Source organism: Clytia hemisphaerica, unplaced genomic scaffold, assembly GCF_902728285.1.
Source record: "Clytia hemisphaerica strain Z4C2 unplaced genomic scaffold, Clytia hemisphaerica genome assembly, whole genome shotgun sequence".
NCBI classification, from domain to species: Eukaryota; Metazoa; Cnidaria; class Hydrozoa; order Leptothecata; family Clytiidae; genus Clytia; species Clytia hemisphaerica.
The window spans coordinates 977,318-1,091,409 of NW_027103994.1; the positions used below are offsets into that span (position 1 = coordinate 977,318).

A 114,092-nucleotide genomic window follows, 5' to 3' on the forward strand; every position below is an offset into this window, starting at 1 on the left:
GGGCGACGGTAAGTGAAATGATACAAAACAAAGTCGATGGTTGATGTACGGCTCTATATCGCCTTTGCTCACCTAAACAGACGATGGTATTTTGGTGTTTTTACCGTCGTCGAGCAAAGTGATGTCAACTTTGCTTTATACCGTCGCCCTCGATTTATCTCGAATACATAAACTCGCTAATAGCTTAAATCTACCAGTTACAGTGCTCTACTCTTAATGGTGATAGTGACTTGATTGCTCAACCTATTATTAGTATCAAAAGCCAGGTTGGGACTGGGTTCTAATTACCATCTCAAAAACTCATTTGATATCCATCCAGGTTCCGAATAAAAAATATCAAAGCGGTTAAACTCCTATTGAGTTTGAAGCCCCCGAACGGCTAAAATGAAACTCTTGGATGAGAAATTAAGCTACTTATTTTAACAATTTAGGATTTTATCGCCATTTATTGAATTTACGATTTCTGTGAATTGGGTAACTACCGCTGAACAAAGAGCCACTGTGGCTGACAAGGGTGGAATTTTTTCTCCAAATTAATTGGTTTGAATTTAAATGAATTTGTAGAGAAGTTAAGAAATTTGTTACGTCCATAGTAAGGGGCTAACCTACAAAAGATGCTACAGATAAGAGTTGACCCCTACAAGCGGTTCAAAAATTCTAGCAAGACGGAATGGGTTAAGATGAAACTTGATTGACGTTTCTAATACAAATCTCAAAAGTACAAAAACTGCAGAACTTTCATTGAAGAAAGAATTTGGTTAGGTCTGTTGCTAAGCAGCGGCAAACGGCCGGAAAAAATAAACAAAAACGCACAGTCAATGATTGAATGAATTTTCAAAAAACCGAAAAAAATAATTTCAAATTAGGGATTGAAGGCCTCATCAATGAAGACCGTTATCAAGTATTTCTTTTGTTAGAACAATGGCAAGAAAAACTATAATTGAATTATTCCGTACAAAATACCTAGAAACTGCTTGAAAAACGTAAAAATTTTACCCTCAAAGTTCTTGGATAAAAATTTATAAAAAACTTAAATTATTACAATGATTAATCGTTATAAATGATTAGTTTAAATACACCAATCAAATTCAAAGATTTCTTATAACCTATAGACACGAGAAGAGATTGTATTTCAATTACAAATTTTCGGTAGTGAAAAAGTTCTGCGGTGGTATGGATTTCAGTGCGGTCAGTCAAGTTCTAGTCGAGTGTTTTTTCCGGTAACTCATATAAGCTTAGGTCTATAGCAAAAACTGCATACCTAAGCTATTTTAGGAAATCTGATCAGAACAGTTGATTAGTCTTGACTCAATTTAAAGTAAGATCTAAGTCAAGGGATTTTTCTTTTAATTTCAAATTTCAAAATTCAAATTTCATCTAAAGAGAAGACTTTGTAGAATTCAATACCATCGAGTTTTTCTCTAAGTTATTTGGGTTACTACGTAGGATCTAGCCCGTTTTGAATTTTAATTCCGATTCTTGATGAATATCAAATTAGTCATTGATAGCAGTGATTGAACAAGTTCTGTCGGCAATAAAAAAATACACTAGAGCTCAGTCGCTTTTGTTTTCTTTTTCAGTTTCGTTTAGTTAGTTACGTCATATCATAGTCCTTATATAAAACACTGGTCTGGAAGCTTATTATTTTAACTTTTTGTTAGCTTTTCCTTTGTTAATATCAAAAAATAAAAGTCGATTTGCTCAGTTTTTGATCACGTTACCAACTATTCCTCTTCGGATTGGTTTAAGATTTAACCACATGATCAAAAAGTAAGCAAAACAAACTAATTTCTCAACGCAAGTGCAATTAAGAAACAATGGAAAGAAACAAAAGGCTTCCAGACCAGAGTTTTTTATACGGAGTATGGTCATATAAACGCTAGGTTATTACATCAGATGAGCGTTTTTACGTGAAGTGCTAACTGGGATTCGTTATCGGCAGGTAAGGTCTAAAGGTTTTATCCCACAAATTAGTAATAACGATATTAAGCGATTTACTATTTACGGGATGCGATACTTTACTTACGACTCGATTGATTCAGCCCCTTCCCATCTCCATTCCTAGTATATCCCTATCCCACCATGCGATGTTTTTATCGTGGAACGGTGTCAAGAAAAAAGCCGTGTCCGGCTGGTAAAGGTGTAGTATTTAGTGACTTCTCTCGGCCCTTTTTCTCTTGTATCTAATTGCATGGTTTCTTAACGCACTCCAAACCCTCCTCATCAAAAATACTAAATTAGAAAGCTTATTTAGCAATCTACAAAACCACAAAACCCGGAAACATCGTTTGAAATGAAGAGTCGGAAATGATTGGACTGTTGTTTCCTTATATGTCTGATTGGTTGAGATGTTTTTGTAGAGACACGTGTCTGGTTGCTGATTGTAAAGACAGATTTCGTGCGTAGAAAGGTCAAATAGTAGACCACGTAACATGTTTTCACAAATCAAAAACTTTATCCATTTAAATTCAGTAAAAATCGCTCAATTTACAGCAGCAATGCGAAATTCTGCAATTATTGAATAATCGAAGTTGGCAACGCTGCCAAAATAACTTTTGGAAAATTGGAACTTTTGGACTGAGAAAGAAGCTGAACAGCCTGGAATCAATGAGTTTAAAGCCCCGAAAGAGCTAGAAGAACTTTTTGGTAATAAAGTCACTCACTCCCAGCAAAAATATGTTACCCGCGTGGCTCTGATTTACACAAAGCTATCATCAAATAGGCTTATAATATGCTAATAAGCTTTGATATGACAAAGGTTTTCTTGGAGGATGAGAAAAGATGCTTTTTGTGCATGAAAAATCAGGCATTAACCCTCTAAGTGCCAATGTAAAGTATATTGGTCATGAGGACGAGGACAAAGCTCAGTTTGAGTTAGAAATCGCTATTTTTGGTCTAACTCGTAGGAGTTGGATTGTGCTTCATGGTCAAGCAAAAAGAAATTCAAAAGTGAGTCTTTCAAGCGAGACTTTAAGCCAAAAGGTCAAAAAATGCAAAAATTTGACAAAAATCCACTTTTATTTTAGATTTTGACCGTTAAAAACCTCAAAATTTGGCCCTGTTTTACTTTATTATGTCCTTTATTATGATTTGAAGTTTACCACTGGAGCACCTTTCCGTCATCCACCCCCCCCCCCCCCAAAAAAAGAGGAGACTCTAAGTTATTCAACGAGCTATGATCGAGCTTATAACTCCTTCTTGATCCATGGCCAGAGATATAAGCCTTTAAAGTTTGAACTGGCGATTTTTTTTAAAAACTTAGAAAAAAATGACCGTGGCACTTCAAGGGTTAAGAATTAAAGAAAACAGACAAGCGGCGATGATTCAGATGGCTTGGAAGGAGGCCAGCATATCCTTGCTTGAATTTCAGATGAACATCGGTGATCAATGGTGGTATCAACTCGTTTGAAAATAAACAGGCATGTGATAAATGAACAGATTCCTCAAAAAGTAAAAAAAAACGATTTTATTACCTAAGTGTCGGTGGGGTGTAAGCAAGAAACAAGCTATTGGGCTATACCAGAAAAAAACCGCTTCCGATATTGAGTAGTTTATATTTTCCATCAAGGGGTGTCATTTAAAATCTGCGAAGATTTAAATGAAATTTCTAGAAAAATCCAGGGCCCTTATGGCTCCGAAATTTGAGGTGAGATAAAAGCAGATACCTTCAAAGATTTACCGAAAAATCCAGGGCGTCTCTGAAATATTAGCAAAAACCAAGGCAACCCGCCTTCTAAAAAATTAACCCCCTCAAGAAATAAAAAATTCGTCCAATTATTTTAGCCGAAAAAATAATGTGTGGCTTCCAGTCTAGCGTTAACCAGAAAGCACGTAGGCCTTTTGGGCTATTGCAACATACCTATTTCAAATGTATGTATAGTAGGCACAGAGAAACCACACAGACAAAAACTTCAAAGTTTTTTAAATAGATTTAGCATGAAACACAAGGACATATCTTAATTTAGGATGAAGTTTCTGGATTTTATCTTCATAAGTTCTTTCCTTTGAAGAAGCCGCCATCTTTTCCTGTTTATCGATTTTCTTGCTTACATCGTAGTCATGGTGATATAAACAGTGGAGCTGAAACTTCTTTTAACACCGAAAACCGCACAAAAAATTCAACCAATCATATTTTGTAAAAGGGGGCTACAGTGAATGGAGTCTCCATAACTCGAACACACACGGCGGCAAACACAGATTTGTTCGAGTTATGGGGCATGGTTTTTAAGACATTATTAACCGAAGGGACCATAAAAACTTGTTCGAGTTAAAGAGACTCTATTGTACTCTATGATGGACTCTATAAGTCCATTTGCACAATTTCTTGTTATCAACATATGAAAACCAAAACTTTTGAGGGAGTTTGTCCAACTACACGTTTTTTGTTTTTTTTAAGAAACACACTTTAAGAAACATGAGGCTCAGAATGCCTAAAAACTAAGAAACATCTAAGAAACATGCTGAGGCTGAGAATGAGAAAATAGCATTTTTTAATTCGTTTTTTTTTAAGAACTTTCCAATCAAGGTTCCAGAAATATACATACATAACAGTTAGAGAGAAAGTCAGAAAATCTATATAGAAGATAAGAAAGTACCGTAGATTAGTCAATTAGAATATTGTATTATGCGTCCTTTAAGCTTGACAAAGTTTAGAAACATGTAAGAAACATTTAAGGCTCAAAAGGCCGATTTCTTAAGAAACATTGAGGCTGCTTGGTAAAACTAGTTTCTTAAAAAAAAAAACGTGTACGCTGACACGTAAAAAGATGTCCAATTAAAGAGACTGAGTCATGAGAAAGAAGACTCTGAAAAAAGAGTCTGACCCACACTTTGCTTTTGCAAAATTTAATAAATAGTAGGAAACAATTTGACCTGAGGTTTTAGAAATTAGGTACCTTAAAGGAAGAAATTTTGGCGGGAATTTAATTTGGCGGATGGCCGAAAAAGTTTTTTCAGAGGGAATTTAATTTGGCGGATGGCTGGAAAAATTAAATTTGAAGGGAATTTAATTTGCCAGTTGCAGGATATTTTTGGCCAAAATGGTTATCAAATAAGCAAAAAAACCTGTTTTAAGCCTGAAATAGCACCAATTTGGGGAATGCGTTAAGTAAAATAAATTTGGCGGGAATTTAATGTGCCGGTGGAGGAAAAAATTAATTTTGGTGGGAACTTAATTTGGCGGATTTTTGGCTAAATCCGCCAAATCCGCCGAATTTTTTTTCCGCCAAATTTTTTTCCTTTAAGGTATAAGTTAAGGGCTCTGACCATAGTGAATTTTTCATAATTGCCGTGTTTAAAATGTGTTTTCTGACTGATGTAACCAACAAAACTATGGCATGTTATACATTTTCTGTTAGACAAACTATTCCTCAAAATTCAAAAATTGCATTGAAAAAATTTGATGAAGAAGAAAATGAAGACTTTTGCGAGGAAGAGTATTTCAACTTTGAAGAGCTTAGTTTCGGCGAAGAAAAAACATTTTGAAAATTTTTGCGGAACATTTTTGTAAATGCTTCTTTGTATCGAAATGTTCAATTTTAGTATGCGCCAACCTTTATGATCCGTAGCATCTTTCGTGGGACGCAGCCGCATGTGATTGGTTCGATAATAAAAAGGATTTTGAGACTTTTTCGAAAGTTGACCCGCGAATTAGGTCTTTCAATAAGTTTTTATGGTCAAAAAACTAAAGTCTAAATGGCTAAAAATACTAACTCCAAAATTGTGTCCTATGCCCCTTTTAATAGATATTACAACATTAAGTTACGACAGATTCAAAATGTGCAAAACATGCAGTCACGGGGCCATTTTAATGTTTTGGTAGGGACCTAAAAGATCAAACCAAGAAAGTTCTTCAAACAGAGTGTGTCAATGGTAAAACATGAAGTTTAAGAAAAGAGTCCTTCCTTCATTCGAAATTTTTTACTCAATTAAGTGAAAATACAACGACGCTTTAAACTTTTAAAAATGTCGCCTTCTTTGTTGAAGTCTGAATTTGTGAAAAAAACTGGCCTCGATCCAAACCATGAATCGAGCACCACGCATTTCCTTGTTAAACGTTTCATAAAGACGTTCCTTGCGTATGTACTTCTCTTTAAATAAAGATAATAAAAGATAGCATTTGTTATTTAACGCACATCGCATTTTATTTCTAAGCATATATTCATATCTGAAAACTATCATAATTTTTAGACCTCATTAGCCGGCTGATTAGAACAAAATAATAAATAATGCCTGAGTATGAAAGGTAATACGAAGCAGGTTCTAGCCTGGACTGTAAACTCATTGCATGAAAGGTAATACAAATGATACAAAGCTTCTAGCCTGGACTGTAAACTCATTGCATGAAAGGTAATACAAATGATACAAAGCTTATAGCATGAAAGGTAATACAAATGATACGAAGCTTGTAGCCTGGACGGTAAACTCATTGCATGAAAGGTAATACAAATGATACGAAGCTTCTAGCCTGGACTGTAAGCTCATTGCATGAAAGGTAATACAAATGATGCGAAGCTTGTAGCCTGGACTGTAAACTCATTGCATGAAAGGTAATACAAATGATACGAAGCTTGTAGCCTGGACTGTAAACCCATTGCATGAACGGTAATACAAATGATACGAAGCTTGTAGCCTGGACTGTAAACTCATTGCATGAAAGGTAATACAAATGATACGAAGCTTGTAGCCTGGACGGTAAACTCATTGCATGAAAGGTAATACAAATGATACGAAGCTTGTAGCCTGGACTGTAAACTCATTGCATGAAAGGTAATACAAATGATACGAAGCTTGTAGCCTGGACTGTAAACTCATTGTATGAAAGGTAATACAAATGATACGAAGCTTGTAGCCTGGACGGTAAACTCATTGCATGAAAGGTAATACAAATGATACGAAGCTTGTAGCCTGGACGGTAAACTCATTGCATGAAAGGTAATACAAATGATACGAAGCTTGTAGCCTGGACTGTAAACTCATTGTATGAAAGGTAATACAAATGATACGAAGCTTGTAGCCTGGACTGTAAGCTCATTGCATGAAAGGTAATACAAATGATACGAAGCTTGTAGCCTGGACTGTAAACTCATTGCATGAAAGGTAATACAAATGATACGAAGCTTGTAGCCTGGACGGTAAACTCGTTGCATGACAAGTGATACAAATGATACGAAGCTTGTAGCCTGGACGGTAAACTCGTTGCATGACAAGTGATACTTTTATGGACCTACCTGGTTATGCATCTAACACATATATAAATCATTCAGAACACAAATTAATAGTGACGTTTGTTTCTTATAAAAAAACGTTTGGAAACCAAAATTTCATGCTCTTAAAATATTCTTTCATATTCAAGACTTCGTGAGCAAAAAACATATATCTCATCAAAAAATTCAGTAATTTTGCTAAGAACATTGATGTATGCTTATTAATAGTGATTCTTATAGATAAACATGCGTTTTTTTGAGCTGAACAATAATTTTTTTACATTTTTTACATTTTTAAATCTGCTGAGCCATCTTTTACCTACTTTCATGCAAAAATCTGAAAAAATTATGATCCAAAACCCGTTTTTTAGCCGTTTTTTGGCCCAAATTTGCCCAAAAAATTGTTTTTTCGAAAATCGGGCTCTGTCACATTCGAGGGTTTGTAGTTATGCATCTCTGTGCAAAAAATCATCGAGAAAAGTTGGTAACGAACGGACGGACGGACGGACGAACGGACAGGTTAATTTATAGGACCTCCACCCCACCGGGTAGGTCCAAAAAACGAGAAAATTGATAACTAATTGTTTTGGACAATGGACAACTAATGTCCTGTCAGTAAAGCTAAAGCGAAAAGACCAAAAATATCCCTTATTGAAGAAGCTGAACGAAGTGTAAGCTAAGGTTAAAGTCCATAAGCTTAGGAGGACCTTTGCAAATCTATTGCTATAAAAATACTTTTGATTTTTTGCAAAAAAAGAACTCGCGAGGGTGAGTCGAGAAGAAACAAGTGATACTTTTATAGACCTACCTGGTTATGCATTTAACACATATATAATTCAGTAAATTGAGTAATTTGGCTAAGAACATTGATGTATGCTTATTAATAGTGATTCTTATAGATAAACACGCGTTTTTTGAGACAAAAAAATTTTTTTTTTCAAATCAGCTTGGGCCATCTTTTACCTATGATGGCACCCTACTTTCATACAAAAAATCAGAAAAAGTTAATAATCCAATTTTTCACAAAGACCAAAAAACCCGTTTTTTAGCCGTTTTTTGGCCCAAATTTGACCAAAAATTTTTTTTTCGAAAGTCGGGCTCCGTCTCATTCTATAACGTTACTTTAATTAATTTCTAATCATGGAAAAACCTGTATTTAATTTTTTGAGATGCCCCTTTCACTGAATCTTAGTTCGTGATTTGATTGGTCCGGCCTTCATCCAACATCCTAGATGATTGTCATATATCTCGCTAAGTGTGCGTTATATGGAATCGGTATTCGTCCTCACAGTGTGTATTCATATGCTGTGATACTCACGGTAGCCATGTAGGAGGGTGCAGGGGCGACAACAAAAAGAAAGGGGGCGTTTAAAAAAGAAAAGCAAACACCTGCCGCAAGTTACAGATCTATATTATGGTACGTCCATTGAAAAAGTCACGCAGAGAGCTACTGACTATTAAGATAATCACCCATTAGCAGAGCACTCAATAGATAAAGCGTACAGACGATAGTCTAGATAAAGCGTTGATAGTGTCTGACCACACCCTTTCAAAGAGGAGGTCACAGGTGAAGCATTGATAGGGACTGACCGCACCGTTTTCGAAGAGGAGGTCACAAGTGAAGCCTTAATAGGGCCTGAACACACCCTGTCGAGGAGGAGGTCAAGAATGTCTACTTGCTTCAGAGCAAAACACTAAAGAGTTGAATCAATACAATTGAACCAATACAAGGTAGTATTGCTCAAACAAGGAAACTTTTCACAAAAATATAAAGTAAACCAAAGGGCGGAACCGGCGGAAAAGCAACTCGGCCAGAAATAAATCTTTGATCGGTTAAAAAATATTCGATTTTAAGAATAAGATCAAACAAGGATATTTTTGCATAAAGATCGAGTTTTCAACTGGAACGGAACGGATGAGTAGTAAACCGGCGGAAAAAGTAAGGGAAAATATCCTTGAGAACGGAATTTGAATGACGTCATCAAGTGCTTATGAATGAAAAACAAGAGAGGGGTATAAAAGTGGTCTCACAAGAGGCTTTGGAGTCATTATTCGCATGTGACACTGGCAGGGACACATAAAAACACAGAAAGAGTGATATAGTGAAACCGAATTGAAAGGAGCTCGAATAAGTTGAGATTTTAGCATAGAAATACCACCAAAAGGAGCTGAAAACATCAAAAAGACTTTCTTACAATTATAACATGATGATGGAGATAAAAAGATGGCTCAGATTTGTGCTACTAGTTTTGATGTTGGTGTATGCGAGAGGATACAATATGGAGATAAAAGGATACAATAAGGAGATGAATAACTCGGACAACGAAGACGACCCTTGCAACAATGCCATGAATGAATGTTTAGCAGAGGCTAAATGCCGAAAGAAATTGCAAAGGTAAGAGGAGCGGTTTACATTAGTTTGATTTTGAGCAGAATACGTTAAGGGAAGAAATTTTGGCGGAAAGAAATTGAAATTAATTTGCCAAAATAAAATATTGCCCAATTTAATCTAATTTCAATTTATTCTCTATTTCTCCTAAAAGCCCTTTTTTTCCTCTTTTTTTCAGCTAAAATATTGAACAAAAATGGGTTGTTCGCCAAAACAAATTCCGCCAAATTGCACCAAAAATTTCTTCTCTTAATACGTTATTTATTGTATGCTTCGTCAGAGGTCTCTGTGAGTATTCCGTCTGTTTTACCGTCAATCCTGCGTGAAAAGGTCTCTGTTAAAAAAAGTGTTTTTGAGAGGGTTCGCGTTTTGAAAAATCTCAAACTTAGAAACTAAAAATGATATAAAGACTTTTTACAAGAATAAATCTTGAAATTTTCCGCAGATATCGAGCATGACTGACGGGGATAGATTTTTAACAAATATGAGAGCGAAAAGTGAAAGAGTTTTTCTCGCGAAAGCCCAATAAAGAAGGAAGTACACGCTTTTTTTTTATAAGAATAGTGTACTTTGGCTGAGGGTGAGCATTATTCTTATTTTTCTATTTTTCTAAACAATAGGCCTATTGTTCTAACTCTGAAATCTCACCCTGATATTCTTATAAAAAAAGCGTGTACATTGTGAGGCAAATATCTTTGCGGGCGACAAGGGAACTTTCGATCGAATTGAAATCGAATGCCGAAGGGATACAAATTTCGAGACACTCTTTGAAAAGGATAAAAATCTTCATTCTTACAATGTTCACACAGTTTTCCGAAGATTGTCTTGAAGATTCGAGCAGCTGTAAAAGAAGATGTCTCTCACTCTGTTTAAGAAGAACTCATTCTGGAGGAGGGGCATCATTGTATTCACAAATTAACCAGCTAATGATCGCAAAAGAATTAACTTGTTTTGAATAAACGCCTCTTATAGTTAAAATCTAATTCTTTGATCGTAGTTTTTATTATGTTGGGAGTTTAGATATGTGTAGTGGGAGGGGAAAGAGAGTCGCCGGTGGGATGATCATTACTGTTACAACTGTCTCATATTGAAAAAGTTGAAAAGGTCCTGACGGTTTATAAAATCTACATCTAAAGATGTCCGTCCCTCATCGACGGTGGAGGTTGCGGGGAAGACCAAACCAGTGCGGAAATGTATTTTTGAAAGCAAGTGCATCCTGATTAATAAGTTGAAAAGGTACCCGACATCTTAAATAAAAAATGTTTTATCAAGGAAATAGGGGGCATAGCAAACCAACTTTCTCGGTTAAAAAAGCCATATTTTGAACACTTTCACTTTAATACTATATGAAATCTTTTCGAATTCACACGAAATGAATCCCAAGAAAGCACTTGGAACTTATGCTAGATTCGGTCTTGTTGTATTTCGTTCTTGCCAAGTTGTCAGACAGGGTTAGTGAAAGGGGAAGATGTCTTAATCCGATAACGGATATACTTGTCTCGTATTGGGATTACTTTTAATCCAGGGGCGGGATTGTTTTTTGATCCGTAAATTATGACTCGTTCAAGAGAGAGTTTGTTTATGTTAAGTTGCACAAGCTTATTTGATCTGTCCCTACTTCCCCTTTTACAAGATTTTCCCAAGCAAATATTTTAATTAGCTTTCGTCATGAAATATTCAGTGTAAATGAATGCCCTTGTGTTAAAAGCTGCGTGAAATGAGGATTGCCAACGAGTTCATAAGGGGCTTCACATGACGTCATTAGTGTCCGAATTTCATCGCATTCAAGCGCTCACAAACAAAAATTCAGACCCAATCTCTTTGCAAATTCAGGTCTGATAGATAAACAGTGGAGTCTTTATGGCTCGAACACGCACGGGGAATACAAATTTGTTCGAGTTAAGGAAATTTCGAGTTATGGAGATTGGTTTATAAGGCATTTTTAATTGAAGGGGCCAGAAAACTTGATCGAGTTGAGGAGATATTCGAGTTATAGAGGTTCGAGTTAACAAGATTCTATTATATTTAATAGAAGAGTACGAGATGTCATTTTTTTTTCTAAAGAAAGGGAACACTTTATTCCGAAGAGATTCTGAAAATTTATGACTTCAAAACAACAAAACAAAATTTGTTTACAAGATGCAATTGCGTTAGTGCTATTGTTTACTTTGTTGACATGCTCCATTTCGTCTCGAAAATTGGGAGACTGAGTATTTCGTCATCACATCTCGTGGTCAAGGCTTATTCAACATTTTCCCATGAATAGAAAATATTGTGCCTTAAAACAGACATGTTATTTTTCTATACTCCCAATTACGTATTTATTTATGCTGTAATACGAGAAAAAGCTGAAAAATAGTCAGGGAGGCAGCCAAAGATAGTCAAGAACGATCCATTAGACATGGTTTTTGTGCGATTTCCTAAGAAGAAAAGTTGGGTATTTCGTCCATAAAGCCTTTAAATGTTCTTAACTTGTTCTTAATTTTTTGGCAATCTAAGCCTTATGTTCTTACTATAATATAACGTTTGTTTTTACAACAAGTGATACTTTTATGGACCTACCTAGTTATGCATTTAACACATATATAATTGATATCTACGTGAGCATGAGCGTGACCGTTAAACAATCATTCAGAACACAAATAGTGACGATCTATTAAAATTAGTCGTTTGTTTCTTATAAAAAAAACGTTTAAAAACCAAAATTTCATGCTCTTGAAATATTCTTTCATATATTCAAGACTTTGTGAGCAAAAAAATATCTCTCATCAAAAAATTGAGTGATTTGGCTAAGAACATTGATGTATGCTTATCAATAGTGATTCTTATAGATAAACATGCGCATTTGAGCCAACAAATTCTTTTTGAAAAAATCTACTTGAGCCATCTTTTACCTATGATGGTACCCTACTTTCATGCAAAAAATCAGAAAAAGTTAATGATTCAATTTTTCACAAAGTCCAAAAAACCCGTTCTTTAGCCGTTTTTTGGCCCAAATTTGCCCCCCAATTATTTTTTTTTTGAAAGTCAGGCTCCGTCACATTCGAGGGTTTATAGTTATGCATCTTTGTGCAAAAAATCATAAAGAATCAAAGAGGCAATCTCGAGAAAAGCTAATACCTAGGTAATTGATAATGTGCTTATAAATAAATATCGAATTTGGTCAGTTTTTCTATAAAAACACGCCAAGCAACCAAAATTTCATTTCTAAACACACACATTCTTCAAAAGTAAGCCCTCATGAGCAAAAAAACATCTATCTCATAAAAAAATTGAGTAATTTAACTAAGAACATTGATGTATGCTTATTAATAGTGATTCTTATAGATAAACATGCATTTTTTGAGCCAAAAATTTTTTTTTGAAAAAATCTGCTTGAGCCATCTTTTACCTATGATGGTACCCTACTTTCATGCAAAAAATCAGAAAAAGTTAACGAACCAATTTTTCACAAAGTCCTAAAAACCCGTTTTTTAGCCGTTTTTTGGCCCAAATTTGCCCAAAATTTTTTTTTTCGAAAATCGGGCTCCGTCACATTTGAGGGTTTATAGTTACACATCTTTGTGCAAAAAATCAGAAAAAACTAATGAGCCAATCACGAGGAAAGCTAATAACGAACGGACGAACGGACAAAGGTTAATTTATAGGACCTCCACCCCACCGGGGGAGGTCCAAAAAACGTGTATAAGGCTGACTTCAACTAAGCATGTTAGTAGGAAGATCTGTAGGTGATATTTTGCCCAAACGATAATGATTTAATCAATTTCGACATCAGATGACCTTTAAAGGATTCTTTTTGGCAAAGTGACAATTCTCTCAAAGTGTTGGTTATCATAGTAGTCAAATTGCGGTGTTTTGATTAGATGACTATCCTCTTGACGAACGATACACCCCAACATAATGGTTGTTGTGAGAGACATATTTGAAGTGTGAGAGAATTTCTTTACGAGCTCAAACATGAATGAATATCTGTAAAGCAATCTTTAAGAAAGCCTGACGGGGAAATGTGTATGAATTGAATGTTCTAAAAAAACTGTCAATGTATGGATCTCGTACCAAGAGACACGTTTTGATTTATTAATGGACGTGATATGTGATACTTGAGAGCTATCAGAATCATAAAAAAGTGAGCTAAGGAACTGGGTTCAAGTTTGTCAATAACATCTCATGTTGAGGAGGCGTGACAACCAGAGGGTAAGCAATTTCGAGAAAATTGAAGGCCACCAGTTTTAAAAGTTCAAAATCAAGGAGCTCTACCAACGTGGTAGACGAATCAAATTGTCTTCTTGGTAGAAAAACTTCTTGTAGTTGAGTTAAAAAACGAGGGTGTAGCTTTATCAAAACAATCATACATTTTTATTTCTGAAAAAGCCCGCTATCGATTTACGATTAATTTGATTTCTATAAGGTGTATCGGTAAACTACTCTTGACTTAGAGAACTAAGGGAAAATGGATTTGAACGAAATAAAGAACAAATTGACGTCAATGCGCCAACAGATCACATTCTATGTACCAAACATCATTCTAGAAGCGCTTAAGTGTAGACAAATCTCTTCGAAATGTCAACAACATCTGTCTTGTTGATGTGTAAACAAATTTGACGATGATGGGGTAGGACTTAGTATGTGTGAGAGCAAGAGAGTAAATGAGCAAGCGAGTGATTTGATGGATGAACGAGCGATATTGGATTTATTTAGTTCTTTCTCTTTCGTCTTACGAATATAATTTGATGAATTATCAGAGTGAAATGACGAGTGCACGCATAGGCGAGTGAGTGAGTGAGTGCGTGAGTGAGAGAGTTGTTGACACTATCTAATTCGACGTTCTACTAAACGATCACGCTCCATTATTCGATGATACTGAAAGTCGCCATCAACAAAAACTTTCATAAACGACGCTTTACTATTCGATGAAAATGCAATTCCCCTTGAAAATTGAATCAGAGAGCGTCAACGGTACTTATTGATCGATCGATTTTCTTTTTTTACAGATTGCGAGACACATGCAAGGACTTGTTCAGTAATTTCAACTACATGTCAAGCGAGTCATCAAAAATCTCTTGCTCACCTCAATGTCGACGACGTCTCATCAACGCAAAGAAACATTATCAGTTGAAAACCCTCTTAACGTGCAAAACAAAGAAAAGTTATTTTTTCCCTTACCAAGAGCGAGCTGAACGATGCATTGCTGGTAAAATCGATGCTAAAGTCCACGAAAATTTTGTCCAAGATGGTTGTTCCAATGTTTTTCAAGATTGTATGAAATTTCACCGGTGCCGTAAGCGTTACCAGCGAATGATGTTTGAATGTTCTGAAATGGTAAACGGACAGAAATGCACAACAACGTGTGAAAAGAGCCTAAAGAAATTTTTAGTCTCTCAACACATTTCAGGATTCTATCAATGTCGGTGTGATGGTGCCATCTATTTTCAACAGACTTGCCATTCCTTGAAACAGAACATTTTGAATTTGTGTGTTTCAAATCAATTCAAAGGATTTTTGAGTAAAAGAGAATTATTACTAATCAAATGAATATAAAGTAGAACACACCCTAATTGAGTATAAAACCACTGATATCCATTTATCCTGGGTACAGTTTTCGATAAAGTGGTACCCTAATGGTAACACTACTCAATGTGGGTGGAAAAGATTTGAACGGAAAATTTCATTTAGTTATAAATTGACCAACATTGAGTAGAGCCACAACAGTTAGGGTGCCACTTTTCTAAGAATTCTAACTAAAGATCGCGGATTTAGTCCAAGGCTTTTAAAAATCAGCATAAATGACACACCTTAATTCGAACCTCTGTTATTCTCTAATTCGATTAGATTCGAAATCTAACGATAGACCTCTTAGCAAGAAAAGAATTACGTGAAACTCTCTTCGTAATTCGAGGTTCTGAAGCGAAAAATCGCCTTCTTACTACTGACGATCCAATTACAGTGAACTTTACATTTTACAAGCAAACAAATAGATGACAAAAAATAAAAAATAAAGTATTTATACCTTAACAAATACAGGCACCATATATTAGTTTCCAGAACTGCGTCATTAGGTTATCAGTGTTTCTTGACAGCAATTTTTATTCAATATTATTTATTTTTGCTTTATTTTTCTAACACTAAAAATATAAAGAACATGTAAACCATTTTTAATCTTTAAATTCAAACTTTCGTTCGGCTCGAGATTCTCTTTGATACACAGTGCTTTAAGGCCAAAAATTCAGACACTTCCAAGTGGTGAAAGCTTATTTTTTTCTCAAGTTTAAATTAGTGTCTGTTGCAAACAATAAAAAGCAATATAAATTTGATGAAACTTTATTATTTTGGACAATTGTTCCTTATTTTTTGATAATTCATTCATATAAAAACCTATAAAGACTTTAATAAATTTATAATATTCTATAATATATGACTAATTTTACCCTTGAATTTTTGACATAATTCTTAAAAAAATATTAAAATGAGAATTTTCTTTATAGTTACTGTACAGAGCAACCATGTAAATATACAAAATATGAATTTATACTTTTTTATTCGAAGTACGGTATGTACTTAGAATTTTCATATCTTCCTGAGACCAATTGAAAGGACCCTCCAAAGTAAGCTAAGAAAAGCAAAAGGTGTAAAAATTGATTTAAAAAATGAACTAGAATTCTTTTGATAAAAAACGTGATAAAAGTTATCAAAATTTATGTACAAGAACCACGGGTATATGCATAGAGGTGCGTGGCCTCCTCCCTTTTTTTGCAGACTAATTTTTATAAACCTTAAAAGCTTATGTTTTTATCTTATTAAACGTTTTAGGGTGTTCAGAATGTGCTAAAAGTAAAATATTTGCTTCGTGACAAACTAAGGTTAGGGACCGCAATGGTTTTTTCAAATTGTTTTTAGCGCATTGAAACCATGCTCATTGGAAAGAGCATCAAAAAAGAAAAAAAATGAGGGGTCATTCATCAAAATCGGCCAAGCCGTTCTCGAGATATGAAATTTTCTATCTCCTGAAAATGACCCTTTCTTTGGAACGATTTTCGAGGATTTTTGGAAAAATCATGGTTAAATAGGTGTAAAAGTGAAAATCCGGGGGTTATGTCGAAAAATACATTTTTTGCAATAACTTTACTTCTAATGCTATAGCATTGAAACTTGGCACGAAGGTTTTCAAGACAAAGTTTTAATTTTTTATCAATTTTTTTTTTCAAATTTTTCGTTTGCCGTACGAATGAATCGAAAATATCCTGTATGCCGGAGAGCTGGCAGATTGTCACTCTCCGTGGACTTTGAACTTTCGAATTGTAAACAAACACGCGCTCGACAATTCTGTAGAATTTCTCGAATACCAATAAACTTTGAGCCAAAAAAGACAGCAGAGCGCGGTTGAAAATGTTAATTTTTATTAACAAACAATATGTAAAAAAGTTGAAATTTCATATTATCTTTGTCTTAATGCAGGGGAGGACAGCTAAAGCCCTCAAAGTGGCTTGTTCCCCAGAAAAAACTGAATAATTTTTTGTAGGATTTGATTGGGTCAATGAGACAAAAAAAACAATCATCGCTGATCTCTTCCAGTTCCAAAAATGTATAACATCATGGGGGTTTGAGGACGCGCTCACCTGTCTAAATCCAATTTTCTGTTGGTAGGTCGTCTGCCATTCAAAATTTTACAAAATTGCTCATATTTTCATAAAAAATAAAGTTATGGCCACCAAACTTTTACAGGACATTTATTTAATGATAAGAATGCTTCTAAAACTTATCCCATGGTTATAGGTGGTCTAAAACCTAAAAACAACATTTTGGTCGATTCCAGCCATTTTACCCCCGTCTTTCGCGGTCCCTACTAAGGTGGGCGAAAATTTTGCCATTCCCACCTCGAATGGGACCATTTTACTTTCCATCTATGCTTCATTGCTGTTCGTTTCTCTTTTTCACTCTGCAACCCAATGTGTGGCAAGGCAAAGAGACCCTATGCAAGTAGGTAGAGTTTGATCGCAGATAAAAAAGTGTAGCTTAAAACTTAACATAAACTGAGCTCATAGAACAATTAGATTTATAATCGCACGATGAGCTATTTTTTCTTATTTGGCGCGCCTTCAAAGAGAGCAATTAATCGTTAATTGCATCCTTTAGAGAGCAATTAATCGTTAATCACACTCTTCAATGCAGCGCCAATTTTACAAAATTGATTTTAATGTTTTTTCTTATATTCTTTTTTCATCGAACGTTTTAATTGCATTCGAAATTAGTTTTGTGAGAAAGAAAATCTATAAACAACAATATATGGTTTGGTAATCGTCAGTAAATAATCATTAGTAAATCATAGTTTTTGTTTAAAAAGAAAACATTGCAGTGTAATTTTTCTTTTCGTTTTTATATTGAAGAAAAAAAATGTCTTTGTTTTTTATTATATAGTAAAAAAGTCTCTGACACAGGATTTGGGAGAGAAAAGAATAAGGGGACAAAAGTGTCCCCCCGCCGAAGAGTGCAAAAAGTGGTAATAGTGCAATTAACGATTAATCGCACTCCTCTAAACCAATCAGATTCGAGTAATTTTGCACGGCTGACGATTACATAATATACTAATTAAAAATCATTTTGGACGCTGAAAAAGCTGAAGCAATTATTTCAAACAAAAATATCGCATTCGATTAATAATTGTACAAAATATGGACCAACAATATTTCTCCAAAAATGAAGACTCGACGTTCAAAACAACATTTAACTATGAATTAGTTTTGTTCCAGCCCAGTTTTTCGAGCACCATTCTGATAGCTTTATCGTCACCAAGCCTTTTCTTTAAAGAGTCCTGTAAGAAAGAAGAAACATCCTTGAATAGTAGTAGTAGATTGGAATCGTTTATAAGTCTACGTGTAATAAATTAATAACATCGTTATATGATAATACAACAATTATTGCTTTTGCATTCTCAAAGCATTGAAAAAGGTTGAGAACACTCAAGGAGACATTGGGATAAAACATCAACTTTATTTCCAGAAAAGATTGCAGCTTCCCCCAACGTTGACGATATATGAAAAGAGTGTTGTGAGCGAGGGGACGGGGACAAAAGAAGTTGCTATATTAAACCCTATGAAACCGTGGTGCTTCAAGCAGGTCCATGTGACATGTGTGATTGATAACAGTTAAAATCTTTGTTAAGTGCAAAAATTCTCACCTTCCACAGAATGACAAGTCCATCGTTATCAAAAGAAACAAATCCTTCATTGCCACATTCTGTGATTCCCTGAAAAATTGAATTTTATTCAATATTAATGATGTGAAGAAATTTAAAAAGAATATCTATCAGAAGGTTGGGCGGCAAAGTAACTGCATGCATTTCGTCCGTTATTGGGACTCAACAATACTGCACCACCCTGGCGGAGCAGATATCACTGCCATCAAGGTAGAAAGTCTAATCGCAAAACAACTTTTTACTTTACTAACGTTTAGTTTTTGAGATTGCCTTTTCTTCATGTAGATCTAGAATCCTTCAACACTACAAGAAAAGGGACAATCTCAAAACTTGTAAGGAAAAGTAAAGGTAAGGCAAGCAAAAAAAGACTCAAACACTTATTTTGAGATTGAACTTTTTTTTTCCTCTACCATTGAGAATGTGTATATAAATGTGGATAAGTTCACCCAAAAACACCGTTTACTTTCGTCGGATCTTTTGTCCATCAAGGAACACCGACATAATGATATTGCCCAATTTTAACAGTTCCAATCCATAGAATTAGACCTGGATCTCTTTAGCTGTACTGGTTCATTCAATTTGATTATAGTCCAAAGTCCTCCAGGTTATTCAAGAAAATGTAGAAAGTCGTGAAAAAATCTTTGGAAGATCACCAAACAGCATACCTTCACAGAATTTGAATGAGCGTAACATTGACCAACTAAATGCAATGGTAGTGGAAATCTCTTGACTTCACTTAAGCTGAAACATAAAAAACATTTTATTTTTATCTGAACTAATACACAGTATCATGGGACGTACAAAAAAAGAAACAAGAAACTTTTTCGTCGCATCAGTTTATTGGCCAGTTTTAACCAAAATAATTTACTACTGTGCTTAACTATCTTCAGAAATCACCCGATTACAGGCACTCTAGGTATTGAAGTAAAAATTGGTGATTCATCAAGCTTTAGTTAGACTTATAGTTTATTCAACTGAAACATGCAAGACATAGATTGTGCGAGGGTAAAAAGGAAAATATAATTTAAACTAACTTCCTCTCGAACAATCTTGAAAGAAGACTTTTCAGCATAGGTTGTTCTTTCTGTGCCACATCTAAATGTCAAAATAAAAAAATATTGAACATGAAATATTCCTCTTACAGTAAAAACAGTCATTAAGTCTTGAGATCACTACAGTACCCAAAGGCTCTCCTGTTTACAGCCATCTAGCCGAAAATACGGGATGGCGCAACTTTATCCTATGGATTGTTCCACTTAGCCTCGATTCTTCTCTTTCATCAATGAACATTACACATTGATGCATCAGGTAAAAATTTTTTGATATCTTAAGTAATTAAGAGAAGAATCAAGGTAAGTGGAGCAATCCAGAGGCAGATAGCTATTGAAAGAGGAGCCTTCGGGTCGCCTCCTTCTACGGTCACAGACTTATAGCGTTGGTTTTTATTCAAAGTCCATCGACATCCAGCAGATGAATGAACACACACTACCTACTAAATGAAGAGATGATAGAGATTGATTGGCATACCTTTATCCAGGGGAACACCTGACCACAAACGGACAGTTCCATCCAAAGATGCAGTGGCCAAGTACTTTCTATGGAGAAGAAAGATGTCATAAAACAAAACGTGCTTTTTCCTTTGGATCAAAAGCTTTGTAAACACTAAGGAATCCCTTCGTAAATTTTTTTAAGAAAGAAATTATTTCCAGGTGTTTCCTTATTAAGTAACACCAAACTAATCACTTTAAGGGAAGAAACTTTCGCGGAGAGAAACTTTTACAATTTTCACGAATCCAGGTCTAATTCGCGAAAGTTAATTCCGCGAAAACTTTTGAAAAGTTGATTCACCATAAATATTCTTGTGTCTTGAATTCTTCTTTAAAATGAATTTAACAAAAATCTGTATGATAATATTGGACAAGACCGAGAAAAACTGATGAATCGCGATATCTTCGTCTTGCAAAATATTTCGAAAGCTTGATTCACAACAGTCTTTTCCCTAAAGTATGAATGACAATGTATAGCTTGACTCAAACTCTCCTCCGATTAAAATTTAAAGCAGATTTCCACTTTTAGGCGGGCGATACAGGCTAAAAAAATGCATTACCCTTTATTTAGCAAGGCCAAGGCGGTGACTTGAGAATGATGGGCGTTTGTGACACGTGCTATGCATTTCTTGCTGTCTAAGAAAGATAAATTATTGAAAATCCAAACGATCCGTGGTGTAAAAAAGAGATAGCTCCTCTTTCGAAAGCTGTCTACCCGAAGGCTTGATGGCACATAGCCATAGTGTGCTAGTGGGTTGGTTGCCCCCCCCCCTTCAGTATTTTGAAAAATTCTGGTTAGAGGGCCTTTTAAATCCCCCTAGATTTTGAAAACCTTCTTTGCCCCTCCCCCCTTTTCGAAAAATCTTTTGAGGCCTCACAGTCTCCATTTTCATGAGTTTTTTTACTAAAACGTTTTTTGACATTTTTGGATAAAAAATTGTTATTGCTCTGAAAAGGCATGTTTTTACACCGTTTTCCTAAAAAATGCATAAAATATGCTATAATTTACTGCTTTGAAGCCTGAAAATATATTTCTCATTCGGGGGGGAGAACACTATGTGGCCTATATGGTACTCTCTGCTTAATGCTAAACAATTAAAGAGAGAGAACAAGGGTAAGTGGAAAAATCCTGGGAAAAAGTGTGGCGTCTCCTCTACTTTTGGGAGATAGCTATCGAAAGAGGAGCCTCCAGATCGCTTCTGGCTACTGTCGCAAATCAAATAGTTTGAAGGCTGACAGAGATACATATTTTGAAGTAAGAGATTTCATACATACAAAAAATGAAAACGAAAACTTTTTCAACTGTTGATAAAATATGTGTAAACTTACCATCAAATCGTGCATCGAAAATAGCAAAGCCACACCCAATTGCTGCTAGTACATAATGCTAAATGATCAAAGAGAAATAATCAGTTTTAGTGTAAAAAAAAATTGTAAAAAAGGATACTTTCGATATGTGATGCCTCAGTTTTCCGGGCTAACTAATGCCAAAAGAAGATTTGACCTTGATAAGAGAAAACAAGCTACATGCTGAATGGACCTACCTGAGGATTGATGTAATAAAACAATTGAAAAATGAGAACACTAGTATGAAAATGCAGAATAATACGAGAACAACTCGAGAAATTCATGGAATCCGGCGATTCTCTGCTGTTCTGGCGATTTTTAGAAAGTTCCTGTACCAAAATCAGTTTCATTGAAAATTGAACCATGCTTAATCGTGGACATTCTTATAAATGATGTTTTTGTTTGAAAATACATGAAACAAAAAAATCCAATGAAAATCTGCAAAAACGGAAATTTCCAGCTTTTTTGGCCGGAAAAACATTTTCTCAAAAATCGAACTCGGTCATGTTTTGAGCATTGCGAATACGCATCATTCTGCAAAAAATCAGAGAAAAATAAGGATGAAAATTCGAGAAAATATAAAAAAAACCGGTTTTTCCGGCATATTTCCGGCATTTTCGGCCGGAAAAAATGTTTTTCGAAAATCGGACTCCGTCACATTTCAGGTAATGTCATTTTGCATCATTGTGCAAAAAATCACAAAAAGCTAATGAGCAAATCCTGAGAAGAGCTGGCATCAGACGAACGAACGGACGAACGGACGGACATGTGTTAATTTAAAGGACCTCCACCGGGGTACCCGGAGGTAGGTCCAAAAAAGGTTATAGGAATGTGTCCTTTATGTGAATCATAGGATTGAAAATTTCTCAAATAGATGAAAATCTTCAAACACTCTTGAAGCAATGATAATACCAATAATGAATGGGCTATTCCAGAAAAATTTTTTATCGCCTTTGTTGAGGTCTTTTTTGGAAAAGGTGGCCCCTGTTTTTTTTTCAATCTTCCAGAACATCCTGGATTTTCGACCTAGTTTTGGCGACCACCCTGAATTTTTACACTCGAAAAACCATTGAAACCAGACATCCCTGGATTTTTTTATTTTCCACATCACCCTGGACGGTAGACCTTTTCAACAAAGAGGGTTGATACTACTCCTGCAATAGCCAAAGTCATGGTATGCACCATTGCAATGTCTTCTAACATTACATCACGAACACAACAGCTGATTGGTTGCAAGTGACATATCGACTGATTTTACGTCACTTATAACCAATCAGCCGTTGGGTCTATGGTGTGATGTCAAAGACATTGCAGTGATGCAAATCATGAATACAAAGCGACAGTATTCTAACCGATTCAGCGACCATTAAATGTTGAACAGAATAAGGGTATGTATGATCGGTAATATTCATAAAATTATCGTAATGGTTGAACTTGCGTGTTGCCACTAGCCTGTGCGTTGTCCAAATAATTATACCGCCGTCCATTGAGGCTGACGTAAAAATGGCATCTACAAGAGAAATCAAGTTAGGAAATTATGACTAAAAATTAAGCAGTACTGTTTCAATTAAAAAACCCTTAGTTCGTGAGAATGTTAAGAAGATTCTCCTTGTAAATTCATTAGCAGTCCCCTCAAAAGCAGAACATGATGCCTTAAGGCAAGAAATTTTCGCGGAATTTAATTTCGCGAATCAGAGTTTCAAAATAGCATACTTCGCGGAATTTAATTTCGCGAATGAGCCAGTTTCTAAAGTTTCACGGAATTTAATTTCGCGCTTGAGAAATTTCAAAATAATTTTTTTTACAGAAAAAATGTTTTTCATATTTTTCATCGATTTCAAGACATATTTTAGTCACATTAACAAACTTTAACAACAAAATAATAAAATCAAATATTCGAATGTTTCTATGATAAGTCATGATTAAACTTGATCGCCGCCTTCTTCCTCCAAAAAGTCGGATTTCGCGGAATTTAATCTCGCGATTTAGTCATTTTGGTGTGTTTCGCGGAATTTAATTTCGCGAATTACGCCCAAATTTGCGAAATTAAATTCCGCGAAAATTTCTTCTCCCGAAAATTTCTTCCCTTAAGGTACTAAGGGTTAATAGGGTGTAGTAGTCCACACTTTCTATGAATTCAGAAGCTACTGGATCCAACTGAAGTTTAACAAAGATTGTTGTTCTCTTGTAGCAGGATATTAGTTGTCGAGATCTGTAACAAGCTAATCGTAATTTCTTCAAATTTCAAGAATTTATTCAAATTATGAGCGTGTTTTGTTTTCCTTCTTCTTCCGAAGGGCGAATGAGCTAACTGACAAAATTTTTACATTTTGCAGGAATAAATTTTCGTCAATCAGCCTAAAATTAGTGAAAATATCATATCATAGGTCCATCTCCTTAAAGCAATAAGAACCCAGCTGGCACACAACGTTATTTCAACGTTTATTTAACGTTCACAACGTCTATATAACGTTAGATGAACGTTGAAACAACGTTGTGTGCCAGCAGGAAATGTAGAACTATGTTTTATACAAAAACAAATTCAATATAAACCTGAGACTAGTGTCAGAGCAGTGACGGATTCACGGTGTGGTAAAAGTTTCTTGCATTCTGTGATTTGTTGTGATACGTCATCATCGTCGTTCAATGTGGGTACGTTGTACACAACTGAATGGCGGTAAAAGATAAATTAAGATATAATATATACCTATAACGGACACGATAGACACGATGAAAAACTTACACTTACCTACTTACAACAAAACTTATGTACCTACTGTATGAAATTCGAGATTTTGTAGATCACTTGTCACCAGTACCCTTTCATTTGATTCATTCGAAGCTTTCACATTTTGAGAAAGTGGGCACATAATACCATCAAAAAAAAAAGAATCGAAATAAAAAAGGTTCTTATCAAAATGGTTTTTTGGGTTCAGAAAATGTTACATAGCCATTTTGGAAGCAAGCGTTCGAATTTGTAGAAGCAACTCCCTCCACAAATCGAATGTTTGCTTCCAAAATGGCGGAAGGTACGTAACTTAGTCAACTTGAAAAACCACTGTTGAAGCATGTCCTTGATTGTAGTCATAACAAGAACAGTTTATCACCAAGAGAGAACTTATTTTGAAAAATATTTGTTATACCTAATGTCGGTTGATCTGTTGCAACGACAATGCGATCCGTCTTTACGAAAATTGCACTATGGATGTCTGAGAAAAAGAAGTTCGTACAAATACAAATCAATACAGCGAATACAAATACAAACCAAAGGTATAGAATTTAGTTTGTTCAAATACCAGGTATCCTTGTGTACATGGAATTTCAGGCAAATTATTCATCGAAGAATTCTCCTCTCATTGAATGCACTCTTCTATTCAGAAAACACTTTCTTTCTTTCTTTCCTGACAGACAAAGATTTCGGATTCTTTAATGCACCGTTTAGTAGTCTCGCTATCTCCACGGTGTTCAACCGTAAAAACGGTAGGTAAAAATGCGCACTTTAGTACTGTGGAAGGTTAAAGGAATGTAAACATTGTCAATTTTTTTCTTTCCTTTAAAGAGAATGATTTAGATGTTTGAACATGATATCAATGATAATTTTATGGATCTCTCCTGAAAATTTCATAAAAATTCATCAAGAGGAAAAGAATTATGATTAAAAGACCTACCATTTCTCTGCTAGGTTTCCTTACGAGAACCGGAATTTTACCTACCGTTTTTTTTACGGGAAAGAGCGCTAAAATCAATACAATGGAAAATTGTTTGGACGCGTGCGCAGTCGACACTACTAAACGGTGTATTGACAAGAACTCTTACAATCTAATGAATTCCTTTGAAATATGGCCAGCAAATTGAAAGAAGCATCCCACAGACAAATGTCTTGTCCAGCTGTGATCACAACGCATGGCTCACTTCGACCAATAGAAAAACACTGAAAAGAAATGCAGTAGAGTCTCCATAACTCGAACTCGCACGGGGAACACAAATTTGTTTGAAATTTGGAAGGAAATTTTGAGTTTGGGAGTAAGGCTTAGCGCACTGTTAACTAAAGGGACGAGAAAGATTGTTCGAGTTAAGGTGATAATCGAGTTATAGAGGTTCGAATTAAAAAAGGTTCTACTGTTCTATTCTGAGTACAGTTTGGACTTAAGTTCAACAAGAATAATTAGTAATACGAACAGCTTCGATTTGGTGTCACTTTTACAGACTATATGAAAAAGTCAACTTAAATACCATATTGACCCATCAAAGTTTGGTTATGCAAAAAAAATTTATGTACTCTTTCATTTTAAAACGGTAAATTTGCCCTTTTTAAAGATATCAAAGTAAATGTCAATTTGAATTACCTTGACTGTACCTTTGTGTTCTGTGATGGTTCGTTTGCACCGTCCTGTCAACACATCCCAAATCTATGAAAAACAAGAATGGAAGTGTATTTCATGTGATTGGTTTGAAAGTAGATTTTGAGATTTGTTTGAGAGAGGCTCAGCGCCGTTACCTAACGAAAAATGATACCTGCATACCTTCTAGGTCCATTGTGTTCTCCAGGTTTTCATGTACCCCCATCTGGGGCCTAAAACCCTAAAACCTTCTCTCCCATTGGAAGATTATTTTTGTGACCAACTGATTCGCTATATTTTGTATAATAACTTAAGAAAAATGACAATTTCCTGCAATGAACACACAAATGCTAGAAATATAGACACATAATCATCTATTTGAAATATTTTACCTAATCTTTACACTTTCTACCCCCACTTCCCATAAAATTTCCTGAAATCCCCCATTTGCATTAGTCCCCCCATCAAGGTGAAAATACTCACTTCCCCCTCCAGGGCAAAAGTTGATTCCCCCCATCTTCCCATAGGATCACCTCCCTCTTCACACCGTTAACACCAGGGTATTTTGTGAACCCACCTTAATGGCTTCATCTGAGGAAGCAGTTACGATAACATCAGAGAAATCTTCGATGGAATCCAAGTATTTTCGGATAATAATTGCAGCTGTGATGGCTCTCTTGTGACCAACAAGCTCACAGACCATCTTTCCAGTCTAGAAAAAATTAAGACTATCATGTTGAAATAGTCTTGATGCATTTTCTAATCCTGTAGACGTACAGTGGGAAGTTAAAGGACATCATTTAAGGTATCTCCTACCATTTGCTTACACAGCATTTTATTTAACAAAAGAAAGAATAAATTTCATCACTCCGCATCGCATTAATTCTGCTGTGTCAACGCTTTGCAAGAGGTGTGCCTCCATATATCTTCAAAAAGATTATCTTTAAATCTATCTTCTACGCAGAAGGAGCATTTTTAAAGTAAGGATCAAGTTCGAGAATGCAAAAAAAAAAAAAGAGAGAATTTTTAGTAAATTGTGGGAAAGAGAAGTAAAATCATGGTGCTAAATTTCATGCATCAGATACCTCAATTTCATTAAGAGCATGATGAAAACAATTCGAGGCTCAAAAATACCCAAATCGTAAAGACAATCAGGTCTCAAAAAATGTTTATTGGTGCTTATAAAATAGATTGTATCCTAAATAAATAATACAATCTACTTTTGGTGCAACAGACAAGTTTTGTTCATCACAATTCGAGGAGAGGTGACAACTAAATAGAAAGTTCACTTTAAAAAATATTCACACCTTGCAATCCCAGACTATTCCTTTCTTGTCTTGCCCAGTGGTTAAGATTCTAAAAAAATCAACGTGGGAAATTAATTGCATATGCGAAGTGTAATAGCATCATAATCAAAAATTAATATTCTAAATGAATTCATGATATGCACCACATTAACGACTTCACGAAATTATGCAACTTTTCTGTTTTTTTTTTGTTCCACCCAATACGTCACTTTTTCTATTGTTTAAGTGACGTATTGGTTGGAAAATTTTAAAAGTTCACAGAAGACTCTCCAGCGGTGCATATCATGAATACTGGATGGATGCAAAAAAGATCCTTAATCTTTTGATGACTTCAGCTTAAGAAAATAAAGGTAAATACAGTAAAGTGGGTTTTGCTATAAAGCCTAAAATAAATCACAATTGTACACTTAAAATAAGAGCATGATAAAAACAAGTTAAGGCTAATAAATTCCAAAGGATATGAAGAATCCAACCTTTCAAAAAGCTTATTGTAATTTAACTTTAATTTTAGTTGGCCTTAATTTTATGTACTAGTAATCTCATGGTTATGAGGGAAATTCAGGATAAATTTCCCGAGGTCAATTTTGAAATTTTTTGAAATTTCCCGAGTGCAACAAGGGAAATTTAAAACATTTCGAAATTTGACCGAGGGTAATTTATCCAGAATTTCACGAAAACAAGCATGGGATTCCTGGTTAATCTCATAGTTCGGATTGAAATTCTAACAATCCTCAAAAACGTCAATTTAACACTGGAAATCAATCTGAAACTTTAAAAAGAGGTCTCAAAAAAGTCATAGAAACGTGAATCGAGTTTTAATTGGATAGTATTCCATTTACTTCTAAGTTAGTAAAAGAAATTCGAAAAAGGTGATGAATTTCCAAACGATGGAAATTTTACTTTTGCGGGAAATTACAAAAGCTAGGAGGGAAATTACAAAAGCTAGGAGGGAAATTACAAGTTCGCAGGAAGTTACAAATTAACGTAAGCAAAAACGTCAATCGAATTTCAATCAACCATGAGATTAATTTGTAAATTTTTTGTTAAAGTAATACCGATATGAAAAGTGGGTTAAAGAAAGCTTAATTATAAACTTTTATAAATTTGGCCCAAATTTTAGTCGGCCCAAATTTTAGTTGGCCCAAAGATTGCCTGTCTGAATACAAGTATATTGATTGATTGATTAGGATTGGTTCTCCCTACTGACCTTTAGATATGCCTGGACCAAGCTATATCCGCTATCTTTGATCAACGTTTTTTTTTAATTAGTACCCGTAAAGCAGCCATTTCAATGTTAAAAATTAACGGCGCTACATCATCAAAAATTTTCGAGGGAAAGTAGATGTAGCACTCTTGATGCATCTACACTGCTATTGAGTAGTGCCGCCATTAGGGTAGCACATTTCAAAAAACTCCCATCAAAGATTTTGCTTGGCCGGGATTGAGAAACTTGGTCCAGGGTATATATAAAGGTCAGTGGTTATACTCGAAATGAAAGGTCAGTGGTTATACAAGGTTATACCATAACTTGGTCTAATGTCGACATCCCTCATCTAAATTCGACACCCTTTTCTAGAGCTGAAAATAATAGAAAGGTCGAAACTAATTTTCTTTGCTTAGTGGTAAGAGTGGAAAAATTCTTTTTCAATCACCGATTCCAACTTTCATATTATTCCTATCTCTAAAGAAGGGTGTCGAAATTAGAAGACGGATGTCGAGATTAGACCAACTTACGGTACTCGAATAACAACTTTAATTACCTCTGGTCATCAATATTAATGATCAAGTCGACAATATCATTGTGTCCAGAAAGAATTTGAACTTCATCAAAGTTGTGGCCGCTTTCATTATCATCTATCTCTTGAACAACTCCCTATAAATGAAAAATGAAACAATGTTATAAGCAATTTCAGGTCAAACCGTGCTACATCATCACTGAATATTCAAGAAAAAGTAGATCTAGCACTCTCAATGCATCTACACTGCTTTTGTGTACTATTATCACTTACATTGCCAATTAAAAAAAATTCTGATGAAAGATTTTTGGTTGGTTGGTCGGTATGGAGAAACTGTATTCAGCTTCTATAAATTTGAGCAAATTTTCAAAGTTTTGATTAAAAACTCTGTCTTGGAATGAGGACCCGTATTACAGACCGGTATAGTGAAGATGAAAAATGAAAAATGGTCGGTATGGAGAAACTGTCTTCCGCTTCTATAGATTTAAGCAGTGTCTTGGAATAAGGTAGAAGAGATAAATTGAAGTAATTTTGACCTCTATTTCTGTTCTTGTCTCATAAGGGTTACCAAACAAGAGTCTTCTAAGCATGGTGATGGTTTCCAAAACATTCCCAAAAAATGCTATTGCTTGTTATATCAATTTTCAGCTACATTTCTTTTATTTTTTCTCTAAAAACAAAAATATATATTTTGTATAAAGTGAGCATAGATTATACTAGGTAAAAAGTACTTTCAAATCATTGGCACCTAATGAACAAGCTCTGTCTGCTGTGAGCTTATTGTTTGAAGCTGATAAAGAAAGATACTTTGCTTGGCTCTTACAGAGCCTGATGTTAGCTTTTACTCCATTATAGTTGTTTAGAGCTAAAGGTTGAGAGGTTCAACATCAAAAGGCAATCTTTAATTAATGGACAAGTCAGAATTGTTCGAAGACAGAATTGAAGACATAAATGAATCAGAAAGGGTCTACCATTCATAACAAAATATTTAAAATTATACAGAAAAGAAATAAAAGAACGTATAAAATGTCTTTATGTATATACATCATCTACATGTAGGTTTTGAATATAACAATTATAAGTATATTTAAATAACATTGTTAATCATAATTACAATGTGTTTTTATATATCCAAATAAACTGCCAGTTGATTAATTATTCCAAGACCAAAATTTAATCATTATGGCTTCCTGCATTTCAAGAATCAAATTTCAAAAGAACTATTGTTGAGGCTGGATTTTAAAAAAATATTGGTTTGCTGTCATCTAATCTCAAGACCTACCAACCCAAAAATTTTGTTGCATTTTTTAGAAGAATTTCTTTCTTTTTAAATCAGAAGCTATTTTGTCTTTCTCATTCTATCTTAAGCTTGAAAATCGTGAACTACCTCTTCCTGTTTCCATTTTAAAATTATCCAAATGTAAACAGAACTTTCATAAAACGTCAAAATAAACTGTCCCACCTTCAAATTCTAGGGTCAGAAAACTCAGTCCAGCCTGAATAGGTCTATTTCTAAAAAATGCAACTTTTCGCATTGAAAAAAGATTATTTTCCATCCACAAAATTCCGCATCCTTCAAGTCAAAGTTAAAAAGATTTTAAATCAGTTTCCGTTGAAAGCACGTGGTTTCCACAGATGAGCAAAATGATATCAACATCCATTTGAACAAGAGTTGAATTACGTTATCATTTTTCTAATCATAATACGATATAGGAGATGGTGACAAAAGTATTCAACAGCTTCCCATTGATGATACTAATTTAATTTCTTCTCTAGTGCGAATGTATTTATTTAAATTATCGTCTTCCTCTGGGTCAAAATCAAGTTCTGAAGAACTTTCCTTACTTTCAATATATTTCCTTGTTAAATTAGACAATTTTTCTGTTTTCAATTCTTCAAATGATGCACCATTCTCGAAAAGCTCATACATCAATTCCATGTGCTGTAGGGCAATAAGGTCCTCACCAAAATAAATAATATTTCTCTTAGCATTTAAATGAATGACGCAGTCTGAAAAATCTTGACTAGATGATACAAGGCTTTTGGTATGTTCATGAAATTTCTTATAGGGAAAAGGGCACGATTGATCTTTCATTTCAGATTTTATAAGCTTTCCTTTTCCTTCTTGTTCTTTCATAAGAAAATCAATCAAACAGCCCAACAAAAAATTTCTTTTCAAAATCAGTCGTTTATCTGCACGCTCAAAATCTTCAGGATCAATGTCATCAATCTCCAAATCTAGATAATCAAGAATTTGAACCAGTACTTGACCAACAAATTTATGTCCTTTGATACTTCCAGGACAAGCTGGCATTGATTTGTATATGTGATATAAATGATTTTGAACTTCAGATATCCATTTGTTTAATGTACGCAGAGTGAATGCAGATTTTTTACAAAGTTCTTCAAAATTAATTGTTTCGTATCTAAAAGATCTGCGCTTTTTTCGTGAAAAATGTTCTCGTTTCCTCGAAAGTAGTGAAATTTGACAATGAGCTGCAATAACTACAGATGCTACGCTTACATGCTCAATTTCACTCAAAACGGAAAAATGAACCCCTGTGTGCCATGATTTATTTCGAATCAGTTTAGCCAAACGATTTGCTAGATCCTCAAGATCACCAAGAGAGATTTCTTCCCTAACATCTGGTTTTAGAATAATTTGAGATAATTGTTTTATGTGTTGTGTTACATTAATCTCAACCAACTCTTTTCTACAGTGATTTGGAAATTTAAAAAATGTTTTCACGTTGTTAAAGATTTTTGTGACATTGATATGAGGGCTAAGAGGAGGAACTTTCTGAAGGTACGTCTGCAATGAGATTGGCGATCCACCATGGCTTTCGTATGTGTAAAACAGCAAAGCCAACATGTAGGCATGCTTTATAATGTGACGAGAATGTCGACATAAATTGAAAAGATCTGGTAATAGCTGATCCCCTTTATTGATAACAGATACTGGAGAATTTAAATGGTATGTTAGCGATAAGAACCTAGATTTGAATTCTCGAAAGGCTTTGCTATCAATTTTCTTGTTCAGCTTCACATAACGGTCTTGTTGATGAGTTTCAGAATAATCTGATAAGGCGGCAGTAGCAATTTCAGATGCTGTACCTAAAATAAAAAAGAAGACTGAGTTGATTTCTTGAAACTACCGCCGTTTAAAATATATATACAAGATAACAAATAACATAGAAAGTTTTGTTTTAAAAAGAGGTCATTAAAGGAAATGATCCTGAATACACAATTACAAAATCACCATAATTATACACCAGTTAAAAGCTAAAGCCAGATGACCAGAAAATAACCAAAAAATACCAATGAATATAATATAAGAGAGAAGTAATATACTTACTTTGTATAACACCACAATCCAAACAAATATGAAATTCTTCAAAAATGACTTCCCCACCACATTCCTTACAAACCATCTTCTAAGATGAAACAACAGGTTTTCAATTTTAGATTGCCAAGAAGCACTCTTTCTCATTCAAACTACTTATATTTACCCACGATTCAATTTTCTTTATTTCAGGGGTACAGTACTAAATTACATTTTGGGACAGAAATACAATTATCTATACCTAGTAGTCCTACAAGGGGAAATTGAAATCCTCCATACAGTAAGCGTCACAAACAGAATTTGATAGCTATTTCATTGTATCATAGAGAAACCAGAAAGAATCTTCCCTAATTCTCATGGCAAGTTTTAATACCTCCCCCTAAGGGGATAAAAACAACAAAACTTTTTTTCCAAATTAAAAAATCTGTCACAAATGAAATAAGCATAATTTTAAATTTCCAAAACAGGCTAAAATTCTATCTCAGAAAACTGGTTTTGAACTGGTTTGAACAAGTTTTTTGAATTTCTAACATGATCAGACAAAGGTTTTAAGGATTAAAAACCAAGGAATTTGACAAATTTTAAGAATTTTGTATTTCAGCCAAGGTAATGAAGGTGCTTGTCATGTACAGAATGTCACGGACGGAGGAAAAGTCAAATTTTAAGTTTAATATGTTTATCTCTTTCTGCTACGAAGAATACTAAACAAAATGAATTTCTTTTACGTCTTCAACTAGTTTCTCCCAACTGAGAAAGGATAACACCCCTTGGCAACCAACAAGGAATAAAAATAGACACTGTGTCAAATGCAAATTCTTTTTTAGTTTTGGCCAATTTCAGTGCTAGCATGACTTTTTTAGTATTTTTGTTCTGCTTCAAAATGGCCGACACTGATTGGAGAATTATAGAACGTTCGCCGCCAAACTGCCCACCGCCCAATTTATGAAACAAATTAGGAGCGTGTGATTTGCCCCGCAGGTGACGTGAATTTTTTTTTTTTTTTTTTTTGAGGAAGGCAAGTTTTAGGCAGTTTAGACTTAAACTGGTATATCAAGATTATCGGATTTTGAGTTCGGGCTGATTTTACTTTCATTTTCAGTAATTTCATTTTCAATTTCAAGCCAACATCTTAGCAAGGAGGTGCTTGCCCATAGTCAGTTAGTGGAAATACCTTGATTTTAAGCATGTTCAAAGTTCACAATAACGACTTTCTTTTTATAACGGAAACCAAACGAGTGAGAACAAGTCATAAAACCAAAAGTCAGCGCTATGTGGTTGTGACATAGTTTACAAAATTGTTAAGATAAAATGACATTTTTTGGTCATTTTTTTTAAGCCTCTTTGTAGGAGAATGTGTCTTTCTGAATCTTATAACACTTCATGGCAGATTAAAAAGACAATCGGAAAACGAAAGTTTCTTTGTTTCCCATTTCGTAAAATTGCGATTCCCTATGGTTGCAAAATGGTGGCTATGGGTAATTCCTGTTCTTTTGCTATTTTCTTTTGTTCTATGTGACGTAAATATGCTTCACAAATCGAAGTACTTCCACTGACTGATAGTTACAGGGGTTTGCACAAAAAACAAAACAGAGGAAATTTTCCAAATCCCCCATTTCAATTAATGCAATGAAAAATGAAACTTTTCTATGTTTCACTTTTTTGCACCAATTCTTCAAAATGAAAATATTTAAGATTTTAAGTTCTTCTTTTATTCAATGATTTTTTATGGCACTTTGTTGACAATCTAACTCTTGCATCAAATTCCCGCTTTCTTCAGTAAATTGAAGATGAGAAAAAACGTAAGCCTTAGGATCACGGATTGAAACAAATAAAGAAGGGTGGGATTTTACAGCCGCCTATCGTGCAAGGCACTAAGAGACCATCATCCGCTAATCTTACAAACTCTCACTAAATCTATTTTCTATTCAGCTCAGGTTGTGCAATCAAGGCAAAATCTATTTATTCACTATTTTCTTTTTAGCTTATACTTAAAATACTGAATTATAATATTTAATTTTAAGTAATCATATTTATAAATTATCTAAAAGATTTAATGTATATTTCAATGTTTTTTCAAATCACAAGTCTTTTAGGTCTACATTATCACCTTAGCCTCTCACTTTACTATACACTATCACTATATCCTTGTGATGGTCTTTTAGCTCTGCATTAACTACCGTCAACTGCTCTAACTTGGGACTATCTGACAAAACATGGGACGGCAATTCAGCCACCATTTCACCAAACTTCCAAAGTCATTTGATTTGAGTTAATAAACGACGTATTAAAAAATACACAATTTCTCTTTCACACCGAGTAGGCTGTGTTGAAATATGAAAAAAATCCGTAGTGGAACACACGCAAATATCTGGAACGAAGAAGACCATATTAGTGGCAAAACGATGGAGCGTTTGACATCAATCGTGCAGCAAGTTACACACTTGTTATTTGTTAATCCCATCAGGTGATAGGCGGTTAGGCAGGCGTTCTCTAATTCTCCAATTGGCGTCCGGTCATTTTGAATGAAAACAAAAAAGTTAAAAAGGGCTTGCAATCAGTGAAAGTTATCGTGACATGTTATGACAAAAGTATGATTGATAAACTTGGTGGAGTTATCAAAACAAATTTGTTGTCAAAGAGATTTAAAAGTAGGTGAAAATATAGGCCAGATATCAACAGTTCCATGTTTCAACCAATCGTCCCACATTAGAGCAGTTGATGGTACTTCTTTTTGCAGCCCTTTTTAGCTTTAGTTGTTTTCATTTCATTAGTTGTTTTCATTTCATTAGTTATTATCAACTACTTTTACATAGGTGTCAACTCTCCCACATTGGGTGGGACATTCCCTCATGCCAACGTTTTCTCTCGCAGGAAAGAAATTCAGCCAAATCTCTCGCATTTTCAGGATTTTCTCCCGCATCTCCAAAAATTTTCTGATTTCCTGAAAAAGAAATCAGATTTTCAAAAAGCGGAACGGCAAAATTTTCGCCAATTTCCTGAAAAAAAAATTCTGATAAAACAGATTTTGCGGGGAAATTCCCTCAATTTCCTGATTTTCCGTGGGAAATTTTTCCGACTTGGAGCTGTCTTGCATTTTTGAGAGGCGAAGTTGACAGCTATGTTTTTATTTTCAATATCATGATAATGTAAACATTCCAACAACTTCCATTGAAATGATCTGTCACAGCTGAGTCTACCATTTTTAACACGGTCCAAGGATTGAGCCGAGAACGCTTGCAGATTGCCCGCGAGCTTCCGCGCGGGGGAAAAATTTAATCTGTCAATTATTTTCTCAAGCGAAGAGTACGCGAAGCGATTCTAGCTTTTTGATCGTTATCCCTTTATTTTCATTCCTAGAACTTTTGCAAAAAAAAGGAAAAATAGAAAAGTTGTATTTTTTACTTCTGTATTCACATACTGAATTTGAAAGATGTGGCGTTTTTTTGCAAACTGCAAAAAACTGATCTTTTGCGGGACTTTAGCTTAGTGCTTGCGTGCAACATAGGGTACAAAGTCCAAATATGTGTTTCCCATAATTTTTGTATGAAGAGTTAGGTCTATACTGCCAGGCAGTTAGTCTCTAGGAAATTAAGCTTTCAGAAAAAACAACATCAGTCATCTACAGTACAGGATGTATTTGCAACAACAAGTATGAGAGTTTACCTGAATCAAGTTCAAGTTCCCAAGACAATTAATTAAAACTTGTAAACTTAAAATGATATGTGTATCAACCAACCAAATTTTGTCATTCAATTCCCGAGACAGTGCTTTGATTTTTAAGGCCTTGTTTACACGCTAAAGTAAAAGTAATTCTGCACATGTAAATTGGCCAGTGTTTGAGGTCAAGCAAAATTTCCGGGAAATAGCCTATTAATCTGGCGGTGCGCAGATCTAGGTGGGTTCCGTCTCCCCCGTAGATCTTTTTTAATGGAAGATGATCTTCAAATTAGTTTTCAAGGTTGGCTTGGCTCAAATTTTTTCATCCATGGCTCAAATTTTAGGCAATTTCTCATTATTTTGGAAAAAGTTAATTTCATTAAAAAGCGTTGGGTTATTTTTTCATGAATCATTTTGGAAGTTTTGCGGTGCATTTTTTTGCTTGCGAGTCAAAGGGGAGCCGTCCATATTCATTTGACAACGCAAAACGTCAAATTGACGTTATGAGGGGGTGGGGGGTTTTCAAAAGTTAGGTTTGACGTTATAAGAAATCAAAGGTATACCTTTTTGTGAAAATTGCGGATATTTGTAACCACCAACCACACTATACTTTATAAGCTTTCGAAAACATATTCGTGTATGAAGTACATGAAAATTTGCTGCTCGCATAATCCCATTGGTTCGCGCTATGATATCATTACATCATATTTTCATTGTTTGCGCGATCGAGCGAACCACATTGCACAAGTGGGCAAAGAAGGTGGTACGCCTAAAGCACGGCACGGACCTAGCGCCAAGTGGAGCTTTTAATTTCTTTTTAAATAAAGGTCATTAGTTAAAAGAACACATACACGTACGGGAACACATACACGTACGGACTTTGCGACGATACGGGAAAACTTTGATGAAAAATGGCTACAACTTTTGGTATACATCAGTACAGCCCTCGAATTTCAGGTCGGCATTCGGCAGTGCCGAGCTAAAAGCCGACCAAAGAGTGCGTATGGTCGGCAGTTCATTGCCGACCATATTCATTGATTCTCTCGGCAGCCGACCATAAGTTATCTTTTAGGTCAGCAAAGCCGACCTTATTTTATTATTCTTTTATCCTGTAACTGTAAAATGAAAGTCTCTAATAAGAACCATATCGCACTCAAATAAAAAAACAAACATTGCTGTAGCCTTTAAACAACTTTGCCGACCTAAAATATAGCTCAGATCGGCATTGCCGACCTAAAAACAAGCTTAGGTCGGCAAAATTTTGCGTGCCGACTTACTTTTACTAGAATTTCAAGGGCTGTCAGTATCGCTTGACGTTATCTGTGGGGGTGGGGGGGGTTCCAGAGGATGACGTCAATTTGACGTTTTGCATTGTCAAATTAATATGGATCGGGTCCCCTAAACAATACAGTGCTTTCGCAGCATTAATCTTTGATACGCATTTCGGCGGGACGCTAATGTGACTAACTGCCAGGAAGCAATCAGTAGAAGAGACCACTTTCGTTTTTGTTGCAGATTTCAATATAAACTTCTCTCAGAGATTACTTGTCAATGTGTTGTGTCGACTTGTCAATATTGTATTGTTGTAACACCATTGTAAAGGGAAAGATAAAAGAGGTAAGACTAGCCTAGTTTAAAAATCCTAATATAAGACTTAAAAGTTTAAGCTTAGACTGTTCGGGGAAGTTGAAGTTCTATTGAATTATAACATATACATTACGTACATTTTCGTGATTTTAAACATAAAGGATAAAATAAAATAAAAAGTTAAAAACATTAGCGCAAGATGTTCTAAGACGCTGGTAAAATGTGGAAAGCACAAAAGTAGGCGTAGACTTAAATATCAAAGTGAAAGAGTTCTACAGTTCTAGTTTTAGTTCTAGTTCTAGTTATGTATTTGCATAAGACAATTAAGCCTAATCTCGCAAATTTTACTTAAAAATTGTGAGCTGGGACGAGACGATGACATGCCAAGCTAGGTAGAAAATTGTAGGAATTATAGGAGAAATATTTGTAATTTGGAAATTAAAAACTATTAAAATAAATATTTTCATATCAATGGTAATAAAGTTCCCTTGAGAACGGACCGAGTCCAAAACATGTCGGGAAAAATCAAAATATAATAGCCGCATTCTTTTTCACCGTCCAACACAATGGTAATAAAGTTGTGTAGTATTAATCAAAGTGTTAAATGAGAGGAATCTAAAAATTCAATGCAAAAGAGGCGTTATTGCTATTGGAATAGACAGGTAAACTGGTGGTAGAAAACACTGACGACTGACTGAACTATTCACTATTAAAATTTACCATTCATACCTCTGGACAATCTCTCAACCACAGGTAGTAAGTGCCTAGCAAAAAAAGTTTCCTCCAAACTAACCACAAAATCAAAATGGAAAATCTCCAGCTACCAGCAGCCACCGAAGTCTTCCAGAAACGTTTGGGGCTTGGATCTACTCCCAAACACCAAAGGAGTCTGAGTCCTATACAAATCCATTTCGGAGAAAAATCTTTTGTAGCACTTTCGTTTTTATTTGTACCCTGCGCATGCGCAAATTTGAGAATTCCATCAACTTTTGTCACATGTTTGGGATTTGTTATTGTTTGGTCACATTTACCGTAGATCAAACTCAGTGTTTATAGTTTTAAACTTCTTAGTAAGTGAAACCATTTCCCAAACAAAAAATATAAAAATATTTTTAAAAAGATGGAAATGATTATAGAATTGAATCTGTCATCGAAAACAAATGATTTTATGTCATGAAAGAATGACAAAAAGACTTTATTCTGCTAACAGAAGACACATGAACATAAACTGAAGGGACACATGAGAAACAAGGTATATCACTCATAACAAAATTGAGTTTAATGTTTGAATAAATTCAAGATGGAAAAGTTTGAGAGCATAATTATAAGTGACGATAATTTGTTAACAAATGCCTTCAAAACTTTGAATGTTTTTCGTGAGAATGGGGAACTTTGTGACGTTGTTCTCAAAACAGATGATGGTATTGCAATTCCTGCTCACAAAGTTGTTTTGAGTGCTTCCTCTCCTTATTTTCGTGCTATGTTTACACTCAACTTTGTTGAATCTTCAAGTTCATTCATCGATATGAAGTATGTTCCTGGAACGGCGTTACGAGACATGGTGAACTATTTTTACACCGGACAACTCTGTGTGAATCATTTAAATGTCATTGGATTGATAGAACTTTGCCATGTCTTACAGGTGGACGGATTGATTGAAAAATGCGAAGTTTTTCTGAGGCGCAATCTGTCAACTCGTAATTCTCTTGGTTTGCAAGCATTTGCCAGACATTACTCTTTGGCTGGTTTGAAGGATCATGCCATGAGATTTAGCTGCTGGAATTTTAGTCATATTAAGGAGGAGGAAGAATTCTTTTTGATGCCACAGAAAGAGTTAAAACAACTGATAGCTCACGATACTTTGAAGGCACAGTCGGAAGAAAGTATCCTTGAGGCTGCAATTAAATGGCTCGTTTATGATTTTGACAACAGAGAAAAACAGTTTGAGGAATTACTTGCTCACATCAGATTCCCATTGATGAGCCAGAAATATTTATTGGAAAGTGAGCTTGTCAAATATATTCGTGAAAAATTTCCAACGTCTAGTAATTTGATTACCAAAGCAATAGACTACCATTCTCAAAACCCAGGGCTTGATAACATTTTTGAATTGAAAAACTTTTCACCACGTCTGGCCTCAGAAGATATCTTTGTAATTGGGGGTTGGTCTAATGGTCAAAAGCTCAGTACTGTTCAGTGTTTCAATGTTGATACCTTGAAATGGACTTCTGTAAACAATATGACTATTGCACATGTTGCAAAAGAGCATTACTTCAGAGTTATTGTATCCCAAGATGAGCTGTATACTGTTGGCTACAATAAAGTTATGAAGTATGACCCTGTTGAAAGTGCTTGGTATAAATTTGCTGATGGACCAGAAGTTCAATGTAAATGGGCAGGTGTTTGTGAATACGATAATGGATTCTATGTTATTGGTGGCAGTACAAATAAAACAAGTAAACGCTTCAATATTCAGAAAGCAACATGGGAGGACCTTCCTGTTGGCCATCATGCAAGGTTTAATAATTTTCAATTATAATGGATTTTTTTTTCTACCACAAATATTAGTTCCCGCAAAAAATTAGTTCCAATAAGTTAGTAATTATTTCAAACTTGTGTTTGAAAAATCTAAATTACTTATTATATAAGAAATAAAGATGTTTCAAGCAATAATATTTAGAGGTCTTAATAGGCTTCAAATTGGAAAGAATCTATAATGTAGCAAACTTTAGTTATACTATGGTAATTATTATTTTAGGTACTATCCTGGAATTGCTGTTATGAATGAAAATTTGTATGTTATCGGTGGACTGGATAACAAATGGAGGCCGTTGAAAGTTTGTGAAATGTATGATCCACGACAGAGAAAATGGATTGAAATTGCAAAGTTACGCTCTCCAAGATGGAATTTAGGTGTTGCTACACTCAGAAATAGACTTTATGCCATTGGTGGAAATCATAATTTAGAACAATTTGCAAATACTGTTGAAGTGTATGACCCAAAAGAAGATAGCTGGGAGCGCTCGGTTGCATCAATGAACTGTGGACGAAGATGTTTAGGAGTTGCAGTTGTGAATGATTTGATTTATGTTGTAGGTGGACGAGTAACCAATACCATTGAATGCTACGATGAAGATAAAGATGAATGGAAAATAGTTGGCTCTGTCAATTCGTGTTGTAATTTTGGATGTGTGGCATTGAGGCTGATCTAATTTGAAAATATGTAAGTCTTTCTTGATATTATTTATGATGTCTCTCTTTTTAATGATATGATCTTGCCCAAATTTACATACGCTAGTGGTGAAGGGGAAATTTAGGAGCTAACAATAACGTAATGATGTCTTTTAAATGTCATTGGACTGAATGGTAGATTTCTACTTCAAATAAAATAGAAAATAGATTATGGTATATTCATATGGTTATTGTGTAATCAATGAATTTATGCACTCAGCGTGAAATCTCTTTAAAAAGATTGTAAGTGATATGAAAAAAATCATGTTTGAGGTTTTTTCTTTCAACCGACCAAATCAAATTTGGTACTTGATACTCAATTTAATTACCTTGATTAACTTTAATTAGAAAAAATTGAGTTTCTTTTGATCTATATTTAGAGGAGATGTTTCTGCTTTTGATATTGGCTGATGTTGTGAATGTGTGTTATTTTTCCTTTGGAGTCTTATGTTTTTGTATTTCTCTCAATTGTGATCATTGGAATATGGAAGGAACTTTAAAGGAAATATTTCAGATTCCCTCTACTTTAAAAAATAATAATCAAAGAATGGCTTTTTAAATCATTGCTTATTGACACTCTTAGCATTAGATTAGGAAAAATCCCTGGCTCTTGTCATTCAATAAAAGATAATTATGCAAATAATCTCTTTGATTCTGAATCGATTAGAATGTATTTTGATTTGAAAAACAGGCAGTTTAATTTGAAAAGACTGACTTAGGAACTTTCCTATACCTACGTTATGTTTTGATTTTATTTATATAAAAGATTTCTTGTAGGAACAAAAGAACGGGTTTAAGGGCAACACATTATAAACGGACGCAAGGCTAATTCTTCTATTTTTTTCTGATTTCCTTTAGTTACATTTTATAAAGGCGCTAGTTCCTGCTCTGTCATTGACCTTTTTTGTTTTTCATTTGCCTTGGAAAAGAAGGAAGTGTAAAGTGACGTCATGCTTTTCAATTATGATGTAATCTTGCAATCTTATTTTCCTGACAACGTTTTTTTCTTCAATTACTGAAGTTTCCAGGTTTTTGTTACACCAAGCCGGATAGACATAATTAATATAATAAGTTTTACTCATTTCAAGATACTTTCGTTCATGTTTATTTTGTCGTTAAATTTATCCCACAACAACAAAACAGTGTTTAAAGTTTTTAGAACTTTATAGAATGAAATTCCTTTGCTGTTTAAATTGTACACAACTCAAGCACATCATGATCTACAGGCCTTTGTACTTTTCAACAAGAAGACTTGTTAATTCTATAAGAATTTTAATGTTTCAAACCTTATTGTAAAGCTTTTCTTGTTTGACTAGAGATCAGTTCACGTTAAGTCAATAAATTTGTGTTTATTTTGTTTGAATAATACAAACAAAGCCGAAATTTAGATCTGAGATTTGTTATCAAATCAAATCACTCCTGTATCAATGTAGTCATTTTAGCATAGAGCTTATTATAACTCCACAATGTCTGATGATACCTTGACATGATAGCTTGTGATATAAGAAACATTTACTTCAAAAACCTTATTCTTCGCCTGGTCAAAGCCCTTACTTGATGAAAACTAGAAAAGGTACCGCAAATCTTTCTTCCGTAAGCGACCCGAGCCCTGATTTAGCGGCCCAAGACCTGAATTACCGGCTCAAGACGTGGAAAACGTTGCGATTTCTGATACTTGCATGTTTGCCCTGATTTTAGAATAGCGCTGAAGAGCTGAATCATCGCCTTAAAAAGGTCAAAAAACTGTTCAAATACATTAATTACAAAATCATCAAATGGAAGTAGGAAATAACCGTTCATTTATCCTCGTTTATCAAAGAAAAATCTCAGAAATCGCAAAGTTTTCCAGGTCTTGGGCCAATAATTCAGGTCTTGGACCGATAATTTAGATCTTGGGCCGGTAAATCAGGGCTTGGGTCGCTTACGGAAGTAAAATTTGCAAAGGCGCCATTGTAAAGAGAAAACTGATTTGCTCCGTAAAAGTCTAATAGGAAGAAATTTTTCAAGCTTTGTAAGGAAAATACATGCGATTCGATAAAATTATGCTCGGTTTAAAAAGTCAAAATTTTAAGCATATATTAAATTTTTTGATTATTTTGAGTGTATTAAGCAAAGTGATGTAACCTTCATGACGAATTTAACTTCCTGAACAAAAATTTATACCTTATATGGAAAGAAATTTGGAAATAATTTTTACAAACAAAACAGGATTTTTATTACCCTCTAAGACACTTCAAGTGTCCAAATTTAAAGTTTAAAAGTGATGTAATTAATTTTTGTTCTATTTTTTGCCAGGAAGGAGGCTTATGATGTACATTCGTGGAAAGCAGATGAACTTTATAAAGATTTTGGAAGAATCCGAAACATTTTGTAAACACAGCTCATCAGGAAATTGGAGGTAGGCTTAGCCCCGATTAAAATTATTTAATGTATATATTTTTTAAAACGAAATGCATAAAGTTTTTTATAAAACGTACAATAAGTCTACCATACAGTATGTCATATTTAATGACAGGTCATTTGATTTTTTCTTATATCCCTTATATTTTCAATCTTTATGGAGGCTTCTTAGTTTTTTCCCTTTTTAGACCTTTTTTGCCGTTTTTATGGCTTAAAACGCTATGTCAGTACATTTTTAAGTCTCACGTCGCAATGATATTCTTATGCTTATAGGAAACTGTTTTCATCGCAGGACAGTTTTTGAGAGAATTTCACAGCTTGTTATGTGGTTAACCAATTATAATGAACTGTGATTTAAGCGCCAGATAAAAATGTTGTCCCCTCTATTGTGATTTTCTAACCAAATATGAACATTGCTCTGTATCCTTTTTCTCATCATTCAAGAGTTTTCGAATCTGTGTTTTTTATTAACAAGCGTGAGGAAATGTAACTATCCAATGCAATCCAATGCAATCCATCAGTTTTTAATTATCTTATCGCTCTTACAGTACATTCGATGAGAATGCACAGTTCATTTTAATTAACCATATGTCTCAGATTGAGTTTATTTTACTGTCCGAAATTTTGTTAAATGAGCGACAAACTGACTATAAGTGGCAGACAGTTGCCAAAAGCCAGAGTCTTTTAGTTCTGTTATATTACATGTTTTTTTTATAAGCAAGTGTCTGTCCTTATGTCAGGCTCGCATTATGCTTAGTATTCTATTGTTCTCAAACAATAGAGCCATTGTTTAGGTACCAAAAACTGAGCCTGCATATGCTTATAAATGTTATGCTTATAAAAGAAAAAACATGTATGCCTTATTATTTTCATTTCGAAATATTCTAAAATTTCGATCACAGAAAACAATCAAGTCCTGATCACAGTCAATGGCATAAATTTGGGCAGTTTATAAAGGAATAATTGGTTTCGATAATAGATATTTTAATTACGCTGAATATGCGAGGACTTATTGCCACTTCCCCCTTTTTTGCAGAGATCAAGAAGGAAACGTTATTTCGCCTTTTATGGTATTTTTATCGAATTCTTGTTATCAAATCTGTTTTTTAATTTTCGATATGAATTTTCAAAACATATTAAGATTAAAATCTTATTAGCTTATTAGCATGGCTTATTAAAAATTCCTTGTTTTTATGCTGACTAGAATCACTACTAGTAGTTTTACATTTCTCTATTTGTATTTGTCTATGAAGTCTAAGGAATAGCCTAGGATCTGATGAAAACTTCCCTTGACCAGAGTTGACCTTTTATACTATAGGCTTGACTTAAAGTGTAAGTCTTTGAACCCGGTTTTATCTTTCCTTATACCCCCTTCTCGTAGACCCGGTAGGATTTTTTAAGCCAGTGGGAATAAAAATAACGGACTGAAACTCGATTGGGATTGATATTCCCATATTTTTTATGGGTGGGAATTTCAATAGTTTTGCGTTCAAGTCGGAAAATTCAGTGGGATGGAGTATATACTGCATCATCGCTCTGAACAAAGTTTTAAGAAGGGACAGTAAATTTTGAGTAGATTTTGTTTGTATGTCGTTCTCCCTGGGGGGGGGGCACTGACCTTGACGGCTGACGGGGATGTGCCGCTGGAGTTTGAAAAGTGGACCCTGTCAGATATGAATGTTTTTTAAATTTTGGACTTTTTCAGAACGAAAAATTTGCCCACTTTAACCCTGAAAAGTAGCATAAAGGATTTAAAGTAGACGAAAATCAAAAACTTTCTAATTTTCACCCTGAAAATTGTCCAAAACGACCAAAAATTGACCCTGTCAGCAGGTCCACATCTTGAAAATTAGTAAATTTTGGACCCTGTCAGATATCAAATAGCCTAGAAAAGGGACCTTGATCAACGGCACGTCCCCCGTACCTAATTTTGCCTAAGTATCCCCCTAAGTGAATGTTTTTGGAAAAAGTACACGCGTCTGGTCAAGAGGGTAAAAGGGGGTTGAGAATATTTATTCCTAATATAATTTGAAGAATATTTTAAATCATACCTAGCTTTGATACATGTACAAAATGATGTAAATAAATAGAAGGTCATTTATATCCATTATGGTTTTGTATAATGTTTGGTACGTTTTGAGTGTTATTTATTATTTTATGAAACAACTTTAACTTTTTATATTCATCAGATGGACAAATGGATTATCTGTACTGAATTTTTTATTTCGCCAATTACTCTTTATCCCCTTCGTCGTGAGTTCGCGAAAAAGATTTTATCGCAGTAAATCCCATATACAACAATTAACGAGCATTATCTTTTCGATCAGGTTAAGGGCCGTCATTCTCTATTTTAGAAATATTTTTCGAAAGCAGAAAAAATTAATTTGAAGTTTGTCTCTTTGTTCATGCTCAATATTACCCAAGCCTTTTAAGCATAGTTTTATTTGTTCCTGTAATTTTCATAAAGTGACAATAGAAATTCAATGGAATACAGTCCGTAAAATACCGTTGCCTTTTCTTTAAAACAGAAGTAATTCCGAAAAATTAATGGCTATGGAGCCTTTGAAAAGATTAGATGCAAAAGCAGAGATCGTAGCCGGATGGAGACATCATTCCTCAAATTTTATAAGGCGGTAACCGGTCTGCAAAGTACCAAATACTGATGCGACTGATTTTTTCTGTTACTAGCCTCTCGTTTTTTGGTAAATCAGCCTTCGGGAAAAGAAATGTCAGTTAAATCAAACTAGCCAATCAGTTAATACAAGATGTTAGTCTACATTCTGGTCTTTAAAAGACGAAAGTTGATCGAGCCAAACTTTTGCAAATCACCTTCATCGATTATTAAAATTCAAGGTCAATTTTAAGATTTTGACCCCCCAAGATGATGATATCAAGCACCCTAGGGGTGCCATGGCCGTTAAACGATTCTGCGACGTAAAAGGTCAGTGCCGTAAAACAGGATGAAGCGTTTAGTTTAGGGTCCTGGTACAGCACCTGACCCCGGGAATGTAGGTTTCTCATTTTTTAGCATGGTAGCCCTAACGATAGTTCAACTTCATAAAAACTTGTTTCAGAGCATACTGTTACATATTACTGATTATATCTAGACATAGAATTTTAACTTGAATTGATTTTTCAGGCGAAAATCTGAATCGAAGTTGATTGGATACTACTCAAATTGAGACATTTTAAAAATAAATCCTCTCTAAATCGAAATCTATTGGAATTAAGTTATGATGATAGGGTATTTTCTTATTCCTAATGAACTAAGGAAATGTGGGAAATAGTCCATTTCAATATTTATTGTTCTAAGTTAGATATTTTAACGAAAATGTTTGACCTACCTTTTGGGGTTAGTTGACATACAATTTGGGAGCCTTCATAACCGAACATAAAAAGTCTGTCAAATTATATAAAACTTTTTTGTTGTACTTTCATAACATGAAAGTATTACCTGAGAGATGATTAATGTTGGCATTTTAAGCTTTTACGACGTGTCCCAGACCCGCTGGGACCCCAGCCCAATCAGAAAATTTGCCTAAGTTTAAAACAATAGAATTTCTATCCCCATTGGGAATTTAGTAGAAATTTTTTGACCCGATGTGGGAAAAGTTCCACCGGGGCTGTGAGGCAGGGGTGTTGTTACATTATGTATTCACATATTTTAACACAGAATCTTCAACCTACAAAATAAAAACAACTTTCTTGTCTCTTCTTTTCGTCCTTTCTTTTAAATTCCATCATTTGTAGCAAGATAAAATTAATATCTTTGTTAATTTTTTGTCAGAGTATATTTCTAAAGTATGAATTTCACTTAGAGAACAAACATTTCCGATGAATACTGAAATTTCGTTCTCAGCAACCGAATCTTTTCACCTACATTCTGGGGGTTAAAAAGCGAAAAAAATCAAATTTTCAGAATAACAAAAGCTCTTTAGAATATTGTATTGGCATAAAATATTTCTAAAATTTCCTGTTATAATTAATTCAATCGAAAAAATATCAACATTTTACTATTACTAGATTTAAAGCCATAAAACCAAACCTACATTCTGGGGGTTATAACGAAAATGGGAGTCAACTTCAAGGACCAAAAAATTTAGCCTATCCATCAAAAGTAATGAAACTAACCCCAGGGAAAGGATTTTGGGAGTTTTTTTTAATGCAAATCTACATCTCTCAGGTCTGATTCAAATTGCACCTACATTCTCGGGGTTAGGTGCTGTACTTAAGAATTAAAAATATCAAGATTCTTTATATTTTTCGACCTTTGGACTCTGGGTTGAGTGAGTGAAAGAAAGATTTCGAGAAGACTCAAGCTGCGAACGCACTCACTAAGATAACTTCTATCAAAGTATTTTAAATAGCTTTACACCGTACAACCACAGCAATGAAAAACAAATCTTAAAGGATGGAAAGGAAAATGTTTCGAGGGGCTGTTTAGGCTGGCTTTTACTCATGAAAACATGCACTGCATGTTTTTCTCTAAAATTTTGATTAGGATATAAGCATCCCTCAAGCATATTTTTAGCCTTATTAAGCTTTCGACCTAAAGCATCTCTGAGCCTGTTTTCGGATTTTTATATGCTTATAAAAAAAACATGTAATTATTGAACTTACATCCCCGTCAACGCGTCCATCAGATTCATCAGTGCGTAAGGGAGTCCTGGGAGGCCTGGCTTTGAGGGTGGTTCGAAGGTTAAATAGCCGTGAGATGGAAAAGTTGTTCTTTCTTTTGTTGTGGGCAAATGTTAAAAGTTAAAAATGCCCTTTAATTATTTGAAATTTCATAAACTCACATAAGCTCACTATGTTACTATGTTACTTAACTTTTTTTTGCCAATGTTCAGCCAAAATGTTCTCGTCCATCAAGCGTCATTCTTAAATTCCCGAAGACGAGAAGAAATTTCCCGGAGGCAAAAATAACGAAAGAATTGAATTTAAGTCATTTAATTTATCTTAAAATTTTGATAGTTTCCTAATTTTTGGCAATTTCATAAGTTGAAAAAAAAAAGATTCTGTCTATAAACAAATTTGAATAAAATAAAAATTAACTGAATCAGAGGAATGTAAAGAGATGGAAAAACAGCTTTTCTGATTACTCAAAGTTCAACGATCACTTCTATTGAAAATTCTATTGTAAAAACGTTGATTAGGTCATTAAATGAAAGTCCAGAAAAGACGGCTCGCCAAACAAATCGAACGGTTTTTACATGATTTGACGATAAAAATGAAAGTTTGTTTTCCTTTTTTGCCGATTACTAGTTCAATTTTTAAGAATAAGGAGCAATATTTTTACCAATGTATATGGCAAAAGAAATTCTTAAAGCAATGAAATTAAATTAGTTCTTGTAAAACTGTCAGAAGTCGAGTAAAAGCAAGATAAAGTTATAATTTTCTCGAGCTCTAGCTTTCCAATATTATGGTGCAGTCATGATGCGGTTATATCAGTAGAATCGCTAGGAAATTCTGAGCAAGAAGATGTAGGTACCTTTTCGTATAGGAGAGGTGTACCCAAAATATAAGCCCTAAAAGTTTCCGCATAACCAGGCTTGAAACAAAAGAATTTTGTCACAACACGCTAAGTATGCAGATTTTTTATAGTGACAACAAAAGAAACCTATTTACTCGACATAAACTCTCTTAAGGGCAAGAGACCTGGTATATGACGAGCCGTTTTTCCATTGTTTTCAAGAAGATGTTTTTCCATCTCTTTACATTCCTCTGACTGAATAAAAAGGTGGATAAAAATAACCGAAAAAAGTACGAAAAAAAACAAAATTAATTAAGCTATCATACATGGGTACAAAACAAACAGACAAAAAAACAATACCTAATTACCACAAATTAAATGAGATATAATTAATTCTTAAGGTACACTTTTCACTCCTTTCGAGAAGTCGAACCCATTTGGGCTCGAAAATAATGTATCGCTACAAAAAAAAAAAAAAAATTCGAACCGTATTTTATCCATCATCATATATTCAAAATTAAGTCTTCGTTCGATTCATTCCGGAACCACCTACACGGAGGCGGGGTTAGGTGTTTACACCTTTACACAAAAAAGTTTGCATTACTGACAAAAGTAAATAATAATAAAAGAAGATATATAATAAAAACAAGTTTTTACAAAAAAATTGAGAAATATTTTTCATTTACATGCTATAGAATTTATCATTGATCCCCTTAATCTAAATAACCGAATTGCAAAGTTTCTAGATAAAAAAACTGCCCTGAAAATGAAGTTTGAAGCTTGCCATCGTCCTGTTAATAGCTGTTATCATTTGAATGAAAATAGAAACAACGGATTCCTACAACCTGGTCCGCGCCATGGTTTTCATGCCCAAAATGTAGTGACGGCTACGCCAACGTTTTGATTTTGACCCCATGAAAGTCTGGAATTTAAAAGAACCTATTCTTTGTAAAAACTGAGGGCCCATGACTGTCCCCTGCACAGACGCAGATCATGAACAGACAAAGTATGTTGAAAATAAATAGCTTGAATTTCCTATTTCCTTTAGCAACAGACATTTTAAATGAACAGTTTACCCGTTTTCAGGATAACCTAACAAAACGTCGTTCTGAGAGTGTTCAAAATAAGTCTTCAATCTTTATAACGTGACTTTTGACCATTAACTTCTACCACCCAACAGTCATCACAATAGAAGGTGGAACCAGTACAAGCTGACCTGCGACGGGACACTCTTTATCCCACCGATGAAACAATTTGTTATACAGTATTGCGTTTCTAATCGACACCCTCGAAGCCTTCTGTGTTTTCGATAGCAAGGCGTAATTTCTCTCGTAACTCGTGGTAGCTCCCGTAATTCGGTAAGTCTAATCGGTTGAAACTGAAAATGAAAAAAGTCCTTTGTTACAAAACGCATAGCCTTTACTAGACGTCATCCGCGTTTTCTCTACGCAGTAACGTCTATTCTACTTTGCGACTTTTTCAAATGTTTTGAGCCCAGGTTTTCGGGCTCCAAACATCCGATTTTTTTACGTCACTTTAAACTTTCGAAGCTCTTGCGTAGCGAAATTATCGAATTTGCGTCAAAGCACTTGAAAGGCTTCTGTTTTTCGAAGTCATAAAAGTGGAACTCACTAAGAAACGGGATCAAGATTCCCGGTTTGGGTGAGGTGCTCGCTAGAAAACGCATGAAAAAGCAGTTTGTTAGAAAACGCATCCTTCATAACAAAACGGCAAAAGTGTAGTCAAGGAACTGCTTTTTAAAGAAACAAAACAAAGCCTGGAGAGAAGGGATGCTAAAGGAGACAAAGCAAAACATAAAACGATTTCTCAAAATTTGTGCTTGAGTGGTACGGGAGGGGGAGAAGGTGTTTTTATTTATTTTTTGTTAAAAATGATACGTTAAATGAAAGTTCTAGTTGTCAGAAAAAAAAAGTAAAATTAAATGTTACCAAGTATGAGCTCTTGGAAGTTGGTGAGGATTACCCCATCGCTCGATGGCGAACTTCTGTGGTCCGTTGCTTCCGTATAGTTCGGCGAAACCGTTCATCGGTACTCGCGATGTTCCGGTGACGAATTGCAATAAACGAGCTCTCATCTCTTTGTCGAATGTAATGACAGCCTGCACATTATAAAAGTGAAGATGGAAATTTAAAAGATAAGTGAAAATGAGTTTTGAGTTCTTACCTAAATTAGGCGTTTTATGAGGAAACGTTTTATCATGAACATATAAACGATTGGGCATCTATCTTTTATTGTCTCTTTGAAGCGAGCTTCGTTGTCGCCTGTTTTTCAAAATTGGTATGAAAAATCCGACAATATTCCGTCATAATTTTATTTCTTTGAATTATTTAGGTAAAAAGATTGATAGAGCTTGAACATATTACTCCTAATGCACAAAAAAATTATTTTCGAATTTATTTACAAGTTTGTAATATATTTTATCAACTTTTTCAACTCTGAAATGCAGAATTTTAACTGCGTGTATACTTTTGAATCCCTTTTGTCACTCCAATAATTTTTTTTATGACTTGAAAAAAATAGCTTGGCAAAGTTGAAAGCCTGTGTAATAAGAATATCGAAATTAGAATATGACACTCTCTAAAATTATTAGACACTTTTAAGTCAAAATTTTGAAATATTAGTCGGAGTTTTGACAAGCTGACGATGATTTTGCCTCTGTTATCTTTGTTATGATATAGATAAAAAACTTGAGAAGTGTAGAACAATAGAGACTTTTGTCGAAGTTTTGACGTTGTTAGCAAGGTATTCCCAAGTGGCATATCATCAAAATCTATTGTTTCATTTTATGCTTTTAACGAGGCGGCAACGAAGCTAGCTGTGTTTTTTTCAAAAAGACAAAGGAGATGGATGTCCAGTCGTTTATATGTTCATGGTTTTATTTAGATATCGTATTACTTCGAATAAACGCCCGGGCGTTCATTGAATTTCTTGTATCGATGAGGGCATTTAAAAGAAGTTTATTCGAAGTAATACGGTAATCGCCCCTCGGATTATTCTTTAACATCGAGCCAATCTCGTAGCCAGAGTCACTGGCATAATTGCGGAACGACCGTTTTGAAGGCGCGAAGCGCCCGAAAGGGAGTGTAGCATCCTTTCTCTAGATCTGGGCGTGTGGCGTAAAAAATTTGTATATGCACGAAATTTTCAAAAAAAATCGCACGGTGACATATCGACTTTGCTTCGTGTTGGATGGGGTTAAAATTAGTTTAGCACTATTTGAAGTATTTGTTTCATAAATTACTTATTTTAATAGAATATAATCTATGATTTGAGTATTATAATGTAAGATCTTTTATGAAAATAGTAACTTTTGTACAAATAATAGTAATAGTACCAAAACTTTATCTCCTTTGCTTTTTTCCCGCTTCTTCCAGATGTCTGGGCCCAGTCTCTTTTTCTGCGTTTCATTTTCAAAACAACAAAGATGGCCCTGAAAACCAACGAATCTCTCCGGTTTTTGAGGTGCATGCATTAACTTTTGGACTGATTATGGCCCATTGAAAGGTAAATCTTCATTTTTTTTCACCTTTATAGTTTCAAATACCTTTGGAATGTTACATTAGTACTTTTTCTTTGTGTTGACTTTTTTGTATTAAATTGGATTTCATCTCACAAAACAAAATGTTTTTTTCTCGGCCATGTGTTTCATGGATATCATATATGGCCATGTTTTCTTTCCACAGGCTTATTTTTATTCATATGGGTCGTGTGTTTATTTCATTTTACTCTAACTATAATTATTTTCATCTCTTCTGTCTTCAAGGTTCAGGTGAAGGAGCTTGATTGTTGTGATGGCGGTGACTTTTATAACTACACCGATCGGCCGACTGGCTGAATCAGCAGTGTTTCAGAGTTTTGGTGGATGAATGTGCACAACATAGACCTTTTCGCCTTTGCGTCCGCCATATTGAATTGTATGCAAAAATTATGGTTGCCGAATTGCCGTGGTGAAATTCCCTTAGAAAGTATGCAAAACATATGCAAAAAGAAAGTATTAAATAAAAACTTACATGCATAATTGGCATTATATTAAAGTGTAATCTTGTAGAAGAAAGATTAAATTTGCTTCTCTTCAAAACTAAAAACAATTATATTCACTCATCTCTTAGAACAAGCACTTCAAAAGACCATAACATTAGACAGAATCTCAAACTGAAAAATCACCCGCGAAGGTAAAAAAAAATCCTTATTCGGCTGACGGCAAATTATTCTCCTGGGAATAGAGCCGCCAAATGATCAAATCAAAACATTGATAAAGTGTGACGTCATAATTACTGCTTTCAGTTTGCGTGTTTTGAAAGTTTGATGTGTGTACTCCGTCTTCGTGGAATTTCTTAATGGCATGAAAACAGAATATGCAATGTCTTTAAGAACAAATTCCTAAAAGGCTTTTGTTGTTCTGCAAATATTTCCTTTTGGATTAAGAAATTCCATCTTTTATTGTTCTAATGATTATAATATTTATTTATAAGATGCTTTGTTGTCTTTTTAATCTTTGTGTAAACTTGCATATGTTTTGCATACATTCCAACTAAATCCAACCACGGCATTTTCGTTCCTTTATTTTTGCATACAATTCAAGATGGCGGACGCAAAGGCGAAAAGGTCTATAGAAGCAGCATAAAACCAAAATATACATAGCATTATGACTGTATGAACAGATTGTGATTGATAGAGAATAATAAAATGGTCCTATCCTGCTGAATATAAATTGTGCCAGTTCCATATGTTATTCCGTGCAATGTTTACGAGACAAAAGAGAAGACTGTACTGGAAAGCAGAATCAAAATGTTAATTACTAGTTGCTATTTTTGTCATTGAAGATTTCTTCAATATTTATTCGATAATGGAATCATTTTGATTTGGCTTGATTGATTGTTGATTCCATTATCGCTTGCTTGACTCTCGAGAGATTTTTGTTTAACATTGGAGCTTGATCATCATCAATTAGAATAATGCCAATTTATATTTGTACGATAAAGTGATAACAAAAGTATGATTGATGACTTTAGCCCAAAAGACAACTTAAATGATAAAAGTACCTATATGTTACTTTTGCTGCTAGCTCGAATATATTTTCAAACAAGATATCTTTCACAAAAAAGTGTTTTTTACTGGCGAATCAACTTATATTTTTATAAACTCTTTGACGTGAGATTGTAGATAACGCTTGTTATTATTACCGCCTAATAAATAGTAATGGCATTACTTTAATATACTTATATATGAATTATAGAAGTTTTTGAATTTTATTCTGCAAGGCAAGGTTCTTGAAAAAATTAGTTTGGACTGGTTTGGATTGATTTTATAAATGAAACAGCGTAACATAAATGTGTTCGGCAAAAAGATGTTCCCAATCTTTTTGCCGAACACACAATATCGCAAAAATATACTCACAAAAAGACAAAATTTCATCACGCAAAAAATCTCACTAGTCTTGATAAGTTACTGGAAATTATTGCTAGGCTGCTGATTCCTTTTCGGAAAATTGATACTACATTTGAAGTGAATGATATCATAAAGAGGTAGCACATTTTGAGAGATTGTATACTAGGTTCTAATGGCTGAAAAGCTCAAGATCATCTTTCAAACTACATACTATTTTCTTTTAAATTTTGAAGGGAAATGTATAATATAATTTTTGAATTGTTGATAAATTTGTCTTTGTAAAAGTTTTATAGAGAGCTAAGTAATTGTTTCAAAAAGTCACAAAAAGAGAAAAAGATGGGATTAAAGTCTTTCAGTTTATTCAGATAAACTACCAGCCTAAAGCCTAATGTAATATCTTTGTTGTTGGTCATTTTTTGTCACTTGCACTCTTTTTTATAAGAACCAGTAAATTTTTTTAAAAGTTTGGCTGTCCTTTTTTGCACTTTGAGCCTGAAATTGTTTTTGAAGTGCTCAAAACCCGGCGTATTTAATTTTTGTGCCTCGCATTGTTCTTATAAAATTCTTATAAAAAAGAAAGAGTTGAGTTGGAAAACATTATCAATAAAAGTTTGACTTATAAAAATAATTTGTTAGTGTCGAAATTTCTTCGCTTTGCGAAAACGGAACGGTCGTTCCGCAACCCCTTTTATGTTGATCTTTTTGATTTTACTGATGGACTTAAAAAGATCGAGATTTGTAAAATGAACTTTGGCTGGATATCGATAATTCTGAATAAAACGCCAGCGCTATAACAAAAGATTAGCAGACATTTTGTAAATGGGGTAAAAAGTGAATACCTTCCAGAACCATTGAATGACGACATGTTTGTCATGGTAACCACCACGGTATTGTGTATGTTTCCTCCAATCATCGCTGTCGATCTCTCCCAAACCACACATCAAGTACTGAAAAAAAGCATAAATTGTAGTTACGCTCTAAGACTACATTAACGGGCTTATGTGTTGGAACTTTTAAGGATGGCACCGGAAGTGACCTGGAAAAACCCGCACTTTTGACCCGAAAAATCGGGCTTTCGTCCTTAGTCAATCAGGATCTAGATTAACCGTCTCCGTCGCAGAAAACACAGATACGTAAACTCACTATTTTCAAAAGAACTCCGATCCGATAAAAAAGCCGACTAAATTAGTGTTTAAAATGGGTAGGTACTGCTGTAAGAGTATAAAATAATTCTCAAAATGGTTTTCAAGACTTCAACCACACCTGAAGCTATTCTTTTTAAAGTATAGAAAAGAAGCGCGCCTCCTATGCTGACAAAGCAGATTCAACAAAAAAGATGAAAAGAAGAAGGAATTTGTCATTGTTTTCATTCAAAAAATGCTGTGTCAGCAAATAGCAGGAGATACATTGAATCATGGCCTTTAGCACTAACCTCTAATTCTCGGTCATCGAAAACTTGAATCAATGTTTGTGGAATGATATCTCTGAAACCCTGGAAAAGAAGAATTGCACGAACACAATGTCAAGTTGCGCAAAACGTACAAAAGTATAATACTAAGCAAAGGAATACAATGTGAGTGTCTTTTTTTTTCAAATACTCCAAAAATAAGAAAGTTGAGATGAGTTAACATAAGTTGAGCGAGATCCAGCTAAAAGTATAATTTCATCTTCTTTTCTTTTAAACTAAACATTTTTAGCTGATACCTGCATAAAAGATTTCATTTGCTCATTGATACGATCCATAAAACGCCATCTTATCACCGAACTGAAAAATAAAAAAAATGGAAAAATTGTTGAATGAACTTGAAGAAAAGGGGGATTATCGGTTTGCCGAATTAGACAATTATATTTTCATTGGATTTTATTGGTATAAACAAACTCTGTTTAAAAAGATTGAACAGTTTCGGAATTATTTTAATTTGACAATGATCTAGATAGTGTATAAGATAAAGAGCTTGAGAGAATGAGAAAATAACATTTTTTAATTCGGTTTTTTTTAAGAACCTTTTCCAATCAAAACAAGACGACTAGAAGTCGAAAATTTCGCCTTAAATAAGACGGAGAAGAAAAGAACATTGAAATTCTTGGAGAACAATACACACAATTAAAACTTGAAGAGGAATGCGGAAAATTAATAAGATAAACCTATTTTGAGTGAGTTTAGATCGAAAAGCAAGCTAAAATTTTACGTAATTTCCGGTCGAAAGTATCCAATATTTTGAACTTGAAAAGACAAGATTCGAGATTCCAAGCAATTCGTAGAAAAGTTTTCTTTCATTAGCCGAAAATCTGCTTTCGTTTTTTAATGAACAGGGAAATACAGGTTGGTACAGGGGCAAAAACGAGTAACTTGAGTTTGGATTTCATGAATCTAAAAATTATATTTCCAAGTATTCGTAATTCCAAAATTTCGATAGTACATAGCTCATAGAGAAAATAGCTAGCAATTTACAAATTTACAAGTATTGTGCAAATTTGGCTTTTTTTCACATCCGGTGGATTCCCGGCTTCCAAAATAATAAAAATTAGTTTTCAGTGTTTCGTTTACATAAATGTCACATTTCGAGTAATCAAACCAAAAAAAGTTTACATACCAAAACGTTTTTTTTTCCAACAGGAACAAATCACCAGACATTTCGAAGATTGAGGTCAAGTCTGGATACGTATGTCGAAGAAGTCACAGTGGAATCATGGAAATCGCGATAAGAATTGATATTTTTGTATTATCAATGGTCGGTTGGCGGCTGAGCGCGACAGTTGATTTACTATAGAAATGCTGAAAATCATAAAATTTTATGTTTCCAATGAGCAAATACAGCATATTGTGAAAATCGGATGAAACGATAATATGATACAATGACTTTAAGCCCATATTTTGCAGTATCGGATGTTGGCGATTGTATCGAATGTTGGTGATTTTAATGAAAATTTTCGAAACCATTCGAATCTTTGTTAATAAAGACTGAAAATGACGGCGATTTAGGATATTTTGAGATTCAATGAATTTAAGCTGCATTAGGATAAGCGATTACATCAATTGTAATAATTCCAAAATAGAAATATATATCCACTTATACCACTATTCAACGTTTCAATAATTATCCTTATAATATCAACCAAAATGCATACATATATAGATGAATCAATTCACTTGCAATGCACTTCCATATTTTTTCATTCCATATTTTTCCATATTGTCTATTTTTTAACTCTGTGACAGTCTTTTTGATTTTTGAGTAGGCAAATGAATAACAAAAAGAATACAAGAAAATAATAAAACAATTAACAAAAGCCTATTAAAAAATGGTAGAAATATTACTTTGTTCTGAATTAATAATTTTAAAAAATCTAATAATTATGAAAAACAGAAGAAAAATGATAAATATAAAAAAAAGGAATAAATAATATAAAAATAGGAATAAATAATACAATAAATAAAATAATACATTAAATGCATATATAAATAGGTATGTAAGTTTCCTGACGAGATAGTAATCAAAAATGAATTAATGAAAGGCATCTTTAAACTAATTGTCCTTTGTCTATAGATTTTTTCTACAATAGACCATCCATAAAAGACACTCACACATATTTGACCCATTTCTCACACCCTCCCCAACTTCATCTGCAAATGTCAAATTCAACAGAGCCCTCCTTTTGGTTAATGCAGAAAAAAAGCCTTCCTCCCCAAAGAATAAATGTCTTTTAAGAATAGTCTTTAAACGTCAGAAAACTTACATAAGAATGGACGGGGTGGTGGGATGACCTTAATTGCATATTTTCAACAGAGTTAAGCTTCAATCCTTAATTACAAAGTTCATTTTATCCAGAATCAAACATGTACTGATATCATATTAACAGATTTTCGATAACATCATTGCTTTAAAGAGTATTCCTAGTTTACTCAGTCTATCACAAAAAATTTCCTTTGATCAATTCAAACTGTTCATAAAGAAGCACCTATGACAACATAAGCAAATGTATCTGAATCGTTGGCTAATTTTCTGATGATTAATTTTTAAGTTAGGTAGAATTTGCTATAGGAGAAAAGGGATACTATACCCTTTTTATTTGAGATAATTTTTTTTACTTCCTGCAATTTTGACCACTCAAAACTAATCATCAGAAAGTTGAGATCATCCACCACCCCAGTTTCCAACCCCCCCCCCCCTTGTCCCGCCGGGAATCGCCTCTGACGGGTTCTAAGCTAGCAAAGTCAGCGATAATTTGATTCCATCATGATCGGATAAGTTCACACATTTACGAATAACTTCAATACCATACTCGTGCACCAATTCCTTATGTGTCCAAATTTGATCAAGCATTTTCCCATCGATATGTGTTGGAAAGTTCGGAACTAAATCATAATCTTGGAGAATGTCAGCCAACAATTGATCATGCTCCATTTCAAAGCCGTCCATGTTGAAGTCTCCTAAAATGATATCAATTGTGTATCTTTCAATAAATTGAGCAAGATTGTAACAGAACACATCACGTTGAATTCTTGAACTTTTATAGAGAACCAAAACACAAAATTCCTTTTCAGTAAATTCAGCTTTTCTAAATTTTACAAGAGAAAAGCATGATGAATGATCATACTCATCAATGTCAATAAAAGAAGGAGAATGACAGACAGTAACACTGTTGAATTTATGCTGGTCAATATTATGACTAAGAATATAATAAGGAAGCTTTTCATGAATACTTTGTTTGTCTTCCTCAGAATGCTCATAACTCATCTGTGTCTCTGTCAGACATAACAAATCATTTTCATACAAAAATCTGTCCTTTTGAATATCAACTGCATGTCGTTTTAAAGATCTTACATTCAATAGGCAAACATTTAAATTAGAACTGCACCTCATAATATCTGCAACTCTTTCAACTTTGTTCTGACGCAATCGTGTGTATTCTTCACTAACTTTATCACTACAGACAAAAGCACTACGTCGATATTGACCAGTAAAGTACAAACCATTTAATTTTTTCACTCTGCTCATTGCAACATACATTTGACCAGCATTGAACTTTCTTTGCCTTGCAAGGTCAAAACTAACGACTACTGAATCCAAAGTCAATCCTTGAACTTTGTGCACTGTACAAGCATAAGCTAGCTTAAGAGGAAATTGTGTCCGAGAAATGATAGGTGAAGTGTATGGGTTTTTTTTGTCAAAGGGAAAATTTACCTCACTCTTTTCAATGGGAACAGTTTCAGTGGCCTTAGCATATTGGTCTTTACTTTGAGCTTTTATTCCAGCCGTCTTATCGTCTAGTTTAACATAAATTAGCTCTGCTTTATTGTTTCTGAATTTTACGTCAGTGACGGTTCCAAGTTGACCATTGATCAACCTATCCTCTATATCAATATTACTAATTAGCATTACTCTTGCCCCTATTTTCAAATCAAATAGAACTGATAAGCCACCTGTATCGTTAAGTGGCAGGTTTTTAACCTTGGTAATTTGAGATTCAGTAAAATCCCTTGGATAAACGTCCATAGCTTCTACATTTATTGTTTCCGAGGGCAGAGTATCTAATCTTTGAATATTGTGAAGATGGACTGAAGCATTTTCTGCAAACAAATGCAATGATTCTATTGGATAATCAGGGTGTTCTCGTGTTATCAGTCTAGATTTAATCATACTTTCATCATTACTATTCAATTCACCTACTCTTACATTGTTCAAGAGATCAATGAAGTCAGAGTCATCCTTTTGACGCATAATCTCATCTAATTCAGCTAGTTTGAATAGGTGCCATAATTTGAATGCACCAATAATAGGTCCCTCAGTTGAAAATACTGGACTTTGAAAAATTGGAGGTAATTGAAAGAGGTCTCCACAAACAATGATACTTTTCCCTGCAAATGGTGTGTTGTCATTTACACCAAAAATTTCACATAATCTTGTATGGATGTTCAAAAGCTGTTGCGACGAAATCATAGATATTTCATCAATTATTATCAACTTTACATGATGTAATTTATTTCTAATGGCAGTCCTTTGTTTGTCAGCCATATTTCTGAATTTTCCAACTGGAATACTCAATCCTGTGTGTACTGTGGTGCCAGATATATTGATAGCTGCTATACCAGTTGGGGCCAATTTAATAATACGTGGCTTCTCTAGCTCATCACTTTTATATGCTAGGACTTTTGACAAACAATTGTAAATACATTTAATTAAGTGAGATTTTCCTACGCCCGCACCACCTGTTAAAAATATTCTCAATGGTTCTAGTAGTACAGGATTATTGGACTTGGAATTTTGCACATACATTTTTCCCCAATTTAGTACTATATCAAAAATATCTCTTTGCTTAGAATTTAAAGATCTTATATGGGTATTGATTTGGTCATCAGTTTGCAAGCCATGAACTGTTTGAGTAAATGGTGCAAAATTTTGTTCGATTTCATGACTTTCATCATCATTTTCACTGTCTGATGAGTTGCTCATTAGGTCTTGCACTTCATCATTTTCTTGTTGAGCAAAGGCATCTTGATTATGCATAAGGTCATTGCGATAGTTTTGAAGTACTAAATCAACAAGATGACCATCAGGTTCAAAGATTTGCTTGTTCTCGTTAACAACTGCATTGACTTCATCTAAATTGAGCTTCAACACATATGAACCATCAAGTTTCAAATCATTCTCTTCTGATCTAAATGGGTAAAACAACATTAGAATATGGTGGGAAAATTTTTCTGGATGTTTGTTTTTGTTAGGAGTGTAGTACCTCAAAACTTTTGGAACTTTACGAAGCTTAAGTTTTTCCTTACTGTTGAGTAATTTGGCTGATTTTGGAAGTGTTTGGGGTTCTTGATGATTCACTGCACTTGTTGAATCATCTAGTACAGTAGGCTGCCAATCATTTTCATCATTTGTATTTTTTTTTGTGTCTAATGTATAGTTTGCACAGAATGTGGCATAACACATAGTATTGAATTGCCCTGTGTTTGGGCGGTCAATATATCTGTTTAACATATTTCGTTTGAAAAGATCATCAGAATCCTCAGGCAATTCCTCAATTTCTTCTTTTGACTTGAAAATCCTGTACCTCTGATCAGGTAAGTTAGTGTTAACAAATGAAATAGCAGGAAAGCATTTTCTAAGCCACAGTTCAGGCATTGTTAAGTAAACTGCTTCCTGGATTGAGCATTCTCTATTAGAGTTGTAAACTTTGGCAATTTTAGACATTTTCTCAAACTGACTGTCATTTGAATCTTTGGCCTGTTTTAATGCTTCTTGCATTGCAGTTGAACACTTATCTTCACTTTTTGAAAAATAGGCACACATGTATGTAACTGCCTTGTATGCATTAAAAACTGGCTGAATATCGATATTGGCCTCCCATGCTAGGAGGCCTTCTGCAAAATAATTGTTGACAAAACAAGAATATGGGTCACGTTTTAGAAACAAATGCTGATCTTTGTCTGGTGAGATTGATAAGTAATATTCATATGTTTCATAATTTAACCCTAAAGAATCCAAAATTGTATCAATAGATCCAATTTCAATATACTCAGGCTTATCAGGATCCAGAATGTTTCTCTTTTTAGGATGCAAATTTGTATCTATATACTCTTGAACAGTTTGGATCACATTATTTCTAGCAACCAAAATATCATGTTTTTCAGTTTCAGGTAACCCTTCAGGAAGCGGTTCAGACAAAATAGTACGCTTGCAGAAAAGTTTTCCAAATTGAAATCGGCATTCATTTTTGCGATATTTACTACACGTTCTTGAATGGGAGTGTATTTGATACTTAGTGACTAAATTCCATAATTCAGGACTTTCTTCCCTATCAGGAACATTAGCAGAAATAACACTATCTATGTGTTCAATATACTTTTCTTTTCCATCTTCAAGTTTTGGGACATCTTTAGCCCAAAGCAAACAATGATCATGTGGACTACCCCTGAAAGTAAATTCTACTCTGAGAGCATAGTATGTAATTTTTCCAAGTTGGCCATCCATTATAATCTCTTTGAAAAACAACTCTTTTCTATATTGATATTGACGCACAAGCACAATAGGATTGCTATTAAGTAGGGCACATCTAGATTGGTAATCAAGAAGTTCATGATCAGTATCAGCATCCCCGCTTAATTGTCTGATAATGGTAACAAATTCCTCCCACCGTAAATCTGCACAAGAGAGAGTCATAAAGTATGTTGGGACACCAAGTTGTTTAACCATTGCAAGAACATCAGATAACATATGTTGCCAGTATGCAGGGGTTCCTTTAATAGTACTCATAAACTTGTATGCATTATCAGATGCTACACAATTTTGAATTGTATCATTAAAATTATTTGCTAATAGTCCCGCAGTCAAGTTGGAATTTGAAATTCTCATTGCGATATTGATCTTACTTCTAAGGTTAAGCTGTAGTAAAGTTTTGTGAGCAAAAAAAATGTAATCTGAATCCGAAGCAAACTTTTGAGTGTAATTTAAAAGACGCTGATTAAAGTACTTTGTTGGCGACAATTTTATATCTCGCTCTACGTTATAACCAAATTTCCCAGTAGGAAAAAGATGAGGATGGGCTAGCTCTTCACAGAACTCATCTTGTGTTAATGAATTGGGGGTTTGACCTTCACCTGGAGCTAAAATTGCATTTTCATCATCTAAAATAATGTTTGGCACTTCTGATACAATAACTGTTTCACATGTTGGTGTCCGATACGCACTGAGTGGATCATCAGAATCAAATTCATTCTCTAATTGCTCTTCAAAAGGCTTAATTAAAGTAACTGTTGTATCATCTACAAATCTTATATCATTGGAAGAAGCGCTTGATACGGAATCATTATTTGATAAAACCCTTTCAACATATTCATCATTAGTTACTTGGTCGATGATTGACATATCAATATGTATATCATGATACAAAGGATTATTATTCACTAAAAAGTCCAAAGTTTCAAAAACTTTTTGTCGTCTTACTTGCTGCGAAATAACAGGGTTTTTGTAGGATATCTTTCTTTTTAATTCAACATTTATTACCCCACTACTATCACTTCCTCTAGGAAGTACTTTGCATACACCTGGTGTTTCAATGGGAACATTGCATATTGCACCTTGTAATTTAGGGAATTCTCCTTTACGCATTATCATGACTTTAGAAAATAAAATTCTTTGAGCCACTAAAATTCTTTCCAGTTTTCGTATATCATTTAGATTATCTGGGAGATCAAAAATTTGAAGCTTGTTAGTAACAGACTGACATGGGATTTCTCCCTTCATTAATTTTCTATGACAGGTTGTGCATACATAGAAATTACCATCAAAAGAGGTGACAGGATTAAAATTTTCTATTTCTTCAAAGTTGATCGATGAGTACTTTTGTTCATCAAAACCAAACACAGATTTTTTAAACATACTGCGGTTACACATTACACAGATGTAAGAAGGACCCTCCTGTTTTTTCTGCCTGAAGTTCTCAACCCTTTTTCCTACATTAAGTTTTTTGTTGATAATATAAGCAGATTTTGCAGCTTTGCGCTTTGCTTCCTTTTCTTGCACATGTTTTTCTGATCCTTTATTCAATGCCCGACGTACACGTTTTAATTCTTTTTCTTGCACATGTTTTTCTGATCCTTTATTTAATTCCCGATGCTTACGTTTTAGTTCTTTTTCTTGCTCATGTTTTTCTGATCCTTTATTTAATTCCCGATGCTTACGTTTTAGTTCTTTTTCTTGCCCATGTTTTTCTGATCCTTTATTTAATTCCCGATGCTTACGTTTGTTCTTCTTTACCTGTTCATGCTTATCCGTGCCTTGGATTTTTTCACGTGACCTTTTCTGAGCAGCGTTTTGTTTTTCCAATAAATCTTTATATTGATCAGTACCTTTAATCTTTTCAACTGATCTCTTTTGTGAACAATTTTTTTGTCTGCGTGATACTTGCCTTGATACAGTACTATTTATACTTTCCTGATCATGAAAATCAGTTTTGAGATAAATGATATTGAAAAGATTTATGTTCTTATACTCAGATCTTATATACTGTTTAATTTCTTGTAAACGTTGTCAAATTTTAAAAGAACTGAAGTTCCAATACTGCCTTCAACTTGATGGCCTTCGGAGTCTCTGCTATGCGAGTCAAAAAAAAGTAATTTTTGTTATAGTGCATCACAGCTAAGCAATTTCCAGCTATCACTAAAACTGCACCAGAATGTTGTAATAAGAGTTCCTTCTGAACAAAATTTACTGAAATATTACCAGTCTCAAAATAGCCTTCAAAAATGTTGAAATTCAGTGCACAAGTGCTACCTCCTATGTCAATTGTCTTAGAAAACTCTTCAACAAATGGAGACTGTCCTGTGATTCCCAACTTTTTGAAATTCAAATCGCCTTGATCTAAAACGTAATCCAAATCATGAGTCTTCCAAAGGGATAATTTTCTTAGCTGAGCATAGCAAATAGCAAAAAAACAATTTGAGGAACATTGTATACCTGCAGTCTTACCAAATTTACTATTGCCCTGGTGAAATGAACCTTGAACAGTTGGGCCTGGGTTAAGTTCTATATCGCCTGATAATAGAAGCGTGTAATTTGCTTTAAAAAAAATAAGGTTTGGATCTCCCACTTTGTACACTACGTTGTTGGGATATTGAACAAAAATTCCATTTTTTGAAAGATGTAGAAAATCTAAAGGTGTGTAAAGCTCTGTTAGCTCAAAGGACTTTGGGATTGCAAAACAGAACAGGGTAAAAAGTGCTATGAAACGAACAGGTCTCAATAGTTTTAAAAGAGCATTATTGGATAGGTCAGAACCAACAACAATAGATTTAGCTATACATTTCACGTTTCTCTGAGCTGTAAAAGCAAAACTTCCTATCCGTGCACGATATAATGCAATAGATATCATCTTTAAAACACAACGCAGAAAAACTACTCTGACTGCGAAATAATTTCTAGTTAAAGTGTTGTTTATAAAGTATCTAGAATCAAATAATATATTGTTTTCAAAATTATATTGGTAAGAGCTGACAGTGCAGCTTTGTATATTTGAACTGACAATGCAGTTGAATTGTTTGAGAGCTGTCGATATCGCACAAGCTCGATACGGTCGCAGGCACAGGATCTTACCTGCCCTGGCCACGGGTTGCCGCAATCAGATTCAGAGGTGAGTCTCGACCTTGAATGTGAAGGGCGGGAAAAAAAACCACAATCAGATTCAGTGCAGTGAATGATGAATCTGAAAAAAAGTGGCAAAAAAAAAAGAAAAGACGCCTCAATCACTTTTTAGGTGAAGGGGTAGCCTGGGAATCCAAGCGTTAAACTTTTTTCACAGTCTAGTTTATGATATTTTTGCTGCTGGTTTAACGCTTGGTGCAGGTAACTCGCCTGCAGGGACATTTTTCCCTGCAATGCAGGTTCGGCCTGATTGGCCAGCTTTCGGCGTATTACTTAGCAGTACTTTCGCGCGCATTTTGATAATTTCGATGCGCGCGCATAATTTATGGAAAAAGCTGACTTTGCAGAAAAAAGGAAAACAAATGAAAATGAAAACATAGATTCATTTAGAAACAAAATGGCTGTTGACTGGAAGTCTAAATACATGTGGCTGATGTTTTGATGTGGTTTTTAGTAGTTTTGAAAGTCTTTAGAGCTTGTGAAAGAGTTTTTATGGTAAGTTGATTATGTGTGTTTGCCTGGGTTTCCAAAGTTCAGAAAGTCTATCAACAAGGGTTCACACACAGACTGTTTATAACATTCTGTGTCAGACTAATCTACCTGCACCAAGCTCTATAATTTTAGAACTTTGTGAGGTGAGGTATTTTTTGTTTTTTCTAAAATTATGAGCTTGGATTCCCAGGCTAGTGAAGGGGCAAAAAAGGTGCTTTAAACAGATCCACTAGAAAAATAACTCTATGTGGAACTGGAAAAGCAAAGTTGAAAGTCTATATACTTACTATTTCTTTTGAGTTAATAATTTTTGCTTTGAGAAGAAGTGTAAACACAATGAATTTGCTAAAAATCGATGGATGCAAACCTGCAAACGCTTCTAAAAATGAAATTCCTCCTTGCCTTCCAGAAGTATGGTGCCTTACGCGTCAGACTGTGGAGCTAATGACACAATACAGAAAATGAACCTGATCATCTCATTACCTCCACAATAACGAACTAGTATGAGCTAATATGAAAGATATGACGTAATCTTTAAAAAACCCGCGAAAATTGCCGTGGTTAAACGGAGCGTGCACGTGCAACATAAAATTAAACTTAGTGAGTTCATCCACCGTATCGAGTACTTTCGTTTTCTAATTTTTTTTCCGATGACACCGCCGCCGCCGCAGAAAGGCTATCGTAATACTTTCGCTAAGCGAAATTAACAAATGTTTTTTTTCTTTGCATGCAAAATAGGCTGATTATGTCAAAAAGTTTAGAAACATGTAAGAAACATTTAAGGCTCAAAAGGCCGATTTCTTAAGAAACATTGAGGCTGCTTGTTAAAACTAGTTTCTTAAAAAAAGTGTAATGTTTTCATGTAAACTTACTCGATGTATTCTCTTTTGTTGGCATTAGTAACGGGGATGTCTTCACCTCCGGGTTTGAGGTCACGTGACACGACTTCACCGAAAACTTCTTCTTCCACTTGGAAACGAAGATCGAGGTCCTCAGGGTCGTTTTCCAACAACCAAACCAAACTGTTGTGGTATTCCGAATCCTATGAAAGTGTAGTAAACATCTTTTTATGAGAACAAACATAAGGCTTCGATGGCCAAATTTTTAGGAACAAATTAAGAACATTTTAAGGCTTCAAAATTTCTTAGAAAAAGGCCAAAAATACTCAAAATATCGTGAAAATAAGAACACTTTAAGAACATTCAAACAATTGGATGTTCTTATAAAAAAAAAGTGTAGCTTTAAATGGTTTGTTTATAAGGATTAGAATATTCAATCTCTAGTTTCTCAAAATCAAGAAACAGAACAGAATATTCAATCTCTTTTCTCAAAAATATTTGACGTTTTTGCCCAAAGTGTCAAAAAATACTGACTTTCTTTCACTGTGTTTTTTCTTTTTGCCTAATTCCGTGTGCTGGCAGAACTCAAAAAGACCAAACTTTTTATGCAAGATCCTAACAATATCAGGGCAACTTTTAAAAAGGGCAATATATAATATATAATACTATATTAGTAGAAGTATTGTGAATTATTATAATAAAGTATTGTGAATTATTATAATACTATAGATATAATACTATAATAATGGCAAAGAAGGCGAAACTAAAGCGAACAAAAAACGACGATCCTACATCGTACTACATATCATAGTTTTGCGTTACAATTGACTCTCTCTAATTCGATTTTCAAGGGTCAGAAAATCTTCTTCGAATTAGAGAAAGATTCAAATTACAGGGAGTCTTTTATGCAATTTTTCTATCCGAAGGGACCAATGCTTTAGTTCGAATTACAGAAAATTTGAATCACAGAAGTTTGAATTTGAGTTTCAAAGAAGTTGAGAATGGGCTTTTCAAGAAAAAAATTTGAATATGGGGGGTGGAGGATATAACAATTTTCAGTGATTCACCCCCCGGACAAAGTGACTTTTGACCACCCGGACAACGGGTTTTACCCCCCGGACAAGCATCAGTTGACCCCCAGACAACCCAAATTACCCCCAGACAAGGCAAATTTTGATGATTTTTCGCTACCCCCCGGACAATATATCCTCCACCCCCCCCCCCAATTTACTGTAGTTTAACTTCACATAGCTGATGATTTAGCTGTCCACTTCGTATCAGTTTGAATCGTAGAATTTTATATACATAACATATACATAAAATATTTCAACTTCTTGTAAGAAGAACCAATATACTTTTGGAGATCAAGAAATTAATGATGAAAAAAAAAATATATATATAGTGAAGATATGTAATATCTGTCATTTTAGAAAAAGAAAAGTATTGATATATAAATAACTCAAACTGATAAAAACGAAAAAAGTTAAGAATATTTTTGTTAATTGTGTGTATTTACGATTTTTTTGGTATTTTTTATTTTTTAATCATTCCGAAACAGAGGGTAATTTAGCAAAAAGTTAAAGGGAATTTAAATAGTGGTATGTGAAAGAAAAACCTAATCCAAATGAAGATAGAAGAAAAGTAATAGTGGAGAAACAATGAATTGCAAAAAACTTTTTTGATAAACACACTTCCGTAAGTTCATCAAAATACATACAAAATGGGGACAAATACAAAAGCAAACACATCAAATAAATTAAAAAAAAAAAAAAGGATACATAAACAAAACAAAACCCGAAGTCCCAGACTTGTGACTGGCATAGTGACTTTCCACGTGTTTAAGGGCCCACACTCAGTCGCCTTCGGAAAACATAGTAAAAAGGAACTGACCAGCAGCTTCCAAATAAATAACAGACAACAAACAGACACTACAACAAACACAATCTTACATAAAAATAGAAAAATCACACAAAAACTGAAAAGAATAGAATCGTAAGTTGGCCGAGAACCCGGTTCGGCGTGCCGCGACGGGAGAACTGTACAGGGCAAAGAAAAGTAGGAAATGAATACCTCCGATGCTAATGCTAATTCTTTAGACAGAAAAAAAAAAAAAAAAAAAAAATCACACATACAATACACAAGAAACAATTTCACAATTTGAAAATATGTAAAAATTCTTCGACGGTTTTCCCATACTTCATAAAACAGTCAGGAAACCTGGAAAAACATTTGACAACTTGCTTCTTCAAGAAAGCGTTTGAAGCACCCTGGTTTCGCATTCGAATGAAAAGCTCAGTGACTCTAGGAGTCAGATCTTCAAACATGAGTGTGCTACGTGCTATCCGTAAAATTTCTGAAAAGACGGATCCATAAAAAATGCACGATGGGATGTTACTGTCGGCATGTGGCATCCTTACAATGAAGAAGTGAAAGGCATTTCTCTTATCAAAAAGTTTATATCTAAAAATATTGTTTTCAACGGTGATATCTAAATCTAAAAACGATGCATGGTTTCCATGGTGCTCAACTTTGAGATCTAGTTCTTTAGGGTAAATCTGTTTGTAGCAATTATGAAACTCATCTCTGTCATTTAAGGCACACAAATCATCAATAAATCTACCTACAGAGTGGAAGTTATAGGCACTAGGCGAACTAGCAGAAATGAGACCTTTGACATACTCAGATTCAAAATGGTACAAAAACAAATTTGCCCAAAAAGGAGCAGGATCTATTCCCATGGGAATTCCAATGCACTGTTTAAGAATAGAATTGCCAACTTTGAAAAAGCAATTTTTTATCAGAAAGGACACACACTCAGACAGTGAAGTACTAGTAAAGAACCTATCATCCTTCCCTTTTGTAGTCCAGTATGCTGAAGTATTTGAAAAACCAAGTTTATTTCTACAACCTAAATCAAACACAAAGTTAATAATTTTGGTTAAAATTTCAATGAGAAGATCGTGTGGAAGGGTTGTGTACAGTGTTGCAAAATCGAATGTCGAAATTCGTTTTGCTTTTTTCTTAGCATTGATTCTGTTAAGATGTCCAATAACAGGCGAAGAATTTTGTACAACCCAGAACTTATTGAAACTAGAAAAGAAACGAGATTTATGATGGAATTGCTCAACATGTTTGTATAGAACTTTGAAGACCATGGATACAGCACGAGACAGCGGTTTGGTACTACATGATTTGGAAGCAATGATGAAGCGGCAACCAATAGGATTCTTATGCATTTTAGGAATCCAATACATAATGGGGAGAGTTTTCATTTTGTCAGATAATGACAATCCAAATGTTTTACACAAGTTTTCGCTATTTTCTAAAATGGAGTTCAAATCAAGATTAGAAGGCTGATAGGTGTTATTTCCAGAGATTTCTCTAAGTAATCTAGAAACATAAAACTTTTTACAAATCAAAGCAAAGTTCTTAGATGCTTTGTCGATTGTGACAATGACAAATCTTTTCTGTAAGGTTTCCAGATATGCCAGCACTTCTGGATTCTTTAGAATAGGTTTAGTGTCATGTATTTTCGTTTTCTTTTTGAGTTTTCTAATCTTAATTTCAACTTTCGAAATAATTGTGTCCCTCCAAAATTTAAATGCCCTAGCTTTGAATTTAGTTTTTTGCTCTAAAGTATCAATGCATTCATCTAAACTAGTAATGATATTTTCTAAAGCTGTTTTAAAATTTACACGTTTTGGTTCACGGTAGTTGGGGCCTTTAGTTAAAAGTTTACGTAATTTAGAATTTTCTACAATTCTCAAATCACCAGTTATAATGTGTTGGTGGAAAGGATCACAAAATTCTGAATTAACACATTCACAACGATCAGAGTCAAGTGTAAATGAGACCTCATCATCGATAAAAATAGAATTTACAGTGTCTTGATAATTGAGAATTTTATTTCGTATAGTTTTATGTAGAGAATAAGTGACAACTGGTCTATTTTCTTTGGTCGTCAAAGGTTCAGGAAGAAGTTCTAAAATGTCAGGTTGGTTTAAAATAGAAGGAAGATGAATGAGTTCTATGGCTTTGTTGTCAAAAAATACATTGCAAATATGTTTTGGTGCTACTTTCTTTGCTTTACTAGGGAGTGGAATATAAATAAGAGTTTCGATGATATCCAAAATGTAAAGATAGTGTTGCTCAGAGAAAGAGTCAAGAGAAACCAAAGGACCACGTGAGATAATTTCGGAAGCAATTTTCTTCAAAGTCGATTTCTTTAGCCTGTTAAGTGCAACTCTGATATCATAGAAAGAATCAATGATGTCATTCTGAAGATGATTGTCAAGAAAATTGAAAAAGTCTGTGTGGCTAGAAAGTATTTGATGGTTATTTCTATTATTACGACTGTGTGTCATTCGAGAGATAAATCTGGTGATTTTAGGAAATAGTTTTCCCACTGGAAGATTTTGATCATGTCCCCTAGCTCTCTCATTAAGACCGTAGGGGAAGACAGTTCGGAGCTCCTTCATCCAGAAATTTTCTCGGTCTACACGTTGTTTTCTAGCTTCTGGACAGACTTTCTTTTCTACATAACCATCCCCATTGAAAACTTCAATGACCTGAATATTGAAACCTGCACCTGGGCAAGCATCTTTGAAATGATTTATCATATGCTGACAACCAGTCTTTGCAGTTCTATGGATGTTTATTCGGATATTTAATTGTTTTGTAGTTTCTCCAACATATTGTAGGTTACAACGTTTGCAAGAAAGAAGATATATAAGATTTTGAGAATGGCAGGAAATGGTTTCATTGGAATGATTTATTATTTGATAAGTTTTTTTAGTCACATTAGACATGAAAAAAGAATTTGTTGAAAGGTTAGGGCAAGTCATGCATCTAAGCCTGTGAGACTGTGCACGACCGGATGGCTGATCCCCATTGGCTGATGAAACAGATGTGGAAGGACTTCCTGCTTCCGCTGAAACACCAACTACGGCTTTACCCTGTCGAGGATTAACCAACCTCCTAGGGCGATTCCCACCATCCCTAGGGGAAGTCACCCGGGGAGGGGGCTGCCCTCCCCGAGTTTGCGATCTGGTTATAGGCATGTCTAGAAAATATAATAATTGAATCAGTGGTTAAAAAGTTAGATTTTTCATTTTAGTGGCTATATGTTCATGAACGCTTAGGTTGTGTGTGTATAAGATGTTGATAATCAAAAAAGACTGGAAAGGAAAACAAGTATAGTTATAGAGAAATCTGAGAGGGGTCTGATGACATACAGAACATAGGAACCTGTGGTACCAGCAAAAGAAAGTTTAAGAGGGAGGAAAGCCTCAACACTGCAAAAACATGACTCAAGGATATATATAGTGAAGATATGTAATATCTGTCATTTTAGAAAAAGAAAAGTATTGATATATAAATAACTCAAACTGATAAAAACGAAAAAAGTTAAGAATATTTTTGTTAATTGTGTGTATTTACGATTTTTTTGGTATTTTTTATTTTTTAATCATTCCGAAACAGAGGGTAATTTAGCAAAAAGTTAAAGGGAATTTAAATAGTGGTATGTGAAAGAAAAACCTAATCCAAATGAAGATAGAAGAAAAGTAATAGTGGAGAAACAATGAATTGCAAAAAAACTTTTTTGATAAACACACTTCCGTAAGTTCATCAAAATACATACAAAATGGGGACAAATACAAAAGCAAACACATCAAATAAATTAAAAAAAAAAAAAAAAGGATACATAAACAAAACAAAACCCGAAGTCCCAGACTTGTGACTGGCATAGTGACTTTCCACGTGTTTAAGGGCCCACACTCAGTCGCCTTCGGAAAACATAGTAAAAAGGAACTGACCAGCAGCTTCCAAATAAATAACAGACAACAAACAGACACTACAACAAACACAATCTTACATAAAAATAGAAAAATCACACAAAAACTGAAAAGAATAGAATCGTAAGTTGGCCGAGAACCCGGTTCGGCGTGCCGCGACGGGAGAACTAGAAGTATAAAACCTTCAACTACTCAAAATGGAAACAATAAAGACAAAAACCCACAAAACAAAAGGACAATAAAAATACAACAAAAATCTAGAATGAACATTCACAGAAAATCAATCAGGTTGGAGTTGAAAAGGAAAATATAATGACATAGAAACCCATCAATGTAAAACTAGTGATCTAAAATGACTTTAAGGAAGAAAGTAACTCAATATGAGTTAAGATGGAAAGAAGTAACTCAATATGAGTCAAAAAATATTTCAAGAAAACACGGAAATAGGGTTGTGTAGGTAGGCCAAGCAGTGTTAATTAGACACCACCACAGATAAAAGATAGTAAAAAGATGTGTTTATTGAAAGTATAAAACGCGCGCAATAATATAAAATAAACTAAAACGTAAAAACCACGGAACCAGCCGAAGAAACTAAAATTACAATGAGAAAAGAAGTGTACTTTCTACTAGACAAAGTTACCACACCTTTGACACGTTTCTGCCACAGCGTTGAAGAAAGCATACTAGAAGAGAAGGAACTGGGATTGGATTGCCACTATCCAACCCTGTGGCTCTCACACACATTTTACAGTTCAAAGAATAAGATGGAAAGAGTGGGGAAAGAATGAGAATTTAAAAAATCGGACTAGAACCCGGTTCGAAGCCCCGTACACCGTGACCGCTCACCGCAAGAGCTGGCGAACGAGTGAATCTTGAGACAGTTAAAATCTTGAAAATTCTGAAAAATGACGAACTATAACCCGTCGAAGATGAACACTATATAGATGAACACTGAAAGAACTTGGTTTATTAATTAGCCTGGTTGCGACAAAACTTACCACACTCTCCAGATCAGTCAATGTGATTTTTTTGTTCAACATCATCTTGTAAAAAGGACGAATGAAGAAAGCTTAAAGAAAAAGAAATCAAACTAAATAAAAAAAACTTTCTGAAGTTGCTGTTCAAGGACCGTTTTTGCGTGGAATCTATTGCGTTGGGTTCGAAAATAAAATAAACAGTAATTTAAATTTATTCCTTCGAATTAGCTCTTCTTTTGACTCCGTGCAAACGACAGGAAAAGAAATCCAAGTAAACAAACTCTCTGATTGGATATTATGTTGATTTACGCCGCTTTTAACCAAATCGGCGTTTATGTACTTGATTTACACGGCCTCAAAGCGAAAACCTGATTCGAAACATGTGTATTCATATTCATATTCATATTCATATAAACTACAGTTGACGCTTTCTAATTCAACGTTCTACTATTCGATTTACTCCCTTATTCAATGATATTGAAAGTCACCGTCAACAAAAAACTCTCATAAACGACGCTCCCTTATTCGATTCACTCTCTTTTTCAATAATATTGAAAGTTACCATCAACAAGAAACTCTTATAAACGAAGCTCCCTTATTCGATGAAAATCCGATTCCCCATGAAGATCGAATTAGAAAGGGTCAACTGTAGTGAACAACTGATGGCTAAGAGTCATCATGGCCTAATAAAATGTTAAAAAAGGGTAAATTTACCGTCCAGAAGTTTTCCATGATAGACAGCCATACCAGCCACACGTCCGATGAATTTGAAGTAACGCAGATGGTCATCGTTGCACATACCAGAATTCGGGTTGATTTGTAACGTGTAATTATCACTGTCAAGAAAAAATGTTTCATTGAAAGCTATAACTCGGACACATGTGAGACGCCCTTCTGTTCACTTTTTGAGATTTATGGGGAGAGGTTCAAAAGACATTGAAGCTATCGAAACTCTACTTTACGGTGTGAGGGTAACCTGAGATCATCATCCCAGGTTGCCGAACCTCAATCCTGATGTTCACAGACCACATAAAACGGTTCCCGGAAAATTCCCCTTGGAAAATTCCCCCCGGTGAATTCCCACCCAGTGAATTCCCCCCTGGTGAATTCCCACTCGGAAAATCCCCACCCGGAAAATTCCCCCCTGGTGAAATCCCACCCATATATTTTACCCACAGCGTTAAAATGTTGTTGTGAAAAACAATAAAGAAGATAAACGATCATCAGTCGAAAAATTAGGAAAATTTCAACTTTTTACCCCCAGAAAGATCGAAATTTGTTCAAAATTGGTCAAATTTGACCAGCTAAGGGTCGTAAAATTTCTCAAATTTTCTTTGTTTTCTTCTTTTTAGTCCTGGTAAGGGTCCAAAGGTCGAAAGTCGGGCGGCATCCCCCCCCCCGGGAAACTCCATGACTTCTTAAGACGACGTTTAAAGAAAATGTGGAATCTGTAACAGTTCTTGAAACCAGATTATCATTTTCATTTTTAAATTATTTAAAAACCTGTTTTTACCTGCTTTTACAAGAAAAATGACCGATGAAATAATTCTGCTGCAAAGGCCTAAAGGCCTAAATTAAATTGACTGACGCAAACGAGAATTTCTTCTTCTCTTTTCTTCTTTTAAATCTTAGTTAATTGTCTTATTGAAATTAGATTTTCTATTCCATTACATTTTTTGCTTTAATAAAAAAATTAATAAAGTGACACGCAAAACAAATTTTCTTAAGAAAGTATGGGTGGGAATTCACCGGGGGGACTTTCCGGGTGGGGATTTTCCGGGTGGGAATTCACCAGTGGGGGATTTCCCGGACACCACAAAAAACATGGTACAATCTCGGTCAAAGTATATTGAGAATTTTGGTAATTCCTCGTTTTTAGTTCGGGAGAGAAAGTCGCTTTTAGGCTATTTGTTAAATTCAATCGAATATTTCAATTCGGTAGGGGTTTATAGACTTCCAGGCTATATTCTGAGCCCTATTGGACCATTCTTGATCTTTTTTATCCTGGTCGTAAATCTTAAGTCTAATGTTAAAATTTCTAATCTAAGTTAGAGCGCTTCCAAATCGTTTGTGGCTATAAGATTTCGTGGGAATTTCCCTTTTTTATCAAATATTATGACCTTCATTGTAGGACCAAAAGAGCAAAATCTAGCGATGTTCTAATCTTATTTCTTCTCCGTCCCTTTTATCATTATATACAACTGGACAAAGTAGCGGTCTATTAAATATCTTACGTTGCAGAGTATTCGAAGAGTCCGTAGTAGGGATTGAAAATTTCTTTAGATAACAAGTAAAACCATTCTCTGCAAGAAAAAGAAAGAAAATTAATTAGTTCGGCTAATTTAGTAACTTTTGCGATGACCGACCCAAAATCAGACGCGTCTTTATCCACCACGCTTCGTCCACCAACGGCTGTTCTCGTTTACCCTATCCTTTTACAATCATACTAACTTAGCAAACCAGCCAGTGGGAAGTTTTGGTTTTAGTAAAATTTTCCGGTGTGTCGGTCTGAAATATTGTATCGTTCTGAAATATTGTGTCTTCCTAGTACCAATTGTCTGGTATAAAAACATTGAAAAGATGAGCTTTTTTTTTAAGATACCGTTGTTGCAGAGGATAGATACGGAAAGATACCGTTGTTGCATTGAGATGGTTCACTTCATCGCAGAGGCAACAAGAGATTCGCCAAAAATGATAAACACCGAGTAATGCTTAACCGTAATAGACCTTACTTGGGTCTCTTTCCCACGAAAAAGAGTTTGACCATAAAGGGTATTATCAGAATACAGTTGACGTTCTCTAGTTCGATTTTCAAGGGGAGTTCAATTTTCACCGAATTAGGGAGTGTTTTGAATAGTAGAACGTCGTTTATGAGAGTTTCTCATTGGCGGTAACTTTCAATATTATCAAATAAGGGAGCGTATCGAACAGTAGACATAAGAGTTTCTTGTTGATGGTGACTTTCAAGATTAACGAATTATAGAGCATATCGAACAGTATAGCGTCGAATTAGAGAGCGTAAACTGTAATAAACATAGAAAGTAACCTTGCAACGCCGCCGTAATCGAGTCCGGCTTCACCGTCAAAGACGATCCATAACTTCGTTTTCAGGAGGTCAACTTTCGTACATTGGGACAGAACAAAACGGAATGAATCATCCATGATGCTGGTTCGACGAACGTGAATCTCGTATTTGTTCGGGACGTTGTCCTACAGATGGAAAAGGAATACATTGAAATTCTAAGGAAACCGGGTCCAACCTAATTTTTGTAAGTCAAATAGAAAAGGTTGGTTGGTCGACAAAGAATATAAATCAAATTCCTCTCTAAAATTATTCTAAAATGGCAAAAATGTTTTTATAATTCATGCAAAATTTGTAGGCTAGGTAAATAAACCTAAAACAGAGCCCGTTATATTTTTGTTCCAAAATGTAAAATGAAAAGAAAGGAAACACACTTTCATAATTTTACAAAAGAGAAAAATCAACAAACGGGGATAAGGGGTCGTTTATTAGACACCTAAGAACAAGGTGCGTTCGTTTTCAAAAAGGTGGAATCGTGCGGAACGTTCGTTTTGAAAAAAAAGTGGAATTGTGTGGAACGCTCGTTTACTTACGGGTCTCTTTAGCCTGGATCTGAAGAAATCATATTTTCGTTTGTAATCACGTGAATATGGTAACGCCTAAAATGAAAAAGAAAAAGCGCTTAGACAAAATGTCAGTTTCACAGAAAAGTTAACACGGAGGAAATATTAATACACTTGGTTGGTAGGAATTTATTTATGTTTTGGAAAAGAAATCGAAAAAAATTCAAGTTGTAAAAAGTTCACCTCTGATTTTTGTTTTGCGACAGTTTGTAGACGCGGATCTTCCCATTGCGTCGATTGAGTATCTGAAAAGTTGATCAAGGTACCATGTTGAAGAGCTTACATAGATAAAACTAGACGGTTCCCGTCGTCGCAAACGCCGGTTTAGCTTGCGCATCAAAAACTCTTAGGATGATAAGGATGGTGTTGCTGACGCTCTATAATTTTTTTTAAGGGGAATTCGAATCATCAACTCGTTATTCGAAAGACAATAAAATTTATTTTTGTCTCAAAACTGAACGAAATCCCTCTTTCACACTCGACCACCCCCTGGCAAAATTTGAGAATAACAGCTCAGCTACCATCTTGCGTTACACAAATTTTTCATAAACTCATTTAGTATAGTAAGATATTCACTATTTTACGTAGAATCGTTCAATTTCACAGGGTCCACGGCCAGCCGGTATGGTTATCTATAGGCTCGTCAGTCAAGGGACAGATTAAAAAGAAAAACATACACAAATGAAAAAAAATGCAATTTACCGTGATCAATAAAGAATACACGACCATCAAAATGTACTCGTTCTTCCCAACCAGCCTGAAATATTTATTGAGATAGCATGTCATAGTTGACCGTTCAGATAAAAAACAATGTCAATATGGGACTTCCTGTCTCTCATCAAAAAGCTTAGTCTATTTCAACTAGTATCTAACCTTTCATCGGCTTATTTCAAGAATCGTTTTAATGTTGATTTTCTATAAATTTCTAATCATCTCAAGCGTAAATCCATGTCAATATAACTTTACTTACTTACTTCATCTAGTCTAGTACAGCTGATGATTGTATTAACATGAAACTTAAAGTACTGTGAAGCAACTTGTGTATTTTTTTCTGAAAATTGTACTTACTTACTTACTTATCAACTAAAAAATATGTTCATGAAGAAAAAGAAGACTCTTGAGAGAGAGAGAGACACAACTTACAGGTAAAGGTCCGAGGTCTTGAGTCGCAGGTTGAGTGTTCACACGTGGGTCGACCTGGTGAAGGTGGAAAGGTTAATAAAGCAGAAGATCTATGTGAGAGGGGTTAGCAATTACTTTCAGTGTCAGAATAATAAAAGAAATGTAATCACTGTTAGGGACCGCGAAAGACGGGGGTAAAATGGTTGGAATCGACCAAAATGTTGTTTTTAGGTTTTAGACCACCTATAACCATGGGATAAGGTTTAGAAGCATTCTTATCATTAAATAAATGTCCTGTAAAAGTTTGGTGGCCATAACTTTATTTTTTATGAAAATATGAGCAATTTTGTAAAATTTTGAATGGCAGACGACCTACCAACAGAAAATTGGATTTAGACAGGTGAGCGCGTCCTCAAACCCCCATGATGTTATACATTTTTGGAACTGGAAGAGATCAGCGCTGTTTGTTTTTTTTGTCTCATTGACCCAATCAAATCCTACAAAAAATTATTCAGTTTTTTCTGGGAAAAAGCCACTTTTGAGGGCTTTAGCTGTCCTCCCCGGCATTAAGACAAAGATAATATGAAATTTCAACCTTTTTTACATATTGTTTGTTAATAAAAATTAACATTTTCAACCGCGCTCTGCTGTCTTTTTTGGCTCAAAGTTTATTGGTATTCGAGAAATTCTACAGAATTGTCGAGCGCGTGTTTGTTTACAATTCGAAAGTTCAAAGTCCACGTAGAGTGACAATCTGCCAACTCTCCGGCATACAGGATATTTTCGATTCATTCGTACGGCAAACGAAAAATTTGAAGAAAAAAAATTGATAAAAAATTAAAACTTTGTCTTGAGAACCTTCGTGCCAAGTTTCAATGCTATAGCATTAATAGAAGTAAAGTTATTGCAAAAAATGTATTTTTTGACATAACCCCCGGATTTTCACTTTTAAACCTATTTAACCATGATTTTTACAAAAATCCTCGAAAATCGTTCCAAAAAAAGGGTCATTTTCAGGAGATAGAAAATTTCATATCTCGAGAACGGCTTGGCCGATTTTGATGAATGACCCCTCATTTTTTTTCTTTTTTGATGCTCTTTCCAATGAGCATGGTTTCAATGCGCTAAAAACAATTTGAAAAAATCATTGCGGTCCCTATCACTGTTCTTCACTTTTTGTACTGCGTTTACAGTAATAAAATCCTATAAAATTCCGACGTTAAGTAGAAATATTCAGCGAGAAAAACTATTCGTCGGCAAAAAGCGTCGAAAATGTTAGAGATTTTTACAACTAACCAACAGGAAGCCGTTATTGGAGCGCTATCAGTCCCGGTCACCCATGGTTTAATTCGTAATAGAGTAACTTACTCAGGATGAGCAGAAATGGTAAACTCGCTTACCCATGAAGTGGTTCGATTGTTGTGATCGACGAAGAAGACTCGATTATTGGGAGCCAGTTGCATGGCCCACCCAGCTGGTAGTGGCATTTCACTTTGACTTGGAATATCTGGATGTAAGCGTTCTACTGTACTTGCCGATTGCTCGTCCTCCGGCTCTTCAGGTGGCGGCGGTGATTCCGACTCTTCTGGGGCCGGAGCACTTGCGACTGGTGTACTTGGCTCTAGTTGATTTGAACTATGGACAGAAAGAGCAAAGAAATATTTGACAAGATTGTAAAAAGGCATAACGTCTCCATTCATCAAGAAAAATGGAATCTTTAAATTCAAAGATTTAGTCCTTTATTGTAAAAAAATATCAAAATCCTCAGCATTTCGAGCATAATAGTAAAGATCCCAATTAGCGCAAAAAGGGAATGAAACTGTTCATTAGAGACAAAAGATGATCTCAATAACACCAGTTCAAAGCAATGTTTTCGTCTGAGACCGAAAATAGATTTTACACAGCAAATAAGGACATAATTTCTTTGAAACTTTTGGTGAAATATGCAGAATTTTGAGACGGAAAAAACCTCCTTATATACTTCAATGAGGAAATTCGAGATGGAACAAATTTTCGACTTACGAACTGGGTCTATTCCATGTAGTTGTTCTTGAATTATGATCAATGTATAAAGTCTGTCCATTCACATTCTATTAGTTAGAATAGATTTAAGAATATCAATCAAGAAGCTGCTTTCAACAGAAAATAAAGAGGTTTTACAAAGAGACTCTGACTATCTCAACCGATCTCCACTGATAACCAGTGTGGCTTGGCGTTCAAAAGAGCAAGCATCGGGAATAGCCTGACTTAAGTCCTAGTCATAAATAAAAACATTCATCAAAGCAAGGATTTCGTGTGGGACGGAGAATAGATTTTACACATCATATTAGCAGATATTCCTGAAACTTTGGCGAATTATGCAGAATTTTGAGATGGAAAAGCCACTTTATACTTTGTTGAGACGGAACTCCGTATGAGAAGGAAGAACTTTTAACACTGTAAAAAACCTTCAAAAGCGGAAAACAAAGACGTTCTAGTCGTTTTATTGATTTGGCTCTTAACAAGACCACAGTATTTCCAGCAGCACCAGGGTAGTTATCGATGATATAAGTAAACACATAATTATGTGTACTAATTTAAGTTTCTTTGGTATACTACCACGTCACTTAACGACATGATATGTGAGATTTTACCGCCCATCCCCCTTCTATTTCTTACCCTTCGTTCTTCCCAACCAGGAGGTAAAGGTTCCTCCACATCCTGTGAAGTGGGCGTTGTGGGCGTTGAAGAGCTTTCACTGACTGTGTCATCCATGCTGATGTGGCGGCGAATATTCATGGCGTCGTCGAATGGTCGCCGCCTTTCCTCTGTCGGTGTGTCGCTGAGAAGAGAGAACACGAGTCCAGTAAAAATGATGATAACGGCTAATGGTATCACTACTCGATGTGGGTGAAAAATATCTTTAAACGAAAAATATTTTTAAACGAAAAATTTCACTGCATTGACCCACATCGGATATATCATCTGGGCACCAAATTGCTAAAAACTTTAAGTGATGACAGGTCAAGGCTTGACAGGTCGGTGGGAAATCCGTGCTTTACGTTAAAACAAGCTTTTGAGAATAATCAGACTCTTCTAAAGAAATGCAACAAGGAAAAACAATTCTTACACAGTTGGTCGTGTCCATGTGGTCGAACGACTGGTGTGATTGACGAAGAAAATACGGCCGTTCGCATCCTAAAATCGAATGAAAAGAGCTGTTTACTTACTTCGTTAATTCAAACACACATGAGGAGCGGTTAGCGGACGCACATAAGGAGCGATCATCAAGGTATAGTTTAATACTTAATTATGGTTCAAGCTCTTAAATTAATTTGATTTTCAATTGTAATTGTTTTTTCAATGGATAAGTGAGCGTATCGAATAGTGGAGCGTCCTTTATGACAGTTTCTTGCTGACAGTGACTTTAAATGTATACACAATAATAAATGTGATTAATTGAGCGATTCCAATCCCTAGGGTTCACATCTCATTCACAGCTCAGAGAGTTGAATATAAAAAAATACCGGAGAAAATAAAAGATTCACTACAAACATTTTACTTGTCTTTCCTCTCATCCCTCCGGTAGAGGATCGGGCTCAGGTTATTATTTTCTGTATCCTTTTATGTCATATAACAAGTTCCAAAAGGTTTTAGATTCATTACACTAAGATTTCTAAAAAAAGCAACCTGACTAATTTACCTGTCTTTCTTCCCATCCCTCGGGTAGAGGATCGGGCTCAGGTTGTCGAATACTGCTCGTTCTCGATGACTGTCTTGACGTGGATGACGAAATGTGTCGTCGCACACTGTTATCGCGGTCTCTGGCTCTAACTTCGGCCTCAGCCTCTGCTGCGTCTTGAAGTGAAACAGATTCGAAGCCAGTCTGTTGGATGAGAAAAGGGAATTTTCATGTTATAAAAAGTGGGTAGATTATGGCTGATCCAATCACATTAAATGTCATTACTTCGTAACTTCAAATGTTCAAATAATTTTTGATTTTAAAATAATGCGCGTACATGCCCCTACTATAAAAAAATGTCCAGACTTTTTTATTAGGGCGAGGCATGGGTCACAGGTCAACACCTGTCGGTACAGGACCGAAAACAAGTGAGCGATCTCATATGATGGCAGTGGCGCTTTTAATGGGTTAAATGTACAAATTATTCCACCATGTGCAAAGAGCGTAGTTAGAGAATTTTCCTTAATAGTGGCAGTGGGTTTGACTGACAATTCCTGCATTACCAACACGCATGCATAAGTTATCGTTCTTTGAAACCATAAGCCGTTAATCTTTGCAATAAACAATCCGGGTGGGGACTGTGGGTGGGGACTGTGGGTGGAGAAATCGGTCGTTCTTTTTGTTTTTTTTTATCAAATGCAGGAATCGTGGCCTTGAAGCCCTCGTGGACTTTAGATATACGTACTAGTTATCGCATGACTTCGAGTGCAATACGAGAAATATGTTACGAGTTCCGAAATTTTACCGTAATATTTTTCCGACTCTTTAGCAGGCGAGAAAAAAATCGGTAAAATCTCGGAACGAGTATTGAGAGAGATCTCGCACGTATAAACTGTAGAGGAGTTCGAGAAAAACTTCGGACAATTAATGGTTAACATGGTTAATTAGATTCAATACGTATGTCAAGATATTCAATATTAAAATGAAAACATTTCAACAAAATTTGTTGTTTTCGGCAAAAGCTTTTCGTTCTATTTAAAACATCGCTAAGATACACGTTAATGCTTATTTGGACTCCTCTCAGTAACTTCATCTACTTAGGGGACAATTTTTCTTTCATTTTTATATATTTTTGGGATATGAAATTACGAATACGCTGTGGCTGATATCTTATATTTTTTCAGTTTCCGATTATACTGTTCTTTGGAATAGACTAACAATGATTAGGTCGTAAAAAAGATGTCACGGAACCCCATCAGGCTTGGCCCCCTACTAGATATATCAGGAAAAATTATTAATTGCTCGTAAGATAAATAAGGACCGCTTGGCAAACTGAAAAGTTCATCATTTTTTCAGACACTTTCCAAATCTAAGAGGGATATAATCAGATTTTGAATTCTAAAAATTACAAAGGGGCATGCAATCTATGAAACGGGTAAGAGACTAGAGCCAAAAGTTGAATATTTTCTTAAGTTATGAGTTAGAGTGAAAGTAGACGAAAAGTAGAAGCCTCTAATTTTATCACGAACTGATCAAAAATCACATTTTAACGACTAATGTATTCAACTAAAAGCGCTTTCTCTAGTTCGCACCTGTTCGGTGGACTAGAGTGAGATCTTTAAACTAAGGACCGCTAATTTTCTCACAAGAGAACAACATTTCGCGCGTCCACCTCAAATCTTATCCCATGATTTTTCAGTTCCCTTCGCAAAAAGAACCAACCTCTCAAATTTCACTCAAAGTTTTCAAAGAAACAATTAATGCGCTAATTTTCTCGCAATAACATAATCCGCATATTACAAAAGTATTAATTTTGTTAACTAATATCTCTTATTATATAAAATTTTGATTAAAAAAATTTGTGATTCACAAAACACCTTGATTTTCCTTTCGGCACTAATTATGATAAATCTTCAAAAATTCACTTCAAATTTTTATAAGAACAAAAGATAGCTGATGGCTTCCTTTCTTATATTCTTATAGGGAGAACTTGTACGGGATTTTTTTTTTTGAAAGATGAACGATGGATGAAACTCAAGTGAGCTACAGCGGTACGAAATATTGATGGAAGACAAAATTTTAGTTAGAATTAGAAGGGGAAGGAAACTCAAGGTAAGAGACCTACTGCCGTAGACAGGACTTAAATAGGAAGTTTCCCAGGCTTCCAAAGATGTAAGATTGAACAAAAGATATTCTATCCATAAGGGTCAATCTTTTGCGAGACGACCCTAATTCTTGTGCGAAAAAACGTTCGTTTTCAATTCAACTGCCTCCCCCTGGAGTTCGTAAAGCTTTTTATTCGTGTATTATTGTTCCCGCCATTTATAAATTCTGAGTTGCAAGATTTATGATTTTTCTTTCAAATATAGTCTCAAAAGGAAAGCAAGCAGATGATATTTATGGAGAATGAAAAAGTAACCATAAACACACACTCTCGATTAATCAGGTCTTAATCAGGAAAGCAGCCTTATGTGTGGTTTTGCGAAGACCTGTTTGATCTCTGAGGTTTACAAAGTCTTCTTCATTTTTTTCATGAAATGTGTCGAAGAAACTCTACCACAACTATTTCCGCCATGTTTTGATTTGAGTTAGATGGAGTTAAATAGAGGAGCTAATCTCGTCATTGGATGTAGAGTAAATGAAATATCCCAATAGACTACGATTTTGTACTGTTAGTTTAAAACCGTTCAAGATTGAACCAAAAACCCAAAAAAAGAAAACTTTCGAATCTTTAACAAGATTAACACAACTAATCCAACCACAATAAGATTAGCGACAAGCCACAATATGCCAAAGCTTGTTACTTCAATAATAGTGAACGTATAAATCATGATTTAATAATCTAGATTTGAGGCTTGGCAATCATGCGATTAACGTTGGATTAGCGTGCGAAATAAAAGCTTCAATTGACTTTGGCTTTATGTCCGTTAGTTTTACTAACACCCTTAAGACTTCATTTTTAACCAAAAGAGAATTTCAGAAACCCTTTCTTTTTTCTTTGGAAGAACGCGTGTAGACTAGGTGACTATCGATCAAAATTATCTATTCTTTTTGTCATTATTGTCGAGAATAATTTGTGAATCACCGAGATGTGCTTATGTGCTTTTTTTCATGCGTCAAAAATTAGTCAGATAAAACTTTCTAAACTTGCTTTATTTTTTGGAGTAGGGCGCTTATTACAGGGCAGTGCTGTAAAATGGGGAGGGGCGTTAACGCAGTACTAGTAAATAATGTTAGACGCGGCAAAAATGATGACAATTGTCTGCCTAGTTTTTTTTATTGGTCCTTTCTGTATCCATGACTTTTGAGGATTTTGAGCAATATCAAGATAATTAATTTACAAATATTTTCCCCTCTTAAAAAATTACTCTCAGTATTCTAAGTACCTTCCCTCCTCCCATATCTAAAAGAAAACTTGGAAAAACAGTCCCAACTAGAAAAAGGTCACTTAAATTATTGCCTAATTCAATTTTACCGAGATTGAAAACGATAAAAGTTTCTCAAAAGTCACGCATATGAAAAAAGGGCTTAGTCATTTTCGCTGTTAAAGAAAACAAAAATTTCTTTAAATCGGACTCAAGGTAGTGAGTATAACTTCAAAAGAATATCGATTTAATATCCAAAAGCGCTCCGTGAAATATCTCACAAAAAAAGGAAATCAAAAATCAATGAAAGGGAGTAAAGTAGATTTCTCGTGCGAATCTTATATTTCTTTGTGAGAAATCTTAATTTAATAGTAAGCTGGAGTATTTAGTTCAGTCACACTAGGGTGCAAAATCCTTACATCTTTTAAAGCCTCTTTTTTCTATCCCCCCTCTCTCTCTCACCAAAACGAGGTTGGTAATTGGAGATGTAAACAAAAGAGTTGATGGTACCTATATTTTTATTGTAAAATAATTTGTGATGAAATAGTTTTTGGGGATAATTGAAACCTGACATAACCCGTGCACGCGATGAAAATTTTGAAATTGTTTAAAACCAATTCAGGCCCTATCTAACCGAGTTTGGTAACGTAAAGAACATTATCTTGCTGGACGATAAAAATTCGTCAAATTATCTATCAATTATTGGGTAATTGCGCATACATCTACTCATACCAAACTCTCTGCTTTTCGATGATGAAGGATTTTAAAGCGCCAAATTCTTTTACATTTCCCAAAAATCTTAAAACTTCAAAAATCAGGTGTAAATATAGGGGAATAAATAAAACTCAAAAGACTTTTTTGGAAAGCATGTTTTGAAAACAACTTGGTTAAACTTGAAACAAAGAGGAAGCACAGTTTTTGATTTTGTATGAGAAGAAAAGATAACACAACCGACCGACTTTTATCGTATCGAGTTTAAAAAACACTATTATGAATTAAATTTAATCTAGTTTCATTTCATTCATAAAAGTCCTTTCAAAACAATACTACGCCCTGTTTTTATTTGATTCATTTTTAATCGATTTCAAAACTTATCAAAATTTTATCACAATTAGATTTTCAAAAGAAAGAGGTACCGAAAAAAGGAACTTTTTTCTTTAGTTAAGTAGTCCTAAAAATGGGTAAAAAGGGTAAAAAAAAGTAAAATGGAACTCAAGAAAACTGTTTGGAAGGAATAAATGATTGAGTTTTAATTTTGTTGGGTGTCATGCTGTGTTTTAGATATTAGACAGGTGAAGGAAACTTCTTTAATCTTTTACAACTGGTCCCTTAAAGAAAACACCCAAACACCCCTTCCACTCTCAATTCAACTCACTCTACTTCGTGAATGTTATAAGAACCCTTTTCCCATCAAGAAATACTTAAATTCTTAAAAAATACTTAGGAGCAGGCATTAGAAGAAGTATAAATCACCCAACTACATAAACATATGTAAGTCCTATAGAACAGTAGCGTGGTGGCAGGGGGCAGGCCAGCAGCCAATTTTTTTGGGGGCGCCGAAATATAAAGGGTGCAAAAATACGCCCCTGGTTACTAATTTTGGCGCCCCTTGACATCTTCAAAAATTTCACTATAATAAAAAAAATTCTTGCATTATCAGCGTCAGGAGTCAAACCCTTAAATTTGATGCAAAGTCCAATTGCTCAATTTCAAATTTTGCTTCTTGTGTATATTTATAGGTATAATTGAAAAATGTGAAATAAAGAATAAATATGTAGGCTTTGATGGAATACATGAGATGATTTCATGAAAAATTAGTTTTTGGGTTAGTTTAAGTAACAGCTTTTAAAATCAAATTAATTTGAAGAAAGATTCCTTATAAAAAAAATAAGGGTATAAAAATATCAAATAAAATAATATTAAAAAAAATAAAATTGAAAAAAAGTCTTTATAGAAAAAGAGGGGTGGAAGCTATTAAAATCGCATAATGAAATCAGTTCTTTTGTGTGTCGAGAGAGCAGACAATGCAAGCGATTTTTTTTTCACTTTGTTATTTAATTCTTTTTCATGATCAAAATAAAAGTTACACACGATGCAAAATCTCAGTTGAAATAAAGATTTGGCTTTAGCGCGTTCGAACACGTTCATCTAAGAGAATTTAAAAGTGGTGCGGTTTTTTGGTTGAGGGAATCGAGTTGAATCGAGTTTTAATCGGAATTTAATTGATTTTTACAGACGTACAATATCGAAGGAAAAATGAGCGATATCAATCTACTGACGCACCGAAGCAGGTTAAAAAAAAATCAAAATTATATTCAAGTCGTTAAAATATTTAGATGATCAAATATTGAACTTTTGATTTTAAATATTGAACTTTTGATTTTAAATATTGACTTTTACTTAATCGATTATTAGGAACTTCTCCATCAATAGACCCCATAAGCAGTTCTTGAGAGGGTAAGGGTGTTCGTATCAGACAATCCACAGACAATCGTTAATGTTCGGGGAAGTGTTAAAAACCTTTTTTATAAGAACAAACTATATAAGAACAAATGACTTTGAGGCCAAATTCTAAAGATATTTTAGGAATTTGTAGATTCTAAAACACGCAATTTCTTAGAAAATTAGACAAAGTAAATTATTTGAAAAAATCACTGACAAAATTTCGGCTCATTTTTGGTCAAGTTACAGCAGTCAGAGGCTGTATGGAATACGGCAGCTCCCATTAAATTTTGTGGCCCCTTACTGTTCGTCGAAACTGCTAGTAAAATTTTTATCTCGTAAATGTCAAACGTCAATCACTTTCTTCTTTCAGTCCGAAATCATTGAAATTGGACAAATTAAAAACATCCATCCCAGATGATTTCTTTTTGTTACAACGACAAGAAAATCTAGCCCAAGAGATGCGACATGAAATTACGATGTTACAACGCGAAGAGGCTAGACATATCCAGGCTCTGAAAGCCATCCAAAAAGATTTACGACAGGTATTTACGAAATTTCGAAACTCCTACGTAGATTCCTTTTTCAAATTGTTGATTACCGATGGCTTATCTTGCTATACACGCGACTGTTGAAAGAACTCACCCCAACAGTCTGTACCACTAACTCGATCGGGAAGATTCTTCCAAAATTGGAAGATTCTTCCGAAATGGAAAGAATCCTCCCGAACGGGAAATTAACTTAACACCCAAACGGGTTAACGGACTTCCAGATCGGGAAGAAGCGAGAAACTAAGGAAAACTCGATCGGGTTGGAACTTCCCGTTTGGGAAGTTTACGCAGTTTTTTCACAATTTAACAAGATTTCTACGGTAAAGTCTACTTTTCTTTCGGTGAAAAACCTTTAAATTTGATGCTTCTTCACCTCCAAAAAGTTTCAACTTTCGCTGGTCATCGTACAGCTTCGCCGAGATTCAGTCAATTTTCAACTTCCCAAAGAGGAAGAATCTTCCAAAACGGGCAGAAAAAAATAGAGTAAGTTCTTCCCGTTCGGGAAGGTTCTTCCCATTTCGGAAGAATCTTCCCGATCGAGTTAGTGGCACAGACTGCCCAAGTGTCATCCGAAAATTTTTTTGAATTTAGAGAATCAATATCAGTTTTAGAAGACCAATAATTTAAAAAAGTTTGCGATCGCAGTCGAAAGACTCATCTTTCAATAGCAATCTATCTGACGGGAAATTTAGCCCATGAAAGAGCTCGCACCCTATATTAGACTTAAGTAAAAATAAAAATATATATCGGAGCAAGTTATATTTACAGTAAGTGTGCGCAAATTTTCACAATTTCCGTAAAAACAAAAGATCTGAAACATCTTTCTTTCCATTTCACAAACATAGGTTCAACTTCAACTCCGCGAGAAAGAAATCGAAATGGATCATTATCGAGCCAAACTCAGTAAACGTTATTCGCCCACCATTCTCCCGCCCTCCACTTCGCCCTACTCCACCCCAACTATCTCATACGTTTCGGACAAACGAAGGCTGTCTGAAATGTCCGAAAAAGAAAGCGACGACGTCATCGTTGATAATTTCTCAGAAGACAAAAGTGAAAAGTTAACAAAACATAGGTAAGTTTTTGTTTAATAATTCAAGGCGTACTAAATCTTGAAAAGTTGAATTCCAATGCTCACATTTTTTTGCACAGATAGCGTTTCGTTTCTTTTGTTGACCGAAAGTTCACAATGAGCAAATTTAACTTAACTTCAATATTTCATTTCAGCTCCGTACCGATTTTACACTACCCTTCAGACAGAGAATGTTGCAGCCCAAAACGAAAAAGTAGTCCTTCAAACATCTCTCCCGGACCGACAATCATTCCGAGTCCTTCAGAACTGACAAGTCCGAAATCCATGCTTCCTCTATCGCCTTTCGGATACCACAAACACCCAGGAGCACCAAGCCTTGCTAGCCTGAGTGGAAGTGTTTTCCCATTGATGGTGCGGTCGAAAGGGCCTCCTATGAAAACGTGCGCTACCTGCAAAAGAAGTATACACCGGAACGCTCCAGTTTGTCCGATTTGTAAAGCGAAGAGTCATTCAAAGAACCCGAAAAAGAGAAAAGTCTCAGAATAAGTAAATGGAGAAATTCAAATAAAATGCATTGTAAAAAAGTGGAGAGGTTGGTGTACAAAATATGTACCCTCCTAACTTCCTACCCTACAATTTGTAAGGAAGCACCCAATTTCGTTAAATTAATTTTTCGTTTGTATATAACTTTTTGTAGATAAAATAATATTTCATGTAGAAAAAGTAAATCTTTTTTTTTTGTGCAAAGTTGTAGAAAGTAGAATTCCAGAAAAATACAATATCTAAAATAATAAACTCTCTGTACTATCTTTAAGAACTAAAACCATGTTCACACGTTACTGTTCCGTTTCTCTCTGGTATGATTTTCGTTACGGATCGAGTGTGTTCATATTGGTTTCGGAACGTTTCGGAGCAAGAAAACGGAGCAGTTCCGTTTCGATGAAAAAAGTAGAGCAAAACCGTTTCGATCTGCTTTGCTTTGTAACGTCTTGGATCTGCTTTGCTTTGTAACGTCTTGGATCTGCTTTGCTTTGTAACGTCTTGGATCTGCTTTGCTTTGTAACGTCTTCTTTTTTGACATTTCGAATTTTGACGTTCACACTTATTTCGGAACCGTTTTGTTTCGGAAAGGTCGGACTCCACTTTTGCGCGAAATGAGCGAAAACTTTTTAACGTTTTTGTAAGGTCATTGGTTGGTTGAAAATGAAGCAATTTCATCGGTCAAAATTTTTATTCACTTTTTTATGACGTAATCTTTTCTTTAGGCAAAAAAGGTTGAGAAAAAAACTGTCTCCCATTTCGCGCGAAAATGGATGGACCGGCCTGAACGGGACAGAACCATAACGTCTGAACATGGTCTAAAGGTCGGTCTCCACTTTCGCGCGAAAAAAATGACCCATCCTTATGAAATTAATTTGCATTAAAATATATACCATAGTGCTAGAAGATTCCTAACGAAAATTAAGCATAGCCCTCCCCAACATCTGACCCAAAATTAACTCATTTGCGCAATTCTTTTTGAAATCCACGCAAAGCCGATATTTTTGGAAAATCTGGGATTTTTTCGGGAAAATCGTGGAAACTCGTCAAATCGGTGAAGACCAAACAATAGAATTTGAAAATATTGAAATAACAATGACATACTTCTAGACTTGGAGGTCCATGTGAAATATCTCTTTCCATTAGATTGACGAGATCCCTTGCTATGTGTCGTGCAGCGCTTCCATCAGTCTCTGAAAACATAAAAGTGAGTGACGTGAAATCTTCAACACGATTTTAGGTGCAAACATGTAAGACAAATCCGCCTTTTTGGAATTGAACATATATTGCATAGAAAAACACTGTGGGATGTTCAAGAGCTGGCTACCTTTTCGACGACGGTGTCGGACAAGCACAGATGAATGACATCACTTTCCTCAAATTAATTTGAGACCTTGTCAAGGCTGAGGGTTGACACAGGCTAGGCTATATCAAAAAGGTAGTCTAGGGATAAAAAATCGGTGTATATGCGTGCTTACCGGGTGTTTCCTCTGTGAACATTGAAGTGCGTAAAGATAAGAAAAGAAATAAAACAATAAACCAACGAATATCGCTCAAAAATAAACACAGACAGGTATACAATACCAAAATTTTTTTTAAATATCTTTCCTTTCATTGAATTCAATAGGACTTGGCTGTGCTTCCTTAACATAAAAGTAAGCTCAAATCTTTGGGGCTTAGTGTAAGTGGGGCTTAGTGTAAGTGGGGCTTAGTGTAAGTAGTGCGTACGAAATCTGTGTATCGTGAAATCCGTGTATCGTGAAATCCGTGTATCGTGAAATCCGTGTATTCCATTACATTTTAATTTTTTAACACCCGTGAGATAGCCTACTCATTTTCCCTGACATACTGCAGATAATAGCTTTCTGATTAACCAAAACATAATATTAATATCCCGAAAGATACCTAAAAATGACAAAAATGACGAAAACCTACCATCGTGTGCTCCGGTGTCGATTTTTTCAATTGACACCATGATATGTCCTCGAACTCTCGATTTGTGACTGAAAATGAAGATAAAAAATAACGCATTTGAAACCTCTATTTGAAATTGAAATTTCTATGCTTATCTTAAACAGTCACGTTTTTAGAGTAGAGTTCAAAGTATTGAAAGGCATTATACATGGTATTATAAATCTAGGATTATATTTTGTGACCCAGAAATGTGGTAGGAAGTGCATCATTACCGCATTGGTGTCTCAGTGTCCATGCCCTGAGCGCAAAGTGAAATAAGAAGCTGTGACTGAGTGGTCCAAGACAACAATGCAGTGAAGAGGGGTTCCCAATTCGGATGTTCACTCCTTACATTATTCCGTTCAGTTCATATGACCCCAAGGCTGGCCATGGACCCCATGAATACAACCGAATAACTGTCTTAAAGTCCTAGATTTCTCGACTACCCAGGTAAAATGGAACTTATACTCTATTTAAAGTAAGATGTCGAATTTTAGGCATGGTTTTTTGCTTTACCTCCTTCGGTGGAGTAAGTAGTCCCTTGGTGCATCATCGACCTGGAAACAAGAAAATATTCATTAATGTCTATTTAAAAAATAGCAGTTGGAAAAACGCTGAGTCACAAAAAAATTGTTTAAATGCCATCACGACTAACAAACTCATGGTCCGATAAAACGAGATGGCGGGATAGCTGGGAGCGATCAGGACCAGTTGAGAGCCACCGTAGTCAGCCGAAATATAATCTTTTGAGAGGCCGATAAGTAACAAATCTTAGAAGATAGATCGCTTATAGATGGCCATTACCCTATATCATGATCAGAATCAGTCTTTTTTTAAATACTTTTATAATTTTAAACTACTTTTAAAATCGCTTACAGGGGATCACAGAGGAGGATAATAGTCGGGGAGCAGAATTCAATATCTCGAGTTAGAAGCGTTTTTGCTTAACCCTAAAAAAGAATGGGGTTGTTATATACCGTTGGAACGGAAATTTTATGCTGATTATGGAAACCCAGGTCTTAAAAAGTCTATCCTGGACGATTTTGAAAACGAGGCTGGAGTTTGCACTCCTCCGTGGTGTTTTTTCGATTTTACCTGTTTTAGAAAAATGCTGACTGTCAGCAAAGTAAAGGTTTTTAGAATTTCATTTTTTTTTGAAAATTGCTACCAATAGAATTGCCTTTCAGCAAAAAATTCAAAATTTTTGAAAAAAACATTTTTTGCACTCCTTCTTGGAGGTTTTTTGCAAAAATCAGCGTTTTTACAAAAATATACTGCTAAAACAAGTCTGCTGGCAACTGAAATCCGGTTCAAATGACCCCTTTAATGGTTTTGACGGAAGAACTATATCTTACCACGAAAAAAAAACCGAAAACTGCTGTCAAAAAACAATTATTTGGCTTTTTGCTCTCCTTCTTTGGTGTTTTTGAAAAAAATCGATTTTAGCCGTTTTTAACAAAAATCGACTTTTACAAACTATTCCCTTTAGTTTGGAAACTGAATGCCTTCGTATCTCTAAAAGTTATTCTCCATTATGTAAAATGATGAAAAAAATCAAAAGTTGATCTCCTCCGTTGATGCTTTTTGACCAAAAAGTTATGTTTTTGAACGAATTTCTGCCTAATGGTCCAGGGGAATTTCAGGCTTAATTTAGGGAACCCAAAATTTGCGTACACGTGAAATTTTTTGATTGAAATGTGTTCATTAGGTCCTTAGGAGTGAAAAACCATCGAGTGACACTTTTCACACCTTGGGCATTTTCCATAATGGTGGAAATTTCAAAATGGCGGATTTTTTTGAAATTTTGATGTCTCTGAACATGGACATATTATATACCGTTGGAAAGGGTTTTTCATGCTGAACAACTTTTTTGCTTACAAAAAAGTCATAAAATGTACTCAATGTGAGTAAAAGGGGACAGAAGGTGTTAAAATGATGTCATCATCACCACCAAAAATTTGACATTTGCTTCAAATTATTGAAAAGGATTTTTCATTACTCACGAAAAAGTCTGAAAATCTAATAAGTAATGTGCAATGTACGAGTAAAAAGTGATAGAAGGTATCAAAATAACGTCATCACTGTCCAAAGCATTGACATTTGCTCCATTATATTGATGAATGTCTATATACCATTGAAAAGTATTTTCATGCTGATGTTGGTGCACCATAAAAAAGCACTGATTCGACTGTAGCACGAAAAAGGTTGTGTTTAATCTTGCCATGAAGGTTTGATTCAGTAGTAATTACTTAATCATTTTGAGATTCTCACATTAACATTCCAGTGGAGGCTTTGTGACTGCCAAGGCAGTTGAATTCTTCTACATTTTACATTACAAGAGTATATCCATGTATTCGATCTTTTTTGAGCTAACATGTAGAACTATGACAGGAGAAAGTTTTTCTGCATCTTCGGAATTGCCCAGATTGTATCTGTAAAGTAGTACCTGCTTCTTGATCTTTGGGGAATAACACAGTGGCATATCCACGGGGGGATGGGCGGTTCTCCCAAAAAAAAATAAAAATTGACCAAAAAGGTCAAAGTTTTCCCAATAGAATGTGAAGGGGTCTGTAGTTTTTGTAACCTTTTTCTGGCTACATCTGACCTTTTTAAGGCATCCTTTAAGCTGCTTGACATTTCTTAGAAATTTTTTTTTACGTTTTTTACACTTTTTATGACCTTATTCTCACTAACTTGGGGATTTCCAATGCCATTTGTTAAGCTATTTGAACTTGCTTACAGCAAAAATTTACGCCTGCGGCGCATAAATTTCCTCTAAAAAAGGTGAAAATTTTTCCAATCTCGCCCCCCGAAACGAAAACTCGTGGCTACGCCTCTATTACACCGTATGTTTGTGGTGGTTGAGTGAAGTCTTCAATACATAGTCTAGCGACAGTTTAATAGAAAAGGTGCCAGCGCACTTTTATCGAAGGCATCTGTATCATTTAAAGGCGATTTAACGATGGTATTTGTTCTGTAATTGAATTTATGATTGGATTACAAAGAATCGGAATCCCAAGTCTGAAATATAGGCTTGCGTTATGATATAGTTGAGATCTTCAAACTTTTGAATCACTATGACAACAAATCATGTGTTTCTAAAAAATTTAACCAACAAATACATAAGACCTGAGAACACAGCTCTGAACTGGTAAAAGTTTTCGAAAGTTATGGTGATCGTGGACCCTATAGCAACTATCTTTACTATCGAGGTGGAATAGTCTGTCTGAAAAAGTAGTTAAATCATCAATCATCCAAGATATAAGAGTTTAAAGAAGATCTTGGAAAGAGGTAATGTTTGGGTATGATTGAAAATGTCACTATTGTTGCATATCTGTAATATCTGTATCTTGTAATAAAACAAACCAATGTGTGAGTGATTTATAGATGCCCATGTGCTTGCTTCGGAATCTGTAAAGCTTTACTATTACTTAGTTGGGCCCCCAGCGGTTTGTGTTAATGCGTGAAAATCCATTTTTTATTGCGTGAATGCGTGAATCTGCCCTGTTTTTTGCGTGAACGCGTGAATTTTTCCTTCTCACCCAAATTTGTGCAAATTTCCCCTATCTTTGACAATTTCCCTGATTTTTTCCGAAAATTTCCCGATTTCCCAAAAAATCGGGTTTGCATGAATTTGAGAAAAACTTGCGTGAATGCGTGTATTTTTGGTCCGCTGGGGGCCTCTTAGTTTGACCTGGTAATCAAACCTTTTAACCTAATCCATCGTCAAATAGGAGATCTACCTAAAGGGTTTTAAGCGCCAGTTCTACAGACAGGATGTGATGTGATGTACCACAGATGCAAGGTATTGTAAAAACACACAAACGTATAACCCCAGAACTCATATCAATTGAAAAAAGTGGACTAAAAAACCATCTCGATGATAAAAAAAGAGATTTGCCATTCCCGTTAGCACTTAGCCCCTTCAAGCTCCCCACCTGCTAAGAAATTCTCAACGGTTTATTGATGCTACAGGGGTGTAAAATAAAATGACGATTATTTAGTTTTGCTTGATGACAACGATGGTTTCTTTGTAGCTGCCTGCTACGTAAGCGAACTAGATGAAGCGAATCTGTAATGAACAAGATTACCCTTGTGGGTCAAGCGAACAAAGAAAAGGTGGTCTAGAGAGTTAAAACCATTGGAATCTCTTCCACTTTCAATCAGTATTTCAGAGCATGACTTCTAGCCTTCGGCTTATATTTCATTGCTATTGCTTTATACTCTACATTACATCCTACATAACACATTACTCAGTAAAATTTCAGACTTTTTAGTATTAAGCAAAAAGAATGTTCAGCTCGAAAAATCCTTTTCCGGGGTGTCTACAGAATTGTTCTCATAAGTTGCAAGGTTTTAAGTTTTGTAGGGTCAAATTTTAGGCATTTTTCACGGTTTTCGGTTCATTTATTGAGTATTTTTAAGGTCTCTCGGGGCTCCATTTGATTTTGACTGGTAGTACAATACTCTTGAACGAGGTGTGTATAAAAGGTTATTTCGTAGTATTCTCGAGATTACGAGAGAAACGAGAGAAGCAAGCACGCAATTTTTTTGGAAATATTGCTTGTATAGAAAGAGACTTTGGGAAAACACAAATCGAACCACAAGACAAAATGCTCTTTTTCAAGGTTTTCAAGGAATTCCTTTAGATCATGTACACTTTTCAAGGTTGTTTGGTCTATTTTAAAGTTTCTTCATAAGCTTTTCAAGGTTTTCAAGGTCCTGTAGTCACTCTCTTTTCAATAATTTGAAGCAAATGTCAAATTTTTGGTGGTGATGATGACATCATTTTAACACCTTTGTACTTTTACTCACATTGAGTACATTTTATGACTTTTTTGTAAGCAAAAAATTGTCAGCATAAAAACCTTTCCAACGGTATATAATATGTCCATGTTCAGAGACATCAAAATTTCAAAAAAATACAAAATCCGCCATTTTGAAATTTCCACCATTATGGAAAATGCACAAGGTGTGAAAAGTGTCACTCGATGGTTTTTCACTCCTAAGGACCTAACGAACACATTTCAATCAAAAAATTTCATGTGTACGCAAATTTTGGGTTCCCTAAATTAAGCCTGAAATTCCCCTGGACCATTAGGCATAAATTCGTTCAAAAACATAACTTTTTGGTCAAAAAGCATCAACAGAGGAGATCAATTTTTGATTTTTTTCATCATTTTACATAATGGAGAATAACTTTTAGAGATACGAAGGCATTCAGTTTCCAAACTAAAGGGAATAGTTTGTAAAAGTCAAATTTTGGTTAAAAACGGCAAAAATCGTTTTTGTCAAAAAAAAACACCAAAGAAGGAGAGCAAAAAGCCAAATAATTGTTTTTTGACAGCAGTTTTCGGTTTTTTGTCGTGGTAAGATATAGTTCTTCCGTCAAAACCATTAAAGGGGTCATTTGAACCGGATTTCAGTTGCCAGCAGACTTGTTTTAGCAGTATATTTTTGTAAAAACGCTGATTTTTGCAAAAAACCTCCAAGTAGGAGTGCAAAAAATGTTTTTTTCAAAAATTTTGAATTTTTTGCTAAAAGGCAATTCTATTGGTAGCAATTTTCAAAAAAAATGAAATTCTAAAAACCTTTACTTTGCTGACAGTCAGCATTTTTCTAAAACAGGTAAAATCGAAAAAACACCACGGAGGAGTGCAAACTCCAGCCTCGTTTTCAAAATCGTCCAGGATAGACTTTTTAAGACCTGGGTTTCCATAATCAGCATAAAATTTCCGTTCCAACGGTATATAACAACCCCATTCTTTTTTAGGGTTAAGCAAAAATGCCATTTTTGGATTCTGCTCCCCGACTATAAAGAGCATTTTTAAGAACAAGAGAAAGTCAAAGGTGGAGAAAAGGTGGAGAAAAGGTGAGTCTTACATCATTGCTGAATGGAATTTCTGTTTCACCCAAAAAATCATCTCGTGTCTAAAATAAAGCATAAGAACATGTTTTAACTTAGCTGTAATCCACGATATGCAACATTGCAATATCTTCTACGGACCCAACAGCTGATTGGCTGCAAGTGATGCACCAATCAGCTTTTGGTTCTGTGATGTAATGTCAGAAGACATTGCAATGCAATGGTGCATATAATGAATACCAGTTGATACCGTAAAATGAAAACATGAAATGATAGATAAACGCAAAATCAATCTTTACACAGAATTTACTGACTAAGAAAAAAAATCACTTCAATGAAGACCCAAGGTTTGAAAATAAAAATAAACTATAAAGAAAATACAAAAACCACCAGAAACTAAGAAAATAGTTAATGTTTTCTTACCACACGGTTCTCATCAAATATTTCCAGCAACATTTTATCACGGTCTGTTTTTACCAAACAGTGGAATTCAAAATCCCATTTTGGATTGAGGGTCTAAAAGAAAAAATACACTTGTACATGCTTAGCCAGCACTTTTGTAATACAGACAGACAGACAGACAGACAGACAGACAGACAGACAGACAGACAGACAGACAGACAGACAGACAGACAGACAGACAGACAGACAGACAGACAGACAGACAGACAGACAGACAGACAGACAGACAGACAGACAGACAGACAGACAGACAGACAGACAGACAGACAGACAGACAGACAGACAGACAGACAGACAGACAGACAGACAGACGACAGACAGACAGACAGACAGAAGACAGACAGACAGACAGACAGACAGACAGACAGACAGACAGACAGACAGACAGACAGACAGACAGACAGACAGACAGACAGACAGACACCTTCCCATAGTGGAAATAGGTCCTAACCTAAGCTAAAAATCACTGCACAAGTAATATAAAATAATGAAATTTGAAAATAAACCATAACAAACAAGAGGAGTAAATATCTTACCTTCTTCACTGTGGAAGTATTGAATTTGTCAAAAGGATTTTCACGGTCATGGAAAAGCTTGATCATACAATAAGGGTCACTGAAAATACAATTGGAACGAAATGATCCTTAATAAAGATTAATATAAGTGAGTTATAGGGATCACTAACAGGTAGGTGGTCAAAAATGGCAGATGTAATGTAAAAGAACTTGGTGGTGGTGAAAGCTTTGATCAGAAAGGGATGATCAGATGGTTTGAGATATTTTGCCTGTAGATTACTTCAGTGGTTCTGAGCAAACCCTTTTTTCTAAAGTTAAGATATCAAAGTTGCAAGTTTTTGACTCTTAGCAAGAAAACAATCGAATTTTGACGTAAGAACTGTGCAAGAACCCATTTTCAAAGATTTCACACTGTCATAATATCGACTTTAGATAAGAGTTAGACAAAAAGATTTGAAGGTTTTGCTCAGGAATATAGAACGAATGTAAGGCGAAAGATCTCAAACCATCTGATTATTCCTTTAAATTCACTCTAGTAAAAAAAGGGATGGTAGTCAAAACTCAATTCCCAATAACAAGTTGGTACACATTTGGACTGGTTTAGTACTCCAACTATGTAATTCACTGTTGAATAATTATTTTGGGAAATTGAACATTATTCGAAATGACATCAGTACCAATTGATAATATGATATATTGCAACATGCTTTAATTTTTCCCTCATCAAAACATGATTAAGCAGCACAAAAAACCTTTGTTTTGAATTATTATTTTGTTCAGCAATCAATCACAATCTTTTGGGAAAAATCAAAATATAATAGCCGCATTCTTTGTCACCGTTCAACAAATCTTTTAGAAATGAAATAAACAAAATGCAATGACAAAATGTTTTACCTCAGCCCAAAGATATCTTTCTTCGCTAAATTTTTAGCACCGACGATTCTCACTTTGAAAACATCATAGCCTTCTTCGCTTACCTGGAATGATCAAATTCAATAACACATCAATTGAATTAGAATAAAAAAATTAATTCAAAAAATTTCTGTCAAAGACGATGAAATAGTCAATAAAAAGTCTTAGCTCCAGTAAAGACGTTTGACTTTCTTCCCTGCCTAGCAGTAGGCAAAAAATTTGACAAAGAAGAGATTGAAAGAAGACAACAAAAGAGGGTAACGCATTGACTTTAGAAGCCAACTTTCTGCCCACTTTAGTCACAATTAGAATAGGCGGGGCAAAATAAGTGGGCCGTCTAAACTAGAGCTATAACAATGTAATGTTATTATATTCCAAATAACATCTAAAAGTAAACTGATAGAGGGGATGAATTGCCAAAAAAAAGGACAGCTCTACTGTCAGGTTATTCTGAAGGCCACAGACAGATAAACCTTGGAAGATTTTTTTCATGAATAGGTTACAACCAAAGGTAATGTAAAGGAAATGATTATATTTCGATAAGATCACTAAGGTATACTTACATGTATGCTTTGTCCTTCACCCCTCAATTCACTGCGGTCAATATTTGGTGGTAATGACATCAAGTTAGTGACTGCTTTTGGTGTTTTCACCAAGCAGCAGTTTGCTTTTTTCTCTTTAGATTACTAAAAACAAAAGATGACAAGTGAGCATTTAAATCATTATTGGGTCAGATTGGCTCCATGGCTCCTTCTTAATTGTATTCAATTTTAAGTACCTGAAATTCAGATAGGTTTTGAGACAATCGTGTAAGGGCCAGTAAAAGACAGTGTAGAAATTTAGCAAATAGGAGACCCCACTACATATCGTGACCACAGGGTTGTGGCCTTAAAATATGTCATATTATATTTTATTTTAACTTTTTTTATCAAATGACAAACACCCCTAAAGGCCTGTTTCCATCGATCGCGCGAGCGTGCACGGTAGGGCAAAATTTCCTAAAATAGCCTATTGACGTCACGAATTAATTTTTTTTGTACACAAAAAGTGTACGCTTTTGTACGCTTTTGTGCTCTTTTCTACGCTGAAAATTTTCAACTTTTTTGAGCGTACAGGAGCGCACATCCCAATTGATAATTTTTCAACCAATCAAGAAAGAGAAATACTGCTGAGTAAACAAAAAAATGTAAACATACAGATTGTGTATGTTTTTGATGGAAATCAAACATTGATCGCGCGAAGTGTGCGGCCAAATCTATTTTAAGAATTTTGGCCTAGCGTGCACGCTCGCGCGATCGATGGAAACAGGCCTTAAACAAGACTGGATATATAAATAAAGTAAGACACCTTAGCAACCTTAACCTTAATTCTTCACTCTTCCTCACTTTAAATCTGTTTGTTTCACAATCAACACTCTTCCTATTTCAATATACCACAGGGCTGAAAAGAAGCCTCGGTCATCAGTCAATGTCTGACTGGAAAAGCCATTTGACCAACTGAAAATCTTTTGTGTCAGTCAGGATGTACGAATGAGAATAAAATAAATAAATGAACCTTATTAGAAAAAGGAGCAAAGGAAATAAAAATAACCATATTACCTTTTAGTTCTACAGTAAAATAGTTATTCTTGTTTATAAGGAAATATGCTCACAAATATAATTCAGTATCATTTGAGATGTGAGATAATCATGAATGAACACTTTAAAGCTTGGTTCCCACTGGACGACAAGAAGCGTTAGAAAGCGACAGAAAGTAGGGTTAAATTTTTTTTTTTCAACATTTGGTGGAAACATTCTGTCGCTTTATATATAGCGCTTTTTATCGCTTTCTATCGCTTCACGTAAAATATACCTTGACCGCTCTCACGTGAACACAAAAATTTTTACTAAAAAATGGATATCTTCCTAATCTTTACAATCTTTTCAGACTCCACTTAGAGGCATTCTTATGATATTTCTACGATTTCAGACAATTTCCACATAAGGGTATTCTTATAAAAAAAGTGTTTTTAGTGTCTAAAATTTCTCTTTTTGCTTCACTTTACTTTATCAAATTGGTAATTTTTGGTGTAGCTATGATGATTTGAAGCTACTACAGTATGTAATATCAATTGACTTTATCAAATCCCTGGGATTGAACTCGAGCTTGATCGTTGATACATGCATTCTGAAGATGACTCCATAGTTTTTGCTGCTTTCCTCTGGAGACCTAAACTTATACTGTAATTAACCAAAATTCTCAGTATATTCTGACCTAGATTGTACTTTTGTAGCTACAGTATATGGCCCCCAAAACGGAGACGGCCCCCAAAACGGAGGTTTTCATTAAAATGAAGATTCTGACTTGTAGATTTATCAGAATTAAACGATTTTTGTTTATTTTGAAAGAATGATGGTTATACTTAAAAATGAGCATGTTTTTGCTGGTTTGAGACGGATTCAAAATAACATATTTGCGTCTAAAGAAAATATTTTAACACCAAAATAAGATAAAAATTGCATATAACTCACTCTAGCTCCTTGGATATTGAAAATAAGTTATGAAAACGGGGTATAGGAAACTTTCTACACCTAATGCCGTTCAGAAAATGCAAATACATCTGTGACTTTAGAGGCTGGGTAAAAGATATAGCATCTTGAAGGTCAACCAATATTTTGGAGCCCTAGAATCAGCATTGACAAAACCGAAAATTCTAAATATGAGAAAAAGCAAAAAATCTTGGAATTCTATTCCTATCACCTTGAGTTAATATTTTATAACAAAAAATTAACATTATATATAAAATTCTTCGCTGAATCAGCAAAAACGGCAAATTCTGTAATTTTTTTGCAAAATATAGGAGAAAAATATCTTTAAAGCTTAATATTTTCAGTTTCAGTTAAGCTTTTTTTCTAAAGTTTTCACAGCTTATTCCATACATGAATGGAACTATTTTTAAAAGAGATTTGTTTTCAAAAACTTGATTAAGACGTTGTTAAATCAAAATTGTCATTTTGAAAATTTCTAAATTTTCAGTTTGGACTTTGCAATATCGAAAATCTTGAAATATTTCATAAAAAGCAAAAATCTTACATCCATCGGGTCCTAAATTTAAGGGAAAACACAAATATGTTCATAGTTTCCCCCCCTATTACCACAGGGCTTAATAATTTGATTTTAGCTACAACTCCGTTTTGGGAGCCCTAAACCTGCATTTTGACAACCAGGGGTATACTGTAAAAATTTTATCAAATAAATTTATGCCCAAAACCCTCTAAATCATATTTCAAAACTATGGTCAAAATTTTGTATTCATATCTTAAAGATATCTCGAGAAATCGCTAAAATTTCAAACCTCCGTTTTGGGGGCCATTAGAAAAAAGCTACCTATCTTTAAGCGAATGAAAAATATTGTTGAAATTGAAAATTTTGAAAAAGAACTTCCAGGAAATAAAGTAGAGATGTTAAAGGTTTTCATGCAGTAAAAATTTTTGTAAAATCTCTTTTCCTCTAGATTTGAGAGAAATTTCAAATTTGATCGCCGTTTTGGGGGCCACATACTGTAAGCTCCATCATCTTATCTCTCTTCACAAATCAGTTTGAGAACATCATATTACTGTATGTGGTCTTATGCTGAGCCCTGTTGTGTTTTCCCAATTCCTAGCTTTGTCTATCTACTGATCTGTCCTTCTTTGGTTTTGGTTTCTTTTATAAGGGACATATTGGTTCTCTGCTCCCTGGCCTTCCCACCTGCAAACTGTCTACTTGAGACAGTTTACCGCAACTTCAACGCAAAACACCTACAGATACAGCACTTTTTATTACACAACATTCCGTCTTTCGAATCAAGTTACTCCCTTTCCAGTCACTGAAACTTCTCTGTGTTTTTTATGCTGTTTCCTTACCTAATCGCAAGCTACTGTTCAAGACTATCATAAGTGTATATATTTGAAGTACTTTGTCAAAATAATATGCTCGGTCAATTTTCTCACTTATCAGACTTCAACATCTTTTTTCATACTCTTCGTGGAATCTGGCAATCTCGACCACCCAGGTCCCCTATCACCTTTATATTATTTTATCCTATCTCAACCACTCAGGATTTTCACCTACCGACAAAGCCATATTTCAAGTTGCCTCTCTCCTTGCATTCTTCGAGTCATTTAGGATATATTCATGTTTAGATACAGTGTATTCAAAGAAATTTCCACTATAAACTTTTTAGCATTCTGTATACGGTATTAGGGTGGGGCGTCAAATGTCAAAGTCAGAAAATTCAAGATGTAGTGTTTTTTTATGAAAATTTAACCTATTGTGAGGCATTCTGCGCAATTTTTAACGTCAGAAGTCCAAAATTGGCCAAACCCCCCCTGGGGGTACTGATTCGCACTACAGGCAAAAATTGAAAAAATGGCATTTTCTGGCCTTTTCACATTTAGGCACAGATATCAATCTATTTACCGCGTAGTCCGGCGGTAACCCGGCGGTATTTCTCATTCGTCAGATCATGTGTACAATTAATAGCCTTTTTTCATTAGAATAGTTTACCGCCGCCGCCGGGTTTCGCGGTATTTTGCGGCAACCCGCCGGTAAATGACAAATTAACCGCCGCCGGGTTTCGCGGTATTTTGCGGCAACCCGCCGGTAAATGATATTTTACATCAAAATAATTTACCGCCGCCGCCGCCGGGTTTCGCGGTATTTTGCGGCAACCCGCCGGTAAATGACATTTTTTCGTTTTAATAATTTCAGTGTTTTTCAAGATCTGTCAAATAAGCATGTTTTATTAAATTTATGTCGATACTGTTATTTTAACCCGCCGGTAAATGACATTTTACATCAAAATAATTTACCGCCGCCGCCGCCTTAGAATTATGTTGCGGTAGTCCGCGGGTTTCCGCTGGTATTCGTGTATTACCGGTGGCGGCGGCGGGTTTTTAATTTATACTCTTTGATTGAGCTTATAATTATGTTGCGGTAGTCCGCGGGTTTCCGCCGGTATTCGTGTATTACCGGCCGCGGCGGCGGGTTTTTGATTTAGACTCTTTGATTGAGCTTATAATTATGTTGCGGTAGTCCGCGGGTTTCCGCCGGTATTCGTGTATTACCGGCGGCGGCGGGTTTTTAATTTATACTCTTTGATTGAGCTTAGAATTATGTTGCGGTAGTCCGCGGGTTTCCGCCGGTATTCGTGTATTAACGGCGGCAGCGGCGGGTTTTTAATTTAGACTCTTTGATTGAGCTTAGAATTATGTTGCGGTAGTCCGCGGGTTTCCGCCGGTATTCGTGTATTAACGGCGGCAGCGGCGGGTTTTAATTTAGACTCTTTGATTGAGCTTATAATTATGTTGCGGTAGTCCGCGGGTTTCCGCCGGTATTCGTGTATTACCGGCGGCGGCGGGTTTTTAATTTATACTCTTTGATTGAGCTTAGAATTATGTTGCGGTAGTCCGCGGGTTTCCGCCGGTATTCGTGTATAACGGCGGCAGCGGCGGGTTTTTAATTTAGACTCTTTGATTGAGCTTATAATTATGTTGCGGTAGTCCGCGGGTTTCCGCCGGTATTCGTGTATTACCGGCGGCGGCGGCGGGTTTTTAATTTATACTCTTTGATTGAGCTTAGAATTATGTTGCGGTAGTCCGCGGGTTTCCGCCGGTATTCGTGTATTACCGGCGGCGGCGGCGGGTTTTTAATTTAGACTCTTTGATTGAGCTTATAATAATGTTGCGGTAGTCCGTGGGTTTCCGCCGGTATTCGTGTATTACCGGCGGTGGCGGCGGGTTTTTAATTTAGACTCTTCGATTGAGCTTAGAATTATGTTGCGGTAGTCCACGGGTTTCTGTCGGTATTCGTGTATTACCGGCGGCGGCTCCAGTATTCTGGAGATACTCCAGGGAAATCAAAATCATTTGGGTCTGGGATGCGTCTATGTCCGCCATTATGGAAATAAAATCCCTGCTAAGAGCCATTTTTCAGGCAAAAACCCAAATTTGAACTGAAAACATCTCTAAAATGACAATAGACATGGGCCCGAATTTTCTTGCAGTGATAGTATTCTGGAAATACTGCAGGAAAATCAAAATCATCTGGGTTTGCGATTTGGGTATATCCACCATTTTGGAATTGAAATTCCTGCTAAAACGCAATATTTCAAGCAAAAATCCTATTTTTGACTGGAAAAATCTTAAAAATGGCAATAAACATGAACCTAAAATCTTTTTGCAGTGATAGCCTTCTGGAAATACTCCAGGGAAATCAAAATTCTTTGGGTTTAGGATAAGGGTATGCCCGCCATTATGGAATTGAAATATGTGCTAAAACTGGCTAAAATGCAACATTTCAAGCAGAAAATCCATATTTGACTAAAAACTGCTCTGAAATGGCAATAGACATGGACCCAAATTTCTTTGAAGTGATAGTATTCTGTGAATTCTCCTGGGAAAACAAATACATATCACATATCACGCTGGGTTTTTGGCTGGTATTCCCTGGTATTTGACGAAAAAAATTACAAGTATTCCGATATTTTGTACCCTTGGAAGCCCCCCACAAGTCAGAGGGTAAGCGAAAATGCCCATAAGTTAAGAATGTCTTCGACCTTCAGCCTTATATATATTGTGACTCTCAAGCTTCAACCCAAACCGATGCTGATAATAACAGGTTAGCTCTAAAGCTCTCAAACAGCATCTAATAACATGAAAACCAGAATATGATTCTTCACTGGGAATCAAAACTATAAAGTGCACTTACAAACATCATGTCAGATCTAACAAAATTAATAATGGCACTGTCATCATTGACAATAAAATGAAGGATTTTCTGTCAAGAGCCTTGTAAACATTCCAACAACTTCCATCGAAATGATTTGTCACAGCTATGGCTACCATTTTTGACGCGGTCCGAGGATTGAGCCGAGAACGCTTGCCGAGCGTCCGCGAGCTGCCGAGCGTCTGTGAGCTCCCGCGCGGATGAAAAACTTTAATCTGTCAATCATTTTCTCAAGCAAAGATACCCAAAGCTATTCTAGCTTTATGATAGTGCCGCGGGTCATCAGTGGATAGTATTCAATAGACCTTTTTTCAAAGAGGACGTCCTGTTGAATAATTATGTAGTCCAGCCATAAAAACAATGATAGAGCCATGCATAATTACTGTATCATGCATATTGTAATAATAATGCATGGTTTTATCATTGTTTTTCTGCTAAATATATATAAAAAAGTTGTATTTTTTACTGCTCTTTTCACATACTTACTAACTGAATTTGAAAGATCTTCAATGTGGCGCCGGCATTTTTTTACAAACTTCAAAAAAATGATTTCTGTCCCGCTTTTGCGGGACTTTAGCTCAAGTGCTTGTGTGCAGCATAGGGTACAAAGTCCAAATGCATTTCCCGTAATTTTTGTATGAAGAGTTGTTAGGTCTATGTGGTTGCACCCCAAAACCCAGGCAAAAAAACCAGGCCGTTATATTATGAGCTGTGTTGGTTATTGGATTATTTTTATTATACCATTCAAAACTTTGGACTAATAATGGTTCTTCCTGTGGTATCTGATCATTCATATTCATCTCTTGATTTTTTTACAGGGTATTGAAGTTGGTACTATTTTTTTTTGCGCACCCCAAAACCCACAAACTCTATTTTGGCTGTAATTTCATAAATAATAATGCTAGAAGTGTGGTTTTTTGCATGCGATCTTCATATTCAATTGTCTTACTAGTGAAAATAAGTTTGCAAACTTAGTCTAAGCCATATACCCCAAAGTACTTCAAAACCCACAATACAGGCACCCCAAAACCCACATTGGCATTTTCAGAATTTTAAAAATTTGGGCCAAAAAAATACTTTCTGAGGATTTACTTTGATAGTTACTCCACCTATTAAGTCATTCATTTGATTGATAAGAAGCTTTATAGTTGATTTAAACATACTTCATAGTGGGCACCCCCCCCCTGGATTCTGGGGGGGGTTGAGGATTTTCAGATTTTTAAAAATAGGTGGGGGTTGGGTTGATGAGAAATTTCAGGTGGGGGTAACCCTATGTAGTAACATTTTTCAGGTGGGGGTTGTCAAGTTTTCTGTATTTAACTTCGTTTGATTTTGTACTTTTTTGTCTTTTTCAACTTCAAAAACCTAAAAGAAAACTAAAACTAATTTTAATGAGTGAGTGTTCAAACAAAGCACATTCTTTATATCCATTACCTATGACGACATATGTTTCCTAAAGGAAAAAAGGATAAACTGAATTTTCAGGTGGGGGTTAGAAGATTTTACAAATTTAGGTGGGGGTTGCTGAAAAAGGTGTGGGTTGGGCTGATATGAGATTTCAGGTAGGGGTAACCCTATGTAGGTGGGGGTAACCTTTTTCAGGTGGGGGTTGGAGGGGTGTTGCCCACTATGTACTTTATTGTCAACCTATTTTTTTTAATTTAGTAAATACTAGACGGTTCCCGTCGTCGTAAACGCCGGTTAACGGTTTTGCTTGCACATCAAAAGCCTTTAAAATACTATAATGTGGGTTAATTCCTGACATCCTTTTGGCTTAAAATGCCAAATACAATGATAAAAATTATACTTCGAAACTTTTTACATTAGTCAAATTTTTGTGTCTGTAAGCCTCGATGATATGTCTTTTTAAGATAACGGAAGTTTGTGTTCAATGAAATGCCATAGTGACCCTGCCAAAATTATCGAGGGTACCCGTCGTTGCAGACGCCCAAAGGTGTCTCAGGTGGTGAGAGGGTTGCTTCTAGGAAAGAAAAAGCCTTAGTTGTGAAGGAGAGGCTCGCGCTTTGCGATTGAGCACTGAAGGTTTACCCGTTTGTTGGCTTCGCATGCGGACAGCTTAAGACCGGCGCATATGCAATGCAACCAACATTGAAACCTTTTTAAATAATGTTAGACGAAGTTTAATCATCAAACAACAATGTTGGATTTTGTTGCGTGTGTTGATATAAAACAATTCGAAATCGTGCAACAAAAATACCACACCTTTTTATTTGAAACTTTGTGACGTCGCAGTACTTTTTCATGAAATTGACGTCAGAACTTTTTTCGTTTACAAATAGCAGTGTAGAGTCTTCTCTAATCCGAGTTTTCTACGCTTGTCAAACTTAGCGCAAGACTTTTTGTATCGAAGGTGGATAGGTTTTCCAGCCGCGGCGTTCAAATTTTAGAAACCTTAACATATGTTACTGGGCTAGCGTTACAGACATTTTTCATAAACTCATTTAGTATAGTAAGATAAAAAATGAAGCCCAAGTTCTCTATGCGTATACACCAGAAAAAAATTTCAAATCATCAAAACCATCGACTAAAGCGGAGGCATTGGTTGTAAGAAAGCAAACAAGTGAAAAAGAAAAACAATTGAAGGCAGCTGAGGCCTGGTGCAGAGAAATTAGCAAACGTGGCTATGCAGCACTTAAAACAGGTTATTTCCCTTGGTAAAGGACCGTGAAACAATTAATAAGCGACTTGATGGCAAAGTTGTAACTGGTGAAGAAAGATTGTATTGTAAAATCTTAACATCACAAGAAGAAAATATGATTGTACAGTATGTGAAAAACAAAAACAGGTGTATGCAGGCAATTAACAAAAAGGAGCTTGAAAAACTGATACTTGATGTCCTTCGAGTGCGAGACTACACCAACAGAAAATTAAAAGGTGGACGGAGATTTGTCAAGCTGTCACCAAATGCAAAAACAGCATTGGAGAAAAAAAGGTACAACCTTTAGAAATATGTTTTGATTTGTTCATGCTTTTCATTTAAATGCAGCTGTTTGTGACACCACCAGACACAACAGGAGTAACTCAACTTTTGGACCAGTTAAACAAGAAAATTCACCAAGAGTGTGAAAAAGAAAAACCATCAAATGTTTACTGACTTTAACACTTTAAGTCGAGAAGCCTTCATGGTTATTCTAGCAAACATCTGGGATAAATGGGTTTCCAAAGAGGGTATCATTAATGCTGCAAGAAAGGTTGGTATCACGTCAACAAAACTAAGCGTAGAGATGATGCAGCAAGATGCAATGATTCTCATAGAGGGATGGCAACTAAAGCAGCCTATTGTTAAAAGGCCCACATTTTCCTATTATAAGACTTCCATAACTTCTTTTGAAATAGTTGAATAATCAAGTTATTAACACCAATATAACACTTGAGCTGTTAAAGGGCCCGTTTAGAGCTAAATTTAGCATTTTTCCGCTAAAAATACTGCAGCAGAATTACTAGTATGTTTCTAAACACCTAATTAAAAGGCTTGAGTGGGTGTAAAACCTTCATAACTTCCTTTGAAGTAGTTTAATAATCAAGTTATTAACACCAATAAAACATTTGAGCTGTTAAAGGGCCGGTTTGGAGCTAAATTTAGCATTTTCCACTGGAAATACTGCAATTTATTCTGCTTCTCTTACTAAAATTAACTTAACACCTAGTCTAATTTTTGCTAAATTCAGCTCATTTTGAGACCTAGGAACATTAAATAACCTCATGAATGAAGTCCTGTTCAATTGTGTACCTTAAGTGGATAAATTTTCGCGTGGATTAATTTTCGCGATTTTCGCGTATTTTGGCCATTTTCGCGAAATTTTGTCCACGTGAAAAATTTAAAATTATGAGTTTTGCCAAAACCCCTAGGAAAATGAAAGAAATTAGGTGAAAAAGAGGTTGATTCGCGAAATTTAGTCCACGCGAAATTTAGTCCACGCGAAAATTTTCGATTTTCGATTCGCGAAAAAAAGTCCACGCGAAAATTTATCCACTTAAGGTATCAAACATTAATGATAACTTATTTGATGTTCAAAACCTTTTCAGGGTCCAGAATCGAGCGAATATTTAACATTTCCTGTTAAAATGCTAAAATAATGTTCCTTTTTGGTCCATTTAACTATGACAAAGATCACAGAAAAGACTTTTTAAGCTTCGTGAATGATCCAAGCATCAAATAGCGCCTAAATGAGCTAGGTTTTCAAATTTTAGCATAAAGACATGGCCTTCAAGAACTCTAAGTCCAGTCAATGCTAAATTTTTGCTCATAAAAGGACCCTGGAATGCTTTATATCGGCCAAATTTGGTTTTTCTGTCTTTTTGAATGCCTCAAGTATGCATAATATGAATATCATAGTTCTTTTGTGTTTATCTTAACTGTGCTGGTGGATTAAAAAAAAGCCACACCCAATGCTAAAAACATGCTCATAATGGGACCATACAACCATTTTTAATGATTGCTTATGTTGGTATATTGATCTTATAAGGTATAAAAAGGCAAATGCAAAGTATTAGAGTCATAGCAGAAAAATTGAGAGAGATAAAAGCCTCTAAATCCAAATGCTAAGTATTTCCTCCTACTAAAATGCTAAGTATTGGCCCATTTTTGGACCGCACTTTGTTGAAGCATAAGTCATGACAGATTTAAGCTTTAGAAAAAATTCTTTTAAATTTTTAAAGTTCATCTTTTCCAAGCAACCATCATCAGGGCATAATTTTAGTTCATTCATTATATTAGAAATGAATGATGATTTCCCAAGACCCCTAAAAACGAAACAATTAAAAAACATGTCCATTAACACTTAGTTTCCCATAAGGAGTATAACTGACACTGAATTTTATGAAATTGTGGGTTTTGGGGTACCGCGTGATTTTGGGGTGCAACCACCTACTGAATAACCGAGCCCCTGTCTAGGTCCGCAGATTAAAAAATTCACTTGCATCCTTGTGGATGTTATAGACCTTTTCGCCTTTCCATCCGCCATATTGAATTGTATGCAAAAATAGAGGAACGAAAAAGCCGTGGTTGGATTTAGTTGGAAAGTATGCAAAACATATGCAAGTTTAGACAAAGATTAAAAAGACAACAAAGAATCTTATAAATAAAAAGTTTGAAAAGCTGATTTTTATACTTGTGACTGATTCTGTATATACACTATTTATTTGTGACACATGATATAATTTTTATTTATCTATTTTTAGAACTAAAAACACTGATGATGATTATTAAATCGAAACATGTATGAAAAATAAAAATTAACATGCTTGGTTAAGTTTACCGACTATGCCTTCACTACTCATTTATTAAATAAATATTATAATCACTAGAACAATAAAAGATGGAATTTCTCAATCCAAAAAGAAATATTCATTTAGAAATTTGTTCTTAAAGACATAGCATATTCTGTTTTAATGCTATTAAGAAATTCCACGAAGACGGAGTACACACATCAAACTTTCAAAACACGCAAACTGAAAAGCAGTAATTATGACGTCACACATTAACAATGTTTTGATTTGATCATTTTGGCGGCTCTATTCCCAGGAGAATAATTTACCGTCAGCTGAATGAGGATTATTTTTTACCTTCGCTGATGATTTTTCAGTTTGAATTTATGTCTAATGTTATTGATAGACCTTTTCGCCTTTCCATCCGCCATATTGAATTGTATGCAAAAATTATGGTGGCCGAATTGCTGTGGTGAAATTCCCTTAGAAAGTATGCAAAACATATGCAAAAAGAAAGTATTAATATAAAACTTAGATGCATAATTGGCATTATATTAAAGTGTAATCGTAGAAGAAAGATTAAATTTGCTTCTCTTGAAAACTAAAAATAATTATATTCGCTCATCTCTTAGAACAAGCAATTCAAAAATCCATAACATTAGACAGAAACTCAAACTGAAAAATCACCAGCGAAGGTAAAAAATAATCCTTATTCGGCTGACGGTAAATTATTCTCCTGGGAATAGAGCCGCCAAATGATCAAATCAAAACAATGACAATGTGTGACGTCATAATTACTGCTTTTCAGTTTGCGTGTTTTGAAAGTTTGATGTGAGTACTCTGTCTTCGTGGGGATTTCTTAATGGCATGAAAACAGAATATGCTATGTCTTTAAGAACAAATTTCTAAAAGGCTATTGTTGTTCTGTAAATATATTTTGGATTAAGAAATTCCATCTTTTATTGTTCTATAATGATTATAATATTTTTTAATAAGATGCTTTGTTGTCTTTTTAATCTTTGTGTAAACTTGCATATGTTTTGCATACTTTCCAACTAAATCCAACCACGGCTTTTTCGTTCCTCTATTTTTGCATACAATTCAAGATGGCGGATGGAAAGGCGAAACGGTCTATTTTTGAAGTGCTTGTTCGAAGAGATGAGTGAATATAATTATTTTTAGTTTTCAAGAGAAGCAAATTTAATCTTTCTTCTACAAGATTACACTTTAATAAAATGCCAATTATGCATGTAAGTTTTATATTAATACTTTCTTTTTGCATACACGCTTTTTCTTTTATAAGAATAACTTCTATAAGAATATCAGGGTGAGATTTCGGGTTTAAAACAATAGGCCTATTGTTTAGAACAATAGAAAAATAAGAATAATGCTCACCCTCAACCAAAATACACTATTCTTTATAAAAAAAAGCGTGTATGTTTTGCATACTTTCTAAGGGAATTCCAGTCTGGAAAGGAGGCAGGGAAATGTTACGTCAGAGCTGTGCCAACTTAACTTGGAAAAGCCAAAGGCAACAGGTCTCAAATCTCAAATCTACGCCGGACATATCCGGCGCACACATTGCAATTTCCAGACTGGAGGGAATTCCACCACGGCAAATCGGCCACCATAATTTTTGCATACAATTCAATATGGCGGATGGAAAGGCGAAAAGGTCCATTGTCTGCCAACCATCTTTTTAGGGCAAAATGGTCATACTATGAACAATTCACTCAACCATGAAATTTTAAATTCTGCAAAACTTCCAAATTTTGATGCTGGGACCGCAAAATTTAAATCCTGCAAAAAACTTCTTCCCTTTTAAAATTTTCTTCACTTTAAGGTAAATGAAGAGTTAGAACTAGATACATTGACAAAAGGTCTATTCAATTAAGTAAAAGCTTACTACTAACTCCTCATCATTCTACATTAATATGAATTAATTTAAAAAGAAAAAGTGAAGCCTTTTTTTAGCTACATTAATCTTCTGTCCGGTGATGATTTTACTTTAAATATGGCATTCGAGTGAAAACCACATAGGTCACACGTTTCAGAAATAAATGGTTGAAACAGCAACATCGTACCTTTTCATCTCCACATCACGTCTACACACCAGGTCCTACACACCACCCCCACAAACAACTCAAAAAGTCCGCCATTTTGTTTGTTTTGTAATTTTCCAAACCAAATTTATTTTGGCTCCCTGACGGCGCCCACAATGGGTGGCCGCCCGCAAAACCGAGCCCTGCCCTTTTCTTCTTTATTTTTGCCTCGGGTCCCCCCCCCCCACCGCCCTCTCTCTCTCCGGCTCTGCTCTTACTTCATAGCGTTATGCTATAAACGTTCTTCCAAAAACCAAAAAACTGGAGCTAACCATAAAAATAAATTGGGTATTCCGTGTGTGCCTTGCGCCTTTTTGTGACTTTTCTTCGCTGTTTTCTCTTGATACATTTTAATATTTTTTTGATACATTAATTTTATTGTAATTACAGAAGCCTTATTTATTTATATTATGTTTACAGTTTATTTTTCTTATTCCATATTCGCGAGGTTTTTAAGCCTCCTTTGATGCTTTGAATCGAATAAAAACAGAAATAGAAATTCGACGGATATACATATAAAAATTGCTGAGGACAGCAAA

The 114,092-nt window shown here is 35.0% G+C and overlaps 6 protein-coding genes across 7 annotated transcripts; 3 read left to right on the forward strand and 3 right to left on the reverse strand.

Moving 5' to 3' along the window:
• The first annotated feature begins 9,275 nt into the window (after window positions 1–9,275).
• LOC136811242 (growth arrest-specific protein 1 homolog) lies at window positions 9,276–15,249 on the forward strand. Its single transcript, XM_067067853.1, has 2 exons — window positions 9,276–9,600; window positions 14,586–15,249. The coding sequence occupies exons 1-2, from the start codon at window positions 9,410–9,412 to the stop codon at window positions 15,124–15,126; spliced, it is 732 nt and encodes a 243-aa protein (XP_066923954.1). The 5' UTR covers window positions 9,276–9,409; the 3' UTR covers window positions 15,127–15,249.
• A 2,754-nt stretch (window positions 15,250–18,003) lies between these two features.
• LOC136811241 (WD repeat-containing protein 41-like) lies at window positions 18,004–29,735 on the reverse strand. The gene is made up of 16 exons (XM_067067852.1): window positions 29,598–29,735; window positions 29,086–29,198; window positions 27,326–27,374; window positions 26,596–26,730; window positions 26,025–26,087; window positions 25,495–25,609; window positions 24,822–24,887; window positions 24,232–24,345; window positions 23,031–23,188; window positions 21,661–21,718; window positions 20,892–20,967; window positions 20,312–20,379; window positions 19,819–19,879; window positions 19,450–19,525; window positions 18,767–18,835; window positions 18,004–18,400 (listed from the first exon to the last, which is right to left on the reverse strand). Exons 1-16 carry the CDS (start codon window positions 29,649–29,651, stop codon window positions 18,317–18,319), a joined length of 1,359 nt encoding a protein of 452 aa, XP_066923953.1. The 5' UTR covers window positions 29,652–29,735; the 3' UTR covers window positions 18,004–18,316.
• A 648-nt stretch (window positions 29,736–30,383) lies between these two features.
• On the reverse strand, window positions 30,384–38,551 carry LOC136811243 (uncharacterized). The gene is made up of 3 exons (XM_067067855.1): window positions 38,378–38,551; window positions 32,417–32,495; window positions 30,384–32,175 (listed from the first exon to the last, which is right to left on the reverse strand). Exons 2-3 carry the CDS (start codon window positions 32,490–32,492, stop codon window positions 30,794–30,796), a joined length of 1,458 nt encoding a protein of 485 aa, XP_066923956.1. The 5' UTR covers window positions 32,493–32,495; window positions 38,378–38,551; the 3' UTR covers window positions 30,384–30,793.
• A 228-nt stretch (window positions 38,552–38,779) lies between these two features.
• LOC136811244 (kelch-like protein diablo) lies at window positions 38,780–43,379 on the forward strand. The gene is made up of 3 exons (XM_067067856.1): window positions 38,780–40,165; window positions 40,407–40,871; window positions 43,175–43,379. Exons 1-2 carry the CDS (start codon window positions 38,949–38,951, stop codon window positions 40,858–40,860), a joined length of 1,671 nt encoding a protein of 556 aa, XP_066923957.1. The 5' UTR covers window positions 38,780–38,948; the 3' UTR covers window positions 40,861–40,871; window positions 43,175–43,379.
• Window positions 43,380–48,213: 4,834 nt separating this feature from the next.
• Window positions 48,214–100,161, reverse strand: LOC136811245 (E3 ubiquitin-protein ligase NEDD4-like). 2 transcript variants are annotated; one of them, XM_067067857.1, is made up of 28 exons: window positions 100,039–100,161; window positions 99,458–99,540; window positions 98,585–98,663; window positions 98,010–98,102; window positions 97,604–97,651; window positions 92,237–92,277; window positions 91,703–91,770; window positions 91,246–91,257; window positions 90,872–90,960; window positions 81,858–82,040; window positions 81,285–81,352; window positions 80,834–80,996; window positions 80,198–80,265; window positions 79,576–79,810; window positions 78,197–78,250; window positions 77,756–77,810; window positions 77,237–77,298; window positions 77,024–77,089; window positions 76,455–76,618; window positions 75,643–75,711; window positions 74,123–74,244; window positions 73,430–73,500; window positions 66,670–66,839; window positions 55,866–55,926; window positions 55,594–55,653; window positions 55,001–55,108; window positions 50,702–50,871; window positions 48,214–50,130 (listed from the first exon to the last, which is right to left on the reverse strand). In XM_067067857.1, the coding sequence occupies exons 1-28, from the start codon at window positions 100,096–100,098 to the stop codon at window positions 50,028–50,030; spliced, it is 2,625 nt and encodes an 874-aa protein (XP_066923958.1). In that variant the 5' UTR covers window positions 100,099–100,161; the 3' UTR covers window positions 48,214–50,027. The 2 variants fall into 2 exon arrangements, with proteins under 2 accessions (XP_066923958.1, XP_066923959.1); XM_067067858.1 differs by lacking the exon at window positions 91,246–91,257.
• On the forward strand, window positions 87,288–90,016 carry LOC136811246 (zinc finger C4H2 domain-containing protein-like). Its single transcript, XM_067067859.1, has 4 exons — window positions 87,288–87,492; window positions 88,017–88,188; window positions 89,040–89,269; window positions 89,422–90,016. Exons 1-4 carry the CDS (start codon window positions 87,458–87,460, stop codon window positions 89,771–89,773), a joined length of 789 nt encoding a protein of 262 aa, XP_066923960.1. The 5' UTR covers window positions 87,288–87,457; the 3' UTR covers window positions 89,774–90,016.
• Window positions 100,162–114,092: the final 13,931 nt, after the last annotated feature.

Coding starts and splice junctions, on each gene's coding strand:
- LOC136811242 (XM_067067853.1), top strand. CDS start 9,410: ATGATGATGGAGATAAAAAGATGGCTCAGATTTGTGCTACTAGTTTTG. Junction 9,601..14,585: donor TGCCGAAAGAAATTGCAAAG/GTAAGAGGAGCG, acceptor CTTTTTTTACAG/ATTGCGAGACACATGCAAGG.
- LOC136811241 (XM_067067852.1), bottom strand. CDS start 29,651: ATGCTTAGAAGACTCTTGTTTGGTAACCCTTATGAGACAAGAACAGAA. Junction 20,380..20,891: donor TTGGCCTTGCTAAATAAAGG/GTAATGCATTTT, acceptor TCTTCTCCATAG/AAAGTACTTGGCCACTGCAT. Junction 19,526..19,818: donor TCAAGATTGTTCGAGAGGAA/GTTAGTTTAAAT, acceptor TTTATGTTTCAG/CTTAAGTGAAGTCAAGAGAT.
- LOC136811243 (XM_067067855.1), bottom strand. CDS start 32,492: ATGGTTTGTAAGGAATGTGGTGGGGAAGTCATTTTTGAAGAATTTCAT. Junction 32,176..32,416: donor GGATTGTGGTGTTATACAAA/GTAAGTATATTA, acceptor TTTTTATTTTAG/GTACAGCATCTGAAATTGCT.
- LOC136811244 (XM_067067856.1), top strand. CDS start 38,949: ATGGAAAAGTTTGAGAGCATAATTATAAGTGACGATAATTTGTTAACA. Junction 40,166..40,406: donor CCTGTTGGCCATCATGCAAG/GTTTAATAATTT, acceptor TTATTATTTTAG/GTACTATCCTGGAATTGCTG.
- LOC136811246 (XM_067067859.1), top strand. CDS start 87,458: ATGAGCGATATCAATCTACTGACGCACCGAAGCAG. Junction 88,189..89,039: donor TCCAAAAAGATTTACGACAG/GTATTTACGAAA, acceptor TCACAAACATAG/GTTCAACTTCAACTCCGCGA. Junction 89,270..89,421: donor GAAAAGTTAACAAAACATAG/GTAAGTTTTTGT, acceptor ATTTCATTTCAG/CTCCGTACCGATTTTACACT.
- LOC136811245 (XM_067067857.1), bottom strand. CDS start 100,098: ATGTCATTACCACCAAATATTGACCGCAGTGAATTGAGGGGTGAAGGA. Junction 55,927..66,669: donor AACAAAAGAGAATACATCGA/GTAAGTTTACAT, acceptor TTTATTTTTCAG/TTCGGTGATAAGATGGCGTT. Junction 55,109..55,593: donor TCGATGACCGAGAATTAGAG/GTTAGTGCTAAA, acceptor GCTTTTTTTCAG/TACTTGATGTGTGGTTTGGG.